Raw genomic sequence first — 144,179 nt, 5'->3', positions numbered from 1 at the left:
TTACCCTTAAATACATATTTTTGCATATATTTGTTTTAAGAGCATATTTATGTCATATTTTGCGTTTTTAGAGCATATTTTACTGTTTAAGAGCATATTTTGAGTTTATCAAAAACAAATTTTGTCTTACTTATTTTTCGCAGTTGTGTTACAGGTTTTTACTTCCTTTGTTTAAAATTCAAAATTGAAAAATAGATGGCTTTTCACCAAAAAAAATAAATTTAAAAAACAGAAATTTTTTTTAAAATTTAAAATAACAATTCGAAAAATTTTTTTATCCAAAAAATGAAAAAAACTGAAAAAAAATGTTTGTTCACCTAAAAATATTTAATTTTTTTTATTTTGAAGTATAATTAGGTGAAGGGTATATAAGATTCGGCACAGCCGAGTATAGCTCTCTTACTTGTTTTAATATAAAATAAGCACTATTTTAATAATAGCTCCATCTAAATATCAAATTTTAGTTCTAATTCAAACTTAACCGTTCTAAGTGTTAAAGAAATGTTGTCTTTTAAATTTGCTCCTGTAACATCAGTTGATGTCGAAAAAACATTTTCTATATTTAAAAATGTTTTCAGATCCAATAGACAACGATTTTTATTTGAAAATTTAAGTAAATTTTTTTTGGTTAAAAATTATGTAAAAGTTTGTTTTTTTAAGAGCATATTTTTTAAATTTTAAGAGCATATTTTAAAGTTTTTACTGCATATTTAAAGCGCCTAAAACGCTTTTTTAGAGCATATTTCCGGTTTCCCTGATAATAACCAAAAAACCATCTTGGTGATTTTGTTACTATTTTTAGTGTTTTTTGTATTTAGACCTTCAACATATCATTGTGAACATTTTTATAAATACATACATATATTTTTTGTTAATGATTTAATTTAAACTAATTTACATACATACATAGTACATACATTAAAAGAAATTTATATTTATTTTATTAAATTTCAGTGTTTTTTTGAAAATATTATATTTTTTATTCTTTTGTTAATAATAAATATTTGCCTTTCAAAAATGTTGGCACCACTGCTTTCATATTGTTGGCATTTTTGTGTACATATATATGATATCAGCTGTTTTAGCTGTCACTTAACGTTGCGGACAAAATTCTGTTTTCAACAGATGCATCCGCAACAGAACGGCAACGTTACAGAAAAACTAACGACATACACAACTTCCCCTATGCTAAAAACAAAACAGCTCATTCGGAACGGAACACTTATCACTTTGCCAAAAAATTAAATTTGATAAGTGCAGAGTGAATAGTTGATAAGTTGTTTGTGGAATAGGGCCCAGATGTATGTAAATGACCGTCAATGATGAGGATGGATGATGTAGCCGTAGTAATGTTTGTTTTTATTGGAAGCTAGAACAATTTATGATTGTGGGTGTAAATTAGTGGGCGTTTCATTATTACCGTTTCCGTTTCTTTATATTTTATTGTGTTTTTTTTTTAAATTGAAATTGAAACTGAAGTACTTTCCATTTACGTTACACATACGTTAGATGAATCGTTAACGACTAAATATGTACATGCAGTTTAGTATTGTAGATGAGCGAATGAATATGTATTCATTTGATTTTATTAATTCAATTAGAATTTATAAACACTTCTCATAAATGGTTCACAAACAATACAAACAAAAGAACATAATTGATGGTACGTGAGTATACTAAATGAAATTTAATTACAGGCACTTAATTAAATAATTTATTAGTACATTTAATGACATATTTATGTGTCGCTATCCTTAACTCCCTGGTTATACCTGATAAAATTTTATCACGATAAACTTCAAAATGGTTGTCTAGATAAAAAATTATCAGGTATAGTCTTCATTTTTTAGTATTATTGCTTCGTTGATAAAATTGTTAGTGCTTTTGCTTAGACAACTTTGTCTTGACAACAAATGTCATTTATTGTTATGATAAATATTTGTCAAGTATAGACAGGGGGTAAATGGAGATTTGAATGCCGCGAAAGGAAATTAGTTTTGAATTAATTAGACAAAATAAACTAAGAGGTACCTTTTTACACTGCTCCTTAAAGTTGAAATTTAAAATTTTAATAGATCATTAGGTGCCACGCATATCTACCGTTACCGCTGAGCTATTTTCTCTGGTGCTGTTGCAGAAATAACGTTACCTCTAAAATACCGTTACTGTATATAAATAATTTTTATTTATATTGTAAAAATCTAGCTGGTCAAAATTCTTAAGTGGGTTTTTGATATGAGATTTTCTTGTTACACCTTTGGTTTATATTTTATATATCGCTATACAAATGGTTGGCAATATGATTGCTTATATAAAATGTTATGTTTGTGGAAATACAAACTGCAACTAAATTATGATAACTACAAACAGATCATCATAATATTAATAGACAAGTCGATTTCTTTAGACCCCTTTTACGCTCACATTATAAATTCAATTTGGGCAAGAAATATACCATTTTAAAGGGATTTATTCACAGAAGTGCAGAATATATATTTTATTGAAATCGGTTCAGTTTTTTTAGGAGTTATAAGCGTTTAAAGATGTTACTAGCATTTATGCAAAAACGGTACATGTGAACCTTAACCTAAAAAGTAAACAAAGCAATGCGTGTTTGTCCAATTTGTTGTTGTAAATAAATAAGAGAAACAATTAAACAATATTGATTTCGCTCTGTTTTAACACAGGTATGCCAACTGCTTGAGCTTGATCATTTTAAAAGTACTTTTATATTATTTTGGAAGCAAATGACAAATTAAAAACATTTCAAATATAGTTTTTTAAAAATTTATTGAAGAGGACATTGGGGTCGCAACAACAAAACTAAAACGCAATAATGAAACATTCATGAAAATAATAATAAATATAAATTCCAAATTATTCACTTGTAAATTTACAAAATTTTACTTTCCGTACAAACAAGATATGTCCATAATGACTGAATATGGACAAATTAAAAATTCAATAACTCAAAAATAGTAGCAAAAAATAATACGATCACACAATCACCCATGAGGTATTGGTGTTGGTATGTGAACAAAAACAAGTAAGAGTGCTATATTCGGCTATGCCGAATCTTATATACCCTTCACCTTTGTTGTGGATGCATTTTTATTTTTTATAATTAGTATATATGTACAGCTGTGTTCAAAATAATAGGAGCAATAGTTGCCCATAACTTAATAAGGTTATTTTGTTAGTCTGTCAACATTGAAACCATGTAAAAAAGCTAGCGGTTGTTACAATGGAATGTAAAAAACCAAAATGAAAATAAATTATTGTGATAGCTTTTATTCCTGTGATTTTTTATAGTGATTTCTTTATTTATCCATGAAGTGCATGAATCAAAAAAATAGGAGCAATTGTGATTTACAATAAATTAAAGTGATTAAGTGAATATATCGTGTGTGAAATAATAAGTAAATATGAAAATCATATGCGAAAATATTGTAACATTATGTTTTTATATAAAATATTGTTATATTTTAAAACACTGGGACGTGGAAAGTACAGAAGCGAAGATAAGCGTGAAATTATTAGAATTCTTCGAAATCAAGGGAAAAAAATACATTAAAATTAAAGAAATACTATCGTGCTCTGATCAGAAGATTGCAATTGCCTTGTCATACGAAAAAAAAGCCGAGACTCACGTTCGGAAGCTGAAAACATCGAGTCAAGGTGATCGCCGTATAGTACGCTTTAGTAAAGGCGACCCTTCCGCGTCAGCAAATAAAATTCAAAATTAACTTAAACTTCCTTTAAGTGTTGTTACTATTCGTAGGCGATTGCTGGAGAACAAACTATTCGATAGAAGTCCGCGAAAAGTGCCCTTACTAACTAAGAAAAAAATCAGCGGCAAGATTTAAAAATCCCTACGAACACATCAATTGGCCTAAGGAAAAATGGAGAAATATTTTGTGGACTGACGAAAGCAAAATTGTATTATTTGGTGGAACTGGATCTAGGCAGTACGTTCGACGTCCCCCGAACACAGAAAATGAAGTCCAGTACACAAGAAAGGCAGTAAAACACGGTGGCGCGAAAGCATAGATATGGGGATGCTTTTCATGCAACGGTGTTGGTACAATACACGAAATAAAAGGCACTATGGACCCAAAGATGTGGGATATGTCACTAAAATGTGTCTTCCAACAAGACAACGACCAGAAACACACGAGCAAATTGGTAAAGGAAGGTTTTGGGTCAACATCGTCTAGGTTATCTCATGTCCTGTTCAGTCCCCAGACTTGAATCCCATAGAACATCTATGGAGGGATGTTAAGTAATATGTTGCGGAACGAAAACCGTCAAATGCAGCTGAATTGTGGTCTGTAGTGAAAGATGGGTGGAATCAAATTCCCCTAAAGCGATGCCAGGATTTAATTGACTCTATGCCTCGCAGATGTGCTGCAGTAATACAAAAATAAAGGATATTCTACCAAATACTGATCGCATTTAAAGTTTCTGATAATATTCATAAGCTTTTTTAACTTTTTTAATAGTAAATATTATGTAACTGTATGTACTAAAGGCCTGCACAAGACAACATTTTGTAGAAAAATGTCTTACTTCAAAATTTGATGCTTTGTTTTGTTGTGTCGACGCGCACATCATGTTGTTCAATGTCATCGCGCCGCAAAAACCATGTTGTACCATGTCATCGCGCCGCGAAAACCGTGTTGTGCCATGTCATGTCTATAACTATTGATGATGCTGTTGTTATGTGTGGTAGCTTGAATTGAATTGATGTTAACAAGTGTCGCATTGTTAGGCAGAATAAAATTGCATAGCAGAATGAAATTGTACATAACTGCTGAACTGTGAAAATCTGAGAACTGTTATTATTTAGCATTATATATATTTTTTTAAATATTTAGAACAAATAATATAAGGATTTTTAAAAAATATAAATAATAAAGTGTAACACAGGAAAAAGAAATTCATAATTGGAATGAATTTTTTAATAAATATTATTAATCGAACATGAATTTTTTCCAAACTTTTTTCGTTCAGAATAAGAACATGTTCATAAATATTATTAATTTGTACATGAAGGAAATTTTTAATTTTTTTACACAAATTTGTTGCTATTTTATAATAAATTGCATTATGTAGTTCAAATATTTTTGTATAATATCCCAATATTGGCCAATATTTCTAAATGTATAGAAAAGTCTGAAACGTATACATATTTTCTCATTGTATAGCTGAAAATCATAAAAAAATTAAATATTTTCCAAGAAAAATTTCAAACATTTTTGAATAACATAAAAATATACTAGAAAATTTAAATAATTTTGTTCAAGCCTTCTAGATTTTATTTGAAAACAAAAAATAGGAAAAAAAATTCTGTGAAGTTACGCAATAAATGCCCTACACTTTTTCTTCAAATCGTTGGGCAGTTGCTTTTGTTCCATTGGATCATTTTCGTAGATTTATATTTTTGTAGCAATTATGCCGCGAACGATTCAGAGACACTTCATTAAATTTAAACACGTTTTTACAACGAGTATAATAAACACGTTTGTCTTTAATATCATTAAATATATTATAAACATCACCGTTAAGGATTTATACATTAATTTAATTTTCTTTAATTAAACACCGTCTAATAGGCCAATTGGCTTTGTTCATGAAGTTTTATTTTATTTAGCAATGTAATTATTAAATGTCCCGTTAATAATATTCGAGCCGTTGTACCTAAGTCAGGTAGTATTTAAAATATGTATGTGAAACACATTACATTTTTAATTCCATGAAAATTATTGGCATTTTATGGCTTATATTCCACGTATTAATTTTTAAGTAATAATATAACAGGTAATATTACTAAATATTGTAAAATTTTCCAAAACAACATTGAAAAACCCATTGGTGTACTTTCGTATTTTTTTATATAAATTTCAGTTGTATTTTTATAGTCAACTAGCTTGACTCGGTGCGCTTCGCTAGCCCTGTCGTAGTAAAAAAATATATAGCCTATTGACGCTTCCCAGTAAGGATCTATCTACGTTCCAAATTTCAATAAAATCGGTTCAGCCGTTTAGGCGTGATGCTCAAACAAATAAACAAACCAACAAACTTACAAAGACATTTATATATTAATATAGATTTTTTCTTATTGCACACAATAAATACTACAAGTGAATTGAAATCATCTCATACAAAAAAGGCCTCATACATGATTTAAATGACTTGAAATTATTTTCCATGTCATCCATGCATCTGTTAATTTTTTTAATGTTGTGTGTGTTATGATGTTGTTAAAATGATGCTGCGTTTGTTTTTTGTTTTGATATACATTGCCTTTGCGTGTTGCTGTTAAGTAGGTAAAAGAACATAACATGACATGACAAAAGCATCATGTGGCAATTGTCTTCGTGTTAAACAATGCAGCTTGTGCAGGTCTTTAGTATGTACATTGCCCACTTACAGCGTACAGCATCCTAGATTTATCAAGAACACTTTTAAAAATTGTAGAAGTTACAAACGAAACAAAACACCAAAAAACAAAGCAATAAAACCAACACATCCCCAAACATACGTTTTGTTGTATAAAAAACAACAACAACGCCAAACGAAACAAAACAAAACACCAAAAGAAAAAACAGAAAAAAAATACGCAAAACAATAAAACCAACACACAACCAAACATACGTTTAGTTGTATAAAAAACAACAACAACGCCAAAAGAAACAAAACACAAAAAAAAAACAAAATACGCAAAACAATGAAACCAATACACATCCAAACATACGTTTTGTTGCTTTTTCGTCAAAGCATGCAATAAATTGTGTTTTTTTGATAAAAATTTCAGAGGTTGTCTCGGATTTTTGCTCTTATCTCCGTTATTTATGGACGGATTTTGCTGATTTTAAATAGCAAAATTCTCGAAAGCATGTCTGACGGAATTGTTGAAGATTTGGATCCCGGAGATATCTGGGGCCTTCAGAAAATTGATTTCAACAGACAGACGGACATGGCTTGATCGACTCCGCTATCTATAAGGATCCAGAATATACACATATGGCCAAAATAATAAGTACATGATATTTTTCCGCATCTTTTGATGAATTAAAAATTTATATTTATTTTAAATGTAATATTATTTGTATATTTAGTTAGTTTATGTTATGTTTAACATAAAACACAATTACTTATCCCCTAATAGCATAAACTAAATTTTTTATTAAATGAAAAATAAAAAAACTTCATAAAATTGGTGGACAAAATAATAAGTACATTGTATAAATCCTTAAATTAAAAGTTATAGTTGAATATTATTTGTTTTATTTTTATTAGTTGTATTAATATCTAGTGTATCTTTTATTATTTTTAATAATTTAGTGGACTCTTCTTGGCATACTGCTAATTAGTTTACGGCAGGTACCCAAAGGGATTTCATACCACGTTTTTTTTTTAACAAAATCACAAAATTGACCTGTGTTTTGAAATGTTTGCTTACATATTCTGTGTTTCAACTCCCCCTAAAGGTTTTCAATTGGATTTAGAACCGGTGACCGACATGGACGGTCTGGGAGACTTACACAATTTTCAGCGAGTTTCCATACCCGTTTCTGGTTTAAGATAATTTTGGACAAAAAACAGTGACCTATCCAGATATTTACCTTGAATATCCTCTAGGTAAATTTCTTCCAATATGCGATATCTGCTCGAACCATCCGGCGAAGACTATAGTGTGCTATTTTACAGGATCAAATAGGCAGAAAAGTTCCTCTCCTTCGGAACATAAATATTATGGGCAATCAGTCAGTCGGAAAAAAATCATTTGAGTTGTGCGAACCAGCAGGTGGGAAGAAGTTGCATAATATCTTGTGGAGCGACAAATAAAAATAAATTTGTTTAGAAATGATGACGGTCGTAATGTGCGTCGTCCTCAGTGTAAGGAATTTTAGCCTCGTTATACAAAAAAGACCGTAAAGTACGGTGGTGCCTACATTATTGTATTCTGAGATTTCTCGACATATTATGTTGGTCCTGTTTATCGTATTACCGGTACTATAACACGTTTTGAATACAAACATATTTTGGTATTGCCATACGCTGAAGAAATCGTGCCGATTAGATGGGTTATCCGGTAGGATAATGACCCAAAACACACATCCTGCTATGTTGAAGATTAGTTCCGTGAGAATAGTATAAGTCTCCTAGTTTGACCAAGTCAGTCACCGGATCTAAATCCAATTGAAAACCTTTAGGGGGAGTTGAAACACAGAATAAGTAAGCAAACATTTCAGAACAAAGTTCAATAAAGGTCAATTTTTTGATTTTGTTAAAAAAAACGTGGTATGAAGTCCCTTTGGATACCTGCCGTAAACTGATTAGCGGTATGCCAAGAAGAGTCCACAAAATTATTAAAAATAATAAAGGATACACTAGATATTAATAAAACTAATAAAAATAAAACAAATAATATTCAACTATAACTTTTAATTTAAGGATTTATACAATGTACTTATTATTTTGTCCACCAATTTTATGAAGTTTTTTTATTTTTCATTTAATAAAAAAATTAGTTTATGCTATTAGGGGATAAGTGATTGTGTTTTATGTTAAACATAACATAAACTAACTGAATATACAAATAATATTCCATTTAAAATAAATATAAATTTTTAATTCATCAAAAGATGCGGAAAAATATCATGTACTTATTATTTTGGCCATATGTGTATATACTTTATAGGGTCGGAAATGAAAAATGTAGAAATTACAAACGGAATGACAAACTTATATATACCCTTCTCACGAAGGTGAAGGGTATAAAAATGGTATTTTGTTGAACGTGACTTATCCTGTAAACAAGAACTACATGTAGTACAGTCGGCATATCTGGGTTAAAGAAACAAATTCAATTTCAATTACACCGGATGTTATTTATTTATATTTTAATAAATAAATGTAAAAAAAATGCTCGTTCATTTTGTTCAGAGGGATATTTATTAGATTGAGATATGTTTTCTAATGAAATTAAATACATTTAAGTAAAATAAGTACAGTGAATGTCACTTAAAATCGTACACCATCGTAGTCAAATTTTATTCATTAGTTTTAGAAAGTTGATGTTTTGGAAATATTTTAAAATGCTATTTTTATATTGTGTGTGCTATTACCTATCAGAAAATTGGGTATAATTATACCCTTCAGCTTCGTGAGAAGGGTATATATAAGTTTGTCATTCCGTTTGTAATTTCTACATTTTTCATTTCCGACCCTATAAAGTATATATATTCTGGATCCTTATAGATAGCGGAGTCGATTAAGCCATGTCCGTCTGTCTGTCTGTCTGTCTGTCTGTCTGTCTGTTGAAATCAGTCTTCTGAAGACCCCAGATATCTTCGGGATCCAAATCTTCAATAATTCGGTCAGACATGCTTTCGAGAATTTTGCTATTTAAAATCAGCAAAATCGGTCCACAAATGGCTGAGATATGAGGAAAAAACCAAGACAACCTCTATTTTTGACCTAATTTTTACCTATATCTGGATTACTAAGACATTAATATAGACAATATGGATATCTAATGATAGATATTTCAAAGACATTTGCAACGACGTATATAAGACCATAGTAAGTTGGACCTACAATGGGTCAAAATCGGAAAAAAAAATTTTGAACCCGAATTTTTTTTTAAAAAAAAAATTGAAAAAAAAAAAAAAAATTTAAATTTAAAAAAAGAAAATTTTTTAAAAAAAAAAATTTTGAATTTAAAAAAAAAAAAATAATTAAATTTAAAATAACAATCGAAAAATTTTTTTTTTCAAAAAATTCAAAAAACAACTGGAAAAAAAATTAAATTTTGTTTACCTAAAAATATTTAAAATTTTGAAGTATAATTTGGTGAAGGGTATATAAGATTCGGCACAGCCGAATATAGCACTCTTACTTGTTTTAATTGCCCTTATCCACAAATAAAAAAATTGGGTAAGACTGTCAGTGACCAGAATATCAACGCTTCATTTAAAATCGTAAAGGCACTAAAAAATAGCAAATGATACCCTACAAAGTATTAGGATTATTTAATATTAACATTTTTTTTAATTTTTAAAGTTTTAATTATAATTTAATATAAATGTACGAATTTAAGTGAAATATGAATTTTGTGATGTTCTTTAATTTTCATCAATATTTTTTTAACGAATTGAGGTTTTGTTAACTTTTTTGTTGAAATACATATTTTTTGTTCCAATTAATAAAATGACTTTTAATTTTTTATATAATCACCTATTATTGCCTTTATAATTTCATAATATTTAAAAAAAAATATGTTGTACGATTTTGAGTGACACTCACTGTATGTAGTTTCCAGTATAATTTAATTCAAAATTTTCATATAATTATTTTATTTTATTTAATTTAAGTTAAGTTAATCATGTGATTTTTATTCCACTCAACGTAGCAACAACGAACGACTCTCTGACTTACTACGTAAGTACGTTGAAATTGAAAAAAATACCTGTTTTAATTATTATTATTTTTTTTTTAATTTTTTTGCTCATTCATTTTTTTATGTTGTTAAATTAAAATGAAAACCAAACTAAAAAAAATTCGATTTACCCTGAAAAGTTATTAACACGTTTCTGATGATACAGTCTACATATTAAGCACCATTAGGCGGGCGGGCTTAAGTTTGGTTTCATTAAATGAATTGTTTTAAATATTTACATTATTTCTATATTCTAAGCAAACAATAGAATCTTTTGATTAATAAGTTATCCTTTGTTGCAATTTCTTTGCTGGCTATGTTTTAATTCATACGATACACCGGGTATAACACAGGTCTATAATGATTTTGGTGGCCCCAAAACTAAAAATGATTTTAAGATCGATACCCTGATTCTTTTTTTAATGCTACGTGTGAAATATTTTATTCAATTACTTTACAGGTTAGAATCTTTTTTTTTTTTTTGATTTATTACAATTGAGGTCCATAGGACACTCCCGTGCAGTGTTGCCAATTTAGCCCTTTTTGGGCTAAATTTAGCACTTTTCAATCTTGTTTAGCCACAAAAAAAATTAATTTAGCCTTTAGCCTTTTTTTTAGCCTTTTTTATTTTCATTTAGCCATATATATTTACTCTAATGAAAATTATATATTTACTCTAATGATCTGAAATTTTTGGTGTTGAAAATTAGTAAAATCAGTTCAAAAAAATTGGCAGGGATATTATGACAAAAATTAACTAAAAATGTTGAACCAGTAAACAATTTAATTGTTTGAACCTTCCATACATTAAAAAAATGCCATAACTAATATAGAGAAAATGGACGTTATTTGAATAAAAATTGTTAATAAATATGTTAATGTTTTACGTGCGGGTCCGGGCGTTTATAAAATCATATATAGGGTTAAAGAGAATAATTTAAACTTTATCTGGGCGATGTATTTTTTGATCCTTTTGAAGGTTAGGTTCCTCTAAAATTAAAATTTGATGTAAATATAGTACATTAACAAAAATTGTATAACACATGCCATGTAGTATACCGTTTTCAAAGACTACAATCCAACCAATTTAGAAAGAAAAACTCAGTTCATTATCGATAACTTAGCTATGATCATTTATACATATCTGATCAAATATAAAAAATTAACTTTTATCCAAATTTAAATTAAATATTTATGTTTACATATTTTGGCTACCTTAGTTTTGATATGTTTACTAACTAATGGCAAAATTTATGTTATCTTTTTTTCTGCATTACATGAGAGGTATATTTGCCATATATTCACTTATCAAAATATTCTCCATCGAAGTTATCACAAAGGATAATTTGTCTTTCATATAAACAAATTTTCCTAGGAGCATTTTGCAGGCCAGGTGATAAAAACATCGCCATATGATATATGTACGTGTGGCCCCATATTACGTTATTTGAAAGTTAAGGATCAACATACAGGAATAAATATTCTTATTTTCGCATTTGAACGTGTGTTATATTCATACATTTTTGTTTGTCTATTCGGCATAGCCAAATGTAACATTCTAAGTAGTTTTTTGTGTCAAATGTATGTATTTTTTTAATTAAAAATGTTAGCCCTTTTTTAGCCACTTTTTAGCCCTTTTTTAGCCTTTTTTTTCTAAGTATTTAGCCCTTTTTGTTCACCATGAATTGGCAACACTGCTCCCGTGTGATACTCTAACAGTAATCTGCCATCATATGTTCATCGAAGCGACCTTGATATCTACATATCATCACTTTTAAATGATGAGGACCTGTTCTTCGCTAAACGATCCAAGATTTTTAGGAAACTTAACAAAATGATTGTGCAATTTGATGTGTAATGAAGGCAAAATGGTCGTATCTGTGGAAGCCAAAGGCGGGTTTATAAAATTTTGTTTGAGCTTCATGTTTATTACTATGGGGCGGATTTTCATACATACATATGTATATTAATGAAAAACATGCGACTAAAATAAAAAATCCAACCATGATTTTTATCTCGTAATAAATGGATGCGAATAGTGGTAACTGTGTATATGAGTTACAAAATATTTTTATAACAAATTCGACAACAAACTTTTTTGGAACCATATATTGTCCATCGACCACAAAATATTATGTATATTTCTACTAAAAATGCGGAAAAATGGATGAAATTTTTTAATAATTCGGTGTTTCGGGAGCCAGTGGATGGCACCTCAAAGTTGGTTACCACGGGTCTCACATTTATTTGATAAATCGCCAAAAATCTATTTATGATACGAATGAGCTGAAATTTAAAATATATATGTATCTACAAAAAATACACTTAATGCTATCAACTCATTCTTTTGTAACTGACATATTTACTATTGGCTGATTATTGCTAATTTTGCATGCAATATATGAAAAAACGTTAACATTTTTGAAAGGGTCAAGGTTTGTGGAGCTTCTGAAGAGAAAATATAGCTTTTTCTATTTGATATTTGAGATTGATATTTTATTGAAGTAATTTTTGAAATAATTTTATACATACACGAAGAGAAATATAAAATTTTAATTAATGTTTTGTAAGTTAGACGAAACTTACTTAATGAAACTAATGTGAGTGTATCTATTTGACTTCATTATTTGAAATTACACAGAACAAATCATCGGTCAATTGCTCAATTCATTTTACTAGAAAACATAAAGAGTGTGTCAAAAACCTCACGATAATATGAACACCCCAAAATATCAACACTTTTCACTTCCATAGGATACTCTAAAATATGAACTTAGTGAACTAAGCTGTTCATGTTTTAAAGCATTTTAAAATATGAACAGCTTATTTTTGTTTTTTTAATGTATTTTATCTATATTCACTGAGTTGAAATCTAAATCAACAGGGTAGTGGCTAAATTCTAATTGAACTGCTTAATAATTTTTGGACTTCTATAGCTGTTGATGGGAATTAGATGCCATTCGCAAATATGAACAATCAGTTCAAAAAGTGAACTGGCCTGGTTTTAATTAGTTCATATTATCGCGAGTGCACTGTACTTGTGTTAAGTTAAATAAAACTTAAAATTTATTCAAATATTGTACATAATATTGGCATATTACTCGGTATTTATACATTTATATCCACTTTAAAGATTTTACAGTTACTTCCGTTACCTATTTTGACGATGTGGTCCACTTATGCTTAAAATCGAACGTGTCCTGGAATAAAGGTGTGAAGTTAAATTCGTAAGTTAAATACGTCCCACATATATGTTAACTACTTAACATAGCACTGTTAAATAAAGTAAATTTGAAAAACATAGTTTTTTTTGGCAAAAACATAATAAAATTAATTATTTTTATTCACCAATTAAAGAAAATACCTTAAATTTAAACTTTTAGTTAAAAACTAAAAAAACGTCTTCACATTAAGATTAAAATTACAGTATGAATATGTAGTATTCAAGTTCATTGGCGGGCCACTTAGGACAGACCTGAATGAGGTTTCGACATACTTGGTGAAAGCTGGGAGGGAGTAGATATCAAAACTGTATAGGGTATATCCAGTTGTTTCTCAGGGAATGCGCTACTAGGGGCGGAATTTGTTCGATTACTTTTTTTACATTAATGTTCAAAGCGTTATAGGGGCCATTTAGGACAGACCTGAATGGGGTTTTGAGATACCGGGTGAAAGCTGGGAGAGAGTAGATGTCAAAATTATATAGGGCATATCCAGTTGTTTCTCAGGGAAGGCGCTATGAGGGGTGCAATTTGTTCCAAAATTGTTGTAATGTTAAAAGTGTTATAGGTGCCATTTAGGACAGACCTGAATGGGGTTTCAACATGGTGGGTGAAAGCTGGGAGGGTGTAGATATCAAAACTATATAGGGTATATCCAGTTGTTTCTCAGGGAGGGCGCTACGAGGAGTGGAATTTGTTCCCAAATTGTTTTAACATTTATGTTCATTGTGTTGTAGGGGCCATTTAGAACAGACCTGAATAGGGTTTGGACATGGCGAGTGAAAGCTGGAAGGGAGTAGATGACAAAACTGTATATGGTATATCCAGTTGTTTCTCTGGGAGTGCGCTACGAGGGGTGAAATTTGTTCCAAAATGGTTTTAACATTAATGTTCAAAGTGTTATAAGGGCCAATTCGGACAGACCTGAATGAGGTTTGGACATGGTGGGTAAAAGCTGGGAGGGAGTAGATATCAAAACTAAAATGTTCTAAAATCCATGATTTGAAATATTAATGAAAGCTGATATGATATGATTAATAATGACAAATAAGTACAGCTAAGAAGAAGTGCGTCTGCATCTTATAGGTCCTTTTTTGGGATTTGTAATATTTTCTGTTTCGTATCAGAAAGTCGAGGTGATAATAAATTTCAAAATTGTCAAATATTTAGTTAAAAAATTAATTTACATTTTTTGGTTAAAATTTAATGAATAAACCAATAATTAAAACAACTATTATATAGTTAGTAACATATTTATACTCAATTTCATTTGACTGAGATAATAATTTTGAAATTTTTACAAAATAAAATGCACTTTAGTATATTCATAGTTATTTAATATTAACCATTTCTGACTACTAAAAACTAAAAATTTTAAAGCCGTATGTACTTTATTGGACATTTTATGTTTTCTACACATATTGACGGTTAACCGGTTTAACCGGTTTTGTAAAAAGTCGGTTTTTTTAAACACTACACCATTTCCAATTGTATTTCAGAAGTTTCTAATTGTATTTCAGAAATTTCCAATTGAATTTCAGAAATTTCTAATTATATTTCCGAAAATTCCAATTCAATTTCAGAAATTTCCATTTATATTTCAGAAATTTCCATTTATATTTCAGAAATTTCCAATTATATTTCAGAAATTTCTAATTATATTTCAGAATTTTCCATTTATATTTCAGAAATTTCTAATTGTATTTCAGAAATTTCCAATTGTATTTCAGAATTTTCGAATTGTATTTCAGAAATTTCCATTTGTATTTCAGAATTTTTATTTTATACTTAAAAAGTTTCCAATTGTATTTCAGAATTTTCCAATTGTATTTCAGAAATATCCATTTGTATTTCAGAAAATTCTAATAGCAATACCAATGGATATTTCTGAAATACAAATAGAAAATTCTGAAATACAATTGAAAAATTCTGAAATACAATTAGAAACATTTTAAATATAAATTAAAAATTCTGAAATACAAATGGAAATTTCTGAAATACAATTGGAAAATTCTGAAATACAATTAGAAAATTTTGAAATACAATTAGAAAGTTCTGAAATATAATTGGAATATTCTGAAATATAATTAGAAAATTCTGAAATATAATTAGAAATTTCTGAAATATAATTGGATATCTCTGAAATATAAATGGAAATTTCTGAAATATAAATGGAAATTTCTGAAATTGAATTGGAATTTTCTGAAATATAATTAGAAATTTCTTAAATTCAATTGGAAATTTCTGAAATACAATTAGAAACTTCTGAAATACAATTGGAAATGGTGTAGTAAACACACAAAATTCAACATAGTTAACTTTAATATAGACATAAATCACACGACCTAATTTCATGGTGATCGGTCCATAATTGGTCATAGCCCCCATATAAGGCCCACTTCCGAAAATCACTCAAAAATATAAGTTATTGAAATTTTGAAAGAAAATTTTTTTTTGCTCTTTTACTTAGTGTAGGGTATTATATGGTCGGGCTTGACCGACCATACTTTCTTACTTGTATTCTTATAACTAGTATGTTGTTGTTGTAAACAAGAATGCAGTACCCAACAGTCTTAGGAGACTGTCGCGGATTAGTGATGTTGCCTATCATTTAGGCTGCATGACTAATTATTTTAACACGTAAATGTCCTAAGTATAGGGTCAATTGACACTTTTGGATTACAATGAGACAGTCAGTGAGTGAATACACGCTAGGTTACATAGATACACTTAAGTGACAATTGACATATAAGGATACAATGACTACTCGCTAAATGCTGGGTGGTACATTGAATGTGAGAGACAAACAAAAAAAACTTCAGTGTGGCGCTTATGAACAAGTACAATTGATAGCAGGGATGGCAAATGAACGATTATAAGTTTTATTTAAAAATTACTTTTTTTATAATTATTATTTTTAATACCCTATAAGTATACCCTATAAAGTTTTATACCCTATAAAGTATATATATATTCCGGATCGTATTCAATAATTCTGTTAGACATGCTTTCGAGAAGGTTCCTATTTAAAATCAGCAAAATCGGTCCATAAATGGCTGAGTTATGAGGAAAAAACCAGGACAACCTCGATTTTTGACCTATATCTGGATTACTAAGTCATTAATATAGACAATATGGATATCTAATGATAGATATTTCAAAGACCTTCGCAACGACGTACATAAATAAGACCATAGTACAACCTACAATGGGTTAAAATCGGAAAAATATTTTTTAACCCGAATTTTTCTTTTTCACCAAAAAAAATTTTTTTAAATTTCAAAATTACAAAAAATAATTTTAAAATACATACATAATTCGAAGAAAAAATTTTTCCAAAAAATTAAAAAACAAAAAATAAAACTTAAAAAAAAAACAGTTATTTTTTAAGCAGAAAATAAAACTCAGAGTTGAGTTTAGTTGATTTTTTAAACAAATACAGTTAAATTCGGCTAAAGGAAGTCCGTCCAACAAGGATCATGTTGGTGTACACCTTATAGACGTACCATTTCTCTTTCAGTATGATTTTTATAGTTGAGATTCGAAAAATAATCATTAAACGAGTTAAAAGAATTTTTGATTTTTTGAATCTCAAATTAAAACAAAATTTGAAAACTGAATTTTTATTTTTTTTTTGGTCACACAAAATCGCAAATTAATTTTTTTAAAGCATTGTAATTTACAAAGTTTTGACGTTAACTTACAAGAAATTTATATTATTCTCAGGTATTTTTGTAAAAATTCTAAAACGGTAGGTTTTTTTGGAATATTGCGTTTTCCCTGAGAAACAACTGGGTATACCCTATATAGTTTTGCTATCTGCTCCCTCCCAGCTTTTACCCACCATGTACAAACCTCATTCAGGTCTGTCCTAAATGGCCCCTATAACGCTTTGAACATTAATGTTAACAAAGTAATCGAACAAATTCCGCCCCTAGTAGCGCCTTCCCTGAGAAACAACGTGATATACCCTATACTGTTTTCATATCTACTCCCTCAAAGCTTTCAGCCAGTATGTCGAAACCTTATTCAGGTCTGTCCTAAGTGGCCCGCCAATGAACTTGAATACTACATATTCATACTGTAATTTTAATCTTAATGTGAAGACGTTTTTTTAGTTTTTAACTAAAAGTTTAAATTTAAGGTATTTTCTTTAATTGGTGAATAAAAATAATTAATTTTATTATGTTTTTGCCAAAAAAAACTATGTTTTTCAAATTTACTTTATTTAACAGTGCTATGTTAAGTAGTTAACATATATGTGGGACGTATTTAACTTACGAATTTAACTTCACACCCTTTCCTGGAATACCATTCCTGTGTTCTTTAACAAGGGCATCCCGTGGTATAAAATTGACATTATTATGATTACGTAGGATACAAAATTTAATTTGACAGCAATCATAAAATCCAATCATAACATAGTGATGTTTGATAATGGTCATCACCAGGCCAACCAAAAATATGCTCTAAAAAAAGTGTTTTATGCGCATAAAATATGCACTTATAAACGAAAAATATGATCTTAAAATATAAAAAATATGCACTTAAAAATAGTTGGTCACTGTTTGACTTCAACGTTTTATTAAAAAAATATATAAGAAGTAAATAAAATATTGAGCTGATTAATTAAAATTGTTTATTATAGGATTAAATTTCGATTGCACTGTCTTTTGCACTACATGAAAATAGTTTGATTCAATTAATTTTATTACAGTTAGCAATAAATTACTGTCTGTTTTCTTAAGAAATGTTCAAACTAAATCTTTCTTTTAGATTTCCGTAGAGTGGATTTGTCTCATATTATAAACTGCCTTATACTTCAAACTTTGTTTTTGTAAGTAGTGGCATAATATTTTACTTGTCCAATCGATGTGCCCCATGTTCCGAATAAATTTCTCGAAATATTTCTATTCTACATAAAGCTTTAAAAATCACTTTTATATCATTTGAATATGATTAAAAAACTCTATGGAGAACGTGTGTAAGTTGCTTCCAAAATTTAAATAGAATTATAAAAAAGCCTTACAATATTGAATGATTTTATTAATTGTGTGAAACTAAGCTCATTTAAGTCAACGAAAATTCATTTAAGATAAGTCGATTATGGATACTCTAATTTTTTCTTTCAGTAGCCTAGTAGCCTAACAAAATAGTAAAATATAGAAATAAACAAGTAAGAGTGCTATTCGGCTGTGCCGAATCTTATTAGGTAAACAAAATTTAGGTAAACAAAATTTAATTTTTTTCCAGTTGTTTTTTGAAATTTAATTTTTTTTTTTTTTTAAATTTAAATTTTTTTTTTTTAAATTTAAAAAATTTTTTTTTTGTTTTTTAAATTTTAAAAAAAAAAAAAAATTCGGGTTAAAATTTTTCGATTTTGACCCATTGTAGGTCAACTTACTATGGTCTTATATACAGTGGTGGCCAGGAATTTAAGACAAAATTATTTGCTAAATTCCATGTAATTGTCAATTATTTTTTCAAACATTTCCACAAATATGTATGCATGAGGACTATTTTAACACACAAGTGTGTTTTATTCGACTGTGTCAATTCATACATATTCACCATGAACACATAAAATTTTTCTACAACTTGACCAACATTTTTTTTTTAAATGAACATATTTTCTCACATTTACCTATATCATTATAATTTTATTATTATAAAATATTCGGACCAAATTTCGTATTTTTAGTTCCATAAGTTTCGGTCATATCATGTTATTAACAGCGGATGTTCGCTGAGGTGGGTCAACGTATTTCCACATATCTTTGTCCATATATGTTTTACCGATTTTTCCAAACATTTTTCAGAAACTAGAAACATTGATAATAAATTTCATACCCTTAGAGGTCCTTTTATTTTGGCTTTATCGCACTTAAAATTCAGTTGATGAAAAAATTCAAGTATTTGTCTTAAATTGGTGGCCACCACTGTACGTCGTTGCAAATGTCTTTGAAAAATCTATCATTAGATATCCATATTGTCTATATTAATGTCTTATTAATCCAGATATAGGTCAAAAATAGGTCAAAAATCGAGGTTGTCTTGTTTCATATCATTGTCAGTGCACGTGGCTAATTTGAAGTCAGCATTACATACATTTAACATACCCATTTAACATAGAGGGTTAAAATTTTGATTATTAATTTCAATTCTTCTAATATTTCGCCAGCTAAATAACAAATATTTTATTCCGTACCTTTTATTTTCATTAGTTCAAGTCCTAAGTTAAAAATTTTTAAGATTTGTTTTTAGAATTGTAACTTCTTGCAGTAATATTTATATATTTATAGAAGGAGCTATCAGAACACTCATCTACAGTGATCGAAAGTCCCTTTGTCTATAATTATTTGTCGAATTTCAGAAACAATACAATTTTTGTGAGGCATTATTACTTATTTAAATTTGAAATAATGAAAAATTTTAATCAATTTAATAAATTTAAATATACATATACATATATGAACATTTATTCGTTTTATTCGATTATTCTACATAAAATTGTTCGAATTATTCGTTATTCGAAAATGGCCATTTTTAAATTGTTCGAATAATTATTCGTAAGAAATCATTCGATTAATCGAACGATCATTAGTCGAATGAATACCCTAAAATCTACCGAAAAATTTTAATTTAAAAAATAAACTTATCTTTGTTTAACCTCGCAAAAAAAAATAGTAGAAGTGGCAAAAAGAGCATATTTGACTTTCCTAGAGATAACAAATAAAAACTTGAAATAACATTATCGATTTTGGTTATTTGTTAAGATTTCATTCAATTACATACTTACGATAAACATAAATTGTTTGTTTAATTATGTTTTGTTACACTGTTGTAGCGTTTCGAGAAATATTCAATTTCACACATGCATGTCGAGCAAGTGTTATTACGTGTATTTTTTTTTCTTTGGACGATTTTAACATGCATTTTTGTTCAAAAATAAACAATTTTACAGACAACAAACATGTCATAATGTTAGCCAATCTATCTGTTTGCAAAAATTGTACATATTCTTACTAATATGGTAAAGTTTTTTTTTTGGATTTTGATTTTTGTTTAGTTTGCAAAAATATTTCTATACTTTGAGCATTCATATTCGTAGTCTAGTATGTATTTTCTTTATTTTTAGGAGTTTTTGTTTTCGAGACGGATTTTAAAACTACAATTGTCATAATACGAGTACATATTTATTGTGATTTTGTGATTCATACTATTATGAATAATATTGTTGGTGGCTTCTAACAATGTGTTTGAAATCATGGCTAAATTATTTGCATCTATCTATGTATGCGTGCTTTAGTTAGCGATAAAATTTGAATTACATATGTATGTACATTAGAGCGTACCACCTGGTGGCATGTCACAGTGTCCATTGACATAATGTCCATGGACTTTACGTCACATTACACATGGACATTAAGACACTACCGGAATGACATAATGTCCATGGACTTTATGTCATCTTTTGGAGTGACATAATGTCCATGGACATTATGTCAATGGACACTGTGACATGCCACCAGGTGGTACGCTCTAATGTACATTACATATGTAATTAAAATTGTATCGCTAACTAAAGCACGCATACATAGATAGATGCAAATAATTTAGCCATGACTTTTGGAGTGACATAATGTCCATGATATTTAAAAAATAATTTAAGTATTTATATTTTAATTTAACTTCTATCTAATTTACCGTTGTAAATTTAAAGTTGAAATAAAACGATAGCTACGATTTTTAGTTATTATCTGAATTTTGTAGAGTTCAGAAGTTACAAATATACCGCCATATGCATAAACAGTTTATAAATTTATCAAAGGTTTATAAAACAAATTTTGTATGGAAATTTTGTTTGATAAACCTTTGATAAATTTATAAACTGTTTATGCATATGGGGGATAATGTTTAAAAAACTGAAAGTGTTAAAGAAGTTAAAATGTAAAATGTAAAATATGAAACATAGGGTAAACGCTCCTAAAGTCGGCATGACCCAGTAGTCGGCATTTTTGACTTAAAAGCTTAATAAATAAGAATAACGATAATTTTATACAAAAGTAAGATTTAACTTTAATTAAACATACGCTCATTTATCTTTATGTAATGTTTAAATTTGGGTGAGATGAGTATTTTCATCTATTTTTGTCCTCATTAAGTGACCATCTTTCAACTGGTGCGGAAGTGCCTGTTTTTTAAGAAATTTTTTAGTGGCAAGGCCAACTAAAACAAGTTAGTAACCATATCAATTTAAGTAATATTTTTACCAGAGTGGTGTTTAACAGATAAAACTTTGTTTAAATATTACCTCCAATGTGAAAGTTTTCACAAAAAATATTTTTTTTTTGTTATTTTAATTGATGCCGTCATTAGGAACAAAAATTTCTATGATTTTCAATAGTCGGCATAGTGATGCCGACTTCAGGAAAATTGCTAATTTTTTGTATTAAGCTCAAATTCTACAAATTTGTTTATTACTCATCTCTCTTGACAATAGATTTGAAGAAAATGAGTTTGAAATGAGTTTACCCAATAGTCGGCACAGTTTTAATTGAGTATTTTAAGAACTGCCGAGTATAGGAGACCAAGCATCCTGAACTCGGCAGCAGCTTTTTATTTGACTGGAGATTCAGTAGGTATTATTAATTCTAACATCTTAGAATTCCAAATATGGGCATTCCAGAAAAAAAAACCATGCACCAGTATCCTGAAAAAGGTTTAAAAAATTGTCTATGCCAGAGAAGGACCGATTTCTGTATTAGGTGCCAGTAAACAATATGGAGTTCCGCGTTCAAAAATATAGGACAAATTATACCGTTCCGAAGGTCCTATGAGAATGGGGCCGCAAACAGTGTTATCTAATTCCAAAGAAAGCCATTAAAAAATGAGGATTAACTTAATACGGTTCAATCAATCGTAAAGGAAGGAAGAGCAGCAAACCACACCATTTGTATATGATCGACCCGGAAAGAAATGGTATAAAGGGGGTTTGCCTTAATTCATAGTCGTTTAGAGTACCTTGCTATAGCATATGCCTATAAAAAGTCGAATGAATTAAAGTCTTTACAATCAGTACAAAATAAAGCTTTGAAATGTGTGTATAATCTAAATTCAAGACATAATACATATTCTTTGTTCAAGGATTATTGCAAAACAACATTACCTATATATGGAATATATTTAAAACATATATTGTTCTATACATACAAATCACTTCATAATATTGGACATAGATCCGTAAAATTTTATAGAAATCAAAACAGATTTAATACAAGAAACATTTATAATCTTAGAATACCTAGGTGCAGATTGGAAACTACCAAACAAAGATTAGACTATGCCGGCAGTGTAAACTTTAACAATTTACCAAGTAACTTGAAAGACTGCAATCGTTTATCAACATTCAAGAAAAACATAAAATGGTATATTTTGCAAAACTTAGAAATGCTTCTTCACTAATACTAAAAAACAAATTTTTAAATAATTGTAAATAATTAATAATGGTTTTTTTATGTAACATGTATTAAAAGTCTATTTAATATTGCCAACTTGTCTCTTTAAGCCACATGTGGCGCGAGACATCTTATAATGAATTGTATTAAACTAATTTTTTAAATAAATACTTATGAAAAAAAAAAAAAAAAAAAAAACTGTTCTCATGTAAGATACCTTAATAAACAGGCTCTTTACTAAATCAGTTGGAGTTATTAGTAGGTGATCGGCCTGAAAATGAGAAAAGAAACGGATTTGGATCTAGCTTTTGAAATAGTCAACCGACTAGCTCCTAATATGAGCGTAGAATTGATTCCGATGACATTATCGAAGAGAACAATAACTTAAAAATAAATTATCAAACTATTCAAATTGTGAGTAATCTATGGTAAGAAGGCAGGCACGTTCATAATTAATAAGGAAAAACTGAAAATAAGGTAGTATCGCCAACTTTAGCTGCAGAAAATCACAATGAAACGTTGAAACCTGTTCACTACTCATCTCCGACTTTATCAAATAATTATTCGGATACTTCGTTTTAGCCTTTTAACTGTTCAAGTCCAATTCCAACAAGTTGTAGTTGTAAATTTCAATTTTTTTCAAAGTTTTTTAACAATATTATGGTCACTGGATTATTTTATATGATTGCGGTAACCATAATATGTTTAAGTTTACCATTAACATGATTGTAAATAAATATATATTTATGGCAATCATTTTCATGATAATGATTTATCATAATATGTTGCTCTCAGAATATGATAACCATAATCCTAGAACAACACAATATGTTGAAGTATTACATCATAAACATGGTTGCCACAAACACATAAATATTTACTACAATCATATATATGATTGCTACAATGATGTTAATGGTAACTTAAACATATTATGGTTACCGCAAACATATACATAATTACAGTGACCATAATAGAAAAATAAAATACACCAAAACAAATTAAAAAATGAAGATAAAACGAGTTAGGGGCACATGTGAAGAGGATTTGGACACAGATCCTGAGGATGATGGTCTAAAAACGTAGGATATGATATTTGCCCACCTCAAATGCACTAATTTATGTTTTTTATTAGTATTTATTTAAATGGCTGAGATTTTAAATAAAAAATAACCTGAATTCTTTTAAGATTTTATTCTTTTCTTAATAAAAAATGCAATGCCGACAATTGGGTCACAAACTGCCGACATTAGGATTACGGGTGCCGACTTCGGGCACAAATCGTGTTTTTTCAAAAAAAAACTTAAATTGCTCAAATTTAATAAAAACTACTTGAAAAGAGTTAATTGAGTCTAAAACTAAACAAATTACTAAAAAACAATAACCCATTACCATCCCAATACCGTGTTCGCACTCATAATGGTACCACCTTAAAAACTGAAAAAAAGTTAAACTGCCGACAACTGGTGCCCTACATAAACATGAATTTAGAAATAAATTTGACAAAAAAGAAAGTTCAATAAAAAATTTAAGAACTTTCACTCCAAAAAAATTGTTTTTAATCAGTTATTTACAAGAAAGGTTTTATTTAGCGAAGCCTCCTGCCGAGTTCTATGGAGGAGAAAGTCCCTAAGAGCCAAGCAGAAAAACTTTATTTGCAGAAAAACTTTTTTTGCACTCAGTAGCATGGCGAGCAACTATTCGGTTTCGCAGAAAAAGTTTTTCATATTGGTGGCCTGCGGCCGCTCTTAGGGGCTTTCTCCTCCATGGAACGCGGCAGGCGGCTTCGCTACATGAAGCTTTCTAATATATGAAAATATAAACTGTTACTGGGATCTTGATTTGTTCCAAATTTTTATAAAAATGAGTTTATCTAAAAAAAAATTTGGACATTATGACACTTTTAAAAGTGTTTGCAACGACGTATATAAGACCATAGTAAGTTGGACCTACAATGGGTCAAAATCGGAAAAAAAATATTTTTTAACGCGAATTTTTTTTTCATCAAACAATTTTTTTTGTCATAAATTCTTTTTCCAAAAAAATTAAAGAAATTTAAAAAAAAAAATTTGAAAAAAACTTTTCAATTTTACGACTTATCAGACTTACCTCCGTTTTCCCAATCTCTGGTTATTTTTTATCGTGACAATAAACTGATAGTTCTCATACAAAAAAATGTTAATTGGAGGTTTATCATTACGAAAAACGATAAACAGATATTGAGAAAATGGGGGTTAAAGTTCAATGTTTTCTTTCGATTTTTCTTACATAAATTAAATAAAACAATTCAGTATATACGAAAACAAAAACGAAAAAATAAAAATCCCCAAAAAGATTCCAAAAATCCCCAAAACATAAAATTTTTCCCCAACCATATCCCCAAACCCAATTATTTATCCCCATTTACAAAATAAAATCCCCAATTAGGGGAAAAATCCCCTAATCTGACAACACTGCCCTGTCATACTCAAGCGTTAAAGCAAGGCGAATTTATACAAGGTGGTGGTAGTTCTACAAAAACAACAAATGTAAGACCATTTGTTGTTTTCAAATGTCAAAAAACATATTATTAATATTAATCAAAGCTCAGATAGAATCGAGAAAATCAATACCAAAATGAACACTTCATTATTATTTTGATTATCCTTTCTTTCACTTCGGTAAACATTTTTGTAATACTTTTTTTCTCTAAATATTTAATATGTTAAGGTATTTATAGACGGCAATACTGAGTATTAATATTTGTCAAAAACTTAAGTATCATAATACAATTTCATCGTCTCAACAAAATTTGTATTAGAAAAATGTCAATCAACAAAGGAATAAAATATTTGCAATACTATCGTGTAAACAATAAATGTTTTTTCGAAACGATTTCTTGAAATACCGAATGATTTCAATAATATTTTAAATTTGAAAAGTGTTAATACTCAGTATTGTGGTCTATAAATACCTTTATATGTCTGTAATTATAATTGATTTATATTTTTACAAATAAATACAGTTACCTAGAATAAACTAGCTTATCATGCTCTATTGTCATTTTTAATTAAATTTTTGAAAAATTCAACATGAAAATTATTTCCGATTGCAGGCAAACTTAGTGACATGAAAATATTTATAATTTGGCACATTTTTGTCACCGTGCCCATAAAAAAATTTAAACAAAATTTTTATTCATACACGGGTGACCCACCCTAATAAGCATATACACCATTATTATTGCATAATAAGAATCTACATAACTGAAATTTGGTGAAATTCTACTTCCACAAAGTGGGTCAAAAGATCAATTGAAATATTACTTTTGTTCTAGATGTCTACTAACACAAAAATTGTATGGCGTTTTCTTTTCTGGCATAAATGATGCCTTTATTCTGCCTTTGACCCTTTCCTGTGTTCCTTTCTAAAAAAAAATGTAGTTTGGTAAGGGTATAACTAGAGTATCCAAAATAGTGTGTCCTTATAAGCCACAAATTTTTTTTTTTTTGAATTTTGGAACGCATACCCTCTATTTTTTGTATATATATAAAACTATAGTTAAATATGAAATTTTATCTATCTATCACGATTACAACCCGTGCCGAGTGAGCACGCTAAATTTTGAAGTGCATTTACAAGGGAAAAAATTATATTTTTCCAGTTTTTGTAAAAATTTTGCCATTAAATAATTACTTTTGCAATTTAATTTAAAAGAATTGAAAGGTGGACGTAATTGTCGTTCTAATGAGATATAAAAGACAAAAAATGTTAAAGTTATTAAAAAATCGCCAGGCCATTAACGTGTCTCAGGCCACTAGAACAATAAATGTAGGAACAAAATTAACATATTTTGAGAAATATTAAAATAAAAGCTTATTTATACCCTTCAGCTTCGAGAGAAGTTTGTCATTCCGTTTGTAATTTCTACATTTTTCATTTCCGACCCTATAAAGTATATATATTCTGGATCCTTATAGATAGCGGAGTCGATTAAGCCATGTCCGTCTGTCTGTCTGTTGAAATCAATTTTCTGAAGGCCCCAGATATCTCCGGGATCCAAATCTTCAACAATTCTGTCAGACATACTTTCGAGAATTTTGCTATTTAAAATCAGCAGAATCCGTCCATAAATAACGGAGATATGAGCAAAAATCCGAGACAACCTCTGAAAATTTCATCAAAAAACACAATGTATTGCATGCTTTGACAAAAAAGCAACAAAACGTATGGTTGGAAGTACAAGCTTTGCGTATTTTGTTTTTTTTTTTTGTGTTTTGTTTCTTTTGGCGTTGTTGTTGTTTTTTATACAACTAAACTTTTGTTTGGTTGTGTGTTGTTTTTTTTGACAAAAAATCAACAAATCGTATGTTTGAATGTGCATGCTTTGCATATTTTGTTTTTCTTTTGTGTTTTGTTTCTTTTGGCGTTGTTGTTGTTTTTTGTGTTCTTGATAAATTTAGGATGCTGTACGCTGAAAGTGGGCAATGTACATACATAGTAGGTATGTATTACATACCTATATACTAATTATAAAAAATAATAATGCATCCACAACAAAGGTGAAGGGTATATAAGATTCGGCATAGCCGAATATAGCACTCTTACTTGTTTTTACTTAGAATATATCCATATTTACTTGTATATGAAATTTTGTTAAACAAATTTCATAAAATTTTTCTTTTTATACCCTACACCACCATAGTGGGGAGGGTATTATGCGTTTGTGCAGATGTTTGTAACGCCCAAAAATATTAGTCTAACACCCACCTTAAAGTATACCGATCGACTTAGAATCACTTTCTGAGTCGATTAAGCGATGTCCGTCCGTCCGTCCGTCTGGTTGGCTGGCTGTCCATGTAAACCTTGTGCGCAGAGTACAAGTCGCAATTTTGAAGATATTTCGATCAAATTTGGTACATATTATTTTTTCAGCTCAAGGACCAAGCCTATTGAAACTGGCTGAAATCGGTGCACTATTTCACCTAGCCCCCATACGAATGTCCTCCCGAAATTGGACTTTATCGGTCATAAATGTTTAATTTATATATGTATCTCCACAAATTCCGCTCTAAATAAGTTTTATACATATATACAAAATTCATGTCACCAAATTTTGTTACGATCGGTCCATAATTAGTCATAGTCATAGAAAAATTTTTTTGCTCTTTTACTTAGTGTAGGGTATTATATGGTCGGGCTTGACCGACCATACTTTCCTACTTGTTTTTGAATTTTCGTTAAGCCAAATTTCAAACAATAACCTAAAAATAGTATTATTCGAAAACGGCTAAAAATGGCTATTATATGTAAATGAAAATTGGTTTCAATATATTCATTTCTGATTTCATTTAATCTGCCGAACTTTGCCGAAATTTTAAAAGCTTCTACAAAGTTACATTTTGAAAACAATCGCAGCACTTTTAAGGTTATGTTAAAAAAGTGGATTTATTTCAAGCAAGTTAAACAATTTTATCACATTTTTTAACAAAAAACATTACTTACTTACTTAGTTTATGGTTCTCCATTTTCACTTTCTTGTTTATAACTCGCGAAATTATTTAAACATGCAATTGAAAATTTGAAAGCAATACAGGCTTTTGAAAAAAATTTATTAAGTAATTACGATGTCTTTGACTGCGTGTTGTCAAATGGAATTTAATATTTACCAAAAACCAAAAAGCTGACTTAGTTAATTTGGAGTATTGGTTACAAAATGCCATTAAAAAAAGTGCAATATTTGCATTTGAAAAATTGGTCTTTAGCACAGTTTTGGTATCATAAAACATCTATTTTATACTTTTTATGAGACATTGCTTGCTTATTTGTTATTGTTATTTTTGACATTTTCCAAATATTACACATACAAACTGATGAAAATGTATCTTTAGTTGGCAAAACATCAACATATAATTTTTTCAGAGAAATGAGTTGGTACCATCACACCGCCCAAACCGTTCAAATAAAATCAATACTAAACAAAATATAGAACACAACCTTCTTCAACAAAAGGTATGGTATTTATGTCAGCAATTTGGCTAACATTCTTCAGCATAAAAAAATTGTGACTGGTTTTGGACTGATGGTCAGTGTTGCCAAACATGGATAGGAAACAAGGAAACAAACACCTTTTTTCAAAATAATAAACATTTACTTAAAAATCCTTGGAACATTTAAGTGGACATGGCAAATATTAAGTTGTATGCGGCTGGATGGGCACTTTCAAATGGGTCGTAGAATTCAATTGTATACTCGGTTTTAAAAGTTTAGTTGAAAATCGGGAGATGTTGCATTTTCAATTTTTTTATCTCTCAAACGATTTCAGATAATATTTTAAGAAAATTACTTCGATGTGATCTCAATTAGCTGTAACACTAAATATACTGTCCCGCCAACCTCTAAAACGCTAGATATTATGGAAAAACCTCCAAAATGGCAACACTGCTGATGGTGGTTGAATTTATTTTTCTTTTGTTGTAGCAACACACTTTGGAATAAATTGTGGAACTTTGGAATAAATTGTAATAATTATTTTTATTTAGGGAATTTCTCTATTGTCATAGTGACGACACACAATTTGAACAATTTCATTCTTCTATTATTATGTTTCTTTATTATTATTTGGGGTTATTATACCCTTCACCATGAGTGGCAAGGGTATATATAAGTTTGTCATTCCGTTTGTAGTTTCTACATTTTTCATTTGCGACCCCATAAAGTATATATATTCTGGATCGTTATAGATAACGGAGTCGATATAGCCATGTCCGTCTGTGTGTTGAAATCAACTTTCCAAATCCCCTAAATAACTTACAAACATGATTGATACATCAAAATCTCCGGAATTCTTCCAGCTCGGTTGCTATTTAAAATCGAGAAAATTGGTCCACAAATGGCCGAGAATGTGGAATGAAATGAGAATTACAAATCAAACACACGCGTGCATAATTTGTATGTATTTGAGTGCGTTTGGTTTATTTTTTTTTTATTTTTGTTATTTTTTTTCAACATACTACATATTAAGGTATACTTTGGTGAAGGGTATATAAGATTCGACACAGCCGAATATAGCTCTGTTACTTGTTTTTTAGTCTAATTATTAAGTGTTTAAACTCATAGAAAGTGAGATACAGATAAAAATAATCGTATACAGTGCTGGCCACCAATTTAAGACAAATACTTGAATTTTTTTCATCAACTGAATTTTAAGTGCGATAGAGCCAAAATAAAAGGACCTCTGGGTATGAAATTTATTATTAATGTTTCTAGTTTCTGAAAAATGTTTGGAAAAATCGGTAAAACATATATGGACAAAGATATGTGGAAATACGTTGACCCACCTCAGCGAACATCCGCTGTTAATAACATGATATGACCGAAACTTATGGAACTAAAAATACGAAATTTGGTCCGAATATTTTATAATAATAAAATTATAATGATATAAATGTGAGAAAATATGTTCATTTAAAAAAAAAAAATTTTGGTCAAGTTGTAGAAAAATTGTATGTGTTCATGGTGAATATGTATGAATTGGCACAGTCGAATAAAACACACTTGTGTGTTAAAATAGTCCTCATGCATACATATTTGTGGAAATATTTGAAAAAATAATTGACAATTACATTGAATTTAGCAAATAATTTTGTCTTAAATTCCTGGCCACCACTGTACATATTTTATTTCAAATGCTTACCACCAGCAATGTACTTAACTTTAGTTAAAAAAAAAAATAAAATTGAATATCGTACGTAACAAACCTTAAGCGACAGATTTTTCTGTGTATAAAAACTAAAAAATATAAATTCGGTTTTAACAAACAACAAGGTGATAATAGCAAAAAACAATCAGAGCCTGAAACATACTAATTAAATTAAAACAAGTAAGAGTGCTATATTCGGCTGTGCCGAATCTTATATACCCTTCACCAAATTATACTTCAACATTTTAAATATTTTTAGGTAAATTTTCGATTGTTATTTTAATTTTTTTTTTTTAAATTAAAATTTTTTTTTTTTAAATTTTAAAAAAAAATTTTTTTTTAAATTTTAAAAATTTTTTTTTGTTTTTTCAATTTTTTTAAAAAAAAAGCCTAACCAGGCTTCGTGTTAATGGGAGTAAGCATAGTAAAATGTACTGTACATCTTCATGTACAGTGGGACCAAATGAAATGCTGAAATCTGGCCAGTCATGTACCGAACGCAACTGATTCGTTTAATAAACGCCCAGAATATGCGACCAGACATGAAACCGTAATATTCCATCACGACAACTCTCGTCCACATATTGCAATACCTGTTAAAAGTATTTATAATGTAGTGGTTGAGAAGTTTTGCCTCACCCGCTTTATAGTCGAGACCGTGTTCCGTCCGACTACTATTTGTTTCGATTGATGCAGAAAGCTCTCTCTGGGATAAGCTTCACTTTGTAACAAAGTATCCGATATTGGTTCTTTTGGCTCGAAATCCATATGTTGCCAGAAAGATGGTAAAGGTCATAGCTAACAAAGGCCTATACTTTGAATAAATTTATATTGTACACAAATTTGAAAAATTCCAATAAAATTTTAAAATTTGTCGAGATTATAATTTTGAAATGCATATAGGTATTGTTTATAAATTGTTTATAAACATTTTTAAAATAATATAACAACAGTTAATTACAACAAAACTTTATGTTTACCTTAATTTTTGTAGGTATGTTTAATTTCATTTGGAAAAGTCTAACAACCTATTCTTAGTTATGAACAAAAAAATAAAATTTTTTTAACGGCAGTTTCAAAACTCCATTTTCAAATTTTTAAAAATTTTGTTAAACAAATTTCAGAATTTTTTGATCATCTCATTGGGATTTATTAAGAATATAATAGTGAATAAAAATGTGAAAAAATTATGAAAATATCTCTTATAGTTTTTCCGTACCTGCGATTTAAATTTTGAAATTTTCGAGAAAAACCAATTATTTGGCAATTTTTACTCGAATGAGCTCTATTTCCTTACGCTTATGAATTTTAAGCAAAACTTATTCAGAATATTATAGTCCAGATAATTCTAAATATACTCTGCAACTTTTACCAAAATCGGAAAACGTTAATCCTTAAATCGTGAAGGTCAAAGGTCAAATTTTTCAAACAATTGTTGTATGGCGTGAACATCACTGGTATATAAGGAACATAAAAATGGAAAAAGGAGGTAGTTTTTGGTAAAGAAAATTAAGTGTGGAATTTAACTAAGGCTATGAAAAACATTGTAAATACCTATTAAAAAAACAAAAAAATTTCTTCACAATAAACAGCACTTTATGACATAATGAATTCCCATTTCAAGGGTATGATTAGTAAATACTATTGAACACCCAATACCATACGGAATTACTTATGTACTACATATGTATGGGTTTTAACTAGAAACACAAAATTCTTATCTGGGGCACAGAAAAACTACCGATAAGATAAGGCAGAGAAGCAAAGTATTCGGTAGAAATTAAAAATTTACAATACACCAACATAAATAGAAATAATAAATATTAAATATTAAAGTAGGTATCTTTGGGATTTTTCGAAAATTAAAAAATATCTGCAAAATATTGGAATAAAAGGAAAATCAACAATAAATACAAATAAAAAAAGCTCTTACCTATTTATTTTGTAGTTTTTCTCATTTACGATATTTCGAATGTTGACAATTTTTTAGTTGTCGTTGTCAAATTGTCCGTACTTGTTGTGGTTGTTGTTTTTAATTTTCGTTTCTTTTTATTTTAGCGAGTTGCAGTTTTTGTTTTTTATTATTTTTCAACATAAAAATACTTAATATGTACTTGTTTTTTTACTTTGCACACTACTTTTGTTCCTTTTTTTTAATTTTTGTATTTATTTTGTTTATGAACCACAAGTAAAGAATATCACGTTTTTTGCAAGCACGTTCACGTAATTTCTCAATTATATTATGTGCAAAAATTCTGATTGAATTCTTTCTTGAATTTCAGTTTTAAGAAAGTTCTCAGCAGCGAATTCCTTTTCGTTTTAATAAAGCACTTTCGTTTTCTAAAAAACATATAAACAATTTTAATTTTTCTTTTGTATCGACCTCAACTTTAACGTTTTAATACCACACTAAATATTTGTTTTCTTATTCCGAAGAAATTTATGAATTTTTTACTCGTTTTTCTTTGCCCCATAAAATTTAAGAGGCATAATCAGGGATGGCAAATGGAATTTAAAAATTGTACCAATTAGCTTTAGTAATTGTCAGAGTACGGAAATAAACAAATCGAAACGTTTGCTACGTTTGTTTTTTGCGGTGAGTAAAACAAAAACCAAACAAACAATGAGAATGATTGTCCCATTTTGTTTTGTATTGTTTTTGCTCATGAGCGCAAACTGTACATTAATATAAACGCCGCTAGAAAAGAAAAGAGTAAGAACAATATTGAAACATTCTGATAAAAAAGTTTAACAAACGTTTGGTAATTGATTTACTCAAGGCGAATTCATATAAGGTGTACTCATCCCTACAACCAAAGTAAATTAATAAAGTAGACTCAGTAGAACAGCTGACTATTTTTTTTATTTGGTCTGAACCAAGGCGAATTTATACAAGGTGGTGGTAGTTCTACAAAAACAACAAATGGTCTTAACCAAGGCGTATTAACAAGGTGAGTGCATAAAATCAGCTGTTTCTTAATTCGCTGTGGTTTTATGTACACTATATGTCAAACTTTGTTTATGTTTACATTTGTTATTGTAAATAACATAGTAATATTTTAATTCGCCTTGATTTTGACATTTACCGTACATTTTAACAAAAACAAATTGCCTGTTGTTTTTGCATTGTTGTATTTGTTGCCGGGACGCACTCACCTTGTTAATACGCCTTGGTCTTAACAAATGTAAAAAAACAGAAATTAAAAATTAAACAAATATGTATTAAAACTAAATATAGTGTAGATAATTGAATAGCGAGGGCTTTACTTATTTATGCAAAATATAAATATTTTGTTAATTAGCTTAGAATATATAGATATTGAAGTATAAAAACAAGCTTTGACAGGTCTTAGAACCAAACAAGCGAAAAAAGAGTAATCAGCTGATTGACTGACTCCACCTTGTATAAATTCGCCTTGGTCTGAACCAGGGCACACTTACACAAACAGCTGATTATTTTTTTTATTCAGTTTGAATCAAGGTGCATTTAATAAGGTGCCATCGGCAGCACAGCTGATTATAGAAATAGCACGCGCAAATGTCAAACTACATATATAAAAAATATTCGCCCGTACGCCCGTATGTCAAACTCTATATATAAAAAATAAGTGAATTCGCCTGTATTTATTTCAATTCGCCACTGCTGTCACCTTGTTAAATACGCCTTGCTCTTGTGCAAGGCCTATAATATTAACAAAAAAGGTATATAGCAGGGCACACTTAGAAAGGTGACTGCGATGAAACAGCTGATTATTTTTTTTATTCAGTTTGAATTGTCAATTCACTTGTGGTTGTTGTGGCGAAAAATACAACTAACCCAATAGCAAAAACAACAACAGGCAACTTTGACAGTTCACCTACTTTTTAACAAAAACAAAGTACCTGTTGTTTTTGTATTGTTGTAGTGATGCAGTCACCTTTCTTAGAGTGCCCTGGTATATAGCAAGGCGAATCTATAGAAGGTGACGACAGAAGAACTGTTGATTGTTTTTTATATTCAGTTGTTTAGACAAGTGAACTGTCACTTGTGTTTGTTGTGGCGAAGAATACAACAAACCCAAAAAGCAAAAACAATCACCGGCAACTTTGATACACAGAAAAAAGTTTCAACATAAATATTATGATTCGAATTCATTGATTTCAATTCATAACATTTATAAATAATTTCTTAAATAGTATGATTTTTTTAATATTTTATGTTTTGAAATAAAATCTAGAAGGCTTGAAAAATATAATTTCAATTTCATTTTTATTTTTATGTTGTTCAAAAATGTTTGAAATTTTTCATGGAAAATTTTTAGTTTTTTTATGATTTTCAGCTACAAAATGATATAAAAAGCGCGAAAATGATTAAATTGATTTAAGAGGATGAAATGCTTTTATATTTATGAATGTTTTATTATGTTTAATGATAATTTTTAAGTTTCAGATATTCTCCTTTTTATCTTAAAATATTGGCCAATATATGGCTATTATGCAAATATTCTTGCACTAATTCATTATATAATACAATTATAATGCAATTTATTAAAAAAAATTAAGTAAAAAAAGCAAAAATTTCCGTCATGTAAAATTTTATAATATTTATGAACATGTTCTTATTTTGAATGAAATAAGTTTGGGAAAAAAAAGTCAAGTTCGATTAATAATATTTATTACAAAATTCATTCCAATTATGAATTTCTTTTTTCTGTGTAGTTCACTTATCTTTTTACAAAAACAAAGTACCTGTTGTTTTTGTATATGTTGTATTTGATGTAGTTCTGTCGTCACCTTCTATAAATTCGCCTTGGTATATAGCAAGATGCTGGGCACATTTAGAAAGGTGACTGCGATGAAACAGCTGATTATTTTTTTATTCAGTTTGAACTGTCAATTCACTTGTGGTTGTTGTGGAGAAAAATACAACAAACCCAAAAGCAAAACAACACCAGGCAACTTTGACAGTTCACCTACTAGGGTTCTATAAGTCGATTGTTCGAACAATCGACTATTTCCTGAAAAAAGTCGAAAAGTCAAAATCGACTTTTTGGTCGGAAAAAAGTCGAACAATCGAGTATGTTATCTCAAAAGTCGAATAGTCGATAAAAGTCGAATAGTCGATAAAAATCGACTTTTTAGATTGTTAAAAAAAATATTGCACTTGCATTTTTTGTAGTGTATGCTAATATAAGTAAATAATAAATAAATAAATGTTTATAAAATAAATCTTTTTTCTACACAAAATTCTTACAACATTATTCTAACTATTATCGCCTTGATAAATTTCATGTTTATTGCTAAACTTTACAAAAGGTGCATCAATAAATGTATTTTTTACAAGAAATGGTAAAAAGTTGAAAAAAGTCGAAAAGTCGGAAGAAGTCGTTTAACTAAAAAGTCGAAAGTTCGAAAAGTCGACTTTTCATAAACTACCAAAAGTCGAAAGTTCGAAAAGTCGACTTTTTAAAAAACGGAAAAAGTCGAAAATATTTTTTGTTTCAGCTATAGAACCCTAGTATATAGAATGTTTTCCCATGTATATAAATGTTAAGATTAACTTATATTGTTGGTAGTCCGCCCATTCCTAAATACTAATATTGATGGTAAAATTACCCTACAAAATGTATGGACGCTATCTCTTATAGTATATTCGATTCTTTTAAGGTGCCACGCCCACTATCAATACTTTATCCTCAAATATTTATAAAAACGGCAAAAATGCTTGTGAAAAATTTGAAGACTCTAGCTATTATAGTTTCGTATATATTGAATTTTTTTAATTTACGTCATATAAAAGGTCCTTATAATATACAAATATTTATACAAACGGTGGAATTGCTCATGTAAAATTATATATATAGTTTCCTAGATATTTGATTTTTAACTTGAAATTTCAAAACAGAAAGTAACCAATAGTTCCTTCCGGACATACAGAAACATACTAAACTAAAAGAATTTTAAACCATGCAAAAATTAAGAAGGAAAAATTTCACCTTCGAATTAATTAATTCAATTTATGTTTAATTCCATAAACTACATTTCCAACAAAATAAATTCTTTATTTAAAGGCTTTTATTTAAATAGAATTCAGTCATTAATGAATTAATTCAATTTATTTATCCATTGAATGACTAACATTTTGTTAACTCAAATCTATTTCAAATTGAATAAAAATAATTTAGATAGCTTTTTTACAACTATGTGTGTTTGAGAAGTGTGGTGAAAGTGGTTTGAAATTTTACTAATCCGTTCAAGGCGAAGTCATATAAGGTAGAGTCAGTCAAACAGCTGATTAATTTTTGTTCGCTTGTTTGGTTCTAGAATAAATAAAAAGTGAAAATTAACTCTCTAACAATTCTACTATATTTTCAATCTTTATAAATGGTTAAATTAAATACAATGTAAGCAAAAACAATTTAAATTATTATTACACAGGTCAACAGCAAAACAAGGCTTGACTAACCATTATATAGATTTGATGCATCATGGCTACCTAAGTACAAAATTGGTTAGATTTTTTTTTTAAATTTTTAAGTAAAATTATAAATTTTGTTAGACATTCACGTGTAAAGCTAGGTACTCTGTTCAAAATTTCGTGCGAAATGGTGTCAAACTACATATAAAATATTTGGAATGAAATATATGCGAAATAATTCGCAAAAGCAGTACTCTGTTTTTATTGTGGAAAACATGTGAAATAAATCTGGCAACCTTATTTTTCCACACGAAATATCATACGCAGCACTTCTTTCGCACGAACAGCTAGCTGTCAAACAGCATGTAAAATTTTTCGCATGAAAAAACCACAATTTTTCGCAAATATGAACAGAGTACTAGGCTTAAAATTTACACTCAAAGTACACGCCTGTAAGCACATACAATTTTCTGAACATGAGCGAATTTACGTAATTGTGAATAAATTAGAAAATAATCCATCGATTTTTGTTCCTATTGCATGTGGCTTTGCGATATAGCAATAAATCTGAACAATTTCTGTCGTTTTCGATTTTTCATGATTTTATTTATAACAAAAAAATTTTCTATTTTCACATAAAAAATTTATTTTTTTGTTTAAATTTTTTATTAGAACTCCGAAACTATTCAGCCGATTAAAACGCAATATATAAACGGATTAAAGGATATGTAAATTTAAATTTTTCTAAGTTCACTTTGATAATATTGACTAACCGTTTTTGAGTAATCATTAATTATGTCTAAAATTCCCCGTATTCTCCTTTAAATACACTGCCCAAATTTCCAACCCTGTTTTTTAGTCTCACACTAACGTTCTATTAATGCATTCTCACAATAACAACAAATGCACATGATAAAACTCATACTCATACAAAAACACAACAGAAAGCAAGGATTTAATGCACTAATGTTAGTGTTGTTGTTGGGTAGTTTCGTTGTCTACTTACTGCACGTACAATTTCTAATTTTAGCTTTTTGTTTTATTCGGTACGCAATGTTAAAGCAAAAAACAAAAAATAAATAAATAGCTATGTATATGCACATAAAATTTGAGTTTTTTCTACTTCTATTTCTTTCATCTTTAAATAAACAAATATAAATATTACGACAAGTTAATAACACTGAATTAAATGTAGAAAAACATAGGTACATACTAAGCAAATCATAAAAAGACAAATTGTTGTTGGTTTATATTCAAAAAAATTAATTTTGTTGTAGTAGGCAAAATGATTAGAACGGCTGTCAAGTACAAACTAAAATCAAAACAAAAAATAGTAACATTTATTTAAGTGATGATAATTTTATAAATCTTTTTTATTTCGGTTGATGTGAATCAAAAAAAAAAATTTTTTTACATTCAAGTGAATTAATTTGGCATTTATTTAGTAGCAGGGTGATTACTCCTCTCCAAGGCGTATTAACAAGGTGAGTGCATAAAATCAGCTGTTTCTTAATTCGCTGTGGTTTTATGTACACTATATGTCAAACTTTGTTTATGTTTACATTTGTTATTGTAAATAACATAGTAATATTTTAATTCGCCTTGATTTTGACATTTACCGTACATTTTAACAAAAACAAATTGCCTGTTGTTTTTGCCATGTTGTATTTGTTGCCGGGACGCACTCACCTTGTTAATACGCCTTGCTCCTCTCTTAGTATTATAAGAAATGTAGTACAAGCCAGCGATGAACAATGGGTACTTTGTAAAATTTAGAATAGTACAATGTACAATTAATTGTACTCTTCGTCTTATTAGCTATTTCAGATACATAATTCAATAATTTGTTCCAGTGTTTTCATTTCAAACCTCTGAGCTGGAATATTATTTATAGAACTATGTAATTCTTTTTGTCAAGACCATTAAAATGATTAATGTAATTCATAGTTTAATAAAAATAAAATGACAAAATTTAGCTGGGTACTATTAACATTTGATGAGTACAATATTTTTATCTTTTGTATTTTTCATCCCTGCAATGTATACATTTCTGCGTTTTTTTGCAATCAACACTTTTTTTGTTGTATTTAAAAAAAAATTTATTTCACTCTAGACACACCATAAATTATCTTATTTTTATTCCTTAGTTGTTTAATGATAACGGCAGTTTAATATTTAACTACTTCATATGTCGTTTCTTTAAAAAAAATCGGATTTTCTTCAGTTTCAAAGAAAACAACGTGTGTATGTGATGAAATGATTTGGGTTTTCTTTAGCCGAATTTAGTGTAATGTAAAAAAAATCAATATTGCTTTTTAATTTTTTTAAGCTAACTTGTGAAGCTTCTAAAAAACGTTTAACTTAACGATATTCACCTTTTCTTTTAATATTTTTTAATAAATAGAAGTATCCTCAATTTTTATTGAAATTCACTTGTATATTTAATAAAACTTATACTACTTCTATTAAGTTTAATGTGTAGTTTAAAATTAAACGCGTGCCTTCCGATCTAGCGACAAATAAAACATTCCAATAGAGTTTCGTTAAAAGACTGAAGCAAGGCGTATTTACAAAGGTGACAGCAGTGGCGAATTGAAATAAATACAGGCGAATTCACTTATTTTTTATATATAGAATTTGACATACGGACGTACGGGCGAATATTTTTTATATATGTAGTTTGACATTTGTGCGTGCTATTTCTATAATCAGCTGTGCTGCCGATGGCACCTTATTAAATGCACCTTGGCCTGAGCCAAAGTAAATTAATAAAGTAGACTCCAAGGCAAGGTGTATTTAATAAGGTGCCATCGGCAGCACAGCTGATTATAGAAATAGTACGCACAAATGTCAAACTACATATATAAAAAATATTCGCCCGTACTCCCGTATGTCAAACTCTATATATAAAAAATAAGTGAATTCGCCTGTATTTATTTCAATTCGCCACTGCTGTCACCTTGTTAAATACGCCTTGCTCCAAGGTGTATTTAATAAGGTGCCATCGGCAGCACAGCTGATTACAGAAATAGCACGCACAAATGTCAAACTCCACATATAAAAAATATTCGCCCGTACGCCCGTGTGTCAAACTCTATATATAAAAAATAAGTGAATTCGCCTGTATTTATTTCAATTCGCCACTGCTGTCACCTTGTTAAATACGCCTTGGTAGACTCAGTAGAACAGCTGACTATTTTTTTTACTTTGGTCTGAACTGTCAATTCACTTGTGGTTGTTGTGGCGAAAAATACAACAAGCCCAAAAGCAAAAACAACAACAGGCAACTTTGACAGCTCAGACCTTAAACCAAAAACAAAATTGCTTGTTGTTTTTGTAAATGTTGTATTTGTTGTAGTACTGTCGCTACTTTATTAATTTACTTTGGCTCAGACCTTAAACCAAAAACAAAATTGCTTGTTGTTTTTGTAAATGTTGTATTTGTTGTAGTACTGTCGCTACCAAGGCGTATTTAACAAGGTGACAGCAGTGGCGAATTGAAATAAATACAGGCGAATTCACATATTTTTTTATATATAGAGTTTGACATACGGGCGTACGGGCGAATATTTTTTATATATGTAGTTTGACATTTGTGCGTGCTATTTCTATAATCAGCTGTGCTGCCGATGGCACCTTATTAAATACACCTTGGGTGAGTGCATATAATCAGCTGTTTCTTAATTCGCTGTGGTTTTATGTACACTATATGTCAAACCCAGATGCATTTAATAAGGTGCCATTGGCAGCACAGCTGATTATAGAAATAGCACGCACAAATGTCAAACTACATATATAAAAAATATTCGCCCGTACGTCCGTATGTCAAATTCTATATATAAAAAATAAGTGAATTCGCCTGTATTTATTTCAATTCGCCACTGCTGTCACCTTTGTAAATACGCCTTGCTTCAGTCTTTTAACGAAACTCTATTGGAATGTTTTATTTGTCGCTAGATCGGAAGGCACGCGTTTAATTTTAAACTACACATTAAACTTAATAGAAGTAGTATAAGTTTTATTAAATATACAAGTGAATTTCAATAAAAATTGAGGATACTTCTATTTATTAAAAAATATTAAAAGAAAAGGTGAATATCGTTAAGTTAAACGTTTTTTAGAAGCTTCACAAGTTAGCTTAAAAAGCAGATTATTTTAAACTTTTTAATAATGAAATTGTGAACATTGATGAATTATTTAAGGTTTTTTAAGGAAAAAAAAGAAAACTTCTGTCAAAATTTATTTATCGGTACTACACTAAAAAGTGGCCGATGCTACATCATCATCAGTTTGAGGTATGTTCAGTTGATCCTACGTGATTAATGAAGTGATTAAGATTTAATCATGTCAATTTGAAGTGATTAACAAATCATTTAAATGTATGGATAATCATCTCGATTTTAAAGTAATTAGAGCTTAATCACGTTTGAGATGATTAACTCTGCAAATGTGAACATAGTATTACGCTCAAATTTTATAACGGAAAGAACAAAAATGTAAGGAATTGTAAAATTTTTAAGAAAAATTGTTTTAGTTTAATTATTTTTATTTTTTTTAAATATTTTTACAGGAATAAAAGAGAAAAATACACAAATAAATTGCAAATGGAAGCAATGGTTGATATAATGAAAAAAAATGAAGATATTGCTTGTGGTTTTACTCAACGCGCTTCAGCAGAAGTAAAAAAATTCTGGGAAGATTTAGCACGAACACTAAATGCTTCCGGACCGCCTTTAAAAGATGCCGGCGGTTGGAGAAAGGTAAGCCAGTATTATTTTTTACATTTTGTTTATGTGAGTATAACTTGCTCTTGAATTGTAGGTATGGTCAGATTACAAAAGCGGTGTAAAAAAGAAACTTACGAAAAATAAACAGCTTTTAGCTGGAACAGGAGGAGGTCCATACAAAGAAATTCCACTAACAGAAACAGAAGAAGATGTTAGCGTTCTGGTAACCTTAAATACAACTGTTCATGGAATAACTAAAATAAACAACTTCGGTGCTTCAAGAACTCCATTACCGAAAATAGTTGAAGGTTCAAACCTTTCGGAAATAAATTTGCCGTTGGAACAATATACATTGACACAGGAAATGGATTTGTCGATTGAAGAACGTTGGAAACTGTGAATGAAGAAGCAAATACACAGAACAGTTCTTTCACACATTTGAATTGCTTAAAGAGCAAATTAAAATACAAAAAAAATTAGCTTCGGACGTCACATCTGTTCTAGAAAAAAATGAAGGAACAAAATAAGGAAAATTATAAAGTTATAAAAGATGCAAAGAGAGCCCTGTATAAACTTAGTGATGAAGAATAAACTAAAATCTTTGAACAGCAGCTGGAAGAACAAAAGAGTCACAACGAAGAAATGAAGATATTATTAATGAAAAAAATTGCTCTTAAGGAAAAAATTTTGTAGCTTGAAATTGAAAAGCTAGACAAACAGTTACAGTAAGATTAGCTACATATATAAAATTGATGTGTGTAACACTCAGTACTTACATATATGCATTCCAAAAACATGAATTTTGATGATTTTTTATTTTTTTTATTATTTACATACATACACTTGGCCGCATAAGTTTGCGTACAAGAACGAAAATTAAAAGTATACTCTAATTTTGGATATAAAAATAGACGTTACTCATTATAAATTTTTTATATAAAACTCTTAAATATTTAAGAACACAACTGCATTGTAAAATATATATTTAAGAATCAACAAAACTTATAAGAATTCAATTCATAAAAAAATTCAATTATTTTGCGTACATAAAAAAAAATATTACTGATTTTTATAAATTAAACTGTATTTTAATGATTATTTGGATAACCCCGACGACATTTATTACATGGTTTAATATTTTTCACTCCAGCAAATCCCATTAATGTTCTATGGGATTTAGGTCTGGTGACTGCGGAGGAGTTTTCAATTGTTTTTGTTTTATTAAACAACTACCAAAGCCTTGTGTTGTGTGTAGTATTCTTTGGGTCGTTGTCTTGCAGGAATATATAATCATCTTCAATGCCCAATTTGCACACACTTTAGGTAAGATTTTTCATTAGAATGTCTAAATAGACCTTATGATCCATTGTCGATGGAATAAATTCTAAATTTCCCACGCCTTCACTTGTCATGTACCCCCGTACCATCACTGCACCACCACCTGTTGGTTTTAAATTTTTGGGACTAAGCACTGTACATTTTTCCAGAACTCTGGAGGCATATTTGTTTGTGTCCATTAACTATAAACACTGGCGGCTTTTTCCTTGCTACATGGCTTCTATAGTGTCTTTGGACACATGTTTATTAAATTGTGAATTTAAGTTTTCAGCCATTTTCTATACAGTAAATCTGGGGTTTTCCTTCACAGATTGCATTATAACCCTCTTTTTCGCGTTCAGTTAATTTTGGTGGACGACCAGAACGAGGCTTTGAGACAAAAATTCCAGTCTTTTTAAAATTGTTTATCACTCTCTGAATGAAGGAGTGAGTACGTTCAACTACTTGATCGATTTCGCGCAAAGTTTTCCCTTGTTTCCGTAAATATATAACAATTTTACATTCAGCTATATAAATTAATTTTCTGTTTGCCATTTCTTGAAATTATTCCAATTTGGAACAACAAATTTTCAAAAATCACTTTTATGATGAGTTTGAAACAAAAACTGCAGTATTGTAGTATCACACAATAACAAAAACAGTTACAAATTAATTTAATTTTTATGTACGCATACTTTTGCATACACGAAAAGTTAGCATACCATTGTTTTTAAGCTGTCAATTATTACCAATCTTTGCAAATGCAAAAGGAAAATACCTATCGTAATTTTCAAATGTTTATCTATATATAAAAACCAATTTTAAATTATTACCGTTGTTACTTACGAAAATAGCCTGTTAAAATATATAAAGTAGTTTGTACGCAAACTTATGCGGCCAAGTGTATATTAACTAAATAAAATTGAAGTACAAATTAAAAGTTTTGTAGTATTTCATTTCCTATTTCATTTGCTTCCCCGCTGATATCATCGTCAATAGGATTGTTTACTGTATCTTCTTCTTCAGGAAATGGCATATCAAATTCTTCGTTTGTAATATTATAATGGAGTCTAATGTTGTGAAGCGCGCAACAGAGATTTATGATTTTTGCAGACTTTTCTGGATTATAATGTAGTCCCCTTTCATTGTTAAGACACCTAAAAACAGATTTGAGCAATCAAATAGTTCTTTCTACTACAATTCTTCCTTTAGAATGTGCAGTATTAAACCTACTTTTTCTTTGAGAATTAATTGGCTCTCTGAAGGGTGTTAGTAGCCATGGCTGTAAAGGATATCCCTTATCACCTAAACAATTTTTTTAAATAGAATTGCACATCTTTGTTGCTGATCATTTTTTAATTTGTTTACCCAAAACGAGGCAATTTCTTCTATTGTTATATTTTGATTGAAGAAATGGTTTTGCAGTGTTCATTTCCCATATGTGTGAATCATGACAACTTCCAGGATATTGTGATGATACATATCGTATTTTCTGATCGTGATCACATATCTGTAATACATTTTTGAAATATTAGAAAAATGCTGTGCTGATTTACTTAAAAAAGATTTAATTACAATCATAACATTAATGCTGAAGTATCCTTTACGATTATAAAAAAGGTGTTTATCGCAATTTGGAGCAATAATTTTAACATGAGTACCATCGACAGCCATTGTCACATTTGGAATACCACATTTTTCATAGAAAGTCATTTTCGCTATTTTTTCTTCATGCTCATGGATATCCATTTACTGCACAACAAATGTTCTAGCTTGTTCAAAAACACATCCAGCACTTTACAAAACGTTGATTATGCTATGTTGATATTAAAATCCTTACCGACACTATGCTGATAGCTGCCTTCTGCAAAAATCCTCAAACAAGCAGAAAGTTTATCTTTTGCAGAAAGTGATCCCTGACGACCGCTTTCAGAGCTGGCAGACTCCAACTCAGACAAAATATATTTGAACGCTGCCTTATTTAAGCGAAAATTTTTTTGAAAGCTGTAAAATTATTAATAAAGTTTCATCCTGGTATTTCTTTATTTTTGAACTTACTCTCTATCGTTCATTTGTAACACATTTTCAGATTTATAGCGCAAAACTCTTCTTTCTAGCCGGATATCCAAGGAATCATCGTCACTACTATCATCCAAAAACGCTATTGTATCCATATTTTAATTTAATATTAACAGCGTTTTGATATTTTGATATATATTACTAAAACCACAAAAAACTCTACTTATTTTACTTTTCAAATGTCTTTTTTTACCATCAGCTGACACAAAATCATCTCGTAATTAATTAAAACAGGGATGTTAAATTTACTTCGCGGAAAATGTATACCGCAGGAATGAATAATTGCAATTTGCATATCGAATCATTGCGGAATCAATAATACCACCCAATATATATATGTGGTAATAATTTATGTACCTGTTACTAATTTATTTCAATATGGTTATCAGAAACTTCTCTAAATTAAGTAAAAAAAATATATTTTTAAGCACTAATTTGATTTACATTTTTTATTATATTAGCAACACTCACCCCTATTATGTATGTCGTTGTCGACGTCGACATCACTTCGTAGTCGTTGTCACATCGAGTCGACATCACCTCGACGCTAAATTGGTATTTACTAATACCATGTTCACACGACGGCATTATTCGTCATTCACGCTCTCATTCGTCATTCAACCCCCAATTACGAACTGAATTACATGATTCGCCATACAAAATTTCAAGTGCGAATTACCTTGTTCGTAAGTAATTCAGTTTGAATTACCTTATGAATTACGAACGAATGACTGTCATCTCTAATTTTTATCGATTATTTATGTATCAAAATCAGCTGTCCAAACAAAAATGTCAAAACAAAATAAAGAAAAAGATTTTTGTATTAAATAAATAAATTAAAAGAAATAAAAAGTCTGATTAAAGTTAAATTCATTTGTAGAAGTAGCAGCTCTGCCATTCTTTCAGCCCACACCTCTAATAAAGCCCGCTCGCTGCCCTGGTCCCACTTGCTTGCACTTTTTCTTTTTTCTAATAATGAAAATAATAATTAAATTATATTTGTTTAATTAATAATGCTACAATTTTATGTTTTTACTTACCTTTTTTATCCATTGCCAAATTACAAATTTAAAATTCGCACCAAACAAACAAAAAAACAAAACATGTAAACAGAAGAAAAAAACAAGAAGAAGAAATAAATAAATGTCAAACTGAATTACGAATGTTGTCGTGTAAAAAGGTTGATTCGCAATCGTAATTCAAAACGCGAATTAAGTAATTCAGACTGCCGTGGAAACATGGCATAACAGTGTTGTGTTGATGTCGACATGTTATCGATAATTTAAAAGAAATAAATATCATTTCTATGGATTTCGAGACAGCTGTTGAATTTTATTTGTTATTTGTAACGTAAAATGTTTTTTGTATCGGATTCCAGTGAAAGTTCAAGTGATGAAGAAAATAAACGAAGCCTTAAGATTCAAAGAAAAGCATTGAGGCAAAGATCGGATATCTTTAATCTGGCAGATAACAAGTAAGTGAAATTGGTTTCCTAAATTGTTGTGAGTATTGCAAATTATACTTTATTGCAGATTTGTAGATTATTTCCGATTAAATAAATCGGCGTTTAAATTTGTTTTGGATAAAATAAGGCCTTCAATGAAAAGTGGAGTACGATCAACTTTTATACCCAACACATTAAAACTGGCCACGACATTAAGATTTTTGGCGCATGGCTCGTACCAGTTAAGTGTCGGAAATGATTTTAATCTTGGATTATCACAATCCACCACTTCTATAATTTTGGAAGAGACATTAGAAGTTTTGCAAAAGATCATATGCCCACTATATATTAAGTTTGAAATGACAGAAGAAGAGAAGGCCGAAGCCAAGTTGGAGTTTTTTGAGAAAACTAAATTTCCCGGAGTTATTGGGTGCGTAGATGGAACCCACATAAAGATTTCGGCTCCTAGTAAGGAAGAACAAAATCTGTATTACAATAGGAAAGGATTTTTCAGTCTAAACGCAATGATAGTAAGATACAATTTAAATTTTTATTATAATTGCTAATATCTATAGTTTCCTCTTTTAGATTTGTGATCACAAAATGAGAATTAGATTTCTAGATGCTCGATATGCTGGCTCATCTCACGATTCTCTAATTTGGAACATTAGTCGTGCAAAACAAATTTTACATTAAAGGTACGATGCCGGCGAGAGAAATTGTTGGCTTTTAGGTAATATTGAAAAATTAAATACAATTTTAGAGAAATATTGTCATTTAAAACCACTTTAATACAGGTGATGCTGGCTATCCTCTTGAGCCATATTTAATGACGCCTTATCGTTCCACTGCAGAAAGAAGTGCTGAGGCAATTTTCAACAGTAAACATGACAAGGCGAGAAATATTGTAGAAAGAACAATTGGTGTACTTAAAAATCGTTTTCGTTGTGTAGTCGGTGCTCGTCAACTCCATTATAAACCTGCTAAAGCAACAAAAATTATAAATGTCTGTGCTGCCTTACATAACATTTGCATATAATATAATACTGAGATTGCAAATGATAATACTCTAACAAATATTTCTCAAAATAGCGATGATTTTGAAATTGATTACTCCGAAGATTCGCAAAATATTGAAGCTTCAGATATAAGAAAACAAATAAAAGCAAGTTTTTTGTAATTCAAATTCAGTCTTTAATTCAATTAATTTTTTACTAAACTAAATAAAGTAAAATAATAATTAATTTTCAAAATAAAAAGGCATGATTAATTTAAAAAAATTGGATAAAGCATATGTTGCTGCTGAAGAATCTCTAATTCTGTTGTTTTTATTTGCATTTTTATTTTTTTCAGTTCCATTTCCGTTACAAATAGTTCTTCTTCTCTTTGTTGACGTCTTTCCATAATTTTTCTTTTTTTTTTTCTTCAACTTCCCACAGCTTTCGCTGATACCGGCATGAATCTTTTAAACCATTTTTTATTTTCACCATTGTGTTGGAGATTTCATTTAACACATTTTTTTGCATATTCAGGTATGTTCTGCAAATCACATTTTATAAAAGTGGTTTGAAATCACATAAATGGTGTTCTGAGCACATAATTTTGTGATTTTAAAACGTTCAACAAAGGCACTAATGTTTTCAAATCACTTGGTTATTTCTGCGGCTATTGAATGGAAAATATTAAAATAAATTATTTAAATAAATTAAACAATATGTCCTTTATTAATTTTCTTATAGAATTACTCGTTTTATTAAAAAACACCTACAATTTAATAAAAATCTAGAGACACCTTTTTGCTGTAATAAGTTTATTTGCTTTTGTGATTTCTTTTGTGGTTTCAGGTTTGTTTTCAGTTGTCAGCTGTTTATGATTTTCAAAAATACATGGAAGCTTGCCGGACTACAATTTTTTAATGTTTGTCTAAAATATGTTCAATATCTTTAAATTAATTATAGAATTCGTCATAAAATTTATAATATTTGTTAGATTATATTATAAGTTATCAATATGCGTTAAGTTTTTTGCGCAAATTGGAAAAAAAAATCCAACAAAGTTGAAGCAAGTGGTAACCAAAAGCAATTGTGTACTGTGGCAGCTTTACTGTTTTGTTTTCTTTTTGACATAGTGGTTGAGCTTGCGCCATAGTTTTTGCAAAATTTTTATAAAATGTAGTTCCATTCTTTTTAATTCCATTAAAGATATAACAGAAGCTCCAGGCATTTTTTTATTTTCACTTTAATATTTCTACAAAATTATTAGCAAAACAAAACATTTAAAATAAACGAATCAGCTGTTTTCTTGTGCTTTCGAAAATTTAAAATCACACCGAAAAATATAATCAGGTATGTTCTGTAATCCACGTGATTTCAAATCACATACCGTTTTAAAATCACACGTGTGATTTGTGCCTGTTCTGTAAATCACACTGTTATTGTATTTTTCGGTGTGATTTTAAATTTTCGAAAGCACAAGAAAACAGCTGATTCGTTTATTTTAAATGTTTTGTTTTGCAAATAATTTTGTAGAAATATTAAAGTGAAAATAAAAAATGCCTGGAGCTTCTGTTATATCTTTAATTGAATTAAAAAGAATGGAATTACATTTTATAAAAATTTTGCAAAAACTATGGCGCAAACTCAACCACTATGTCAAAAAGAAAACAAAACAGCAAAGCTGCCACAGTACACAATTGCTTTTGGTTACCACTTGCTTCAACTTTGTTGCATTTTTTTTCCAATTAGCGCAAAAAACTTAACGCATATTGATAACTTATAATATAATCTAACAAACATTATAAATTTTATGCTGAATTCTATAATTAATTTAAAGATATTGAACATATTTTAGACAACCATTAAAAAATTTTAGTCTGGCAAGCTTCCATGTATTTTCGAAAATCATAAACAGCTGACAACTGAAAACAAACCTGAAATCACAAAAGAAATCACACAAGCAAAAAAACTTTTTACAACAGAATAGGTGTCTCTAGATTTTTATTAAATTTTAAGTGTTTTTTTTTAATAAAACAAGTAATTCTATAAGAAAATTAATAAAGGACATATTGTTTAATATACTTAAGTAATTTATTTTAATATTTTCCATGTAGTAGCCGCAGAAATAACCAAGTGATTTGAAAACATTAGTGACTTTGCTGAACGTTTTAAAATCACAAAATTATGTGCACAGAACACCTTTTATGTGATTTCAAACCACTTTTATAAAATGTGATTTGCAGAACATACCTGAATAACAGTGTGATTTACAGAACAGGCACAAATCACATGTGTGATTTTAAAACGGTATGTGATTTGAAATCACGTGGATTACAGAACATACCTGATTATTATGGTTTTGTAGCAACTCTTGACGTTCTTCATTATGTATTTGATTTTTTCTTTTGCTGGAAGTGGCTGCAGGTTGTTCCCGAATTGCATTTGAAGTGGAAGGCAAGTTGTCCTCTTCTTCGAAAGTACTGAGAACTCCACACGGATGGTCCAACGTAATAATATCTACAGTTTCAGTTTCATCAACCGAAGGTCCTTGGTCACAACCTTCGGGATTCAACTGCTTTTGAAACTGTTAAATATTGGCAGCAGCTTCTTCGAGTGGTGACAGTATGAACTGCTTGAATCGTCCGCCGCCGGTTGCATTTACTTCAGCCTTATTCTTGTATAATTTCCTTTGCACTTTAAATTTGAAATCTCTCCAGACCTTAAAATATTTTGTTTTAAAAAATGTAAATTAAAAATTGATTTTATTGGTGGCCCAATAGAGTTCAATTTCAAAGTTATTTCTTCCCAATTTTCTTTGAAATTGTTTGGAGTTGCACCTCTATGAAATCCCTTTGCCAAGGAGGTATTTTTTCCAGTTCTGCAATTAGGGTTTCAAATTGCTTCCCATTGGTGATTTTAAATTTTTTTCCATTTTATATTAACCTTTTACACATACATTTTTCTAACGGCAACTATTTTTATTTATTGTACTAGTCGTTGTGAAATATCGTGTCGACAGAAACAGAGTCGTTTCAACTCGCTGTTGACTTTGACGCGAATTAAAAAATTACAAATGGCTGACAATAGTTATCAATTGTTATCGATATTGACTTCGCAAATACCATTTTAGCGCCGTCGACGCGACTTAACGTCGACAACGACATACATAATAGAGGTGACTATTTCTGTTTTGAAGTTGACAAAAATAGAAATTAGCCTAATTGGGCAGCAGCAGCAAACGAAGTCGTGTCGTCGTGCTGTCGTCAAAAGAATCGTCTTCATATAAACATTTGTATTCTATTTTTGACAGATTGAAGTCGGAAGCCTGCTGTCTTCAATGTGTTTAATGCATAAAAAGTCGATAGTAATTTGATTTGTTATTGTATTGTACAATTTCTTACTAACCACAAATTATATTCACCCCTATTATGTATGTCGTTGTCAAGGTCGACATCACTTTGTAGTCGTTGTCACTTCGAGTCGACATCGACATCACCTCGACGCTAAATCGGTATTTACTAACAATGTTGTGTTGATGTCGACTTGTTATCGATAATTTAAAAGAAATAAGTATCATCCCTATGCATTTTATTAAAAAAAATTGCTTCTCATTGTTGAATTTTATTTATTATTTGTATAAAAAATTACTTTTTCTATTGGATTCCTGTGAAACAAACAAATCCTTAAGCTTCAATGTAATGAAAAGAAGCTATGATTTGAATATTTCGAACACCGGCTTCACTAGTAAATATTTCATATGCAGCCGGCACTCAGCCGGGCGAAATAATTTTTTACACTATGGTAGTACGTGGCAGGAACCAATTCCATACCGATGCAGACTATTATTCAATCTTGTCTTGATATTTTTTTGGCGCATTAGTGGCACTTTTCTGGCAATTTAGCTTGTAAAAGACGACGACGAACTATTGGTGGACTGATTTCGTTACATAGCTCCGCAGAAATAGCTTTCGATGATATGAAAGGGTCTTTTTTAAACATAAGAACGATCCGCCTATCTGTTTCTGGACTGGTTTTCTTTGGTCTACAGCGAGTTTCTCTTTTTTGTTTTTTAGATAAAGCATTTTGGACAAAATGTAATGATCTTGCTATGCTCTTTGCTATTTCCCGTAATGATTTTCCTTGATTTCTCAACGTTTGAACAATTTTTTTCTCATCTTCGGTACAATGATGATTTCGTCCCATTTTCTTCAAAATAGTCCTATTTTTTATAAAATTGTTGCTAAAATTTAAATAATACTTTCTGTTTCACGTAAATGGATAAAAAAAAATTGCACAAAAAAAATTTTTATATAAACAAATTACAAATTACTGATGTGTATCTATTTTTATGATCAAAAATTTTTTGTAATTCAAATAAATTCGTTTTTAAAAATCAACATGAAAGCAAATAGTTGCCAGATTTTTGACTGAAATGGCATTGCCAGATAGAACTTTTAATAATATGATGTATTCCTAACGCTTGCGAGGAAATTTTCAATGTTAACGGCATTTATAAAAAATACATTAGAACTACTTTCTTACTTATTTACACTTTTTAAACTATATGATGTAATTTTTGTTTTGGAATTGAATTGAATTAAATTTTATTTTAAAATATATTTTATGAAAAAATATAATAAAAAATATGTATAACAGAAAAATTAAAAGAATGAAGTTAAAACTGTAATTAAAATGTAGATCGACAGTGAATTATAAAGGTACATTCACAATTTATAAAATTGTGTGACACTTAATTGCCCTTGCTATATTACCAGGACCATGGATGGGGGTAGTGCACTAATTTTGCAGTTTGCACTAATACTTAGTGATAGTGCAAAATTAGTGCACTCAAAATTAAATTAGTTGATTTAAAAAAATGCAATCATCAGTTTATTGCAACTTTTTTGTATGCACTAATTTGAGTGCAACTTCAAATTGTGCACTAAATTTTTAAGTTCAAAATGGTTTAAGTTTATTTCTGTACACTAATTTAAAACTTAAGACTAATATTTCATTAAAAATAACAAAAAAAATTTAAAAATTTTTATTTTTCGAATTTGTATTCAACAATTTCATGACTACTCATTTTTGAAAATTTAGTGATAGTATGTTTAATGCAGCTTTTTTTGATTGCAGGTTAAAATTTTGCACTAATTAATTGTAGTGCAGATTTTTGCACTAAATCTTCGTTTAGTGATAGTTAAAAAATTATCACTATTGAAATGAAATTTTTCATTCCCGTTTTCCGGGAAATAAAAATATCATGTATGATACAACAACAACTCTTGAACATATTTAGAGGAATGCTTCGTATCCTTCTCCTGTTGTAAGTTCCAAGTTCGGTCTAGATTTAATTTTCTGACGCTGGGTTCCAAGTTTTATTTTATAAATCCGTTACAAATCCTTTCCATACAAAAATAATTTCTTTACATTAATTATGTTTTTAATTTTTCTACTACCTAGAGATAGAGTAACAATTGAGAAATAATAACATAATTAAACTTAGGAATAAGTGATGAAATAAATGTTATAAAACAAATTATTCAATTAAAAATCATGTTGCACATTTCATTATTCTTTTGATTTAAAGCTAGAGTACGGCCTGGGAATTTATATGAGTATTTGGATAAAACTTTCTTGGTAAATCTATGGGCAGCTTGTAAAGTGACCTGTATGGTGTTGAAGTGACTAAAATATACATATATTAAAAAAATAAAAAACATATATAATAAATTTCAATACTAAAATATTTTATTTTCAACTTACTTTAACTGCATTTCGGGTCTTTGCAGTTGTATGCACAACTTAATGCCAGAATAGAAATCAATATCGGCCTGTAGACTTATTTTGGGTTCATAGGTCAATAAGAACTCATTGGTTACATAGGCATAAGTGAAGCCAGCTTTCATTATGCCATGGACAGCGGCAGCAGAACTAAAATTATGTATTATTGAAAATAAGTTTTCTAGGTTAACCCCCAATTTTTAGATTTGTCAAATTTCCATACAAAATTCAATAAACTTAAAATTTGATTGTAAAAATTTCTTACTTTTGTTGTATCTCCGTATTAGCATTACGATTCCAAATGCTAAAGTCTACCTTTCCATTCAAATCCACCGATTTGGAACCAATTACTCGCGTATACACAGTTGCTCCTGATGACAATATTATATAATGTTCATGATCTTGTGCCAATGTTGTGGCTTGGAATGCGGGTGTAGGATCTGAAGCTGTACCACTCCATACATGTCCCATTAACTCAGACTGACCGGTAAAAAATATCAAAGGCCTTAAAAGTACACCCTGTACAGCAATTTCCATACCAGCTGTAGCGGGACTATCATCGGCTACTTCGTTGTCATCATTGCCACCTTCATCACTATCGCCTACAAAAGATGTTAAACCACTGGTGTAGATACCAAGCTGGAAAGGAACAATAGGCGAAACATTTTGTGTTTATAAAATTATCGGCGTTATATACTTTCAGGGGGGTTAAAGTTTCCTAACTCTGACACATTCTTTTTGTAAATCGGCATAAGAAACCATGTGATCCTTAGATTTTAGGTATAAAATGTGTTCACCAAATTTATGTAAAATGTTACGGAGAACATTTTTGTGGAATATGTTAACCGTCTAAATCCTCAAGACCAGTGTTTAAAAAGCTACGATAACTAAAAATGTTTAACTATTGCTAAAACTACTGCTTCAAAAAACGGTAGCAGTAGCATTTATCTATTTTCGTTTTCTTGTTTTTTCTAAAACTACTGCTACCTTCTCAAAAAAAAAAAAAACTCTAAACAGAGCAGTAGTAATAAAACATGAATTGTAAATGGAGTAGTAGCATTAAAATACAAATCATTGATACTGCTCTACAAAGAGTTTTGATTTATATTATTTAGAAGTAGCAGTAAGGTATCAATAATGTAGCAGTTGACCTAGTAGCAGGGCTGTCAGATGTGGCGATTTCTCGCCAAACGTGGCGATTTTTGATTGCCTTTGGCGACCAAAATTTCCAATTGGCGACATGGCGATTTACAGACTAGTTGGCGATTTTTTTTAACAAATTATTTGTTTTTCTAGAAATAATTTTTTTGATATTTATTATCTGATCATTTGGATGCAGGAAACCTGATCAAATAGTTTCAACAATATTAAAAAATAAAATTTCGACGGATTCTTTGGAATCCGGAATTTATCGATTTTGGCACAGAATTCGAAATGTAATTACAAATTATAAAAATGGAGGAATATGATGTAGAAATTTTAAAAGAAAATTATTTTTTGTACTTAAAAAGCTTTTAAAAGAAATGCTTAAACGGTTACCAGAAAATATAACTCTTTTTAAAGTCATAATGAATTTTCAATATTGAAATGGAATAAAAATTTTCGGTAGTTCAAAATTCATTAACTTTATTTTTAAATTCAAAAGAATCTGCAGGGGAATATGAATTGCAATGGTCAAAATTAGCATACATATATCAATTGAAATCAGATCTTTAGAGGCAATATTCCAAAAAAAATTGTTAGATTATTGGCCACAAGTTTACAATTATTGCGATGCAGGTGGAACATTTCACTTTAAGACTTAGCATTGGCCATTATTAATATTGTTACGTTTTAACCTTTTCAAAACGCTGGTTTATTTCCTTTAAATAAACCGAATACTTTTGATTGCAAATAAAAGCCGTTTAATAGTTTGAAAATTGTAACAACTCTTTATTTCTTTGAAATGTACAACAACAGAATTAAATAGCCACTCAATGTTTTTTTTATACACGTTTATAAATTCTCAGAAATACAGACACAATTTATAATGTACACGAATTTACTTGAAAAACACAACACACTTTAAGGCACTTAGTTGATGTTTATTCGAAAAGCGTCTCTGATAAACTCACTCACGACTGCAACCTCTGTCACTATTTATAACACTGCCATCTGCACTCTAGGTTGCTCTTTAACTGTCAAAGTTCGAATATTCTAGATCATATGCCCCATGTGGTGTACTTTCTACAATGTTCTTTAGCTGAACATTCGAATTCAAACAGCGTTGCCAACTTACGATCAATGGTCAACTGAAAGCTTTTATTTAATAATGCCCACAGATATGTTACAGTTTGCTATTACATCAATGTTATTTGAAAGCATTATGCTACTTTTAAATCAGCCCTTAAAATGGTTATATTTGAATTCAAGTACAATTTCGTAACAATATGTTAATTTTACCAACCAGCAACGCTTGCGTAGAAATGGTATTTTCTATTATGACTTATACCAACACTCGCTTACGTAATAAAATTCAATATCAACTTTTAGATTCATTGATAATAATAGTATGTTATATGAATGTTAATAATTTGTTTTGCAATTCATTTCAGCCTACAGATAAAATGTTAAAAAAGTTTAATTCTAAAATGTTAAAAGTTTAATTTAATAATGTTACTTTTGATATCAATTTAATATAAATAACTAATGCACTACATTTAAACCGAAATAAATTGACTTTATAATACATAAAATTATTATGTAAATACTAGGGTATTCATTCGACTAATGATCGTTCGATTAATCGAATAATTTCTTTCGAATAATTATTCGAACAATTTAAAAATGGCCATTTTCGAATAACGAATAATTCGAACAATTTTATGTAGAATAATCGAATAAAACGAATAAATGTTCATATATATTTAAATTTATTAAATTGCTTAAAATTTTTTATAATTCCAAATTTAAATAAATAATAATGACTCACAAAAATTGTATTGTTTCTGAAATTTAACAAATAACTAAAGACAAAGGGACTTTCGATCATTGTAGATGAGTGTTCCAATAGCTCCTTTTATAAATATATAAATATTACTGCAAGAAGTTACAATTCTAAAAACAAATCTTTCAAATTTTTATCTTAGGACTTGAACCAATGAAAATAAGAGGTACGGAATAAAATATGGAGAATGTGATTTTGAAACGGTCGTCAAAAGTGATATTGAGGATGACATTTATAATGATTACATTGAAATAGATAAAGGCTATGATCTTAAAATATATGCATATAAGTGATGTTATTAACCGCGTTCGTAAGTGTTGCAAAATATTTAATAAATCGAATGATAAACACAAATATTGCAAACTAACATTTTGTTGCAAGAAAAGCATGGAATTCGTCGTATACATGATTTTGAACATCGTTGAAGATCTTTGTCTAACATGATAATAAACTTTTTGCGTATTTGTAAATGCGTCAATCATGCACTGCCTGACTTCAAATTAGCCACGTTCACTGACAATGATATCAAACTTTGGACAGATTCCCTTTATTGTGTAATTCGGCAATTCAAGCTCTATTGATGTATAATACACTTTGTTATAAATAATTTACAAATAGTGAATAATTAATTTACTAAAGAATTGGTTACTCAATTTAAAACCCGAATTAATGAACGACATAAAAATGTTCTTAATACGTTTATATTGTATTTGAATTCAGGATCATGTCCAACTAGCTCAAATTTTGTAAAGCATACCTCCAAAACGGAAACTAAAGGGTTTGCTAGTCAATTGTTTTGTAGATTGTTCGGGAGTTAATCTGATCAGAATATTTCTGTTGAAAATTTAATAATGGACTTTGTTTTCGAATGTTTTTTAACATTATCAGTACTTGAATTGTTAACTTAACGTTATTTTTGTTTTTCTTTAACAATAACATATTAAAAAGCTACATCAAAACTTCATTCTTTACTTTTTAAAAAAATCTTAATTATTCGAATAATTCGATTAATTTTAAACGTGTGATCGAATTATTCGAACAAGTTAAAATCTCTTATTCGAATTATTCGTTTTATTCGAACAAGAGAAAAATCGAATAATTCGAATACCCTAGTAAATACATACTAAAGCTAGGTACTCTGTTCTAAATTTCGTGCGAAATGCTTTCAAACTATGTACATATAAAATATTTGGAATGAAAGATATGCGAAATAATTTCGCAAAAACAGTACTCTGTTTTTATTGTGGAAAAAATGTGATATACATCTGGCACCTTATTTTTCCACACGAAATAACATATGCAGCACTTCTTTCGCACGAAATTAAAACCAACAGCTAGCTGTCAAACAGCATGTAAAATTTTTCGAATGAAAAAACCATAATTTTTCGCAAATATGAACAGAGTACGGAGTACTTTACAATAAAAAACTAAAAAACATTTTGACGATATTTGGCGATTTTTCGTTTAGCTTTTGGTGATAATGGTAAATAAAATCTGACAACCCTGCCTAGTAGAAGAAGTAGCAGTTAGGTAGCAGTTGAGATATCAATAGAAGAAGTCAAAAAAGAAAATCTTCAGCCATAATACCAAAAATACATGAAATAAACATTGTGTATTGTTGTTGTTTTTAGAGTGTTTAAAAGAATAATTCGTTTTTATTCGTCTCTAAAGTGCCCTGGAGACGATCAAATAAACCCGTCAATCAGTGCATATGTGTGAGTGTCGTATGCTTGAAGCTTTAAAGGAGACGTACAAATAAATACGTCAATCACCATTTGTATTTGGACGCACTTTTCCATTATTTCTAAAAATTTCGAAGAAAGTGACGTTTTTTTAGTCCCCATCCATACTGTGAAACATTTGCTGTAAAACATTTCAGTTTGTTGACGAAAGGGGAAAGAGGAATGGAAAATGGTACTATGTTTCATGTACATGAAGTTTTTGTTGAGTATGTCATTCACATTTATTCGTTCGTATTCGTTCTGTACAGAAATGTCAAAAACTGAAAAGCAAAAACTTCACTTTATTTAATTTAAAAATGTTTTGCAGCAAATGTTTCACAGTGTGGACTTAGTTAATCAGAGACGTAAAACACATAATATGAATATTTTGTTTCATCCGTGAACGGTAAACACAAAGCAAATTTGATTGTCAATCACAAAAGCAGACGATCAAATAATAAGTCGTCAAATAAAAAAATCAAAAATTTTTGATTTTCATCAATCATTGCCGACAACGCGTACGTGTAGCCGGAAAAGAACGACTGCATGCACACAACTATGTGATTGATGTGCTTATTTGATCGTCTCCAGGGCACTTAACAGAATGATCGTGTTTTTGTGTGTATAAAGTTACCATCTACATAAACAAGTTATTTCATACGTTGCCATATAACTTTTATGGGAAATATTTATGTTCTACATAATTATAAATGAATTTTCGTACATTTAACTGTTTTAACAATCACCCCTATTATGTATGTCGTTGTCGACATTAAGTCACGTCGACGGCACTAAAATGGTATTGCGAAGTCAATATCGATAACAATTGTTAACTATTGACTTAAAAATAGTTGCGATTAGAGAAATTAAAAAATATAAAATCAACAATGGGAAGCAATTTGAAACCGTAATGGCAGAACTTAGAGCTGCAATTTATTTTTATTTATTTTTTTATTTCAATTAATTTTAAACATGGTAGGGATGAACTCCGGCTTAAGTCAATTCTATTGACACTTTTCAAATCACTTAAAAATGTTGCTATTAGCGGAGTTATCTATTGTAAACAAAATAAAATAAGTTTGTCCTGCCACGTACTACCATAGTGTAAAAAATTATTTCGCCCGGCCGAGTGCCGGCTGCATATGAAATATTTACTAGAGAAGCCGGTGTTCGAAATATTCAAATCATAGCTACTTTTCATTACATTGAAGCTTAAGGATTTGTTTGTTTCACTGGAATCCAATAGAAAAAGGCATTTTTTATAAGAATAATAAATAAAATTCAACAGCTGTCACGAAATGCATAGGGATGATACTTATTTCTTTTAGATTATCGATAACGAGTCGACATCAACACAACATTGTTATGCCATGTTTCCACGGCAGTCTGAATTACTTAATTCGCGTTTTGAACTACGATTGCGAATCAACCTGTTTACACGACAACATTCGTAATTTAGTTTGAAATTTATTTATTTATTTCTTCTTCTTGTTTTTTCTTCTGTTTACATGTTTTGTTTTTTTGTTTATTTTGTTTGTTTGGTGCGAATTTTAAATTTGTAATTTGGCAATGGATAAAAAAGGTAAGTAAAAACATAAAATTGTAGCATTATTAATTAAACAAATATAATTTAATTATTATTTTCATTATTAGAAAAAAGAAAAGTGCAAGCAAGTAGGACCAGGGCAGCGAGCGGGCTTTATTAGAGGTGTGGGCTGAAAGAATGGCAGAGCTGCTACTTCTACAAATGAATTTAACTTTAATCAGACTTTTTATTTCTTTTAATTTATTTATTTAATACAAAAATCTTTTTCTTTATTTTGTTTTGACATTTTTGTTTGGACAGCTGATTTTAATACAAATCGATAAAAATTAGAGATGACAGTCATTCGTTCGTAATTCATAAGGTAATTCAAACTGAATTACGTACGAACAAGGTAATTCGCACTTGAAATTTTGTATGGCGAATCATGTAATTCAGTTCGTAATTGGGGGTTGAATGACGAATGAGAGCGTGAATGACGAATAATGCCGTCGTGTGAACATGGTATTAGTAAATACCAATTTAGCGTCGAGTTGATGTCGATGTCGACTCGAAGTGACAACAACTACAAAGTGATGTCGACAACGACATACATACATAATAGGGGTGAATGTAAAAAATTATTAAATGATGAAATTAATTTTTGTGGGTATTTTTTAGTTTTCTTAACTCTTTGCGGGTAACATTTTGTGGAAATAATACGGTAAAATAGTAAAAATAGTAAAACGAAGTGCATACAAACAAAAAAGCCGAACTTTTGTTTACAACACGAACATCTTACACAAATATACAATCACAACACCAGACAATATACATTTTTGGCTGAAGATTATTTTTTTTTGACTACTTCTATTGCTATCTCAACTGCTACAGCAACTGCTACTTCTATTACTACTAAATTTTAAAAGTAGCTTAATAGAAAACAAATGACTCTGATACTTTAAAACTTTTTCTTTTTTAAGGTAGCAATACAAAAAAAATTACTCTGCTACTTTTAGATTTACCTTTTGTAATTAATGAATACTTCCTATCCAAATTTGCTATCGAAGGTAAAAAAATAGAGATATTAGTGATTTTTAGTTAAATTTTAACTATTTTTTTGTCATGCTAAATTTGTGGGGTACTTTAAAATAAAATTCTTAATAAATGAGAAATTAACCCTAGGCGTTCTTTTGTTATGTCATATTTCTGACTTTCTGGTTGAATTTTCCGTTTTGGTACTTATAGTAAAATTTTACGAATAATATTTTTGCGGAACATTTTAACCCCAAAAAAACTCCATTAAAACAGGGATTAGGTTTTAATGGAGTTTTTTTGCTCTTTTTTAAAAGAAGGACAAAAAACACCCATGCCTTGAGTATTTAGAGGGTTAACATATTCTAAAAATTTGATTTTGTTGTATAGTGTTATTTAGTTGTTATTTATAAAGTCTGTATGTATGAATTTACATACCTTGAATGTGCTAGTTTCTTCCCTGCCGGCAGATAGTATTAATTCTACTGAACCACGTTTCAAAACACCTTGATAAATTTCTTGAGTGCTGAGTAGACTTTCGTTAAATGCTGGATACCAAGATAAGTCTCTAGAGAGAACGGTAGTAAGACCTAAAATAAATAAAAAAACACTGTGTAGCAAAAATGTATACATGAAAAAGGTTTTAAAAAGATAACTTGTTGAATTTATTTAAATTTTACTATTAATAAGAAAACTATATTCGAATCTATGCCGAATCTTATATACCCTTCACCAAACAATACTTTAAGATAAAGACTGAAAACTATTGTTGGAAACTATATTTGGAAAAATTTTTGTTAAAAAAATAATTTGGAAAAAATAGTTTTTATAGTAAAAAAATGTTGGAGAAAAAATCGGGTTAAAAAATATTTTCCCCAATTTTGATCCAATGTCGATCTGAATTTCTATTTCCTTATATACGTCGTTGAACAGTCTATCACTATGTTAATGATTAATGATAGATAAAAAATAGGTCAAAATCGTGGTAGCAATGGTTTTTTCTTAAATCTCAGCCATTTTTGGACAAATTTTCCTGATGTATGTAATATGTAATGTACATTAGAGTGCTCCAAAAAAATAAAATTGCGAATTTTGACCGTCCCCCCCTCTAGAATTGTTCTATGTATTGTAGAAACACGTTGTGTAAAATATTAGGATGATAGGATAACGTTAACTGGTGGCGCAACGACGCTGAAGTTTTGAGGTGCATTTACAAGGGGAAAATATGCAATTTTTTCAGTTTTTGTAAAAATTTTGCCATTAAATAATGACTTTTACAATTTAATTTAAAAGAATCGAAGTGTGTATGTCATTGTCGTTATAATAAGATATAAAAGACAAAAATTGGTGAAAAAATGTTAAAGTTATTACAAAATCGCCAGGCCAATATCGTGTCTCAGGCCACTAGAACAAGAAATTTATGAACAAAATTAACATATTTTGAGAAATATTAAAATAAAAGCTTATTTTTACTTAAAATATATCCATATTTACTTGTATATGAGTTTTTGTCCTCGTAGGATACCGTTAACCTATTCGCAGGTATGACCAAAAAAATTAATTTTTTTTAACGGCAGTTTCAAAACTCCAATTTCAAATTTTTAAAAATTTTGTTAAACAAATTTCAGAATTTTTTGATCATCACATGGGGATTTATTGACAACATAATAGGGAATAAAAATGTGAAAAAAGTATGTCAATACCTCCTATAGTTTTTCCGTACCTGCGATATAAATTTTGCGATTTTCGAGAAAAACTAATTTGTTGGCCATATTTTGGGGAATGACCAGAATTTCCTTACTGTAATGATCTTTAAGTAAAAGCTATTCAGAATAATATAGTCCAGGTAATTTTAAATATAGTCTGAAAGTTTTACTAAAATCGGAAAACTTTAACCCTTAAATCGTGAAGGTCAAAAGTCAATTTTTTCAATATTTGGAATTTCTCATGGAAAGATAGCGAAATATTATATATTTTTGGGCCGATTTTGATGAAACTTAAGACAAATATAAAATGAAGTCTAGTATTCACAATAACAGTACAAAAAGTGGAAATTAACCCTTAAGAGTACTTGGGGTCAAGATGAATGTGTTTTTCGTGATTTTAAAAGTTGAGGGTCATTTGGACCCCAAGTGCTATTAAGGGTTAATTTCCATTTTTGTACTGTTATTGTGAATACTAGACTTCATTTTAAATTTTTCTTAAGTTTCATCAAAATCGGCCCAAAAATATATAATATTTCGCTATCTTTCCATGAGAAATTCCAAATATTGAAAAAATTGACTTTTACCTTCACGATTTAAGGGTTAGAGTTTTCGGATTTTAGTAAAACTTTCAGACTATATATAAAATTACCTAGACTATATTATTCTGAATAGCTTTTACTTAAAAATCATTACAGTAAGGAAATTCTGGTCATTCCCCAAAATATGGCCAAAAAATTAGTTTTTCTCGAAAATCGCAAAATTTATATCGCAGGTACGGAAAAACTATAGGAGGTATTGACATACTTTTTTCACATTTTTATTCCCTATTATGTTGTCAATAAATCCCCATGTGATGATCAAAAAATTCTGAAATTTGTTTAACAAAATTTTTAAAAATTTGAAATTGGAGTTTTGAAACTGGCGTTAAAAAAATTTAATTTTTTTGGTCATACCTGCGAATAGGTTAACGGTATCCTACGAGGACAAAAACTCATATACAAGTAAATATGGATATATTTTAAGTAAAAATAAGCTTTTATTTTAATATTTCTCAAAATATGTTAATTTTGTTCATAAATTTCTTGTTCTAGTGGCCTGAGACACGTTAATGGCCTGGCGATTTTTTAATAACTTTAAAATTTTTTCACCAATTTTTGTCTTTTATATCTTATTATAACGACAATTACGTACACATTTCGATTCTTTTAAATTAAATTGTAAAAGTCATTATTTAATGGCAAAATTTTTACAAAAACTGAAAAAATTGCATATTTTCCCCTTGTAAATGCACCTCAAAACTTCAGCGTCGTTGCGCCACCAGTTAACGTTATCCTATCATCCTAATATTTTACACAACGTGTTTCTACAATACATAGAACAATTCTAGAGGGGGGGACGGCCTGTACCTAGAAAGTTTTTTTCGTCCATACAATCTTGGAGCACTCTAATGTACATACAGTAGAAGACAAAACTGTTCACGAGTAGTTGTACTATTAGTTTACACATTATATCTTACGAATAACAACTGGTCTGATATTTTCTTTTGTTAATTGTTTAGCTCTTTTTACTATTATCTGGTATCTCACTCTGAAACTAACGGAACTTTTATACGTTTTTTGGATCACATCCAATAGATAAAAGGAGAAAATTAAGAAAATATAATCCATTTAATTTCTTTATTACATACTTTACAATTGATAAAGCTATAAATTCTGTTCTGAAGAAAACCATTTTAAAATATATAGAAAATTGCGTTTCGTATCGATTAATTGCTAAAAAAAAATACAAAGTTTCTATCGGACTTATCAATAAAATAAAAAAAGAAATTAATTTATCAGTCCCACGAAATTGTGGTGGTCGTCCACCGAAGCTATCTTCTGCTGATGATCGAATTGCAAGGCTCTTAATCGTTTCTGAAGCCACAAATACTGCAATTAGTAAAGTAAGTGCTTAGATTGTGCTTAGCCATGGTGTCAACGTCAGTGACAAAACAATTCGAAGATGTCTTAAAAGTTTCATATAAAAACTTAGTGTTATAATTATTAAATATCAGAGCTTCGAATTAATTAATAAAATTTGAGCTTAATTCAATAAAATCTTAGTCCGTAATTAAAAAATGTCAGCCTTTCATTCCATAAATCCATTCCTAATAATTAATTTTTTAGATTAATTCCAAAGCCTTTGTTTAAACTGAATTAATTTTAAAGTTAATTAATAACAGAATTTATTCAAACTTTGTTAAATCAAATCATTTACAAAATTAATTGAAAAAATTGTCTTAAACCTTTTTGTAGGGTAGAAGGGGGACCATATCCACTTTTTTTAAGGCGATCTCAAATTATAACCACAATACATATTCTTAATTTGTTTCTTGTTTCGGATACTTATACAGTATTGGCCATAACTAAAGTACCCCCTCAATGAATTTTTTTCATATGGTATTTTTTAGAACGAAATGCTTTTGTGGGGCCAATAATTTTTTATTTCGCGTAAAACAATACATCAGTCACATAACAAAAAAGAAATTGGGACCTAAAAATCGCGTAAAAAAACTCAACTAAAAAAATTATTTCTTATCAAAAATTAAGGAAAAAATTTCAATTACAAAAACAAAATATTCTAATACATAAAAGAGATCAAAACATAACAAAAAATTCATAAAAATTACGAAGTTTTCAAAAAAGATATATGTTATTCTCTTGTCTTTTTTCGTTTCTTGTTGTTTGTTGCCGCGTTATATAAAAATAGTGTCAAAAAAGTTGCGTATTTGAAAAAATGGTTGCTAATTTCAGCGTTATATCGAATTCGCGTAAATAAAGTACCGCGTAAATGGAGGCTTACCTGTACTTTCAAAGTTAACCTTTCTATAAGAGGTAACTTAAAATCCAAAAATATTTTAAGATAGAAAATGAAACGGACAAAACTAAAGCACCCCTTCAAGGATATACTATGAAAAAAATTTTAATTAATTTTTTGTTGCAAATCCTTTGTTTTGGATGGCACAAGAACATCTCTTAGCATAGAAGATATTATGTTTTTTTTTGGCGTTTTTCGGTATTCCTTCCTTGGCTATTTTAACGGCATGAAATAAATCGTGAAAATTGGCAATCCTTATTTCAGCAATTTTCACGATTTATTTTCATACCTTATTGCTCTGTAGCCAAGTCTTACAAACATTGGAGGGGAGCTTAGGATCGTTATCCTATTGGAAGCTCCCTATAATTGGCATCTCTTCACTGGCATAAGGCAACAATTACAGCTTTCAATACATCACGGTACATGAGCCGATCCATAATCACATAAATTTTATGATTTGGCCCAAATCATTGACCAGAAAAGCAACCCCAGACCATGACATTGCCTCCTCCATGTTTAATTGTTCCTTTGCAATACTTAGGATTTAGTCCTTCTCCTTTTGGTCTGCGTACACGCCTTATTCCAGCGGAACTTTTTAAGTTGTATTTGAATTCGACAGGGAACAGTACTGTCTTTCATTTTTGGACACTCCAGTCGACACTTCAGTCTAGCTTCCTTGTTCTTAGCTGATAGAAATGCTTTTTTTTTGCTGGTCGTCAGCTGAATAATCGGGCCTCTACTACTCTACTACTCTTCTACGGATTGTTCTTTCGCTAACGCATAATCTTAAACTTGTTCGTACTTGAATAGCTGATGCTGTAGGATCTTTATGTATTGCTCTTTTGATCAAGGAATCATAATATCTTGTTTTTTTTCGCGAACGATCTCCAGAATGCACCGGTGATATGCGATCAGTCTTAAAAAATTTTGAAACGAGACTGGAAATAACTGATCTGTTAATTGAATATTTTTCACTCAATTCATGTAGTGATAAACCTGTCCAGTCTTCAATAACTTTAATTTTAAATTCACTGGAGTACTTGTTCCTTGTCATTGTTTTTTTTTTTCACAATAAACTGTATAAAACTTAAATTTTACACTCTACGTCTTCCTTTATTTTTATCTTTTGGAATTTTTAAATGCATTCATTGTGATTCCCGATAACTCACATTGCAAATATGCATTAGCGAGTCAAATTTTTAAACATTTTATAAGAGGGTGCTTTTGTTTTGTACGTTGCGTTTTAAGTTTTTATATGATTTATCATTTTAAATTAATTTTTAATAAAATTATCTTTTACTAAATGAATATTAAATGGACATTAACAACATTAGTTAATAAAATATATACAAAATACATCCCAAAGCCGTTTTCATAAAAAAATATGATTTGAAAAAAATCCATTGAGTGCTTTAGTTATGGCTAATACTGTATATGTTGGCATTAATTTTGATCATTTCAATCTTGCCTATCTCATCTTAATATATGTACATATTTTTTTAACATTTCTAGACTGACCAAAAACGGCGAAACCACCCCACCCATGGGTTAAATACGCCATAGGGATGGGGCAGATTTGTCATTTGTAAAATAAGACAAAATAATCAAAAAATATAATCGTATTTTACTGTTTTATACCTTAATTCACAAAACAAAGTATAATAAACTACATAGAAAAATTTTAAATAAATTGTGACTGATTTTTTCTATATTTTATCAGGGATTCCTTGTATCTGGCGAGTTTTGATGTTAAATATAAATTTTTTTCATACTTAAATGACCGACACTTATTATTCACTACTCTTGACATTCTATCACCAATTAATATTTGGTATCACAAAAACAAATGAAGTTAGCACAAAAAATTCGCACCCTGAAATATTTTCACAGCTTGTTGAAAAACCATTAATCGCGTCTGGCTCACATCATATGGAAAATTAAACTTTCAAGGATGATAAATAATCGATAAAAGAACACATAACTTTAAGTTATTCGGTGTTGGCTGATGTTCCCCCATGGCGAAAAATTTAATCATTTAATAAATTTTTGAAGCTATTTTGTTATGGATTTGAAGAAGAAATTTAAAGAAATTGGAATGATTCAATAAGAAATAAATTCAATACATAATGAATTCTCTTTTTAAATTTTCATACGAAAAACCCCAAATAAATAATAATAATAAGCGGCCTATTATTGCCAAGATATAAGCAAAAAACTGTAAAAAACCTATTATTGCCAAGATATAAGCAAAAAACTGTAAAAAACTTTTCACTGTTTGTTGGTGAAAAAAAACAGAGTTCTAACTTGCTTTTTATTTATTGTCGTCAGTTTTTAATTCCCGGGAATCGGATAGTGAAAAATTGGCAAAATTCCCGGGAAATTTGTACCGGGAATTCCCGGGATAAAAACCCTAATGGTAATATGAGTGGCACAGACTATATTACCATATTGGGTGACTCTTATAAATATATTTATTTTACAGAAATATTTATGTAGATTTATTTATATTAATGAAAATTACAGTAGAGAGATTAACCATATATATCTCGTGGGTCAAAATGACCCATATAGTTTTTTAGGAGTTATAAGCGTTCAAAGATGTTACTGACACATATGAAAAAAAGTGTACATGTGACCTTCAAGCTAAAAAGTAAACAAAGCAATGTGTGTTTGTCCAAATTCCCAGGAATTTGAAAAGTACGAATTGGAAACCTTACACTAGCTATATTACTACTTGTAAAACAAACTAGTTCGCTATGGCTGCTAAAGTGGTAGTTAACTGCAGAGTATTCGCAAACGTTTGCAAAATGTACAAAACAAATCAAAATTTTTATATTGTATTGTACATGAGCCAAAACAAAACAAAAACTTTTCAAGTGACAAAGAGAGAAAACGAAACGATTAGCTTTTCACTCATCTGCATTATTTAATTTGCCGTTACAATCGTACATTTGAGCAGGGTTGTCAGATTTTTTTTACCTCCATCGCCAAAAGCTAAACGAAAAATCGCCAAATATCGCCAAAATATTTTTTTTTTAGTTTTATATTGTAAAATACATACATACTAAATTTATTTCGGTTTAAATCTAGTTATATTTAGTTATTTATATTAAATTGATATAAAAGTATACATTGTATTAGAATTAAACTTTTTTAACATTTTATCTGTCGGCTGAAATGAATTACTGGTTGTTAAAATTAACATATTACGAACGGCCAATGCTAAGTCTTTAAAGTGAAATGTTCCACCTGCATCTCAATAATTGTAAACTTGTGGCCAAAAATCTAACAAATTTTGTTGGAATTTCACCGTTAAAGATCTGAGTCCAAGTGATATATGCTAATTTTGACCATTGCAATTCATATTCCCCTTTATTGAAAAATAAAGTTAATGAGTTTTGAACTACCGAAAATTTCCATTTCATTTCAATATTGAAAATTCATTGTATACTTTAACAAGTATGAGAGCTATATTCGGCTGTGCCGAATCTTATATACCCTTCACCAAATTATACTTCAAAATAAAAATTTTAAATATTTTTAGGTAAAACAAAATTTTCTTTTTTTTGCCAAAGATGTTTTTTCATTTTTTGGAAAAAAAATTTTTTCGAATTTTTTTAAATACAAAAAACTATTTTCTTTTAAAATTTCTACATCATATTCCTCCGTTTTTATATTTTGTAATTCCATTTCAAATTCTGTGCCAAAATCGATAGATTCCTGATTCCAAAGAATCCGTCGAACCAATCGACAATTTTAATGAGCATATTAAGTTATCAATATTTCCATTATTATTTTAAAATGACGGCTTACACAAGTTAATATTGTTGAAACAATTTGATCATGTATGCTACCTGTATCCATATGATCAGATTATAAATGATTAATTTTGTAAACTATTGTGTTAATAAATATCAAAAAAAATATTTCAAGAAAAACCAATAATTTGTTAAAAAATCGCCAAATAAATCGCCAACTAGTCTGTAAATCGCCATGTCGCCAATTGGAAATTTTGGTCGCCAAAGGCAATGAAAAATCGCCACGTTTGGCGAGAAATCGGCCTGCATTTGAGTACAAAACAGATAGAGAAACGTATTTTTTATTCGTTTTGTATTTGTGTTCTCTATTATTTTTTGTACTGTGTTCTCTATTATAATGAGTAAATCAATTACCAAACGTTTGTTAAACGTTTTTTATCATAATGTTTCAATATTGTTCTTACTCTTTTCTTCTCTTTTATCTTTCTAGCTGCGTACGTTTATATTAATGTACAGTTTGCGCTCATGAGCAAAGCAATACGAAACATAATGCGACAATCATTCTCATTGTATGTGTTTGGTTTTTGTTTTACTCACTGAAAAGAACAAAACGATAGCAAACGTTTCGATTTTTTTATTTCCGTACTCTGGTTAAATGGTCATTATTTGCACTACATTTCACAAGCATATTCAGTAATAAACAATAGTCAGATATGCTGAATGTGACTGTTTGTTTTTTGGCACTCACTGATGATGCAGAAAATTAAAAAAATTAGAGTAGACTTACAATCCAAAAAGGATTTGCAATCTAAATTATCAATTTTAAAAAACCACGTTTTGAGCAAAAAACATAGAGAAAATTCAAGTCCATTCCATGGACTACAGAAAAAATTTAATTTTGCATAAAACAGTAGGGAAAAAAGATTAGCAAGGATGTGTGAAGCAAGATTTTCTTTGAACATAGCATGACACTCATCAATAAACCCTGTAAATCATTTGATTGGATGTGAAAAAGAAAATCATAAAAATGATCCAGTCACAGCGGAAAATGCACAAATGATCAGTTGATTTATATTTATAGTAGCTGCGTGTGTGAGATTTGGTGCTAATTTTTTATTAATTGTAATACAATGAATCTCAAAATGGCAAAAATATAGGAAATATCCGCCGACTATGTGTGTGAAGTTAAATTCGAATTTAACTAGCACAGACAAAAACCACATTTTTTAACATTGATCATTTTACAGTCAACATAGCACTGTTAAGCACTTAACAGTCATCATAAATAAATTGTAGTACATGAAATATATCTGAAATATGTATCTGAAATAATTTCAGAACTATAAAAAATAAAAAAAAATAATAAAAAAATAAATTTCTGACGTGAAATAAAAGTAAGATAGTAAGAATTAATATTGGAATTTAAATAAAATTGAGTTTTTTGAAAACAAAAACTGGAGAGGATTAGTGACCATTTTGGGAACTGGGTGAAAGGTTCGCATACTACACTATATAGAAATGTTGGTGCAATGAGCACTTGTTGGAACTGTTATAGTGGGATACCTGAAATAATCTTGGGATTTGAGAAAATTTAAGTTTTTTGAAAAAAAAAGCTCGAGATGATTAGTGACCATTTTGGAAACTGGGTGAATGGTTCGCATACTATACTATATGGAAGTGTTGGTGCAAGGAGCACTTGTTGGAACTGTGGTAGTGGGATATCTGAAATAATCTTGTGATTTGAGAAAATTTGATTTGAAAAATAGTATTTTTTTGAAAAATTTTCTGGAGAGGATTTTTGTCCATTTTGGGAATTGTGTGGAAGGTTCGCATATTACACTATATAGATATGGTGGTCCAAGAGGTACTTGTTGGAACTGTGGTATTGGGATATCTGAAATAATCTTGGGATTTGAGAAATTTCGACTTGAAAAATGTAATATTGCTGGAGAGGATTAGTGTCCATTTTGGGAATTGTGTGGAAGGTTCGCATATTACACTATATATATATAGTGGTCCAAGAGGTACTTGTTGGAACTGTGGCAGTGGAATATCTGAAATAATCTTTGGATTTGAGAAATTTCGACTTGAAAAATTTTATTTTTTTTTTGAAAAATTTTATAGAGAGGATTTGTGTCCATTTTGAGAATTGTGTGGAAGGTTCGCATATTACACTATATAGATATGGTGGACCAAGAGGTACTTGTTGGAACTGTGGTAGTGGGATATCTGAAATAATCTTGGGATTTGAGAAATTTCGACTTGAAAAATTTTATTTTTTTTTGAAAAATTTTCTGGAGAGGATTTTTGTCCATTTTGGGAATTGTGTGGAAGGTTCGCATATTACACTATATAGATATGGTGGTCCAAGAGGTACTTGTTGGAACTGTGGTAATGGGATATCTGAAATAATCTTGGGATTTGAGAAATTTCGACTTGAATAATTTTATTTTTTTTTTGAAAAATTTTCTGGAGAGGATTTTTGTCCATTTTGGGAATTGTGTGGAAGGTTCGCATATTACACTATATAGATATGGTGGTCCAAGAGGTACTTGTTGGAACTGTTGTAGTGGGATATCTAAAATAATCTTGGGATTTGAGAAATTTCGACTTTAATAATTTAATTTTTTTTTTTAAAAATTTTCTGGAGAGGATTTTTATCCATTTTGGGAATTGTGTGGAAGGTTCGCATATTACACTATATAGATATGGTGGTCCAAGAGGTACTTGTTGGCACTGTGGTAGTGGGATATCTGAAATAATCTTGGAATTTGAGAAATTTCGACTTGAAAAATGTAATATTGCTGGAGAGGATTAGTGTCCATTTTGGGAATTGTGTGGAAGGTTCGCATATTACACTATATAGATATAGTGGTCCAAGAGGTACTTGTTGGAACTGTGGTAGTGGGATATCTGAAATAATCTTGGGATTTGAGAAATTTCGACTTGAAAAATTTAATTTTTTTTAAAAATTTTCTGGAGAGGACTTTTGTCCATTTTGGGAATTGTGTGGAAGGTTCGCATATTACACTATATAGATATGGTGGTCCAAGAGGTACTTGTTGGAAATGTGGTAGTGGGATATCTGAAATAATCTTGGGATTTGAGAAATTTCGACTTGAAAAATTTAATTTTTTTAAAAATTTTCTGTAGAGGACTTTTGTCCATTTTGGGAATTGTGTGGAAGGTTCGCCTATTACACTATATAGATATGGTGGAGCAAGAGGTACTTGTTGGAACTGTGGTAGTGGGATATCTGAAATAATCTTGGGATTTGAGAAATTTCGACTTGAATAATTTAATTTTTTTTTTGAAAAATTTTCTGGAGAGGATTTTTGTCCATTTTGGGAATTGTGTGGAAGGTTCGCATGTTACACTATATAGATATGGTGGTCCAAGAGGTACTTGTTGGCACTGTGGTAGTGGCATATCTGAAATAATCTTGGGATTTGAGAAATTTCGACTTGAAAAATGTAATATTGCTGGAGAGGATTAGTGTCCATTTTGGGAATTGTGTGGAAGGTTCGCATATTACACTATATAGATATAGTGGTCCAAGAGGTACTTGTTGGAACTGTGGTAGTGGGATATCTGAAATAATCTTGGGATTTGAGAAATTTCGACTTGAAAAATTTAATTTTTTTAAAAATTTTCTGGAGAGGACTTTTGTCCATTTTGGGAATTGTGTGGAAGGTTCGCATATTACACTATATAGATATGGTGGTCCAAGAGGTACTTGTTGGAAATGTGGTAGTGGGATATCTGAAATAATCTTGGGATTTGAGAAATTTCGACTTGAAAAATTAAATTTTTTTAAAAATTTTCTGGAGAGGACTTTTGTCCATTTTGGGAATTGTGTGGAAGGTTCGCATATTACACTATATAGATATGGTGGAGCAAGAGGTACTTGTTGGAACTGTGGTAGTGGGATATCTGAAATAATCTTGGGATTTGAGAAATTTCGACTTGAATAATTTAATTTTTTTTTTGAAAAATTTTCTGGAGAGGATTTTTGTCCATTTTGGGAATTGTGTGGAAGGTTCGCCTATTACACTATATAGATATGGTGGTCCAAGAGGTACTTGTTGGAAATATGGTAGTGGGATATCTGAAATAATCTTGGGATTTGAGAAATTTCGACTTGAAAAATGTAATATTGCTGGAGAGGATTAGTGTCCATTTTGGGAATTGTGTGGAAGGTTCGCATATTACACTATATAGATATAGTGGTCCAAGAGGTACTTGTTGGAACTGTGGTAGTGGGATATCTGAAATAATCTTGGGATTTGAGAAATTTCGACTTGAATAATTTTATTTTTTTTTTAAATTTTCTGGAGAGGATTTTTGTCCATTTTGGGAATTGTGTGGAAGGTTCGCATATTACACTATATAGATATGGTGGTCCAAGATGTACTTGTTGGAAATGTGGTAGTGGGATATCTGAAATAATCTTGGGATTTGAGAAATTTCGACTTGAAAAATTTAATTTTTTTAAAAATTTTCTGGAGAGGACTTTTGTCCATTTTGGGAATTGTGTGGAAGGTTCGCATATTACACTATATAGATATGGTGGAGCAAGAGGTACTTGTTGGAACTCTGGTAGTGGGATATCTGAAATAATCTTGGGATTTGAGAAATTTCGACTTGAAAAATTTAATTTTTTTAAAAATTTTCTGGAGAGGATTTTTGTCCATTTTGGGAATTGTGTGCAAGGTTCGCATATTACACTATATAGATATGGTGGTCCAAGAGGTACTTGTTGGAACTGTGGTAGTGGGATATCTGAAATAATCTTGGGATTTGAGAAATTTCGACTTGAAAAATTTAATTTTTTTAAAAATTTTCTGGAGAGGACTTTTGTCCATTTTGGGAATTGTGTGGAAGGTTCGCATATTACACTATATAGATATGGTGGAGCAAGAGGTACTTGTTGGAACTGTGGTAGTGGGATATCTGAAATAATCTTGGGATTTGAGAAATTTCGACTTGAATAATTTAATTTTTTTTTTGAAAAATTTTCTGGAGAGGATTTTTGTCCATTTTGGGAATTGTGTGGAAGGTTCGCCTATTACACTATATAGATATGGTGGTCCAAGAGGTACTTGTTGGAAATGTGGTAGTGGGATATCTGAAATAATCTTGGGATTTGAGAAATTTCGACTTGAAAAATGTAATATTGCTGGAGAGGATTAGTGTCCATTTTGGGAATTGTGTGGAAGGTTCGCATATTACACTATATAGATATAGTGGTCCAAGAGGTACTTGTTGGAACTGTGGTAGTGGGATATCTGAAATAATCTTGGGATTTGAGAAATTTCGACTTGAAAAATTTAATTTTTTTAAAAATTTTCTGGAGAGGACTTTTGTCCATTTTGAGAATTGTGTGGAAGGTTCGCATATTACACTATATAGATATGGTGGTCCAAGAGGTACTTGTTGGAACTGCGGTAGTGGGATAACTGAAATAATCTTGGGATTTGAGAAATTTTGACTTGAATAATTTTATTTTTTTTTGAAAAATTTTCTGGAGAGGATTTTTGTCCATTTTGGGAATTGTGTGGAAGGTTCGCATATTACACTATATAGATATGGTGGTCCAAGAGGTACTTGTTGGAACTATGGCAGTGGAATATCTGAAAAAATCTTGGGATTTGAGAAATTTCGACTTGAAAAATTTAATTTTTTTAAACATTTTCTGGAGAGGACTTTTGTCCATTTTGGGAATTGTGTTGAAGGTTCGCATATTACACTATATAGATATGGTGGTCCAAGAGGTACTTGTTGGAACTGTGGTAGTGGGATATCTGAAATAATCTTGGGATTTGAGAAATTTTGACTTGAATAATTTTATTTTTTTTTGAAAAAATTTCTGGAGAGGATTTTTGTCCATTTTGGGAATTGTGTGGAAGGTTCGCATATTACACTATATAGATATGGTGGTCTAAGAGGTACTTGTTGGAACTGTGGTAGTGGGATATCTGAAATAATCTTGGGATTTGAGAAATTTCGACTTGAAAAATTTAATTTTTTTAAACATTTTCTGGAGAGGACTTTTGTCCATTTTGGGAATTGTGTTGAAGGTTCGCATATTACACTATATAGATATGGTGGTCCAAGAGGTACTTGTTGGAACTGTGGTAGTGGGATATCTGAAATAATCTTGGGATTTGACAAATTTTGAATTGAAAAATGTGATATTGCTGGAGAGGATTTTTTTCCATTTTGGGAATTGTGTGAAAGGTTCGCATATTACACTATGTAGATATGGTGGTCCAAGAGGTACTTGTTGGAACTATAATAGTAGGCTAGCTGAAATAATAATGCATAACTTTTAAAATATATTTTACTTCTGTTTTCAACATAATATAAATAAAAAATACAGGTTTTTACTGCATAATTGAGGTAAGTACCTTTAATATCGCTTGGGTATATCGCTCATTTACTAAAATAATGGCATAACTCAAATTTCGTATTTTTTAACTGAGTAATGCATAATATGCGCCGTTCTATAGTCTTTCGTATAGTTTTATCAGTTTTCAGAAAAGTAAACTATTTTTAGTGTGAGCTTTTTTTAAACATCAAACTTAAAATTCATGTTTTATTTATTTTATTTATAACAAGTACCTCTTCCTCCACCATATCTATATAGTGTAATATGCGAACCTTCCACACAATTCCCAAAATTGGACAAAAGTCCTCTCCAGAAAATTTTTAAAAAAATTAAATTTTTCAAGTCGAAATTTCTCAAATCCCAAGATTATTTCAGATATCCCACTACCACAGTTTCAACAAGTACCTCTTGCTCCACCATATCTATATAGTGTAATATGCGAACCTTCCACACAATTCCCAAAATGGACAAAAGTCCTCTCCAGAAAATTTTTAAAAAAATTAAATTTTTCAAGTCGAAATTTCTCAAATCCCAAGATTATTTCAGATATCCCACTACCACATTTCCAACAAGTACCTCTTGGACCACCATATCTATATAGTGTAATATGCGAACCTTCCACACAATTCCCAAAATGGACAAAAATCCTCTCCAGAAAATTTAAAAAAAAAATAAAATTATTCAAGTCGAAATTTCTCAAATCCCAAGATTATTTCAGATATCCCACTACCACAGTTCCAACAAGTACCTCTTGGTCCACCATATCTATATAGTGTAATATGCGAACCTTCCACACAATTCTCAAAATGGACAAAAATCCTCTCTACAAAATTTTTCAAAAAAAAAAAAAAAATTCAAGTCGAAATTTCTCAAATCCAAAGATTTTTTCAGATATTCCACTGCCATAGTTCCAACAAGTACCTCTTGGACCACCATATCTATATAGTGTAATATGCGAACCTTCCACACAATTCCCAAAATGGACAAAAATCCTCTCCAGAAAATTGTTCAAAAAAAAATAAAATTATTTAAGTCGAAATTTCTCAAATCCCAAGATTATTTCAGATATCCCACTACCACAGTTCCAACAAGTACCTCTTGGACCACCATATCTATATAGTGTAATATGCGAACCTTCCACACAATTCCCAAAATGGACAAAAATCCTCTCCAGAAAATTTTTCAAAAAAAAATAAAATTATTCAAGTCGAAATTTCTCAAATCCCAAGATTATTTCAGATATCCCACTACCACAGTTCCAACAAGTACCTCTTGGACCACCATATCTATATAGTGTAATATGCGAACCTTCCACACAATTCCCAAAATGGACAAAAGTCCTCTCCAGAAAATTTTTAAAAAAATTAAATTTTTCAAGTCGAAATTTCTCAAATCCCAAGATTATTTCAGATATCCCACTACCACAGTTCCAACAAGTACCTCTTGCTCCACCATATCTATATAGTGTAATATGCGAACCTTCCACACAATTCCCAAAATGGACAAAAGTCCTCTCCAGAAAATGTTTAAAAAAATTAAATTTTTCAAGTCGAAATTTCTCAAATCCCAAGATTATTTCAGATATCCCACTACCACAGTTCCAACAAGTACCTCTTGGACCACCATATCTATATAGTGTAATATGCGAACCTTTCACACAATTCCCAAAATGGACAAAAATCCTCTCCAGAAAATTTTTCAAAAAAAAATAAAATTTTTCAAGTCGAAATTTCTCAAATCCCAAGATTATTTCAGATATCCCACTACCACAGTTCCAACAAGTACCTCTTGGTCCACCATATCTATATAGTGTAATATGCGAACCTTCCACACAATGCCCAAAATGGACACTAATCCTCTCCAGCAATATTACATTTTTCAAGTCGAAATTTCTCAAATCCCAAGATTATTTCAGATATCCCACTACCACAGTTCCAACAAGTACCTCTTGGACCACCATATCTATATAGTGTAATATGCGAACCTTCCACATAATTCCCAAAATGGACAAAAGTCCTCTCCAGAAAATTTAAAAAAAAAATTAAATTTTTCAAGTCGAAATTTCTCAAATCCCAAGATTATTTCAGATATCCCACTACCACAGTTCCAACAAGTACCTCTTGGACCACCATATCTATATAGTGTAATATGCGAACCTTCCACACAATTCCCAAAATGGACAAAAATCCTCTCCAGAAAATTTTTAAAAAAATTAAATTTTTCAAGTCGAAATTTCTCAAATCCCAAGATTATTTCAGATATCCCACTACCACAGTTCCAACAAGTACATCTTGGACCACCATATCTATATAGTGTAATATGCGAACCTTCCACACAATTCCCAAAATGGACAAAAATCCTCTCCAGAAAATTTAAAAAAAAAAATAAAATTATTCAAGTCGAAATTTCTCAAATCCCAAGATTATTTCAGATATCCCACTACCACAGTTCCAACTAGTACCTCTTGGACCACCATATCTATATAGTGTAATATGCGAACCTTCCACACAATTCCCAAAATGGACAAAAATCCTCTCCAGAAAATTTTTCAAAAAAAATTAAATTTTTCAAGTCGAAATTTCTCAAATCCCAAGATTATTTCAGATATCCCACTACCACAGTTCCAACAAGTACCTCTTGGACCACCATATCTATATAGTGTAATATGCGAACCTTCCACACAATTCCCAAAATGGACAAAAATCCTCTCCAGAAAATTTAAAAAAAAAAATAAAATTATTCAAGTCGAAATTTCTCAATTCCCAAGATTATTTCAGATATCCCACTACCACAGTTCCAACAAGTACCTCTTGGACCACCATATCTATATAGTGTAATATGCGAACCTTCCACACAATTCCCAAAATGGACAAAAGTCCTCTCCAGAAAATTTTTAAAAAAATTAAATTTTTCAAGTCGAAATTTCTCAAATCCCAAGATTATTTCAGATATCCCACTACCACAGTTCCAACAAGTACCTCTTGCTCCACCATATCTATATAGTGTAATATGCGAACCTTCCCAATTCCCAAAATGGACAAAAGTCCTCTCCAGAAAATTTTTAAAAAAATTAAATTTTTCAAGTCGAAATTTCTCAAATCCCAAGATTATTTCAGATATCCCACTACCACATTTCCAACAAGTACCTCTTGGACCACCATATCTATATAGTGTAATATGCGAACCTTCCACCCAATTCCCAAAATGGACAAAAATCCTCTCCAGAAAATTTTTCAAAAAAAAATAAAATTATTCAAGTCGAAATTTCTCAAATCCCAAGATTATTTCAGATATCCCACTACCACAGTTCCAACAAGTACCTCTTGGACCACTATATCTATATAGTGTAATATGCGAACCTTCCACACAATTCCCAAAATGGACACTAATCCTCTCCAGCAATATTACATTTTTCAAGTCGAAATTTCTCAAATCCCAAGATTATTTCAGATATCCCAATACCACAGTTCCAACAAGTACCTCTTGGACCACCATATCTATATAGTGTAATATGCGAACCTTCCACACAATTCCCAAAATGGACAAAAATCCTCTCCAGAAAATTTTTCAAAAAAATACTATTTTTCAAATCAAATTTTCTCAAATCACAAGATTATTTCAGATATCCCACTACCACAGTTCCAACAAGTGCTCCTTGCACCAACACTTCCATATAGTATAGTATGCGAACCATTCACCCAGTTTCCAAAATGGTCACAAATCATCTCGAGCTTTTTTTTTCAAAAAACTTAAATTTTCTCAAATCCCAAGATTATTTCAGGTATCCCACTATAACACTTCCAACAAGTGCTCATTGCACCAACATTTCTATATAGTGTAGTATGCGAACCTTTCACCCAGTTCCCAAAATGGTCACTAATCCTCTCCAGTTTTTGTTTTCAAAAAACTCAATTTTATTTAAATTCCAATATTAATTCTTACTATCTTACTTTTATTTCACGTCAGAAATTTATTTTTTTATTATTTTTTTTTTATTTTTTATAGTTCTGAAATTATTTCAGATACATATTTCAGATATATTTCATGTACCACAATTTATTTATGATGACTGTTAAGTGCTTAACAGTGCTATGTTGACTGTAAAATGATCAATGTTAAAAATGTGGTTTTTGTCTGTGCTAGTTAAATTCGAATTTAACTTCACACACATCCGCCGACTTCGGAACATTAGTTGTCAAATAAAGGAAAATTTGCGGCAAATGTGGGGGAAATGGTTAGTTTGTCAAAATCTAGAGTCCAAACTATCCATTGGAACTATAAACGGTTTAATAGATATGAAAGTTTGTCACGAACAGGATGTCCATTAAAGTTTGATGAAATGTTAAGGTGTAAAATTGTAAGAGAAGTCCTAGAAATTCCAAATAAATTAGCGTAGAATGAACAAAAATATATCAAAAAGTTTATAGAATTGATGTCGATGCAGATACAATTAACCGCTTCTTTAAAAAAGCTGGACTTCAGTCGTGCATGGCCAGATAAAAACCGATAATTAGTCGCAAAACTCTACATACGATTTAATTTCTTCAATAATAGTATGCCGCTGTTAACATTGTACTAAAAAAGTGCTTTTATATTATCAACCGATGATAAACAAAATTTCCGAAAATACAACTAATATAGTAAACAATGTCGACAAATCAGATTTCGTTCCCGCCGTACTTCTGCCAAATGCAAATGAATATTTAATCCGTTGCACAGTGTGGTAGATCGCAAATCTAACTGGACAAAATTAATAAATCACGTTGGGTTCACTTCTCACTTATGAATCGTATAAAAAATGAGTTCAAATATATAAACGATTATAAAAAACAACTTTTTTTCGCAATGTATTTTGGGAGTTTTTACCCATTCTTCAAAAATTTTCTTTCGTGAAAAAGTAGAAGTCATACTGGAAAAGTGAAAAAATTTATGGCGGTCGCAAGCATGCGCAAGATGTTTTCAATTTACCTTGAAGTGAACACTTGAAAGATTAACTCAAATATAGTTTTACACCGGAACTATCCGGAATAAACAGCTTTAACTCTACTTGAAAAAAGGAAATATTTTATTTTTTCTTTGTGGTCATACTGGAAAAGTGAAAAAAATGTATGGCGGTCGCAAAAATGCGCAAGATGTTTTTGATTTACCTTAAACTGAACACTTGACAGATTAACCCAAATATAGTTTTACAGCGGAACTATGCGGAATAAACAGCTTTAACTCTACTTGAAAAAAGGAAATATTTTATTTTTTCCAATTTCTGATCTTCTCACAAAAAATAGTTTTTTTTCAAAGTTACAATGGAAATAATTAAATGAAAATTGTTGCATATTTCCTTGAAATAGAGCTTAATAATAATATAAAAAAACTATGACAATAAAATCACCGTAGCCTTTTTAATCATAAACCAAAGTCACACAAAAAATACACTTCTCTTTGAAATCTTACCTGTTGACAACAACTGACTTTAAAGCTTAGTTTTTCCTAATCGGAGCTAAAAACTAAAAAAACAAAACATGAATAACAGTTCCCTATTGTATTGAGAAGCTCATTAAATGATCAGATGGAATGTTGCCAGACATTTATTTTTTAATTTTGTCCAGCTGGATTTGTGATTTACCACAGTGTGCGTCGTCGACAAGGTATTCACAAGTCTTACAACCAACTACAAAAATTCGGATTGGCTGCGGGAACGTGCAATTTTGTTACCAAAAAATGATGATGCCAACAAGCTCAATGAGCGAATTAATTGAAACTGACTGGCGAAATAAAGAAATACAAATCGATTGACACAGTAATGAACGAAGAACAAGCCTCAATTATGCTACTGAAACATTGAAGGTTGGATCACAGATAATGTTTCTCCGCAACATAAACGCGCCAAATTATGCAACGGAACACTATTGACCATCAAAAAATGTCCACCAAATTTAATTGAGGCAACAATCATCGGTGGCAGATTAAAATGCGAAGACGTAATGATTTCACGCATACCAAAGATTTCCAACGACAAATCATAAGGCCAATCGTTGACTATTGCTGGCTTACATTTGGAAAATTCATGTTTTGTATGTGGTTTGCTCCCGAGTAAATAAAAAAAAGAAACGTATATCCCTTGTCCTTAAGATGAATTCATAAATATAATATACCATTTGCCTTAAATACTTCTTTTTTTTAAGGGCATATCATGTCACTGTACTTATATATATCTGCTACAACTTTGTCAAATGACCACCTCAGTGTATCGGGTGCGATGTTAGGTCGGGGGAGTCCGTGCTTTTTTTTGTCCGACACTGTATATTCAAATCGAGATGCAATATAAAACAGAATTATTGTAAGGGCCAGCAACGCGGACCGGTTTCAGCTAGTATTTATATAAAAAATAAAACAAATCAACAATTGTTATGAACAAAATTAGAAAAAACTATAATTTATATTTGTAATATTTGAAATAAAAATTGTATTGTTACATTGAAAATTTTTTTTCTTTTTTTCTTCTGTAGAACATTTTAGCACTTAGTTTTTCAAGTTTTAGCATATTTTGAAATTCATTTTCTGGCAACACTGGTAGACTCACATGTAATTCTTAACAACAAATAGAGTTTAGTACAAATAAGTGTTCAGTGGTTAGACTCTAACCGTTAGAGCATTTGACTTGAAACGGGAATTTATGAGTTCAACCTCGCTCTCAGATTATTTTTCTTTTTTTTCTCAAATACTGGAATATTCGTACTATTGAATTTAATAGTGAAATGTTATGCAATGACATTCCCGTCTTAAATTCACCAGTCAATAACGTTGCGAGTGGGTTGAAAATTCACTAGTGGTAGTTCTCAGTGGCTAGCTAATTCGACGTAGCGGAACCATAAAGAAATAAACACAGATGGCGACATGGCTCTCAACAGTGCCCTAAACTGATTGTAATATATGAAAATTGTATGTGATTTAGAATGGAAAAGTCAATAATTATGTTTAAAAGTTATTTATGTTTAATAAAATCAAATGTATTTTAGGTTTTATGTTATTAGACATATTTTACTTTATTAATTTGCAATATTTTTGCTATATTTTAGGCCACAAGTTTTTTTGTGGTACACTTTTAAGTATGTTATTGTCCACCATTATTCATGAAACATATATGGTTTAAAAGGTTATTTTCTCTAGATTTGCAGAACATAATTTTTTTAAAAAAATATTTTCATAAAACTGGTAAAACGCGTTTAAAAGTGGTCGAATTTCGGATACCGGGCGATCCTAGTTATAATTATTATTGCAATTTTTTACTGCACACCACATTTTAATATTTAATTAATTTTTTTTATTTATTTTTCACTATTTGTTTTGAAATTTCATATAAAAAGTAAGTATTTTACATTCAAAACATAAGAAAAGGCGCACTGTTGACGTCACGAAAAAAGAGTAAAAGAGTACACTAAAATAACGGAATTGTCGATGGCGCAATCATGTTTATTTCATTCATGTAGCGGAACTAGTTCACTGAACTGCAGGGTTGTTGTTCTAAATAAATAAGAGAAACAATTAAACAGCATTGATTTTGCTCTGTTTTAATTGAGAGTTGTAATAGAAAATAATTTGAAGTCTCTTAAAAAAAATATTTTGAAGGTGTTTCTTTTTTTTTTTGTATTTTACCATTGTTTTTTTTTATTTTTATACCCTTCACCATGAGTGGCAAGGGTATATGTATATAAGTTTGTCATTCCGTTTGTAATTTCCACATTTTTCATTTGCGACCCCATAAAGTATATATATTCTGGATCGTTATAGATAGCGGAATCGATATAGCCATGTCCGTCTGTCCGTCTGTGTGTTAAAATCAACTTTCCGAAGCCCCCAAATAACTTACATACACGATTCATAATCAATATCTCCGAAATTCTTCCGGCTCGGTCGCTATTTAAAATCGAGAAAATCGGTCCACAAATGGCTGAGATATAAGGAAAAAACTAGGACAACCTCGATTTTTTACCTATATCTGGATTACTAAGTCATTAATATAGACAATATGGATATCTAATGATAGATATTTCAAAGACCTTTGCAACGACGTATATAAGACCATAACTCTGATTCCATGTCCAACCTGGTTCTTATTATTAATTTTTGAATATTAAACGTAAAATCTTCCTCAGAACTATAAATATGATTTTTATTTTAATTTTTACTAACAATTATTGATTAATACCACTACATACTTTTCCATTTTGTCACAATGCACTATGTGCCCATTTCCAATTCAAATGTTCAACTTTCGCTTTTTGAAAAAAAAATGTTACGGTTCAATTCCTAACACTTCGATGACATAAATGCATTTATGCCAATTGGCCACTCAGTTTACATATAAACAGCTATGAAAGTTTACATTTTTTAAATAGAGTTTTCAAGCTGAAAAAAGTAAAACAAATTGCAGCAGGGGTCTCTACACAAAGTTTTAGGATGCTAGATCCCTTGGAATTAATTTTTGCCGCAATTTTGGCTTTTGGACAGTGCAATGTAAAATTTTCATTTATTTTAGTTTTTTTCAACAAAATATTCTAAAACGCGCACTATTGCATCAGAAACTAAATTGTTGGTTGCAGCATTTGCAAACATTTGCGGCAGCACTGCAAATTGTTTGCAAAAAAAAAAAACTTTTGACGTAAATCAGTGCTGCCAAGTGATGCATTTTTGAACATTTGACGTTAATTATGCTGCAGTGATGCACAACTACTGCATTTACGAACGTACCCTTTATAATATCTGCTAATATCAAACGTTATACGAATATCTGTAGAATTATAATTGCAAAGAAAATTGTAATTTCGAGAGTCTTGAAGCATTGTCTGAATCATTTACGACGTTTGGCTGAAATTGGGCGGGATCGGCTTTGTAGGTATGACCCCTCCCATATAAAGGGAATGGTTATAGTTGAAGAAGTATAGTAGTTAAATAAAAATGTATTATAAACCTGTTTTTTTTTTTTGAAGACAAAAACCGTTTTTTTTAAAGACAGTAATCAAAACCGGTTTTTTCGAAAACACACATTTTCAGTTAAACCGGAAACCGGTTTCATAAATTTTCCGGTTCTTAATAATCAAAAAATTTAAAAAAATTGTTGCTACTAACTAAATACTTTTGCAATTGATTTCAAAAGAATCGAAATGTGTACGTAATTGTTCTGGATACTTTTCTTTAAATTTAGCAACACGAGATGGTGCCTTTAAAACCACTTTTTCCCATTCGAAATTATTAAATCTATATCTTCAAATTGAGATCAACTTTCTTTGGCTAATTGATGTAAACCATGTGCTAAAAATGCTACATGAATAAGTTTTGAATAAAATACCTTTAGGGCCATTATTACAACATGCCTTTATAGTTAAAGTTAACTTTAAGGGTGCCTTTTTCTATTGCTTAAAGTTACCTTTAACTATAAAGGCAAGTTGTAATAATAGCCCTTAGACTATTTGGAAAAATATGCTAAATATATGCATTGAAAAGAAAAATATGCAAAATATGCATTTATAAAAAAAATATGCAACAACAAATCGATGCCATTTTGTTGCAAATTCTTCGATTCGGAAAGATAAATTGTCAAAAGTGATTTTGAGTTACTGACTACAAACATGCATTTGCGTAGAAATCCTTGCCCTGGTTATTATTGTGTACTAATTAGTAGTAAGTAAATTTTCATTTATGGGTATCATTGTCCAAAATTTCAATTGAGCTGGACAAATTCAATTTTAGCTTGAAACTGGACAGGCATCAAAAAAGCTGGACAATCCAGCCAAGTCCAGCCCGTCTGGAAACCCTAGGTATCTCCCATATCAAGTTAGTTAGTTAGTTATTTTCGAATATCAAGTGAACTGTAATTGAGAGATTCCCAATATTTTGCATGTGTTATTTTCATACCATTTTACGCAATTAGGTTATATCAGAAATCCATTCATATACATATTTTAATATATGACTGGATTACTAGCAGCGGGTAATGCTAGTAATAATAAACATAGCAGCTAACACTTTTAATTAGAAACACTTTCTATACATTACTTTTATTATACATATATATGTAATAGTTAAATGAAATTAATGCTATTTTTTTTAAATAGAAAAATATACAAGCCATTCTCTTTACAACTGCAGTCAGAGCAATCAATAGTGTATCAGTTGAGCATTTACAAAAGTACTGCCTCTACTACCACCAGGCATGTGCGGTATAATTGTATTTAGTTTACGCTGATAATCCTCAAAAAGTTCGGGACAGACACGATATGGCTGATCATCAGATGACAAGTGCATAGGTTGTACGTAGCTTGGATGGTAAGAGGCTGGTGCAGGGGGAGCTGCTGGAGCTGGTCTTGCCATTGATGGTGGAGGTGATAAATAAGGTGTTGATGCTGGCATTGCTGATGGTAGTGAATAACTGTCCAAAGGTATAACATTAGATGGATGCAATGAATACTTGGAAGGACCGTCACTATTTGCACATGGAACATTGGGTGTAATTGCATTTGCAGTGTATGGACTTTGACCTGTCGTTAGTGAATGAAGTAATGATGGGGTGATAATATTATAAACAGTGGCGACTGTCGATACGGCAGGATTCGGGGATGGATGACTTAAACAGGGTACGGACGGAAAACTATTCGTTTGACTACAAGGCGTTACTATGGCAGGTGTTTGCTTTTCAGGTGTATTATACACATAATTGGAGCTATCGTCTGATTTTGTATTGTCTGCATCTGAACTATATGAAGGTTGTTCGGATTCGGTATCTGATTCCGTTTCATAATTAGGCAGCTGTGGTTTGTAATCATATTTGGATTTATCCTGTGTGACTTGATTTAAGGGTTTATTGCCTTGATACTGAGGCGATACATAAATTATGGGTTGGTAAATTATTTGTGGTACTTTTCCTTTTGAGGATTGCAGAGTTTTAGGTGTTTCTTCATTGGTATAGGTAGATGGTTCAGGAATACTATAACTATTTTCAGCTACTGGTGGCTGAGAAGGTGATTCATATGTGTCCTCGGCTACTGGAGTATAATCAGGCTCTGCTGGTGGCAATTCTGTTGGAATTTCATACACAGGTTCAGGGGCTGGTGCTGGTGCTGGTAAGACACTATTTTCATAGATGGTCGGATTATTAACACCATTACTACCATAACGTGGTGGATTTACATAATTGTTGTTATTTCCATTATTATAGCTATTATCATAATTTAAGGGGCTGAATAATGGCTGCAAAGGACGCCACAGAGGTAAATTTCGCCATGGCTGAAATGGCAGTAGTGGCGAAGGAGCTGGACTATAATTATCTCCATTTCCTGCATTATAGTTGCAATTATTGCAACAGTTTTCACACTCCCCAAATAGGCCATTTTTAAATAATTTCTTCCAAAATGAACGCTGCGTACGTTTCAGCTCATCCGTGGGGCCGGTGTTGCTTCCACTATCGGCCGACAAATAGTATGCCGCCTGTCTAGACTCTTCTTCGGTACCACCGAAGTGCAAATATTCCGTTGATAAAATCTCTGAGATGACGCACAAGAGCAACCATATCACGCAAAAGGATTTCAAGGTATACATTTTAAATTTTTTGTTTAATTTGAGGAACACCTTTTTATGTGCCAACCAGTCCCTTCAAAATTTGCAATGCAACTACTTGGGTAAATTGATTTCAAATGTATTTCTGCTTGTTATTGGCCATTAATTAAAATTGCTGTTAAGCAATAATTTTTTTTTAGTTTTTTGCTATTTAACAAAATTTTCAAATAGGTTACTAAAATGTAAACTATACAGCAATGCACTTTAATCTGATTCCATACTTTTGTCTTTAGGGTTATTATTGTATATATATGTACATATGTATTTTTTAATAAAGTTCTCTGTTCTTGTTTTTTACTTTAAAAAATTAATGGTATCTGTGTATACGAGTATTAAGGTGGCATTTAGTGGTATGGAATATAAAGTTTAACAAATATTATGAGAATTAGTAGTCATGTATCTAATTTCATATGTATGTAAGTGAAATTGACCTAGACCAACATTTTTGTATAATAATTAGATGAATGGTGTTATTCCAGTGGATCTAAATTTATATAATTTTGACATATTTAATAAGAACTGGCTTAAAGAATTACTCATAAATATGGAAGCATTAGAATATACTGTTGATTCATAAGATTTTTGTGGTATCTACTCGACTGCGGACGTAAATATTCAATTATCAGTTTTTATGTTGAATGTTGAAAATTTGTTTTAAATCTGAAATTTCACTATTTTTAGAAAATCTGCTCCCCTGCCGCCATTTTTGAGCGGGCGGGTAGAGTTTAGAAGGCAGATTAATTCTAATATCGATTTAAAAATGTCTATTAGTCATTTTGGAAACATGATAAAATTTTAGTAGGTAGTTTCAATCAATTTTTTTATTTAAATTAGGTTTTTTGAAGTTTCCTTTTTTTCGTTGCCACATTCCTAAAAATGATTTTGATTTTCGAGACATTTTATACAAAAAATTTGCATGTCAGATATAGAAATTGAAAAAATAAAGAGAGAATGAAACTACCTTCTATTTTTCTACTATGGTTCTTAAGGAGACACATACTGTTGACAGCTAATGCCGCTGAAACCTATCAATCATAATTTAAATTAAAATAAACATGCGTTTGAGAACAAAAAAAAAAAATTATTTTCTATTATTCAGTAACTTAAAACCATAGAGAATATACATAGAGCGGAAACTCTCCTGTCAAAGACCTAACTCAGTTGTCAGAAACCTATGGTATCGAAGTTTTTCATAAATATGTTTGAATGAGCTATAGAAAATATATTTCTTACAAAAACACTGCTCAATGTATTGAGGAGTGTTTTTGATTGAGTTGACTTTTGATCGGTTGCTGATAAATTTAAGATTGAGTGAGTTAATTGATGTTGCGCTGTTGTTCATTTCTAGTTGAATTGTTGACCCAATTCAGACGATGATTTTTACGAAGTCGTTTTTTCTAAATTCCCTTTTGAAGTTGCTTCCAAAGAACTTCATACGATGTTTTTAGTTTAGACGATGATTTTTACGACGTATCTTTTTGTTTCGGAAACAGCTAGCTCCTTAAACAGGCTGTTGGGCAGGAGGTAAACCCCGTTCAATGAATATCTAGTTAGACCAGTTGATCACCAGTTATTTACACCCCTACTGTCAATTTTTATACCCTTCGCCTTTGTGAGAAGGGTATATATCAGTTTGTCAGCCATGTCCGTATGTCTGTCCGTCTGTTTGTTGAAATCAATTTTCTGAAGACCCCAGATATCTTCGGGATCCAAATCTTCAGTAATTCTGTCAGACATGCTTTCGAGAAGTTTCCTATTTAAAATCAGCAAAATCGGTCCACAAATGGATGAGATATGAGGAAAAAACCAGGATAACCTCGATGTTTGACCTATTTTTGACCTATATCTGGATTATAAAAAATATTTTTTAACCGAATTTTTTTGAAGTATAATTTGGTGAAGGGTATATATGTAAGATTCGGCACAGACGAATATAGCTCTCTTACTTGTTTTGTTTATGTTTGATAACATTGGAAAGTGACAAAATCAAAAAAAAAATTAAAAGAGATTAAAAATAATAAAATAATGCAAAATTTTAAGCATGATAAAAATATTGATATATTTTTCTACTATGGTTTTAAGTATAACAAGTAGCCCGACTCTTTGACAGCATCCAGCAGTTTGAAAAGTGCTAATTGGAAACCTTACACTAGTTATATTACTACTTGAACTACAAACTAGTTCGCTGTGGTTGCTAAAGTAGTAGTTAAATGGTTATAATTTGCAATACATTTCACCAGCATATTCAGTAATAAACAATAGTCAGCTATTTGTCCTAAGTTTTTGAAAATAAATTCAAGAAAAACAAGTAAGAGTGCTATATTATGCCGAATCTTATATACCCTTCACCTTTGTTGTGGATGCATTATTATTTTTTATAATTATTATATGTATATGTATGTACACTGCCCACTTTCAGCGTACAGCATCCTAAAATTTAGGACCTAAATTTATCAAGAACACAAAAAACAACAACAACGCCAAACGAAACAAAACACCAAAAGAAAAAACAAAAACAAAATACGCAAGCCAATGAAACCAACACACATCCAAACATACGTTTAATTGTATAAAAAACAACAACGCCAAAAGAAACAAAACACAAAAGAGAAACAAAATACGCAAAGCATGCACATCCAAACATACGATTTGTTGCTTTTTTGTCAAAAAAACCAACACGCAACCAAACAAACGTTTAGTTGTATAAAAAACAACAACAACGCCAAAAGAAACAAAACACAAAAAAAAACAAAATACGCAAAGCATGCACATCCAAAAACATACGTTTTGTTGCTTTTTTTGTCAAAGCATGCAATACATTGTGTTTTTTGATGAAATTTTCAGAGGTTGATTTTTGCTCATATCTCCGTTATTTATGGACGGATTTTGGTGATTTTAAATAGCAAAATTCTCGAAAGTATGTCTGACAGAATTGTTGAAGATTTGGATCCCGGAGATATCTGGGGCCTTCAGAAAATTGATTTCAGCAGACAGACGGACAGACAGACAGACGGACATGGCTTAATCGACTCCGCTATCTATAAGGATCCAGAATATATATACTTTATAGGGTCGGAAATGAAAAATGTAGAAATTACAAACGGAATGACAAACTTATATATACCCTTCTCACGAAGGTGAAGGGTATAAAAACATATGTGAAATAAAATAGTTGAACTTAACGCCGTTAAATATACAGTGGTGGCCAGGAATTTAAGACAAAAATTGTTTGCTAAATTCCACGTGATTGACAATTATTTTTTCAAATATTTCGACAAATATGTATGCATGAGGATTGTTTTAACATACAAGTGTGTTTTATTCGACTGTGTCAATTCATACATATTCACCACGAACACATACAATTTTTCTACAACTTGACCAAAAAAAAAATATTTTCTCACATTTATATCATTATATTTTTATTACTATAAAATATTCGGACCAAATTTCGTATTTTTAGTTCCATTAGTTTCGGTCATATCATGTTATTAACAGCGGATGTTCGCTGAGGTGTGTCAACATATTTCCACATATCTTTGTCCATATATGTTTTAACGATTTTTCTAGAAACATTAATAATAAATTTCATACCCTTAGAGGTCCTTTTATTTTGGCTCTAACGCACTTAAAATTCAGTTGATGAAAAAAAGTATTTGTCTTAAATTGGTGGCCATTGGATTGAAAAACATCAAAATCATAGTGTCAGTGCAAATTAAATGTAAACAAACACTTGTATTTCTTAAACAAAAGGCCGCAAAACAGTTATTTTTTTACAATTTTATTTAATAGTTAAAATATGTAGTATTTTTAGATATCTTTCTAAAACTCCAAGACTGGCAATTGATGCTGATGGAGAAAACCAAACATCAAACGGCAATGATAGAAAATAAATATGAATAAAATATCTATAATTTTACTTTTTTGTAGTGAATAAAGTTGCAAAACGAAGCGGAAATTTAGGAGTGAGTGGATTCAACTTTTTGATTGGTTGCAGGTGAAATATGGAAGCTGTTTTTGCATTGTATGTTTCAAAACAATATTAAATCACTGCTCCCACATAAATAATGCTGCTGCAGAACGAAAACATAATTTATGACAAACCCTAATATAATAGCATAGACTTGCCACCTTTTGAAATTTCCAAAACGGGACACCACTAAATGATCAGAGAACGATGGAAAAAAACATGGAAAATGACCTAGCGTGGGTAATAGGACTTGCTGAGTACATTACAAATTGTGTCAAAAAATTTCAGAAACACCTTCAAATTCAGAAGTTATTCTGAAAAAACCGTTTACAGTGATGTTTTTCAACTTATCGATCTGTAACTCAGTCAGTTTTTGTTCAATTTTTATTTTTTTTAACGTGTTGGGAAAGAAATCTTATTACGCTTCAAAATGACATACATTTATTGATACATTTGTAAGTTATAAGTATTGTTTTTGTTACGATATTTTTTGATTTGAGTCGCTTTTCATTGCTTATTTTGATATGAAAGCTTATAAAAATGTATATCAATGTATAAAGAAAAGTTCTTAATAAAACATGGTTTTAATTTTTCAAATCGGATGAAAACTGTAAAAGTTATTCAACTTTTCATTAATACCTTTTTGAGTATTTTCTCCCCCAGCGCATATAAATGTAAAAAACAGGGTAAATATTTTCGAACTTTTTTCGAAAAATTTTAATAACTTTTGCAAATATAAACCGATTTTAATAAGTAATATCTCCTTTTGGTCTATATAAAATTGTCTTTAAAGCACTGTGCAAAAAAATTTGGTTTTCAAAGAAAAAAATTAAAATAACTATTGTTGTATTTGAAAAATTACGAAAAAAAATAAAAAAAAAATTAACTTTTTTGAAATCGATTTTAAACACTTGTTTCAAAACAACTCAAAATTTTGAGGGTGTTCAAAATCTTTGAAAACGGTTTTAGCATGTCCTCACCTAGGCATACAACCTCCATTAGGACGCTTTTCAAGTTCTGACAAAAAGTGTTATTTTGAAGTAGTGTTATTATCCTATTTTATTTATTAAAATCAACAATAACACATTAATTTTAATTGTGTAAAATCTGGAGAACTATTACTGTGAAAGTCTTCGAACTTTATACAGGAGTAAATAGTTATTTTCGAATATCTGGAGAACTATAATTGTGGAAGTCTTAAAGTTTTGCCCTAATATCACCCTTACTATTCTACATTTTTTGGGTGAAAATGTTATTGTGTTAGTGGGCGTGATATCTCTCATACAAAGTAAATAGTTAATTTCGAATACCTGGAGTTCTATAATTGTAAAGTATTTAAACTTTGTATGAATCAAATTCTTGTCACTATACGGAGATTGGCTGAAAATGGGCGAGACTGATTTTTTTAAAGTACATAGTTATTTTCAAATATCTGGAGTACTATAATTGTGAAATTCTTCAAACTTTATATGAATCAATTTCATATCACGACATGAAGTTTAACCAAATTGGGAAGAATCGGAACAAGGTTTAAGTCACCTACCACACAAAGGAAAATAATATGAATCAAATTCTTATCACTGTACAGAGTTTAGCTAAAATGGTCTAGATCGGAACAGTGGGTGTGAAACTTTCCATTCAAAGTACATAGTAAATTTTGAATATCTGGATAATTAAAATTGTTTGAAGTAATAAATTCGACAAACTCAGTCCATTTCAATTGACCAACAACTCACATTTAGCTAAAGGTTCAAGCATCCTAGAGCGAGTATCGTGCCATTTATTTTTCATGAAAGTTAAATAATGTTTACTAATGAGTTTATTGAAACTCATAGAAGTTAATGCACTAAGTACCTATGTATATTGTTAAATAGTGATATTCAGTTTTTAGAAAATACTATATTTCAGAAAATAAAGCATCCTTGTTTATCGGTATTTCCAATTTTTGATTTTTTTATATTTTTTGTGGTAATTAATGAAAAAGTTTTTTTTTTTTTTTAAACGGGACAAATGGCGTCCCGTTCAGAGTATCGCCGGGACACGGGACATTCGACTCTAAAACTGGTCTGTCCCGTTGAAAACGGGACGGTTGGCAAGTCTATAATAGCAACTTAACGAGATATTTAAAAATCGATTAATTATTAAGTGAATTCGCTCATTTTCACAAAATTTTAAAATGTACATAAAATTGAGTAGGTAATTGTTCTTCTTTCGATTGACTGAATTTTGAAAAAAAAAAAAATTATTATGTAAAAATATCCAATTTTTTAGTTTTATAAAAATCATGAAAAATCGAAATCGCAGAAATTGTTCAGATTTATTGCATTATGACAAACCCACATGTAATAGCAACAAAATGATTTTTTTGCCCTGTGTAATCAAATGCTTAAATTTATTTAAAATTAAATTTTTGGTAGGATAGGACAGAATTTGGTAGGTTTTAGATTGTATGTTGGTAGGAAAAATATTTTCTTTGTGGCAACGCTGTTTATGAATAAATGTTAATGCAGAGGTGGATAATTCATATTATTGTTGTACTTTTTTTAGCATCTACACTACATATTAAGTAGTTTTTAGAATTATAAACTATTTTAAATGTTTTTTCTCTCACCTTTAGATGCTTAATTGGGTTTTTAGAAGTTTCTTCTAAATTATTATTTTTTAATATACAATAATTGCTAGACAAATAGGTTAGTTAACATGTTCAGTTTCAATATAATCGAATCAATCTCCCCATTTAGTGAATGAATTTGGGGACAATCATTTTGAAATTATCGGTTCAATTATTGATATCAATTTTCCAAAAAAAACTTTTTTTTTAAAAAAATAAAACTTTTTGCGTCTCAAAAACCTTGAAAAAAAGGGAAAACTTGACATATGGTAACACTGAACACACATATTCTTATTCTCTTTAAAAGAGCATAACAAATGTCTAATTTTTTTCAGAAATTCATTAAGCATTGTTGTTGGTTGACTTTTGGACGAAGCATAGCAAACACACAATTACAATTGAACACAAAACAACAAAGTTAGAAATAAATAAAAAGTTTGAGAGAATTTCTGCCGTATAATGTATATTCTTTTATTTCCTTAAAATTTAAATTACATTCATTTAATAAATTGGTTATATCTGGCAAAAATTCTAAATCTAAACATTTTTTATTTTGTTCTTATTTTAAGTGTTTGACATTATGTTTGCTGGGTAGCTCTCTTACCAATACATCTTCATTTTTATTTTTGAACATCACTGGAGTAGACCAGTGATGTTAACGCCATACAACAATTGTTTGAAAAATTTACACACATTTGTTATGCTCTTTTAAAGACTTTTGTTCATTCATCGCTGAGCATGCGAAGAAAACACATATGGCGGAATATCGTCATTTTTTTTCAGAAATTTATTAAGCATTGTTGTTGGTTGTTCTTGTTCGAAGCATAGCAAACACACGCGTTTCAATTACAATTGAACACAATAAAACAAAATCAAAAATAAATACAAAATTTAAGAGAATTTCGGACTTACAATGTATATTTTTTCATTTCCTTAATATTTAAATTACATTCATTTAATAAATTGGTTTTATTTGACAAAAATCCTAAATCTAAACTTTCTTCATTTTGTTATTATTTTAAGTGTTTGACATTATGTTTGCTGGGAAACTCTCTCACCAATACATCTTCATTTTTATTTTTGAACATCACTGGAGTAGACGCACATGCAATTCTTAATAATAAATAGAGAACAGTACGAACAAGAGCTCTGTGGCTTAGTGGTTAGGGCCAGTGATGTTAACTTTTTAATTTCGATTACCGTACAGCCCTAAAAAAAATTACCGTTTTTTAAGTAAAATTACCGTATGCAAAGTTTTGTACAAAAATAATAATATTTTCTTATTGAAACAGGTTTATTTTTATAATTCAATATATCGAGGGCCTATATTCAAAGCTCTCTATCGTAAAAAACACAACTTTTCAGGAAAGCCAAAAAAAATGTTTTTTCGCGTATTACTTGAGTTATTAAAATTCGGTGTGCTACAATTATTATTTTAAAGCAACTACTGAATCTCACATATAATTTGTTTTTAAAATTTTGCATTATTTATATTTTCTTCTCAAAATATTCAATGTGTATGTATAAAAATGATAAGATAGAGGATTTTGCATTTTAATAGAATGAAATTATTTTAATTTCATTTATGCCATCTGTCAGTTTTTAACGTGATTTATTTAGATAACTGCTAATAATACAATATAAGATAAAAAACACTTTAAAAGTAGACACTTTTAACCCTGTATCTTTTTTTGGTTCAAAATGACCCAAAAATTGTATTATCGCCAAAATTAGAGAAAATTGCAAATTTTTCAGTTTTTGAAAAAAATGTTGCTACTAAATAAATACTTTTGCAATTGAATGCAAAAGAATCGAAATATGTACGTAATTATCGTTGTAATGAGATATAAATGACAAAATTTGATTAAAAAATTTTAAAGTTATCCACCTTCACGATTTAAAGGTTATCGTTTTCCGATTTTAGTAAAAGTTTCAGAGTATATTTAGAATTACCGGGAATATAATATTCTGAATAGCTTTTGCTTAAAAATCATAACAGTAAAGAAATTCGGCTCATTCGCCAAAATATGGCCAAAAAAATAGTTTTTCTCGAAAATCTCAAAATTTAAATCGCAGGTACGGAAAAACTATAGGAGGTATTATCATATTTTTATTCCCTATTATGTTGTCAATAAATCCCCATGCGATGATCAAAAAATTCTGAAATTTGTTTAACAAAATTTTTAAAAATTTGAAAATGGAGTTTTGAAACAGCCGTTAAAAAAATTATTTTTTTTGGACATACCTGCGAATTGGTTAACGGTATCCTACGAAGACAAAAACTCATATACAAGTAAATATGGACATACTTTAAGTAAAAATGAGCTTTTATTTAAATTTTTCTCGAAATATCTTAATTTTTTTGCTAAATTTTTTGTTTAAGTGGCCTGAAACACGTTAATGGTCTGGCGAATTTGTAATAACTTTAAAATTTTTTAATCAAATTTTGTCATTTATATCTCATTACAACGATAATTACGTACATATTTCGATTCTTTTGCATTCAACTGCAAAAGTATTTATTTAGTAGCAAAATTTTTTCAAAAACTGAAAAATGTGCATTTTTCTCTAATTTTGGCGATAATACAGTTTTTGGGTCATTTTGAACCAAAGGAGATACAGGGTTAATTTCCAAATTTTTTTTTTTAATGTAATATTCATTAATATAAATAAATCTACATATTTCTAGAAAACAATGCAGAAAGTTAACAAGTTTCACCTATTTATTCCATATTAACAGTAAAATTTTGCGTATATCTGAACTTTGACCTCGATGCGCGTCCAGAAATCGTTGCCCGATTTGGCTCAAATTTTCAGCACTTAACATTTAGGCCTAGTGTCACAATATTCCACCCGGCACTATTAGAAATCTAAAAAAAAAAATCGGCTGTCACTCTAATGTATATATGTATATATATATTTAAAAGTAAAAATTAGTTCCTAAAGGGAAGATCCAGGATATGGTATCTTTTAAGACGTCTTACTTCATCAGTGTCATCAAGGAGGGAAATTGCTAGTGGGTTGATGTGTTGACTTAGCCTTTCTAAATAGTTTCCGCTGAATCTTTTAATTTCATCTATAACTTTAGGAATAGAAAGATCATTGTGAATTGAGAAGTTTGATACAAACCATGGAGCATTAACAATTGATCTTAGTGTTTTTGACTGGTATCTCTGCAATATTTCGACATTTGAGTTGCTAGCTGTCCCCCATAGTTGTATCCCATAGGTCCAAATTGGTTTCAGCATTGTTTTGTAAATGGTAACTTTATTTTCTAAGTTTAATGAAGATTTGGGTCCTAATAGCCAATAGAGACGTTTAGTTTTCATATTTAGTTGTTGTTTTTTCGATTTAAGATGTGTCTTCCAAGTTAACCTCCTATCAATGTGCATTCCCAAATATTTTACGCAATCCCCTTGAGGAATTGGATTATTATTCAGTAGAACTTGAGCACAGTTGCCTTTTCTTAAAGTACGATTTTTCTGTGTTGACTTTGATATTCCACTTCTTTAACCATGTTTCAATTTCATTGAGTTCTTTTTGTATTAAATTTGATGCATTGTTTAGACAAGTATCTGATGCTAAAATCGCTGTGTCGTCAGCGTAAGTGGCAATTAAGACATTTTCCGTAAATGGCATATCTGAAGTATATACTGTATACAGGATTGGTCCGAGTAAGCTGCCTTGAGGAACACCAGCCTTAATGTTATATAATTGTGAGAATTCAGAGTTTACTTTAACATAAAAACTTCTGTCTGCTAGATAAGATTTTAACAACAAATAATAAGGAGTTGGAAGCAGCTTTTTTAATTTGTAATACAAACCAATATGCCATACTTTATCAAATGCTTGTTGTACATCTAAGAATACTCCTGAGCAATTTTTTTTTTGTTTCCAATGTATCTCTTATATAAGCAACGATACGATGGCATTGTTCTGGAGTACCAAATTGGTAATCAGCAATTATGTTAAAATTTTCTAGAACTGATAATAATCTTTTCAGAAATATTCTTTCAAATATTTTGGCGAATAGTACCAGTAACTTATTGGTCTGTAAGATGTAACATCGTTCTCTGGCTTGTTAGGTTTATTAATCATAATAATCTCAGCACATTTCCATTGCAAGGGAAAGTAACTTAATCTCAACATAGAGTTATATATAGGGGGCGGATTTTCATGCATTTATTATTGGAAAATAATCAAAATATGACCTAAAAATTTAAAAAATATGCACTTATATTTTTGTGCAGAAACATAAAATAATTAAGTATGGAATTCGAAATGTCCAAAAAAATACACAACACTGTTGCCAGCAGTTAGAACTCTTTAAATTATACCAGGAATTAAACAATTAAAGTTCTAAAACTATTTTTAAAATAATTTTTCTTCTGAAAAAACGATGGACGATATATTAATTGTAATATCTAGGTATGAATACTTGTTTAAAGCCATAATCTTTAGAGCTTCTCTATTTTGATCGTGCTGTAAAGTAGCATCCAACCTTAATTTTTATCTCGTAATAACCAAGCAATTAAGCAATTAGTAAATGTATCCCTTATAGAGGGAAATAATATCTGATCACTTGGCTGACTCCAATTTATATATTTTGGGTCATTTGACGTGCTATTTGTAATGCAGTCAATTGGTTACTTTATACATCCCATGGAATCTAGCATAAAGACAATTATCACTTAAGTGTCTCTATGTAATCTATAGTGTCTCTAAGTTTTCCAAAATCACTAGTTTACGACAGTCTCGTAGAAATGACTGCCAGGAGCGGTAACTGTGTATGTGAATCTTTCGATAACGAAATCTCTTATAAATCGAATTTGCAATTAAAACAAATATGAATGTTTTTCGATACATTTAATGAATTTTTGATACTTAAAAAACTAAACTTTTTTGAAGAAAAATGTTTTGAAATGATAATTTTCAATTACTGTTAAAGCAATGAAGAACTTAATGTCAGTTTCTCGATGTCGAAAGAAGTTAGTTAGTAAATGTTATCTACTGCTATTTGTTGAAACAATGTATTGCCCATTAATGACAAAAAATTATATTTTTATTAAAAATTGGCATAATATGCATATAAATATGCATTTTGAAGTAAAATATAACAAAATATGCATTATCAATAAAATATGCAAAAATATGCACTAACAAATCGATGCCATTTTGCAGCAAAATGTGCGATTCGGATAGATAATTGGTCTACATTGTATTTGGACGTTCGAGAAAAAATATGCATTTGCATATAAATCCGCCCCCTAGTTATATATTAATGTTAAATAAATAATACCTTTCTTAGGCAAAGCTTGAGTCACTTTTCCATCGATGCTGTCGAAGCCTGGAGACTTTTTGCAGTTTAATTTCAGTATTTCTTCATTAACTTCATTTGGTGAAATGTGTTTGATGGGCCAATCCATAGGACAAGGGCTATTAAGAAATTCAATAATTTCATCTATACAAGAATTTGTATTTGAGTATTTTTAAGATGAAGAGCAAATGCCTCAGCCTTAGTTTTGTCAGTTTTACACCATACATTGTTGTTATCTTTTATAGGTACATTTCTTTTCTTAGGTCTTTTTATATGTTTGTTGCTTTCCACAGTAAGAACTCATTGTCTTTTGTGTTGCTGGTGTTGAGGTTTTGAAGAAAGTTACAAATTTTATAATTTTTCAATTTAAAAAGTAAAATTTTAGGATCTTTAGCAGCTTTATTAAACATTTGTTTATCATATGGATTTCTACTGTTTTGCCATATTTTCCTAAGTCGCCTCTTATTTCTTAAAAGATCTCTGACTTCTGTTGTTATTATAATTTGATTGTGGAGTTGATAAATATCCTGCTTCGTGGATTATGTTATTAAAGTTTTCAACTGCAGAATCTATTTCCTCAGGAGATTTTAAAGAAATGTTAAGACTCACATTTCTTTCAATCCAAGTAGCAAATGACATTAAATCAGTTTTGTTATTAAAAATTTTGTGCTTAACTATATGTGATTGTAGGAAAGTATTGAAACTGGCTAAAAGTGGTGTATGGTCAGAACTAAGTTCATCAACATCTTCGATGTGTAATAATTGACTTGAAGTTCCACAATAAACTGCAAAGTCCAAAAGATCAGGTATTTTTCTGGGATCTGTAGGCCAATAAGTGGGATTTCCCGTAGACAGCACAGAATCGTTATTATTAATTAAGCATTTATAAAGTTCACTTCCCTTAGGGTTAACCAATCTAGATCCCCACCATTGGTGTTTTGCATTAAAATCTCCAGCAACGAAAAATCTTGGTCCTAAACTATTAAAAAAATTATGAAATTGTTGACATTTAACGGAAAATCTAGGTGGAAAATATATAGCACAAAAGGAAATGTCATTTAGATGACATTGACCTTTATACATGCAGCTTGAAGATGTGATTCTCTAACTTCGTCTAATAGTTCGTATTTTATTGAAGATTTTATTAATATTGCAGCCCCAGCATGTGCTCTGTCATCTGGATGATTTGATGTAATTAGTTCATATCCTCTTATTTTAAAAAAGGATCTACTGGTAAAATGTGTCTCCGACACTAGCATAATATCTATATAGTGCAATTTAAGAAATAATTCTACTTCCTGTGTATGGTTGGAAAGACCGTTAGCATAAATTAGGGTAATCTTGATTATTATGACTATAACTATTATTGTTACGTCTAGTAGCAATATTTAGTTGTACTTTTTTACTTAATAATTGTTTGTATACTATACAACCTCTGTAACTTGCTGGATGGTTTTGTAAGCAGTTTATACATTTAGGCGGATCATCATTGTTTTTAGTACAATCAACTGTTAAATGACCTAAACCACATTTAACACAATTAACCGCTTTCCTGCAGTAGGTTTTTGTGTGGCCAAATTCCTGGCAACGGTGACATTGTACTATATCTTTTGTTTTTCTTGGTGGTACAATATTAACAACTGCATTACATAAAGTTTTAATGTCATATACATTTTTATTATTTAAACCAGGCTCTAAGTCAATAAAGAACATTGGAAGGGATTGCTTAGTAATTCTACTTCTTATATTAGTAATATTTCTTACTTTGTGGCCTAAAGATTCAATAGCATGTTTGATATCAATGATAAGTATTGATGGGTGTAAGTTTTTAACAATAACTTTAACAATAGGATCTTTCTTGTTTCAATTGATAAGTATGAAACTTTATGTTTTTATCTTTTAGAAATGTTACCAGAATTCTATATTTATTGATTTCTTTTACCATAATTCTTATTTGGCCATCTCTTAGAGTTTTATAATTAAATGATGTAGATGAAATAAGTTTAGAAAAGCTTTTTAACATCGCGCTTATATCAGCGACATTTGGTATTATAATTGGTGGGGGTTTTGGTGTATTGATATTTGTAGATTGTTCATCATCAGATTCTGCTTCATCATCTTCATCACTTAAGCTATAAAATTGATTTTGACTCACATTGCTATTTGAAACTGCAGTCTTGCTAGATGTGCTTGCATTATCATTTTCGGTCCTAGTAGCATTGTTGTTGACATTCTTTTGGGTGCTAGTAACATTGTTGTTTTGGGATGTAGATGCATTGTTATTGTTGTCACTTAATACAGCTTGTGTGTTGTTATTGATGTTTTGCCTTTGGTTCAAAAATATTTTTGGGGAATCACTTTGTCTACGTTTTCTTGTTTTAGTTGATGGAACTACCTGCCAACAAATTTCGTCTTCACTACAAGCATTGCTATCACTCATTGTGATAGCAATGTAAATTGTTTTTATTCAAAAGAATTTTGTAAATGTAAATTGTTTTTGCTTGTTATTAATTTTTATTTTAAATTTTTCACAAGACAATTGTTTTTATTTTATATTATTACTTTATTTTACACTTTAGAGAACTCAGAATTCTGTACGTTTCAATATTGTCTTATTTTTATCGATAATCCTTCATGCCATACTTTGTCGAAGGCTTGCGAAACATCGATGAAGAGTGCAGAACAATATTTTTTTTCTTCAAATGTCTTGGATATGATTTCTACCAACCTGTGAGTTTGTTCTATGGTGTTATGTTTTTCTCGAAATCCGAATTGATGAGTTGGAATACAATCAAAATGATTCACTATCGGCTTTAACTTGTGCATTAACAGTTTTTCGAATAGCTTTGATATATTTGACAATAGGCTAATGGGTCTATATGATTCTACTTTACTGTGATCTTTTCCCGGCTTAGGTATCATTGTAACTAAAGAAATCTTCCATTCTAGTGGATAATATTCAAGGCGTAATATAGCATTAAAAATAAATAGGATTATTCTTAATGCAATTTGGGGTAGCTCGAGGAGCATCTTGTTACTGATTTTATCAATACCAGGTGATTTTTTGGAGTTTAAATCAACAATAGCCTTGACAATCTCTGAAATCTCAAAACGAAGAACGACATTTTCTAAGCTCCGTTTTAAGTTGAGGGGATCTGTAGAGTTGCCACTCACGACGAACTCTTCTTTTTTCAGCTAATAACTGTTCAATGTCTGCAGAATAGAGTCTATTGTATCTTATTTGTTGGGTTATTTGAGTGGCGTGTTCAACAGCAAGTTTTAAGATTTGTTCAAAATTTTTGAGTGAGATATCGATATCTTCTGGTGTTCTTAGCGATATATTTTCTGTACTGTGTGTGCTAATATATTTTCTATATTTCAACCAATTTATTTTCGTGCTTCATATTGCAGAGTGACCAGTCGGGGATACTATTTCTAGAGTAACAAAGGTGGGTGAGTGATCCAAGGATAATTCTAATGAAGATTTAACCTGCATTAGTTCCATTGGTAAATTTTTTGTAACTGCAAAATCAATGACATCGGATTTTTTGCTTGGGTCAGTAGGCCAGTATGTTGGTTCTCCGCTCGACAGCACGGGGTTACAAGGCTTTACCTTTATCTTCTAAGCTTTGCTTTATTTCGAGTGGTTCTACATTACAGTCAATAACCTTTATTACAACTTGTAGACCCTTGCTTCGTTTCAGCTGATAAGTGTAAAAACTTTTCTTTTGAGTTTCAAAATCTGATACAACCTTTCTATAATCGTTTTCACTATTGACTTGTATTTTAGTTTCATGAATCGTGCCTTTCTTGATTGGGATAACGTAAAAAGAACATATGAATTGCAAGAAGAAATTATTCCAAAAAAAATATTTGAAAATTAATTATTAGAAAAGACTTTTGCATTCGAAAAAAATTAATTGTATAACATAGAGAAATAACCAAAATGCAAATAAAATAGCAAAAAACAATATGCTTGTAAGAAATTCACATCATAGATGTGGGCTGTTTTACTGAACATTTTACCATCAAAAAGAAATTTTCATGAATATCAAAGATAGAGGGTTTTGAATATAGGACCAAGTTTGTAAAACAGCAGAATGCCATTTTTATCAACATCTTTTATTTGCCTTATAAGCATAAATTCCTTATCAATTTCATTAAATTCATCCATTTGAACATTTTCTGGGAAATGCAAAACAAAAGGATATTTTACTGTTACAGAATATTGGTATCGAACAATTGGGGATTTATTACGTCAATGTTTTTAATGATTGCATTTGATTTGAATTAAAAAAATGTTTTCAATCAGTTTTTAATACTAATTTGTTTGTATTTGTATCCATACTTGAAAGACTTGCGGTAGTTGGTTATCATCAGGCAAACCAAAATATGCAAATGCATGTTTTTTCTTGTTAGTCTAATGAGCATATGCATAAGATATTTACACGTTTCAGAACTATTTAAGAATTTTGGCATCGATTTGTTAGTGCATATTTTTGCATATTTTACCTTTAAATGCATATTTTTGCATATATTTGTTTTAAGAGCATATTTATGTCATATTTTTGCGTTTTTAGAGCATATTTTACTGTTTAATAGCATATTTTGACTTTATCAAAAACAAATTTTGTCTTACTTATTTTTCGTTGTTCTGTTAGGTTTTTACTTCCTTTGTTTGAAATTCAAAATTGAAAAATATATGTTTTTTTTAATATAAAATAAGCACTATTTAATAATAGCGCCATCTAAATATAAAATATTAGTTCTAATTCAAACTTAACCGTTCAAAGTGTTAAAGAAATATTGTCTTTTAAATTTGCTCCTATACATCAGTTGATGTCGAAAGAACATTTTCTATGTATAAAAATGTTTTCTGATCCAATAGACAACGATTTTTATTTGAAAATTTAATTCAAATTTAATTTTAAATTTTGTAATTTATTGCAATAATAACCTTATTTGAAGAAGTGACTTTATATTTATATAAAATATCATCAAAAAATACCTCTGGAGGCCTTTTCATAGCTTATTGTTTTTATGTTGTATTTATTATACCCTTCACCTTCGTGAGAAGGGTATATATAAGTTTGTCATTCCGTTTGTAATTTCCACAATATAATTTTCCGACCCTATAAAGTATATATATTCTGGATCCTTATAGATAGCGGAGTCGATTAAGCCATGTCCGCCTGTCTGTCTGTTCAAATCAATTTTCTGAAGGCCCCAGATATCTCCGGGATCCAAATCTTCAACAATTCTGTCAGACATACTTTCGAGAATTTTGTTATTTAAAATCAGCAAAATCCGTCCATAAATAACGGAGATATGAGCAAAAATCCGAGACAACCTCTGAAAATTTCATCAAAAAACACAATGTATTGCATGCTTTGACAAAAAAGCAACAAAACGTATGTTTGGATGTGCAGCTTTGCGTATTTTGTTTTTTTAGTGTTTTGTTTCTTTTGGCGTTGTTGTTGTTTTTTATACAACTAAACGTATGTTTGGTTGTGTGTTGGTTTTTTTGCTTTGTGTATGTGGTTTTGTTTTGACAAAAAAGCAACAAAACGTATGTATGTTTGGATGTGGATGCTTTGCGTATTTTGTTTTTTTGTGCTTTGTTTCTTTTGGCGTTGTTGTTCTTTTTTATACAATTAAACGTACATATGTATGTTTGGATGTGTGTTGGTTTCATTGCCTTGCGTATTTTGTTTTTTCTTTTGGTGTTTTGTTTCGTTTGGCGTTGTTGTTGTTTTTTGTGTTCTTGATAAATTTAGGATGCTGTACGCTGAAAGTGGGCAATGTACATACATACCGGACTTAAATATTCACACAGCATTTAATCGTCCATATTTTTTAAACGAAGGCCCCAACATTCGTACGGATTTCAACAAAAATATTTATTTACATATAACTTTTGGAAATATATGGAAAAACTAAACATAAGGTGGCACATTTCAGAAAAATAATTATCTAATGTTTCGAAGTTCGATTTTAAGGGGGACAAAAATATTCACACAGTTTCTAATTTTTAATAGGAAAATTATTTTTTTAATGTAAGCTCCAATATTTTGCCATTTTTGTAACAGGACTTCTTTAAGTTGAGTGTTACTAATAATATGGTGCTTTTCTACACGTTCGGCCAATTTATCCCACAAATGTCCTATGGAATTCATGTCAGGTGATTGCGGAGGAGTCGAGAGAATGTGGGGAACATGATGCACTACCCATATTCAGACGTCATGGGCAGTGTGTTTGTGTTCATTGTACTGTTGATAACAGAAATATTCCCAAGCTTTAACTTTAGAGCGCATTGTAGTAGGTTTTCTTTTAAAATATTATGGTACACTGTTTTGGCCATTGAACCGTCGATGAAAACTAAGTTTCCTACACCAGATGCAGCCATACAACCCCACAACATGACCCCTTATCCACCATGTTTGACAGTGTTTACTACATTGTTATTTTCCAATTCAGTGTTTGGCCTTCTCCAAACTCTTACTCTGTCGTCCGATTGAAAAATACTTACAAACAATCTTACAAAAATAAATCTGAAGATTTCTGGAACGTAATACTATTGTTAGATAATATTTTTCAATAATATTTCCCACCATTTTGTTGTGGAGTGTATGGAGCAGTCAATCTTTGTGTTACTCCATATTCTCTAAGAACTTTTCTTGTCTCAAAATTATCAAACTCACCTCCATTGTCACTTAAAAATTCTTTTATAGGATTTTCTTGAGTCTTTGCAAAATCCAAACTTTCCTTCAATACACCTTTAACTTCGGATTTTTCTTTCAGGAAGTAGCCAAAACAATATTTAATATAAGAATCTTTAAATATGAATAAATATTTCGTCTTGCTAAAAGATGCTGGGAATGGACCACATACATCTGCTGACATTAATTCACCTGGACTACTTGCCTTTTCTCTATTGCCAAATGGTAGACGATGAGACTTTCTATAAACACAGAATTCACACAATTTATTGTCCAATTTCACATTTATACCAAGTTCTTCTTTTAGTTTTTGTTGCACGTGACGTTTATCTTGATGTCCCCATCGCTCATGGTATAACTGCAATGTATTGACAGCTTCGGTAGAATTAATTTCATTTCTTGCACTTAGAATAATTGGTTCGATATCTGCCTTATATAAGGTACCTCCTACCTCACGGTTACCAACTAACAAAACTTCATTGTTCACTAAAAGTTTACAACTTGTTGCCGTCGACATAAATTCACTGTTATTCAATTTATCTTGAGTAGATAACACTGAGAACAGGTTTCTCGATATATTTGGAACATAAAAAAAACATAAGTTAGATCAAAAACGAGTACTTTGTTGTTTACTTTTGACTGAATTTCTATAGTGCCCTTACCAACGACATCCAAAACTTCTTTTCCAGCAGCCTTAATTTTGCAGGAGTCTTTAAAGTTTGCAAACGTTTTAAATAATATTCTATTATTTGTAACATGTGTTGTTGCACCGTTTTCAATCCACCAATCATTTGAAAAATCTTATTTAATTGCATTAATTTCATCACAAATTAGAGGCAGTATTCGATGTGATGTACACTTAATTTCATTATTCATCTCTTTTTTTGGCTTACCATCGCTGATCCATTTTCTACACTCACTTAACCAGTGGCCTTTCTTTTTGCAATAGTTACAGACATCAGATTTCTTATTCGGCTTGTTATTTGAATGCTTCATCATTCTTGAGAATATATACACCTTTGCAATTTCTTTGATACATGAAGAAATGTGCCAATACAGGGCATACTTAAGTGTGCCCTGTATTGGATTTAAGTTTATTAAAAAAAAATAAAATTTTTAATTTATTTCTCAAAGTTTCAAGACATTTCATTTGTTTACATTTCTCTGAGCTCACACGATACCCGTATATGTGAGAGAGTAATTTGAAAAAATTGAGAGTTGGACTACTTGGTATACTTTGGCTATTTTATTCGGATCGGAGCAGCCTTTTAGAAATGCGAAATTTATTTCCAAAAAATTTTGAATTCTTATCCACTGTGCTTCGGAGATATATACCCCAAACATATTTACATATTAAGTGGTATTTTGAAGTTACCTTGTGGTCATTGGGACAGTATCCCTATCCAATCTCAGACGTTTTGTTTTAACTGAAATATTACTTTTAAGGAAATGGTCGGAGCACACCATTGGCAAATCTTCTTCGCAAGTTTTACATATGACCAGCCACAGCTGTCGTTTGTTGGGAAATGTAGGAACATTAAAAAAATTATGTTTAAAATTAAACGGAAACTACACAGAAAAAATTATATTTCAAAAATACGACAAATATCGGAACAAACCAACCAAACTACCAAAAGTCAATTTGTTAACTTGAAACTACCAATTTTGGTCCAATTGGACCAAAGCGGCAACGCTGCATACGAGTGTTGTTTTTGTTTTCACATAGTTTTTTCTACTAATACATTCTCACCACTTAGGTTTCTGAAAACTGAGTTAGGTCTTTGAAAGGAGAGTTTCCGCTCTATGTCTATGCTCTATGAATGAAACTACCAAAGTATAACTAGTAGTCTGACTCTTTGACAACAGTACCTAACTCTATACACGTGTTAGTAAAAAAGTACCTAACTCTAAACATGTATGAGTAAAAAATTACACATGTGTTGGTAACTTTTAAATTTTCTACAGCCAACAGAGTTTTATAAATATGTTCTAAATTTGAATTTGTATGAATTTTCTTAACTGTTGAGTAATATTTTTTCCAATGGAAGTGCATCTTTACATATGACATTTTAATCACATCTAAAGTTGCAAATGAATCTTTTCTACCTCTGAAGATGTGATTTTAAATATGGGTATTTGACACTGAATTATAAATATTTCGTTGATGTAATTGTTTCCTACATTTTTTGAATTTTATAAAATTTATTAAAACCTGTAAAAATTGGTATACAAAAAATGTTTACATTTTTTAATCATTAAAATTAATCAACCATTGTTTCATAAATTTTATAACTACATTAAAATCAATTCATAAATGCTCAATTACATCACTTTTTTTCTATTATTTATATTTCCATCCAAGATGCCAAAAAATATAGGTATCCACTACCTACATTAAAATAACACCTTAAAATCGAAATTTAATCGCATCGAAAGCATCGAATTTATTAAGTAAAAAGTTGTCAAAAATGAACAACATCCCTCCAATGACAAGCTAATGTAAAATTCATAGCTTTTTCACCAAAATTGGAAGTACATCAAGCATGCTATTTGTTGTGAAAATTCTGCATCTTCTTCCTCACTTTTTTTGCTGGGTATTGTTGTATATTATTTTTGTAAATTTGTGTAATTTGAAAAATTAAAAAAAAAATCTGGCAACGAATTTTAGCAATTTCAACTTGAAATAGTGAAGTTGTTTAATTGATATCAAATTAATGATTTATTTAATTAACTCTCTATTAGTTACATATAAAAAATATTTAATTCATTCACTTACCCTTTTGACCAATAATGTGATAATTATTAACATGAGGTCGCTCGTACAAGCTTGACTCCAGCAAAGCCCTAAAACGAGGACATTTATCCGACAACATTTTCAGCTTTTGTATAACATAAGTTTTAATTTCGAAATGACGATCACTTGAAGCCAAATAATCCAACAATTGTCCCAACTGTGTTGGTGTTGGTTTCATTGCCAACAGAATGTCCAAAGCCAAGGTACGAGCAGAGGAATCATATTTTTTTTGTATTTGATAGAAGATGCTAGTGAAAGCTTGCCGATGCTTCTCATTGAAATGTATAGTGGGGAATGATTTTAAAGCTTGCATAGCGGCAATCGATATTTTAGTTTCTTCATGTAAAGCATATTTCAATAAAATGGGAATAGCGGAAGGGTCTTGTAGATTTTGTAAAGCTCTTATGTAGCGAGTCTGGCATACCTCATCTTCGCAGTCTTCGTGGAGATTCTTTAATATAAATTGTTTGATTTCTTTTAAAAGATTATCTTTAGCATCAAGGCCAGACTGATGGGTGAGAGAGGTCACACACTGAAGTACTGAATCTTGAAGTTTTTGATTTTTTATTGCTGTATCTGCCGATGTTAGACGCTCAAAGAGATCTTCGATAATACTCCTATCGGGATGAGTTCCTACTGATAGAGATTGTAAATATTTCTCCCATAAATCCACATCCGAGTTTTGATTGTAATCAAAAATTTTATGAATGGCATTGTGAGCATCGATAGTTTGTGCCGCTCCCAAAAGGTCCACCAATTGAGAGTGTAGCTTTTTGTTGGATTTTAATATGTCCTCAAATTCTTCCTGTTTGGTAATACGCGCTAGAGGTATAAGTTTAACAAAGGCTTCGGCTAAAGCTTCCTTGCCTATCAAATCATCAGTTAAATCATTGGCGAATAAGGCAACTTGTTGTTTTAACTGCAATATTAAAGAAAACATAAAAATGTAAAGAGATTTTGTTATAATTTTGTCTGAAACTTACGTTTACATCTTTAATTTCACTAATAACACCATCTACATCAGCTTCAATATCAAATACTCTATACCAGTCCAACAAACTTTTAATAGCTTCATCAGAAGTTTTATAAGCTAGCTGCTCCACAGGCTCTGAGGTAAAAGTACTATGTTTTAATACAAACAACGACTCCACTTTAGTACCTACTTCTGGCTGGGCTTCCAAATTTAGTTTGTGACTTTCAACCGAAGAGGCTGTCAATAACTGGCCATCAGCTGACAAATCATATTCAACTCTTTCAAATGATTTCTGATGAACACCTAAAATTATACATTAGATTACTATTAGTTGTTTTTGTTAATACATCTTTATATTTTCATTTCATTTACCTAAAGGCTTTTCGCCCCGATAATTGACCTTCAAATCCCAGTGCGAACAGTCTGTTTTAATTTTATTTACTTTTGTAGACGATTTAATATTATAGAAATTATTACAAATTCCCGAAACATCTATTTCGCTTACGGGTCCATTTTCAAAATTAATGTGCATTAATGATGCTATTCCCCGTTCAATATTTAACAGAGATTGATCCCGTGAAGTATGTGCGATAATTTTATTTGGTTTGTTTTCGATGAAACTGATGTAGAAGGGTCTGTCGGGAATTTTATCAATCTCTTGTACTTTTGCATTGCCCTTTTTGCTCGGAGCGGTGACACGATTTTCGGTAAAGTAAACTTCTATAAGTTGCTCCTTTTCTGTGTTCCATACGGAATTGATTTTGAGTAGTGAACTGAATGTGTAACTCGTTTCCTGTGTTGAGACATGATGCAATTGTTTTGTAGAAACTTTATTTTCAAGTACATAGTACTGTTGACTCGCATAGGGTATGAGGGGCCAAGATGCTGGAAAGAGATGGCTTTTAATTAGAAAATGTGAAACAAATTTTCATTACACAGAAAAAGGTTTCAACTTAAATAGAAGTAATTGATTTCAATTCATAACATTTATGTATAAATAATTTCTTAAATAGCATGGCAAAACTAACCAGATACAATTATTAGATTAGAGGCATGATACAACCATTAGAAGGTAGAATCACCAGGGAGAGAGTTTAAAATGCTATGCCTTCACAAAAAAAAATAATCGAGGCTATATTAACTAAGCTTAAATAGTTAATTTCTTTTTATATGAAAACTAAAAACTTAAGTTTTATTATCTTTGCCAATAGGTAATTCAAACAATACACTTTACCTAAAAACTATGTTAATATAACTATTGGAATTAGTTATTTGATGTTTGGTATCCTTTTTCGATGTTGTTTTTGTTTATTTTATTGTCAATTGAAAATATTTTTGGTGCAAAAGGGTATGTATGAAATTATCTAAAATTTTAGTTATATTAACTAAGAAACTTTATAAATGCCATTCTACCCTTGCGCTTAGTTAAATTTATACTCTATTCTTAGGAAATATAACCTATGGATTTTTTTGTGTGTTGTTACGTCAAATAATAGAAAAATAAAAAACAGAAATCCAAAAACACGAATAACAACAAATGAAAATTGAAAAATATTTGAAATACATAATTTATTCGAAAAAAAATCATTTACGCCTTTTACTGGCTCAAGAGAAGGTGTCGCACAAAGAATAATAACAAGAAGTGAAACGCTGTCAAAAAAACCCTAAGTCGGTTGTCAAAAAAAACCTAACTATAAGAATGTATTGGTATCATTTTATTTATATGTATTGGTTTTCAAACCACTTTCACCACACTCCTCAAACACACAGAGTTGTAAAAAAGCGACCTTAAAAATTATAACAAAATTGTATTACAAAAATTCAAACAATTCTCAAATTATTTGAATGATATTTGATCTGGAGAGGTTTAATAAATAGATTTTTCCGCTTTTTATTCCATAATTTCTGCAAAAATTAAGTTTATTTAAATTTTTTTATTAATTTCCAATACGAAATTTTACAAATGTGTTTATTTTAGTTTTTATTTCAACCCCCAAAAAATTAATGTCAAAAAAATTAAAAAAATATTTTTTTCGTTTGTGCAAAATATACACGTTTCGGTTATTTAAATGGTTCAAATGTGTGGAAAAAAATAATAAAAATATTATGTGATGGTGAAAGTGTGTGTTAGAATTGCAATTTTGTGCAATTTTCAAGAAAAAGTTTTGAAGTTAAATCTCTCTCTCAAGTGTGTTGAATTCATATACTACTAGTATGTGAGAAGAGAGAGAAGTTGTTGTTGTAGAAAAATTGAGAGGCTTCCCTTCTTGTTATTCTTTGGTGTCGCATTTGGCATTAGACGTGCACGTTTTGTGACTTCATGCAGTTCAATATTATCGGAGTCATTGAAATGATGCATGCAAATCCGGGAGTGTTTCTTCAGCTCCACACCGCAGGCTGCACTCCATTCTTTAATTTTATTTTCAGGACATTTTATAAATCTTACGAGATTTTGTTCAAATGAACATTTACACAAACAACATTTAACACGCATGTTTCTTCTTATATGTATGTATTTTTATACCCTTCAGCTTCGTGAGAAGGGTATATATAAGTTTGTCATTCCGTTTGTAATTTCTACATTTTTCATTTCCGACCCTATAAAGTATATATATTCTGGATCCTTATAGATAGCGGAGTCGATTAAGCCATGTCTGTCTGTCTGTCTGTCCGTCTGTCTGTCTGTCCGTCTGTCTGTTGAAATCAATTTTCTGAAGGCCCCAGATATCTCCGGGATCCAAATCTTCAACAATTCTGTCAGACATACTTTCGAGAATTTTGCTATTTAAAATCAGCAAAATCCGTCCATAAATAACGGAGATATGAGCAAAAATCCGAGACAACCTCTGAAAATTTCATCAAAAAACACAATGTATTGCATGCTTTGACAAAAAAACAACAAAACGTATGGTTGGATGTGCAAGCTATGCGTATTTTGTTTTTTTTTGTGTTTTGTTTCTTTTGGCGTTGTTGTTGTTTTTTATACAACTAAACGTTTGTTTGGTTGTGTGCAAAGTAAATTAATAAAGTAGCGACAGTACTACAACAAATACAACATTTACAAAAACCACAAGCAATTTTGTTTTTGGTTTAAGGTCTGAGCTGTCAAAGTTGCCTGTTGTTGTTTTTGCTTTTGGGCTTGTTGTATTTTTCGCCACAACAACCACAAGTGAATTGACAGTTCAGACCAAAGTAAAAAAAATAGTCAGCTGTTCTACTGAGTCTACTTTATTAATTTACTTTGGTTGTGTGTTGGTTTTTTTGACAAAAAATCAACAAATCGTATGTTTGAATGTGCATGCTTTGCGTATTTTGTTTTTCTTTTGTGTTTTGTTTCTTTTGGCGTTGTTGTTGTTTTTTATACAATTAAACGTATGTTTGGATGAGTGTTGGTTTCATTGCCTTGCGTATTTTGTTTTTGTTTTTTCTTTTGGTGTTCTGTTTCGTTTGGCGTTGTTGTTGTTTTTTGTGTTCTTGATAAATTTAGGATGCTGTACGCTGAAAGTGGGCAATGTACATACATACCTATAGACTTATTATAAAAAATAATAATGCATCCACAACAAAGGTGAAGGGTATATAAGATTCGGCATAGCCGAATATAGCACTCTTACTTGTTTAAATTGAATTTAAATTTTTCAATTTAGTTAATTTTTTATGTTTTATTTCAATTGTACTTTTATTTTTTATTTTATATTAGTCTGACAATTCAAGGCATGTATAATTGAGAACATATTTTGTAGTGATTCTACCTTTTATTGTTATATTATGTATAGAACCAAGTTTGTAAAACAGCAGAATTTTTATCAACATCTTTTATTTGCCTTATAAGCATAAATTCCTTATCAATTTCATCAAAGAATTACAGAAATATTGGTATCGAACAATTGTGGATTTATTACGTCAATGTTTTTAATGATTGCATTTGATTTGATTAAAAAATGTTTGCAATCAGTTTTTAATACTAATTTGTATGTTAAAATATCCATACTTGAAAGACTTACGATTACTTTACCGCCTAAATATATTTTGCTTAGCGGTAGTTGGTTATCATCATCCTTAAAATTTTATGATTATTTTAATGAGAAATATGTACAGTGACCGACAAAAGTCTACATACGACCATTATTTTCGTAACTCGCGGACTTCTAAACCATAATAAGTAAAAGTAATGATGCAGTTTTATTTCAAATGCATTTTTAGTAATATAACAAAAAAATTTCGCTAAATTTATAATTAATTTAACTTTTATTCACAAAAAATTAAAAAAATATGTTGACAAAAGTCTACATACGATCTCTACACTAAATAAACATTTTTCAGCGAATGCAAATTTTCATTAAATTCAATATTTTGTTGGGCCACCACGGGCATCTACAACCGTCTGAGCATCGAAGCAACTAAATTTTCCAGTTCTGCGGACGTTATATTTTGCCGTTCTTCTGGAAGGTTCTCCTTTAACATTGGTGCACAAGTAATAAGATGTTTTCGGATCTTCCGTTGTAGAATTTCCCACACGTGTTTTGTTCCAAAATGGATTTGTACTGATAACGTTCCATATTATCCTCAATAAACACTAACTTTCCCACTCCAGAAGCAGCGACAGTACCCCAAACCATCACACTGCCAACACCATGCTTAACTGTAGCGAGTAAGTTTTTCGGATCCATTGCTGTATTTGTTTTGCGCCATACTTTATCTCTCCCATCACTTCCAAATATGTTATACTTCAACTCATCAGTGAACAAAACTCGCTTCCAGAATTCCATGTCCTTTTCAAAGTGCTTTTGGGAGAATTCCAAACGAAGTTTGCGATCCGTTCGCTAATTTACGAGGAGTTCTGCTTTAATTACCATTATTATTTAAGGTTCTTTGAATTGTTCGTGGATGAACAATAACTTCTGATCTTGTTGCGAATTCTTTGGCCAATTTTGTGGTATTTACTTTTGAGTTTTTGTTGACTTCTTTTAAAATGAAGATTACATATCTACGATGTAGTTTCTTTGGGCGACCACTTCGCAGCATGTGTTTAACTCTACAAGTGTTTTCAAAGTTACTGAATATTGTTTGAACTGTAGACTTAATAAATTGCATGCTTATCTGTTAGTATTAAAAAAAAAACAGGACATGCTGTGGTCGTATATAGACTTTTGTCAATGTTTTTATACCCTTCACCTTCGTGAGAAGGGTATATATAAGTTTGTCATTCCGTTTGTAATTTCTGTCTGTCTGTCTGTCTGTCTGTTGAAATCAGTTTTCTGAAGACCCCAGATATCTTCGGGATCCAAATCTTCAATAATTCTGTCAGACATGCTTTCGAGAATTTTGCTATTTAAAATCAGCAAAATCGGTCCACAAATCGCTGAGATATGAGGAAAAAACCAAGACAACCTCGATTTTTGACCTATATCTGGATTACTAAGACATTAATATAGACAATATGGATATCTAATGATAGATATTTCAAAGACATTTGCAACGACGTATGTATATAAGACCATAGAAAGTTGGACCTACAATGGGTCAAAATCGGGAATCTTAAATACCCTTCACCAAATTATACTTCAAAATTTTAATTTTTAGGTAAACAAAATTTAATTTTTTTCCAGTTGTTTTTTTAATTTTTGGAAAAAAAAAATTGTTCGATTGTTATTTTAAATTTTTTTTTTTTTAAATTTAAATTTTTTTTTTTTAAATTAAATTTTTTTTTTTTTTTTAAATTTAAAAATTTTTTTTTTTTAAATTTTAAAAATTTTTTTTTGGTTCTTTAAATTTTTTTTTTTTGAAAAAAAAAATTCGGGTTAAAAATTTTTTTCCCGATTTTGACCCATTGTAGGTCCAACTTACTATGGTCTTATATACGTCGTTGCAAATGTCTTTGAAATATCTATCATTAGATATCCATATTGTCTATATTAATGTCATAGTAATCCAGATATAGGTCAAAAATCGAGGTTGTCTTGGTTTTTTCCTCATATCTCAGCCATTTGTGGACCGATTTTTGCTGATTTTAAATAGCAAAATTCTCGAAAGCATGTCTGACAGAATTATTGAAGATTTGGATCCCGAAGATATCTGGGGTCTTCAGAAAACTGATTTCAACAGACAGACAGGCAGACAGACAGACAGACAGACAGACAGACAGACAGGCAGACAGACAGACAGACAGACAGACAGACAGACAGACAGACAGACAGACAGACAGACAGACAGACAGACAGACAGACAGACAGACAGACAGACAGACAGACATACAGACAGACAGACAGACAGACAGACAGACAGACAGACAGACAGACAGACAGACAGACAGACAGACAGACAGACAGACAGACAGACAGACAGACAGACAGACAGACAGACAGACAGACAGACAGACAGACAGACAGACAGACAGACAGACAGACAGACAGACAGACAGACAGACAGACAGACAGACAGACAGACAGACAGACAGACAGACAGACAGACAGACAGACAGACAGACAGACGGACATGGCTTAATCGACTCCGCTATCTATAAGGATCCAGAATATATATACTTTATAGGGTCGGAAATGAAAAATGTAGAAATTACAAACGGAATGACAAACTTATATATACCCTTCTCACGAAGGTGAAGGGTATAAAAATATTTTATTCAAAATATTATTGTGCGTTTATCCAAGGCATTGAGCAGCAACACAATTCTGGCCAAGGTTTTCAATTCCTGCGTATCGTTAATATAAGGATTTAGTTTATGCTTGATTGTGGTTATATCTGCAACTAAATCACAAAGCTGTTTGCCGGCACAAACCTCTTGCACCTCTACGAATAAGAGAACAATTTTACGAATGTACAACCGTTTGTGTAATCTCTTAACAAGATTTGAGAGACAATTTCATTGGGACAACTCTCCGATTCTTGGTATGATGAATCTCTAGCCAACACAGAAAGTAGTTCCAGTAAAGACTGCAGTAACACGTTTGTAGCACAGGTTAGTTTTATAAAAGAAAGTCGACCACAAAATCCTTTTAATGCAACAATTGAGGCAACGTTAGAATTTCTCTGATAAATTTAAAAACATCCATTTTTTTAAAGTCTGATTGAAAAAGGTATCACTATCTTCGGGCAGCTCTTAATTGTCATGGCCTATGTGATATAAAGGCACACGACTTAGATTAATCCGTTTTTTATCTATTTTAAATACAAATTGCAGTATTGTGAACTGTTACATACTACACATATTTCATTTAAAATTTCTCGGAGTATTGAAACATTTTTCTAAATGTGGCAACACTTCACTGAATATTTACAAATAAAATAAACTTCAAAAATCCCCTTTCTTGTCAAAAAAATATAAATGAAACTACCAAGGCGTATTTAACAAGGTGACAGCAGTGGCGAATTGAAATAAATACAGGCGAATTCACTTATTTTTTATATATAGAGTTTGACATACGGGCGTACGGGCGGATATTTTTTATATATGTAGTTTGACATTTGTGCGAGCTATTTCTCTAATCAGCTGTGCTGCCGATGGCACCTTATGAAATGCACCTTGGAGCAAGGCGAATCTAATGTGACCTCGCGAGAACAGCTGATTACAGAACTAACACGCGATAATGTCAAACTGCATATATAAAAAATATTCGCCGGAACGCCATTATGTCAAACTCCATATATAAAAAATAAGTGAATTCGCCTGTATTTATTTCAATTCGCCACTGCTGTCACCTTGTTAAATACGCCTTAATATAGAGTTTGACATACGGGCGAATATTTTTTATATATGTAGTTTGACATTTGTGCGAGCTATTTCTATAATCAGCTGTGCTGTCGATGGCACCTTATTAAATGCACCTAGGAAACTACCTTGTAATTTTTTTATATCATGCGGAGGACTAAATTACCGTTCAATACATTAATTACCGTACGGTTAACATCACTGCACCCGTATGTGTGAAAAGAGAGTACTTCTTTACTCTCTTTAATAAGGTGCCATCGGCAGCACAGCTGATTATAGAAATAGCACGTACAAATGCCAAGCTACATATATAAAAAATATTCGCCCGTACGTCCGTATGTCAAATTCTATATATAAAAAATAAATGAATTCACCTGTATTTTTTTCAATTCGCCACTGCTGTCACCTTGTTAAATACGCCTTGGGCGAATCTATAGAATCTATAAATTCGCCTTGCTCCTTCCCAAGGCGAATTTATATACAAGGTGGTGTCAGTGGCGAATTCAGGCAAATACGATCAAATTCATGCATTTTTTATATATGGAGTTTGACATTCAAAACCACTCTCTCATTGTTTCGAATGTCAAACTCCATGTATAAAAAATGCATGAATTCGCTCGTATTTGCCTGAATTCGCCACCGACATCACCTTGTACATAAATTCGCCTTGCTCCTACCGTTCTATGCGTTTATTCCAAGGTGCATTTAATAAGGTGCCATCGGCAGCACAGCTGATTATAGAAATAGCACGCACAAATGTCAAACTACATATATAAAAAATATTCGCCCGTACGTCCGTATGTCAAACTCTATATATAATGCATTAAACACATTCAAGACAACAGGCTACACGACTACACGAACACAAATTCTGCTGGTTACAGTTGTAGTCGTGTGGCAGCTACTGAATTATTTTAAAGACGACAGCTACAAAGTAAACAAAAATATGGAATATGTAGGAAGGCTGATGCTGGCCACGTCTAGACTTGCCACCTTTTAAAATTTCCAAAACGGGACACCACTAAATGATCAGAGAACGATGGAAAAAAAACATGGAAAATGACCTAGTGTGGGTTGTAGGACTTGCTGAGTACATTACAAATTGTGTCAAACAATTTCAGAAACACATTCAAATTCAGCAGTTAGTCTGAAAAAATCGTTTACAGCATAGGTGGCCAAACATGCAATACGAATGTTCTCAGCAAAAACTCAAAATAAACACAAAACAAAAACAATTTAATTTAATTTTCGGTGCAAAGTACACATATATTCATTTGTGTTCTCTTTTATATTTTACACTACACCATATGCATTTTAAACACTCTCTTTCTGGCCACCTCTGGTTTACAGTGATGTTTTTCAACTTATCGATCTGTAACTCAGTCAGTTTTTGTTCAATTTTTATTTTTTTTAACGTGTTGGTAAAGAAAACATATTACGCTTCAAAATGACATGCATTTATTGATACATTTGTAAGTTATAAGTATTGTTTTTGTTACGATCTTTTTTTATTTGAGTCGCTTTTCATTGCTTATTTTGATATGAAAGCTTATAAAAATGTATATCAATGTATAAAGAAAAGTTCTTAATAAAACATGGTTTTAATTTTTCAAATCGGATGAAAACTGTAAAAGTTATTCAACTTTTCATTAATACCTTTTTGAGTATTTTCTCCCCCAGCGCATATAAATGTAAAAAAAACAGGGTAAATATTTTCGAACTTTTCTCGAAAATGTTTAATAACTTTTGCAAATATAAACCGATTTTAATAAGTAATATCTCCTTTTTGTCTATATAAAATTGTCTTTAAAGCTCTGTGCAAAAAAAAAATTGGTTTTCATAGAAAAAAATTAAAATAACTATTGTTGAATTTGAAAAATTACGAATAGGCATACAACCTCCATTAGGACGCTTTTCAAGTTCTGACAAAAAGTGTTATTTTGAAGCAGTGTTATCCTATTTTATTTATTAATCAATCAACAATAACACATTAATTTTAATTGTGTAAAATCTGGAGAGCTATTACTGTGAAAGTCTTCGAACTTTATACAGGAGTAAATAGTTATTTTCGAATATCTGGAGAACTATAATTGTGGAAGTCTTAAAATTTTGCCCTAATATCACCCTTACTATTCTACATTTTTTGGGTGAAAATGTTATTGTGTTAGTGGGCGTGACATCTCTCATACAAAGTAAATAGTTAATTTCGAATATCTGGAGTACTATAATTGTAAAGTATTTAAACTTTGTATGAATCAAATTCTTGTTACTATTCTTGTTGAGATTGACTGAAAATGGGCGAGACTGAATTTTTTAAAGTAAATAGTTATTTTCAAATATCTGGAGTACTATAATTGTGAAATTCTTCAAACTTTATATGAATCAATTTCATATCACGACATGAAGTTTAAACAAATTGGGAAAATAAATATTTTCAGAACTATAATTGCGAGATTCCTCAAACTTGTCCGATAGCTCACTTATCATTTTACATAGTTTGGCTGTAAAATGGTCGGGATTGGATTAGTGGGAGTGACACCTCCCATACAAAGTATATAGTTAATTTCGAATATCTGGAGTAATTGTAATGTATTTAAACTTTGTATGAATCAAATTCTTATCACTGTACAGAGTTTAGCTAAAATGGCCATTCAAAGTACATAGTAAATTTTGAATATCTGGTAGGGTATTCAATCGATTAACCGTTAATCGGTTAACCGATTAATTATGGACGGTTAACTGTTCGAATAATTTAAAATTGCCGATTTTCAAATAACAAATAAACCGATTAATTTGTGTCGATTAACCGATTAACCGAAATTCCTTTTTTTTGTTGCACTTTAACACATTTTTGTATTTATTTTTCCGTTTCAATTCAAATACAAATTTCAAATTAAAATTACATACATATTTTGTTTAGTGAGTATAACAACTGACATATTTAATTTACATGTATTTCAAACTTTGTTTGTATTTACATGTATAGACGAAACTTGTTATACCCTTCACCTTCGTGAGAAGGGTATATATAAGTTTGTCATTCCGTTTGTAATTTCTACATTTTTCATTTCCGACCCTATAAAGTATATATATTCTGAATCCTTATAGATAGCGGAGTCGATTAAGCCATGTCCGTCTGTCTGTCTGTCTGTTGAAATCAGTTTTTTGAAGACCCCAGATATCTTCGGGATCCAAATCTTCAATAATTCTGTCAGACATGCTTTCGAGAATTTTGCTATTTCAAATCAGCAAAATCGGTCCACAAATGGCTGAGATATGAGGAAAAAACCAAGACAACCTCGATTTTTTACCTATTTTTGACCTATATTTGGATTACTAAGACATTAATATAGACAATATGGATATCTAATGATAGATATTTCAAAGACATTTGCAACGACGTATATAAGACCATAGTAAGTTGGACCTACAATGGGTCAAGCACTCTTACTTGTTTTTTGAAATAAGTCTTTTATCAGAACTTAACAAAGGAAAACATTTAAATTATATTCTTTTTTTAAAAGATTATTTCAGAAAATCTCACTAAAATTCTATAAAACTCACATGTGTATACAAAAAGGATCTCAAATACCATATTTGCTATTATTTTTTGGTTGAATGTTTTTGTACACAAAATTCATGGTTGTATTTTCAATTTAAAATTAAAATATAAATTATTCGGTTAATCGAATAATTTTAAATTAACCGATTATTAACCGAATAAATCTAAGCCCCGATTAATTATTTGCTCGATTAACCGATTAAACCAGAAACCCGATTAATTGAATACCCTAATATCTGGATAATTAAAATTGCGAGATTCTTCAAACTTTGTCTGAAAATCTATTTTTTATAATTTTACCTAATTTGTTTCACCTCATTAAAAAAATAGTTTATAAAATCTTTAAAATTTTTTTATTTTACTACGTAGGAGTAACGAAGCGCAGCGGGTTATTTAATAAAGTTTACCTATTTCAGTCCATAATTTAAAATTTAAATTTTTAATCGCTTTTATCAGTTTTTTTATTATTATTTGAAGTAATAAATTCGACAAACTCAGTCCATTTCAATGGACCAACAACTCACCTTTAACTACAGTAGAAGCATCCTAGATCGAGTATCGTGCCATTTATTTTTCATGAAAGTTAAATAATGTTTACTAATGAGTTTATTGAAACTCATAGAAGTTAATGCACTAAGTACCTATGTATATTGTTAAATAGTGATATTCAGTTTTTAGAAAATACTATATTTCAGAAAATAAAGCATCCTTGTTTATCGGTATTTCCAATTTTTGATTTTTTTATATTTTTTGTGGTAATTAATGAAAAAGTTTTTTTTTTAAACGGGACAAATGGCGTCCCGTTCAGAGTATCGCCGGGACACGGGACATTCGACTCTAAAACTGGTCAGTCCCGTCGAAAACGGTACGGTTGGCAAGTCTAGCCACGTCACTTATAAATTTTCATCGCACAGAGAATAAAAATTATGGTGAGTTCTGGGATGTTCAATGTTGTATAAAAAGAACAAACAACAATAATAATTATAAACATAATAACTTTCACCTATATTAATATTTAGAATGACCTCAAAACACTGATTATTAAAAAAGGTTATCACCATAGACAACAACTAGATAGGTAACTGAGAGCCAAAAACCTAAGTCTGTTGTCAAAAACCTAATTCATGAGAATGTGTTGCATGTATTTTGTTATTGTATCTCCCGTATGTGTGAAAAGAGAGTAATTTTTCCATATATATTACTCTCTCCTTCCGTTCTATGTGTTTATTCTATGGTTATCACATAAATATAGAAAAATTTTTTAAAGAAAAGTAAAACAACAAAGAATTTTAAAACTGAAAATGTCTAACAAAAACTTTTCAATAATTTAATCTGCAGTCATTTGTTAAATCTATTAATATCAATAAACAATGTACTTTTTCCGTTCAAATAAATTATATTAATTAGTTTAATTAAACGTTTATTAGAAATATTTGAATATTCTAAGCTTTACTTTCTTCAGCAACTAGTTGTGTTGTAATACATACTACAATAATAATAAATTCCACATCCCTCATGCATTGAACACATTGAAGACAGCAGGCTACACGACCACAAATTCTGCTGGCTGGAGTTGTAGTCGTGTGACAGCTACTGAATTATTTTAAAGACGACAGCTACAAAGTAAACAGCTGATTTACAATTCAGTGGTGCCACTTTAATAAAAAATAACCGTACAAAATTCCAAAGTAATTAAGATTTAAACAATTATTTTGAGTAGACATATATATCTAATATAAAAAAATCTCGTGTCACAATGTTAGTGTTTGAACTCCTCCGAAACGGCTCAACCAATTTTTATGAAATTTTGTATGTATGTTTGGTAGGTATGAGAATAGGTCGTAAAGTATATTTCATACTGCTAGGTCATTAGGGGGTCCCTATCCAGAAAAAAATACGTATAAAACCTAATTTACACATTTTTTAATCGCGATTTAAGTATTTTATATTAGCAAAATATCCAAATAATTCAAACAGAACGAAACGGCTCTACCGATTTTTATGAAATTATGTATGTATAATATAATTTGTATGGCAGGACAACGTTTGCCGAGACAGCTAGTATGGTTATAATTAATTATGTACCCGTTATTAATTTACATCAATATGGTTATCAAAAACTTCTCTTAATTAAGTAAAAAAAATATATTTTTTTAAGCACTCATTTGATTTACATTTTTTATTATATTATCAACACTATTTCTGCTTTGTAGTTGACAGAAATATAAATTAGTTTAATTCGGCTACAGCGGTGTGTATTCTAATTTTGACAGATTGCAGTTGGTAGCCTGCTGTCTTCAATGTGTTCCATGCATCATTTTCATAAACATACATGTACGCTTTAATTATGCTCAAAAAACTATCGGAATTTATTAATTTCTTTTGTGCCTTTTTTGGTCTTTGCCACTTACCCGCTAAACAACTTGAACATATTAAGCATAAAATTATAGTTAACCATCTTAAAATCATACTGATCACAAATGTTTGAGGAAATTTTCTTGTTTAATAGATTATTTGCCGAAATTATCAAATTCGTTTTTATCAATATTGTTGTATTGCTGGTTTCATTGATATTTCTTTAATTTAGTTCAGTCAAGCCCGATTTTAGCACTTCGCCAAACAAGTATTAAGAACAAAAAGAGAAAGTGCACTGTGTGAATGAGGAACGAAGAACAATGAATAAAGAAAACACCGATATCAAGATGTATTAACAAGGTGGCAGCGTAACTACAACCAAAGTAAATTAATAAAGTAGCGACAGTACTACAACAAATACAACATTTACAAAAACCACAAGCAATTTTGTTTTTGGTTTAAGGTCTGAGCTGTCAAAGTTGCCTGTTGTTGTTTTTGCTTTTGGGCTTGTTGTATTTTTCGCCACAACAACCACAAGTGAATTGACAGTTCAGACCAAAGTAAAAAAAATAGTCAGCTGTACTACTGAGTCTACTTTATTAATTTACTTTGACTACAACAATACAAGAACAATAGCAAGGCGTATTTAACAAGGTGACAGCAGTGGCGAATTGAAATAAATACAGGCGAATTCACTTATTTTTTATATATAGAGTTTGACATACGGGCGTACGGGCGAATATTTTTTATATATGTAGTTTGACATTTGTGCGTGCTATTTCTATAATCAGCTGTGCTGCCGATGGCACCTTATTAAATGCACCTTGAACAATAGCAAAGTAAATTAATAAAGTAGCGACAGTACTACAACAAATACAACATTTACAAAAACCACAAGCAATTTTGTTTTTGGTTTAAGGTCTGAGCTGTCAAAGTTGCCTGTTGTTGTTTTTGCTTTTGGGCATGTTGTATTTTTCGCCGCAACAACCACAAGTGAATTGACAGTTCAGACCAAAGTAAAAAAATAGTCAGCTGTTCTACTGAGTCTACTTTATTAATTTACTTTGAACAATAGCAAGGCCAAGGCGTATTTAACAAGGTGACAGCAGTGGCGAATTGAAATAAATACAGGCGAATTCACTTATTTTTTATATATAGAGTTTGACATACGGACGTACGGGCAAATATTTTTTATATATGCAGTTTGACATTTGTGCGAACTATTTCTATAATCAGCTGTGCTGCCGATGGCACCTTATTAAATGCACCTTGAGCAAGGCAAAGTAAATTAATAAAGTAGACTCCAAGGCGTATTTAACAAGGTGACAGCCAAGGTGCATTTAATAAGGTGCCATCGGCAGCACAGCTGATTATAGAAATAGCACGCACAAATGTCAAACTACATATATAAAAAATATTCGCCCGTATGTCAAATTCTATATATAAAAAATAAGTGAATTCGCCTGTATTTATTTCAATTCGCCACTGCTGTCACCTTGTTAAATACGCCTTGGTGACAGCAGTGGCGAATTGAAATAAATACAGGCGAATTCACTTATTTTTTATATATAGAGTTTGACATACGGGCGTACGGGCGGATATTTTTTATATATGTAGTTTGACATTTGTGCGTGCTATTTCTATAATCAGCTGTGCTGCCGATGGCACCTTATTAAATGCACCTTGGTAGACTCAGTAGAACAGCTGACTCAAGGCGTATTTAACAAGGTGACAGCAGTGGCGAATTGAAATAAATACAGGCGAATTCACTTATTTTTTATATATAGAGTTTGACATACGGGCGTACTAGCGGATATTTTTTATATATGTAGTTTGACATTTGTGCGTGCTATTTCTATAATCAGCTGTGCTGTCGATGGCACCTTATTAAATGCACATTGAGGCGTATTTAACAAGGTGACAGCAGTGGCGAATTGAAATAAACACAGGCGAATTCACTTATTTTTTATGTATAGAGTTTGACATACGGGCGTACGGGCGAATATTTTTTACATATGTAGTTTGACATTTGTGCGAGCTATTTCTATAATCAGCTGTGCTGCCGATGGCACCTTATTAAATGCACCTTGATGTTACCAATACATTCAATTAGTTAGGTTTTTTATGACAACCGACTTACACTGCGTTTACATGATGATTTTTACAACGTTGCTTTTGCAACGTCTCTTTTTGTTTGCTGGCGAGCGGTGTAGAGAAGCTGGGGGCAAAGTAAATTAATAAAGTAGTCTCAGTAGAACAGCTGACTATTTTTTTTACTTTGATCTAATCTGTCAATTCACTTGTGGTTGTTGTGGCGAAAAATACAACAAGCCCAAAAGCAAAAACAACAACAGGCAACTTTGACAGCTCAGACCTTAAACAAAAAACAAAATTGCTTGTGGTTTTTGTAAATGTTGTATTTGTTGTAGTACTGTCGCTACTTTATTAATTTACTTTGGCTGGGGGGGTAAACAAATAGACTCGATTTGGGTTTTTCGTGTCTTTTTTCAGATTTCTCTTTATACTAATTTCTTTTCTTCTTGTTCCGTTTTATTCTTTTCCTGATTTTGAAGTTTAATAAAGAAGATTAACCGATTAAACAATAAAAATCAACCCTGGCTGCAAAAAAAGACATGGAACCAAAATTCATCGTATAAACGCAACATGATTTTGGAAGCAACTTCAAAAGGGAATTAAGAAAAAACGACGTTGTAAAAATCATGGTGTAAACCTAGCCTTAGGTTTTTTTTTGACAGCGTTTCACTTCTTATTATTATTCTTTGGTTATAACCATAGATAATTATACATAGAGACGAGACACAATCGTAGTGTCTCGTCTCTATGTATAATTCTCTATGGTTATAACTAAAAAAAATATTTTGACGATATAAATAATATTTAATAAATTAAATATTTAATAAATTAAATAATATTTAATAAATCTAATAATAAATATTAAATAAGACTACTTAATTTATAAATTTAAAATATAATAAATTAAATCAATTAGTAGTTGCAATAAGTCTCCATTTACACTGTAAGATTTTTCAAGCATAAGATTTTATTATTCTTCTTTAAACTTGCATTAATGTACATGTTTGTGTGTATGTAGGTATTACGAACGAAAACACAAAACGAATTGCAAGTACATCAGAGTGTGTACCCCTTTCTATTCCTCTTGCCTCTCTTGCCTTTAAAGTAAACTTTCATGCGAGGTAAATCGGAAAACGGCGACTAATAACATGTTCACACTACGGCATTATTCGTCATTCACGCTCTCATTCGTCATTCAACCCCCAATTACGAACTGAATTACATGATTCGCCATACAAAATTTCAAGTGCGAATTACCTTGTTCGTACGTAATTCAGTTTGAATTACCTTATAGGCTCCATTAGTCTTTGCGTTCTGTAACGTTTCTGTTCTGTGCCGTTCTGAATGTTGTTATATTGTAGTTAGTTTTTCCCAAGGCGTATTTAACAAGGTGACAGCAGTGGCGAATTGAAATACATACAGGCGAATTCACTTATTTTTTATATATAGAGTTTGACACACGGGCGTACGGGCGAATATTTTTTATATGTGGAGTTTGACATTTGTGCGTGCTATTTCTGTAATCAGCTGTGCTGCCGATGGCACCTTATTAAATACACCTTGGTTTTTCCGTAGGATCGTATCAGCTGTTTTTAAAATAATAACCAAAAAAAACTTGGTGATTTTGTTACTATTTTTAGTGTTTTTTGTATTTAGACCGTCAACATATTATTGTGAACATTTTTATAAATACATACATATATTGTTTGTTAATGATTTAATTTAAACTAATTTTTTTTACATACACTACAAGAAATTTATATTTATTTTATTAAATTTCAATGTTTTTTGAAAATATTATATTTTGTATTCTTTTGGTAATAATAAATATTTCCCTTTCAAAAATGTTGGCACCACTGCTTTCATATTGATAGCATTTTTGTATGTATGTGATATCAGCTGTTTTAGCTGTCACTTAACGTTGCGGGCAAAATTCTGTTTTCAACATATTCATCCGCAACAGAACGGCAACGTTACAGAAAAACTAACGACAAACATAACCCTGCAAGAAATGACTGATGGAAACTAACACACTAGCAATTTATTTACCAACACATGCAAACATGGCATAAGTTAGAAAGAGAAAACAATACCTGAAAAGAGAAAAAAAGTCACACATACACGAATGTTTCCATCAGTTTTTTCCCGATGCCCTTAATAAAATGATGGGAACAACTGATGTATAAACCCATCAGCACTACCCATCAGATGATGCATCAAATGACTGTCACTGTTCTTGTAGGGAACTTTCCCTATGCTAAAAACAAAACACCTGATTCGTTACGGAACGGAACGTACAAACTAATTAGGCCTTATGAATTACGAACGAATGACTGTCATCTCTAATTTTTATCGATTATTTATATATTAAAATCAGCTGTCCAAACAAAAATGTCAAAACAAAATAAAGAAAAAGATTTTTGTATTAAATAAATTAAAAGAAATAAAAAGTCTGATTAAAGTTAAATTCATTTGTAGAAGTAGCAGCTCTGCCATTCTTTCAGCCCACACCTCTAACACAGAATATATACTTTGTGCCTCTAATAAAGCCCGCTCGCTGCCCTGGTACCACTTGCTTGCACTTTTCTTTTTTCTAATAATGAAAATAATAATTAAATTATATTTGTTTAATTAATAATGCTACAATTTTATGTTTTTACTTACCTTTTTTATAAATTGCCAAATTACAAATTTAAAATTCGCACCAAACAAACAAAAAAACAAAACGTGTAAACAGAAGAAAAAAAACAAGAAGAAATAAATAAATGTCAAACTGAATTACGAATGTTGTCGTGTAAACAGGTTGATTCGCAATCGTAATTCAAAACGCGAATTAAGTAATTCAGACTGCCGTGGAAACATGGCATAAGTCACGAACTAGACAAAGTTACACCATTAACAGTAGCACCATCCTTCAAGTCAGCACATTCATTTAAGTTAAATATTCTTTCTAAGCCATTTAATAAGTAAGTTGTACTTTGGGCACATCACCATTTATAAGCTTAAATTTTTTAATTTTATTTTCCTCCCACATCTTCCGGGATATGTATATTAATTTTGATGAAGATTCATTTAAATAATCAAATAGTTTAATGCATTCGTAATTCAGCTCTGGGTGGAGGAAGAACTCGCGCGTCATTGCCATTATCGTTTAAGGGTAATCAGGCCGTCCTTTTTTCGCTGCCTTCGAGGGATTGCGTTTCACTCGCATTGGTTGATGGTTGGCGTCGTCTAACTGTACCGCGTTACGGTTCTTCGAAGTTTTCACATTAACCACATGCATTCGTTTTGGTTATAATTTATAACCTATAATTTGTCGTGGTGGAGTACCAAACAAAACTCAATTTGGAACACTGGTGGAGTACCAAACAAAACTCATATTGGATTTTGGTGGAGACCATAAAACTCAGGAGTTGAGTTCGAGAATTCCGGCTTCCTATACGAAGGTATAGGTCGATGTGGTAATTCCTGGAGGAGACTCTTAAAGGGCGTAAGCCAGATTTGCTGATGGCGGTATTTTTAGGCCAAATTTAACTTAAAGAAAAACAAACAAACAAATAGTTTAATGGGATTTGCAACTCTACCATCTTACATCTTTAAGTAATATTGGATTAGATTTAGAGAAGTTAGACATAATACAGTCTCTAGTATACATAGTTAAATTTGACCAAAACTGAATTGCCACCCATTATATAACAGCAGTGTTGAATATCAATTGGCCAGAGTTCAACATTATAAATTGCTGCAATCCGGGCAATGGGAAATCGAAGGTCTTTTATTCCCTTTGGTAAACCATGTATTACGATATTAGCTCTGTTTAATCTTCTTTGAAGTGTATCGTTTTGTTTTTCAGGTCACAAATTTTATCATTTAATGATTTGTCTACTCCATTTACAATATGAACACAGCTTTTCACTTCTTCTTCTAGCTGTCTAATTTTATCTGAGCATTCTGAACGCACAGCATTTAGTATATCATCAACTTTGTTTTGAAATACTTGTATCCCATTCTGAAGTGGTTTTTCAAGCTCCATTTTATAAGAATCTTGTTGCTTCTCCAACGAAGATGATAGTTCTACGAAACATATACGCAATTCATCACATTCGTGTCAATAGTAGACTTATTTAAATTAGCAGTTTGTGAAATTTGGGTATTTGTTGATGTTTTATTAACATTATTACAACTTAAACCAGTATATTTAAACATTTTGTGGTTGTATAAAAATTAATGTTGTTATTTTGAGACAGCTGCTATGATAAAATTTTCCATATATACAACATCCAAGACTATTTTGGTTATCTTTAACATTTTTGTTGCATTTTGGACATAAATAGACGTCATTTGTAGCCGGCATTTTGTAGCACCAAATATATGTATATACTTATTTGTTGATGTAATATTTATTGTTTGCTTACTTTCTATGTTTTATTGAGTGAGAATTTCCTAAATTTTATTAACAGAAGTATTGATATTATTATTTTTACTTTAACTACACATTTATTAATTATTTTTAGTTAAATTAGAATAATTTTCTGGGAACACAAAATAAACACATTTATCTTGACATCGCAGAGTTGCCAGCAGATTTATAAATTGTGTTCTAAAAATTTAATGAATGTTTGAATATAAATATTCATTCATATGAACATTTATAATAAAACACCAACATAAATAGACTAACAAAATAATATCATTAATCATTTATAAATTTGTAATTACGTACATATTTAATTTTTTCTGCAGAACAGAAGCATCATTAGTAGGGTAACAAAAAAGTTAGCTTATTTTTCAGAAAGAAGCCAATTTTCAGGTATATCTTAATTTTGTCGTTTTAGTTATGGACAGTAATGATTTGTATTTGGTGTAAATAAAGAAAACTATTAAATAAATAAAATCATTTCAGAAAATATTGTGTATGTTTATAAATAAATATATTTTTTTATACATATCTACTTATATATTAAAAAAAATAATATTAATAACAGTATGTTGCGTTTGGAAGTAAAAAATCCTAAGAAGGTTGTACTACAAAACATTCAAAATGTGTATGCAAACAATTGTTTAGTAGCTTAAACATTATTTAAAAATATTAAAACATGTTCGTATAATTTCAGCATAGCAATGATATATTGCCGCTTTCATTACCAGCCAGAAAAGCGTGATTTAAAGGTAAAACTGCTAAAGAAGTTAGAACACCCCGGAAATTTTCTGAACGTAATTTGGTAACATTGTTAGAGGCATGAGAACTACTAAGATCTGAATATATGCCAATTCGATTTCCGGTGGTGGCATATACCAATTCAGAGCCAATAGTTTGTAGAAAATGAGCTGGTTCAGCGGGAGGCCTAAAAGAAGTGACACATAAATAAGAAGAGTTTTTATAATAAATAACAAATGTCGACTCACCTTAATTGATAATGCAAAATACCATCATGAGCATGCCACACCGCCAGACTGTGATCCAAAGCAGAACTTATCAATTGTTGATCATTGGGTGCAGCCAATTGCAACAAATCACATTCCATGGGCCGCCAGGAATTCATAATCATGCCCGTGCGAGCATCCAACATGACTATGGAGCCTGAGGATAAACCCACTGCCATCCAATTACCCGAAGGTGCAACCGTTAAACATCTAACGGTGCCATTATTTTGTGTATTTGTACTAACACGCCACTCATTGACATACTGCATGCAACGTGCATCGATAATTTTTACTGAAGCTTCTGCTGTGCCGGCCACAATCAAAGGAGACGGGGATGGCAAACATTTCACCACGGTTATAGGATTGTGTTTAGGTGAGTCCAGTATGCCTAAAGGTCTTCCTATGAAAGGATCCCATATATGAACACCAGAATCACAAGAAACTACAAAACGCATGTATTCGAGAAATGCCAGGGAATGTATGGATTTCTTGTGGGCAGTATAAGTAAATTGGCAGGAGGTGGCTTTTGTACCATCTCCTTCGCTGCGAAGTGACCACAATTTAACTGTTTTGTCCTAAAGCAGAGATTATAAGTTAAGATATATTTACAATATATGGAAAAAAAACTCAGTATCTGCTGTGCGAATTTTATATATATTTAAAAAACAAGTCGGTCAATCATAAAATGAAATTTATTTGGATACCAATATTTTTATGAGATTTATGCTCGTTAAAGAGTTTTTTGGAAGTGGGCCTTATATGGGATGACTATGACTAATTATGGAACGATCTATACTAAATTTGGTAGTGCAAGTTAACCATATATGTTGAATTTTGTTTGGATATTTATATAATTAAGATATTAATGAGAACTTAACTATTTTCTGGTAAAGCAAGGAAAAATAATGTACCGATTCCAACCAAATTCAATTATGACTCAGAGTGATCCTGATCAGATTGGTATACATACTTTAACCCTCTAACCGGCAAGGCTGCCTTTAGGCGGGGTATGTTAAATGTATGTAATGCTGCTTTATTTGCTTATTTCTCCCGTTATAACGGTAAATATGTGTAAAGAGACAAACAATTTACTTGTGATAAATATGAACGTGCACTTGTCTTTTGTTTTTTTTTTATTCCAACGTATTTTTTTTATTCAAACAATAACCTGGTATATTTGTTTACCTCAAATTAAAATTGGCCGGTTAGAGGGTTAAGGTGTATGTTGGACAATATTTGTACACTAACCCAATATAACCTCCCCACTATGGGGAGCTAGTTTCTTACTTGTCAGTTAAACTCAGCTTAACACGCTGTTATATTAAAAATGAAACATATTTTGCCGGGATTTAACCAATGATTGTATTTCTCACTAATGGATTAATTTTGTAAGCATTGCCATACTTTTCTGTGTAATCACATGTGCATTCCTCAAAATTTTTCATATAAATATGGCAATATGTACTTAAAATTTTATACATAACTTTTTTGTAAATTTTAACTTTGTAAAAGAAAAAGTGACATTAAAGTATATAAAATGTATATTAAAAATTATATTGATGTTAATAAAGCAAATCAAAACAAAGAGCTGCTGTGCTGAATTGTTTATTTTATTTTTCATCTATTTGTGCTTTGGCATTTTATACTTAGGTTTAACTCACCAATGATGCTCAGTTAAACCGAGATTATATAGTAAATAAACAATGGGGGTTATTATGTAACTCTTTTCGAAAAGAAATTCGTTCGATTTGTATGCTTTATACCTACATGTTATTTCGAAAGTGTTTCGTTTCGAATCGAATTACATAATAACCCCCAATAAGTGAGAAACACAATTTTTAGTTTAATTTAGGTTTAAACGAAGAATGTAGATTATCTTTATCCCAGATACTAGCTCTAAGTGTCCTATATTCGGCTGTGCCGAATCTTATATATCCTTCGCCAAAGTATACATACTTTAAAAGAATATATTTTGGTAAAAAAATTGATGTAGTCGCGGTGGACTATAGCGGATATATTGATGTTTCAATCATGTAAATTTCTTACTATAATAAAACAAATTACAAGTTTTAATTAGAGACGAAGATGGAATATGTTGCGTATTTAAATAAGATGAACGTAATGCTAACGTCGAAGACAATATGAAGAGTGTTTTTGTAATGCTAAAAGAACAAGCATATTCTGATGGCAAACAATAGAACCTAGAACCTAGTAAAGTACTTCCATGTAGAGTTGCATAAAAAAATAAGCAAGAATAGATTCGAACGTTGTTAAACATAGTCAGCCCAATTATGAATAAAAAATTCTTCGGAAATTTGTTCCCGGGAGATTTTTCCCATTGAATTTGAATAGGAAGAATGGGAAAAGGGAAAAAACTCCCGGGGAATTTTTATTCATAATTGGGCTGAGTATAATTCATTTAATATAGGTATTACCAAGAGGGTACAACCTAACAGGGGCTTCAGAAAGTTGATTTCAACAAACAGACGGACATTGCTATATCAACTCCGCTATCTATTCCAGAACATATCGATGGCTTAATATAGAAAGGTCGTATCTCAACTTTTAGTTACTTTACAGGAGAAGGAAAAAACTATATAAAGTCTGAAAGGGAAAGTGAAAAAAAACTTAAAATTTCTAATATATCAAAAAATACTTTTAGAAAAGTTGTTTCTTTTAATATCAACCAAAAATGAGTTAGCGCTTTTTCTTTCAAACTATTTTTGAAATGAGTTAGGGTTTTTTTTAATTACTGACTGAATTTTTTAACAGAGGTGTACTTGACGTTTGTCTACCAGAATATGTAAGAAACCCGATTTTGAAAAAGGCATAGTGTAGTTAAACAATAATCTCTCACCTTCGAAGCTGATATAAAACTGTTTTCATTGTCCAAAGCCACAATTGAACGCACCGAATTCGTGTGACCGATAAACGACTGCAATTTAATCTGTTTCAAATTCAACGTAGTATCCTTATCTGAACGTGTTATTTCATGACGCCAATAGGCCAACCAATTCCCCTTTAAATAACGTGTATTTGGTAAATGTTCAAATTTATACGCCACCATATCTAAAACTTCCATTGTATCAAGACTTTGAAGTGGAGCATCGTTATATTTCACTCTACTGAAAGGTTGAGCCACTGGACTGGCCACATCTATGCGATTACCCACCACTTGCGTGCCAAAACTATTTGCGGCCTGTTGTTCACGTCCAGAATCTAAACAGGCATTTGTAGGACAATCAACAGCATCACTTGATCTGCGAGGTACACTTGGAAAAGCATTATAATCAGGTAATTCAAATTCGTGACAGAGCGTCAGAATAAATTCTAAATTCAAAACTGTTCTTTTCATTATATCTTCGCCGAGAAAACGCAGGAAGGCCAAATATGCACTGTGAGCCAAAGCTGGAGAAAATACATCGCGTATTTCTTCTAATTCGCGTTTATTTTCCAATTGGTGTTCTTTACTGGGTGGTGTTATACTAAAGGAATTGTAATCAGCCTCGAAATGTATAGTCTCCCCGAAAGCTTTATCAAAGATGAGGAAGAATGGCCTTAAAACGGAATTGCATAGATGTTCTCGTGTCATATCAGAACCCAGACGCACACTTAATACATATATAGCATCTAAAAGTTTACGCGATAATACTGAGCGGCCCAAATAACCACTAGGCATTAGGACATGGGATGAGGCCAAAAATCGTAAAACAGGTAGTATAATTGAATCTAAAAATAAGTCCTAAAAAGTATAAAATTAATAACGACTCAAAATTAGAGAATGTAAGTAGATCAAATTCAGCGACACATTCGATATGAAAATGATTAGAATTAAATAAATTGAATCTTAATTTTTTCACCTTTAAATGTTCCATAATGGTAGCATCTGTTAGACAGGGAATCAAATATTTTAACAATTGTAAAGTGCTGATTAAAGCTCCCTCCAAACTACCAGTAATACGTCTAGTGCTCAAGCCCACCAATTCACTAATGTGCGGGAAATATTGTAGCAATATCACTTGTTCACCGTACAAGGCAGCAATAGTCATTAAACATTCGAGAACCCGCACAGCACTGCGATCACCCACTACTCTAGCATCAGATACGGTGAAATAATTCAAAAGATGAGCTTCAACTAGCGGTCCTGTTTCAGGTAATAGATTCTCTTGGCCCACATAACACAAGGTTAGCATTTTGAGTAGATTTTTCGTGATAAATCTAGAAGTTAAAACTGGTCCTAAGCGATGCGAAAGCCATACTAAACTTTTGCTACTCATTTCAGAGATACAATTATTTTGTAGTGACTTCTCTTCGGACATTTTCGAAATAACTGAGGCTTGCAGTGAATCACAGGCTTCTTGAGAAAATTCTTTGGAATTTTCGTCTAGTCTTTTACTATCTTCGCCATCTGTAGTGCCTGTTTCTAGAACCTCCGACCTACTTTCTTTTCTCTTTTGTTTTTCCTCTTCTTCTGCGGCGTTTTGAAGAATTTCAAATGAATCGATGCTTTTACGAGAACCAATGTCACAATCAATAGTATTTAGTTGATATGATCTGCGAAATACACTGGCTGGAATTGATATAGTTGGTGAACGTGGTCCTAGTTGGCTGAGATTAATCGGTGAATCTCCATTGGCATTTTGACTGTTCAAAGAGATTTTGTCTGGTTCCTCAAAGGAATTATTGGATATTTTAGAACCATATATGATTTCGGAAATGGCCAGTTTTTCGGGTGTGGTGTCCAGCTGGCGTTCATCGTCTTCCTTGGCTTCTTCGGCAGTGGTGGGTCTCATATCGAAAGAGTCTAGAGACCTATTAGAGAGATGATCGGACGTTGATATGCGATCTGAATTGGCATCGTCATCGAAGCTAAAAACATCCTCAATATCCGGCTTCAAATGAGATGCTTTACACAAATGAAATGAACAACATTTTACTTTAATAAATTCAATATGTGTAATACGTTCATATGAGCTTACCATCCATATCCACTGACAAGGTGTTGTTCTCCAAATCATCACTCTTTTCGGGTGACATTAAAGTCAAATCCTCTTCATTACCCGCAGTACTAGTGGCATAACTGATATTCTTACTAGTACGTCTCTCCGCCATAGTGCTATGATAGTGCAGTCCATTACCATCCTCAGGTTCCTTATAACCACCCACTGCCTCTATGAGGGGTGCAATAAAGTTGCTCAAAAAACATTTCAAACCAAAACGCACTATCAGCCTGAGCAAAAATATTTGATGATAGAGCTTAACAGATTTGCGCGATTTAAAAGAGCTGTTGGTAGAAAAGCGCAAATGACCCGTGGTACTTGTAATCGAATCCGATAGAGAACGATTGCGCACAGATGTCATGCCACGTTCAAAACTCTCAACATCGTAGAGTTTCATGAGAGGTTGTAACAAGAGTTTTTGTGTTTGAGCAACACCCAAAGACTGGGCCACCGCATCAAATAGATTCCAAGAAGCCAGTATGGAGGTGTGTTCTTGAGTTAACAGATCAATAATATGAAGTAACAGTAAATCAATAGAGGGAAACTGTTCATAGCCAACGGGATCTAGAAGGCGGCGTATATGAGCACAGCAAGACATAACTTTACACTTAGCTATTTTACGCTCGTACAGAACGCGCAGTCGATCAATTTCCGCATATTTGCCACAGTCCATGCCGTTGCAGTGAAAGTGAGTGTGTAGTTCGAGGAGAATGGAGGCAAAATCAAACGATTGCAGAGACCTAATTAAGGCATATGAGGGATAGTAATTGCCGGGAAAGGGTATAAGAAGATTCTGATATATTGGCTCCAAAAGTTGCTGGGCTGAGGGTAATGGTAGTCCATTTTCCGTAATTATATGTTCACTATTCAAATTGAGCAGCTGCAGAGTTATTGACCTTAAACACTTGGGTATTTCGTGTTTGTTAAGAGCAAAGGTGGTTAGACATGCCGTTAATCGTTCTTCAAATATAGGGGTTAAATTGTGTCCTATTAGGGGCCTTAATTTTGGTAAATCAAATATTTCCACTATCAAGCAACCCAATATTTGTAAATCCTGTAGTTTTTTCTCTAGGGAATGTTGTGGAGATCGTGGTTTATGGGTTGTTGGCAAGAGCTTTGCTGCTGTCAATAGTTTGGGTTTCTGTTTAGAACCTGCTGCACTTTTTGTGGGAGAAACATCATTGAACAGTTGATTGGTAAAACTATGATTCTCGCTATAATCCTCAAAAAGTAAGTCGCTGCTGTAAATCTTTTCTTGAGCATTTTCAGTTGGTTTTTGCAGTGGAAACGTTTTAGCTATGAATTGTTGAGCCGTTTCCAAATATTGCAACAGTGCACAGGGATTATAGTCTTTGGGAAGCTCAATAATGTTAGTGGATTTGTAAACGTTGGATGATATTGTGGCATCTTCTTGATTGGAAGGTATTTTTAGAGACAACTTGGGTGACGTCTTAGAGGAATAAGTGGATTTTGTATCTAAAATATCCAACGAATCTGAATATTTATTAAGGTTCTCTGTACTCTTGGCCAAATGTTTAGCTTCTTTTGATTTGGAAGTCTTTTCAGATTTTCTACCACCAGCAGGAAATAGGTTTTGCATTCGGGGTGCAGTTTTGTTAAACCATATTGAATTGGTTCTCTTGGCTGGATGCGCATGTGTAAATAATTGCACTATACCGCGCTGACAAAGGTTCTTATGTTGATCGACCATTGTAAGGCAGACATTCTTAGATTTTATGGCTGCTTTACCACTTAATTTACAACCAAAATTCAAGTCTATCCAATGGTGCAATCTTTCGCTGACATATTGAGATTCTAAAGCTTCGCGGTGTTTACAAATAAAATCCTCGGGGCAGGAAGCCCACGAAGGAATTTCCAAATCTGGCAAATCTTCATGTATGGACTTGAAAATCATAGGATCTGAGTAGAATTCCGGAATACATTCATCTGGTGTCCATTCTTGTAGTCTTTGTATAGAGGCCGGGTATTCCGCAGGCACCCAAATGGGTCTGACATGTTCCCTAAGGATGTGTTGTGGTGTTCTTCGAGCCATATAAACAAAATAAGTAATTTCCGATAGAAAATCGGACACGTGATGTGGTGTTTGTGGCGTATTAGAGGGAAAAGTTGATTCCAATTCCTTGTTTGATTGTTGTGCAGCATGTTGAAACATAAGATCAAGATGAATATCACCTTTATTCAAACGATATTTGCTCTTAGACAAATCACGCCAATTGGCACCGCTACGTGAAGAAAAATTCGACACCCATGGCATTATGTGATGGTAGGAGGGATTTGAAAGAGATCTCCCAGCTGCATTATTAAGCAGGGTTAAATAATCATAGTTGCTCAGCAAACCATTACACCACATTTCACAATAATCTCTTAAGGAAAATTGCTTTAAATCGTAAGAGAATTTTAAATCTAATTTCAAGTTAGAAACAGATAAATGTTCAGCCTCTTCGGTTATATGATCATATTCTAAATCCTGATGTCCTGCAACTTCACTTGACGAGTGCGATAGAGCCTCATCCAAATAAAATGGCAATATATTTGCCTCCAAAGAAGGTACCAGCAAAATCCATAAGTTTTCATTTAGTAAAATATCCTGAAGAAAAACATTTCCTAACAGTAAACCCTGACTGTGAAGGGACTTATAAATCTGTAGTAGTTGATAGACCAAAAACAAAGATTTATTATAGTTCTTGGTCAATATTGCTGGACTAAAGGTAATACAGTCATACAATGAAGTAGAAATAAATGGAGGATAGAAAAACACTGCAAAATAAGAAGAGGTCTCTATAGCAACTAAGGCAGGCATAATGTTAGCATGACATTCTTGAACCTCGTCTTCCGCTTGTATATCAATAGAGTCCTCCCTCAAACGATCTAGTTTGCAGTGAATAACTGGACATTTGAATACCCGTGTTATAAGTTCTTTCAATACCACATCATAAGGTAAAATACTGCCCGATGGTGAGCGACCCGCTTTCATTTGTTGTTTAATATGCTTCTCGGACTTTAAATGAGCTTCTGGACTATTCTTATAGAAATTCTCCCATAAATTCTTAAAGTTTGTTGACATAACCTCAAATACAGATTGGGAATAGCTCAAGGGTATACTACTTGCAAACTCCGAGTTATTCTCAGCATCTAAAACAGTCGCTGGTAAAGCGTGCACCTTTACATTAGGCTGTTTCTTATACAGCTGCAATAGAATACGACACCAAGGATGTTCTAAATCACCCTCCGGATGAGCTCTTTTATCTAATTTTGGATATAGAGGAAAACTGGCGATTTTTCGTTTTTTCTCTAAGATCTGCAGCCAATGCTTATCGCAAATCAATTGATAACGCAAAGGTTGATTTGTGTCAGCCACATGTTGATAATTTAAACCAATTTCTAAACACACAAATTCCATATTGCAGTATCTGCCCTAAATACTGACAATGGTGCTGATGTAGTTGTGGTGGAAAAAACGTAATTATAATGCAAAATAACAAAGAAAATTGTTGTTATCACAAGCTTAACATATTAATCGTAGTTTTTATCTCACGTCTTTTTTTCAATAAATAAATTCTTTTATTTTTCGTTTATCAAAATGACGGGTGTTCAAATTAGCACAAACTCTTGGTTTGATTTGACTCTAAACTAATTATTAAAATTTCTTATTTCCACGTTACAGGTTGTTTTTCTATTTAACAATTAAAACATGCACTTGGTTCACGTTAATTAATAGATATTATATGGATACTTGTTTGTATGTTTTATAAATAATAAACTTCTACAATACACAAGTAATACAAACTTTGCACTGTTTGTCACTTTTATTTTCTGTTAAAAAATACGAATGAAGAATCAAAACAATCAGTAAAAATTACTAATTGAATCAAGGCGTATTTAACAAGGTGACAGCAGTGGCGAATTGAAATAAATACAGGCGAATTCACTTATTTTTTATATATAGAGTTTGACATACGGGCGTACGGGCGGATATTTTTTATATATGTAGTTTGACATTTGTGCGTGCTATTTCTATAATCAGCTGTGCTGTCGATGGCACCTTATTAAATGCACCTTGGTATATATGATTTATTGTGATCAGCGATGGCAAATGAAATTTATAAATTGTACCAACAAGCATTGAAAATTGTACTTTTTTGAAACTGATTGTATCAAATCACTTAAAAAAAAGTATAAAATATCTTTTTCAAATGTACTAGAAAAATTTTAATATTTGAAACTAAGTTATTCTGAATGTTTGTTGTAAATAGGCATAACATTTCTTTAATGTAACTGATATGGATTTATTATAAGACTAGAATAAAGAGGATTCCATTCGCTCATATCTATAAAAAGAAAGGTCTCTCTTTTCGGCACTTTTATACCATTAAGCTCATTAGAAAAAAAGTACCAATTTCCCTTTACCATCTTCAACAATGTACCAAACTGTTGACCCAGATTTAATTAATTGTCGTATGTCTGTAGGAGTCAAAACTGTCTTAATAGATTTGAATTAAATTTGTTTTCAGGTTTACTTCTCTTTTTGGTACCTTTTCCCCCATTGCTCATAATAAAATATTCATATGCCTATATCAATTTATAAAAAAATCATATTTTATGGAAAAAGTACCAAATATTAATGATTTCTACTCCTTAGTTCAAATATACCAAATTAATATTTGGTATTTTTTGATAAGCAAAGAAAACGATTTAAAATTTATTTCTGTGTTTATTTATAGATTTTTTTGGTAATGATTCGAACTTTTTTTATATATATAATTTGAAAGTAAATTTTTAATTAGGCTTAAGTTCATTTTTATTATAATTTATTTGTAATAATTCAAAGAATATCACTGAATACTAAAATTTTAGACAATTGGCAAATTGGAATGCATTTTTTACCCTGCCAAGGGCGTCATCAACAATCTTCATTGTCAAGGTCTATTTGTAAATATCATCTATTTAACTTACTATTATTAGGAATTAGAATATGGGAAGCCTAATTCATATTTATAGTATTTGTAAATTAGACGAAATTTCAAATATTTTTATTATATATGTGTATTCTTATTATTACAAATTTATCATTTTTATACCCTTCACCTTCGTGAGAAGGGTATATATAAGTTTGTCATTCCGTTTGTAATTTCTACATTTTTCATTTCCGACCCTATAAAGTATATATATTCTGGATCCTTATAGATAGCGGAGTCGATTAAGCCATGTCCGTCTGTCTGTCCGTCTGTCTGTCTGTCTGTTGAAATCAGTTTTCTGAAGACCCCAGATATCTTCGGGATCTAAATCTTCAATAATTCTGTCAGACATGCTTTCGAGAATTTTGCTATTTAAAATCAGCAAAATCGGTCCACAAATGGCTGAGATATGAGTAAAAAACCAAGACAACCTCGATTTTTGACTTATTTTTGACCTATATCTGGATTACTAAGCCATTAATATAGACAATATGGATATCTAATGATAGATATTTCAAAGACATTTGCAACGACGTATATAAGACCATAGTAAGTTGGACCTACAATGGGTCAAAATCGGAAAAAAATTTTAACCCGAATTTTTATTATATTTAAAATGTTGAAGTATAATTTGGTGAAGGGTATATATGATTCGGCACAGCCGAATATAGCACTCTTACTTGTTTTTATTAGTGTTGCTGTAGTCAACCTTTGGTTAACAATTCAGCTATGAATGTTTTTGTGTTTTTCTTTCTTTCTGAAAAACACGAATCAACACCAAAAATGATAAATTTGTAATAATAAGAATACACATATATTATAAAAATATTTGAAATTTCGTCTAATTTACAAATAATATACAGGTATGTTCTGTAATCCACGTGATTTCAAATCACATACTGTTTTAAAATCACACGTGTGATTTGTGCCTGTTCTGTAAATCACACTGTTATTGTATTTTTCGGTGTGATTTTAAATTTTCGAAAGCACAAGAAAACAGCTGATTCGTTTATTTTAAATGTTTTGTTTTGCAAATAATTTTGTAGAAATATTAAAGTGAAAATAAAAAAATGCCTGGAGCTTCTGTTATATCTTTAATTGAATTAAAAAGAATGGAATTACATTTTATAAACATTTTGCAAAAACTATGGCGCAAGCTCAACCACTATGTCAAAAAGAAAACAAAACAGCAAAGCTGCCACAGTACACAATTGCTTTTGGTTACCACTTGCTTCAACTTTGTTGCATTTTTTTTTCCAATTTGCGCAAAAAACTTAACGCATATTGATAACTTATAATATAATCTAACAAATATTATAAATTTTATGACGAATTCTATAATTAATTTAAAGATATTGAACATATTTTAGACAGACATTAAAAAATTTTAATCTGGCAAGCTTCCATGTATTTTCGAAAATCATAAACAGCTGACAACTGAAAACAAACCTGAAACCACAAAAGAAATCACAAAAGCAAATAAACTTTTTACAGCAGAAAAGGTGTCTCTAGATTTTTATTAAATTTTAAGTGTTTTTTTAATAAAACAAGTAATTCTATAAGAAAATTAATAAAGGACATATTGTTTAATTTATTTAAATAATTTATTTTAATATTTTCCATGCAATAGCCGCAGAAATAACCAAGTGATTTGAAAACATTAGTGACTTTGTTGAACGTTTTAAAATCACAAAATTATGTGCTCAGAACACCTTTTATGTGATTTCAAACCACTTTTATAAAATGTGATTTGCAGAACATACCTGATAAATATGAATTAGGCTTCCCATATTCTAATTCCTGATAATAGTAAGTTAAATAGATGATATTTACAAATAGACCTTGACAATGAAGATTGTTGATGACGCCCTTGGCAGGGTAGAAAATGCATTCCAATTTGCCAATTGTCTAAAATTTTAGTATTCAGTGATATTCTTTGAATTATTACAAATAAATTGTAATAAAAATGAACTTAAGCCTAATTAAAAATTTACTTTTAAATTATATTTCTGTGTTTATTGGATTAAAATACATAGTACTAAAACACAGTTTTCACCCGTTTTCTCTCCTTAAAGGTTCGAATGTTTACTCTCTATTTTAAATGTTTTTTGTATCTGTATTGGTTTATAAGATATTAATATATCCCTTCTTTATAGATATATGCGGTGGGAGTGGAACCTACTGCCCAAATTTCATGACTATAACTTTAGGCGTTTAAATGAAAACTGTTTTTCATAGGCGATTCCAAAAATGTCTAACATTAAAAATAATAATCTGAAGTAATTTCTTTCATATTTCAACAACTATTACAAGCATTGCTATAACTTCTAAGAGCAAACTATTAACATTTTATTTGTTAATGAAACTAAAATAAATTAATTAATGAAATAAAATTTTTAAATTTATATTTTAAGCTAGAAATAATTGTAACAAATGAGTCATTGCTGTACCATGGTACTTTTCATCTTGGAATTGTACCAAAAAAAGTACAATTGTACCAACTTTGCCATCCCTGATTGTGATTTTATTACTTGTATATGGTCTATGTGTCAGTGTTACCACATCATGAGTAATTACATATGTATATTGGACAAATTTCCCGGGAATTTTGCCAATTTTTTCATTACCCGATTCCCGGGATTTTTAGTCGGGATTCCCGGGAATTAAAAACTGACGAAACTACAAAGAAAACAAGTTAGAACTCTAATTTTTTTTAAAAAAAAAGTGAAAAGTTTTTTTTTTACAGTTTTTATCTCGGCATTTAACATTTAATAAGACATATGGAAAACTTCATGATCTAGAAATAAAGGTGAATTATCGTCAATGCCAAGATGGACCAGTGCGAATTATTCCACAAAATTCTAATAGAACAAAGACCCCTACTGTTGATGGCTGCACACCATTTGGTATTTCCAAGTATAGAATTGATTTTGGCCTTGAAATTAAACACAGCAATAGTTCTTGGTTGTTACCAAGGCAGCTTTATAATGAGTGTGTTTTGCAAATGTTGGACTTGATTTTGTGAATAAACACCTTTGAATCCAATAATTTGGAAATTTTCATCTCTAAGCTTTCCGTCATTATATTTTTTTAAAAAAATTATTTGTATAAACTTTTATATTTTGTAAATAACAAAGCATTAAATGAAGACTTTATGTATAGTATGTACATATAAAATATATAACAAAGGATCGAAGGAATTAATTCTTAATTCCATTTTTGAGATCAAAATAAGTTTTAATCTTAACGATTCAGTTAATTCCTTTCACTAAAAGGCTTAAGAAAATTTGTTTCAATTCATTTTGTAAATAACAAAAAAGCTAAATAATACTGAATGAAGAAAACAAATTTTAACTCAATTTGTAGTAGATTTGAATCAACAAAAATTTAATCATTCAAAGTTTGAATAAATTCTGTTATTAATTAACTTCAAAATTAATTCAATTTAAATGAAGCTTTTGAAGGAAGCTAAAGAATTAGATATTGGGAATGGATTTATGAAATGAAAGGCTTGCATTTTTTAATT

General features: G+C 30.6%; 4 protein-coding genes, 2 long non-coding RNA genes and 1 pseudogene across 6 annotated transcripts; 3 read left to right on the top strand and 4 right to left on the bottom strand.

The window, feature by feature from the left end:
* Positions 1 to 41,371: 41,371 nt before the first annotated feature.
* LOC135951251 (uncharacterized) lies at positions 41,372 to 43,038 on the top strand. The gene is made up of 3 exons (XM_065500866.1): positions 41,372 to 41,700; positions 41,775 to 41,964; positions 42,026 to 43,038. The coding sequence occupies exons 1-3, from the start codon at positions 41,636 to 41,638 to the stop codon at positions 42,329 to 42,331; spliced, it is 561 nt and encodes a 186-aa protein (XP_065356938.1). The 5' UTR covers positions 41,372 to 41,635; the 3' UTR covers positions 42,332 to 43,038.
* Positions 43,039 to 44,121: 1,083 nt separating this feature from the next.
* Positions 44,122 to 45,465, bottom strand: LOC135951253 (uncharacterized). The gene is made up of 2 exons (XR_010575961.1): positions 44,824 to 45,465; positions 44,122 to 44,758 (listed from the first exon to the last, which is right to left on the bottom strand). It is a non-coding gene; the product is annotated as an uncharacterized LOC135951253 (long non-coding RNA).
* Positions 45,466 to 46,682: 1,217 nt separating this feature from the next.
* Positions 46,683 to 48,051, top strand: LOC135952656 (putative nuclease HARBI1; annotated as a pseudogene).
* Positions 48,052 to 53,115: 5,064 nt separating this feature from the next.
* On the bottom strand, positions 53,116 to 123,438 carry Mtp (microsomal triacylglycerol transfer protein). The gene is made up of 8 exons (XM_065499751.1): positions 123,216 to 123,438; positions 109,889 to 110,401; positions 109,527 to 109,819; positions 108,526 to 109,462; positions 61,253 to 61,404; positions 53,816 to 54,189; positions 53,533 to 53,700; positions 53,116 to 53,454 (listed from the first exon to the last, which is right to left on the bottom strand). Exons 1-8 carry the CDS (start codon positions 123,271 to 123,273, stop codon positions 53,310 to 53,312), a joined length of 2,640 nt encoding a protein of 879 aa, XP_065355823.1. The 5' UTR covers positions 123,274 to 123,438; the 3' UTR covers positions 53,116 to 53,309.
* Positions 85,621 to 87,336, bottom strand: LOC135951561 (DNA-directed RNA polymerase II subunit RPB1-like). Its single transcript, XM_065501234.1, has one exon. The coding sequence runs from the start codon at positions 87,112 to 87,114 to the stop codon at positions 85,678 to 85,680; it is 1,437 nt and encodes a 478-aa protein (XP_065357306.1). The 5' UTR covers positions 87,115 to 87,336; the 3' UTR covers positions 85,621 to 85,677.
* Positions 123,439 to 127,640: 4,202 nt separating the features above from the next.
* Positions 127,641 to 132,262, top strand: LOC135949896 (uncharacterized). Its single transcript, XR_010575912.1, has 2 exons — positions 127,641 to 128,219; positions 130,368 to 132,262. It is a non-coding gene; the product is annotated as an uncharacterized LOC135949896 (long non-coding RNA).
* Wdr81 (WD repeat domain 81) lies at positions 130,143 to 139,486 on the bottom strand. Its single transcript, XM_065499348.1, has 5 exons — positions 135,657 to 139,486; positions 134,538 to 135,583; positions 133,535 to 134,419; positions 130,660 to 131,252; positions 130,143 to 130,598 (listed from the first exon to the last, which is right to left on the bottom strand). Exons 1-5 carry the CDS (start codon positions 139,096 to 139,098, stop codon positions 130,364 to 130,366), a joined length of 6,201 nt encoding a protein of 2,066 aa, XP_065355420.1. The 5' UTR covers positions 139,099 to 139,486; the 3' UTR covers positions 130,143 to 130,363.
* Positions 139,487 to 144,179: the final 4,693 nt, after the last annotated feature.

Source organism: Calliphora vicina, chromosome 2 (assembly GCF_958450345.1).
Source record: "Calliphora vicina chromosome 2, idCalVici1.1, whole genome shotgun sequence".
Lineage (NCBI taxonomy): Eukaryota > Metazoa > Arthropoda > Insecta > Diptera > Calliphoridae > Calliphora > Calliphora vicina.
The sequence above is the reverse complement of the archived record's forward strand: the minus strand, read 5'-3'. Positions and strand labels throughout refer to the sequence as shown.

Excerpts from the sequence above, each read along its gene's own strand:
- LOC135951251 (XM_065500866.1), top strand. The coding sequence starts at position 41,636 with ATGATTAACTCTGCAAATGTGAACATAGTATTACGCTCAAATTTTATA. Across the intron at positions 41,701-41,774 it reads ATAACGGAAAGAACAAAAAT|GAATAAAAGAGAAAAATACA; the intron begins GTAAGGAATTGT and ends ATATTTTTACAG. Across the intron at positions 41,965-42,025 it reads ATGCCGGCGGTTGGAGAAAG|GTATGGTCAGATTACAAAAG; the intron begins GTAAGCCAGTAT and ends CTTGAATTGTAG.
- LOC135951561 (XM_065501234.1), bottom strand. The coding sequence starts at position 87,114 with ATGTATACCTTGAAATCCTTTTGCGTGATATGGTTGCTCTTGTGCGTC.
- Mtp (XM_065499751.1), bottom strand. The coding sequence starts at position 123,273 with ATGATTTTAAGATGGTTAACTATAATTTTATGCTTAATATGTTCAAGT. Across the intron at positions 109,463-109,526 it reads GTGAAATTAAAGATGTAAAC|TTAAAACAACAAGTTGCCTT; the intron begins GTAAGTTTCAGA and ends TTAATATTGCAG. Across the intron at positions 53,701-53,815 it reads AATACGGAGATACAACAAAA|TTCTGCTGCCGCTGTCCATG; the intron begins GTAAGAAATTTT and ends ACATAATTTTAG.
- Wdr81 (XM_065499348.1), bottom strand. The coding sequence starts at position 139,098 with ATGGAATTTGTGTGTTTAGAAATTGGTTTAAATTATCAACATGTGGCT. Across the intron at positions 134,420-134,537 it reads CCATTATGGAACATTTAAAG|GACTTATTTTTAGATTCAAT; the intron begins GTGAAAAAATTA and ends TATACTTTTTAG. Across the intron at positions 130,599-130,659 it reads ATTTTGCATTATCAATTAAG|GCCTCCCGCTGAACCAGCTC; the intron begins GTGAGTCGACAT and ends CACTTCTTTTAG.